Here is a 144,179-nt window from a genome sequence, read left to right as displayed (position 1 = left end):
GGGATGTGCCCGCAACCAATGTACATACCCTTGACTGGAATCGAACCTGGGACCCCTCAGTCCACAGACCGCCACTCTCTCCACTGAGCCAAACCGGTTTCAGCAAGACTGGTATTCTTAATTGGTCCTGGATTATCCTGCATTTGTTCTTGGGTGTGATTAGATTTAAAGATGGTAATAACCTTATTCCATTGGTAAAAAGAACACCTGCTTTTCATGGAATGCAGTGGCAAAAACAGTTATTTAAATGATCATCTGTAGACACTGATAATTGAATCTCTATGCAAGACACATGTTTTCCATAGGGCAGTGACCGACCAAAGGTTTCCGGTTCTAACCCAGACTTTGAGTGGGGAACTAAAACTCTGAGCTTATAATTTTCTTCCTCCAAGTTCTCCAGGTTACTTAGAAGCAACCATATTCCCCCACTATACTCCTTGCACTAGGGTGAACAAGGATCCTGTTATGTCCAGGACCGAGGGGTCTCCTGGAATCCCAAACTGGGAAAGTCCCCAGCAAACCCGGACAGCATTTACTTGGAGGTTGAAAGGCCCCAAGATCTACAGCTGGTAATCTGGAGACTCAAGCTAATTGATGGTGCAATTTGAGTCCAAATACAAAGACCTGAGACTCAGGAGAGCCACCTGAATGTAAGTTCTGGTGGAAGGGCAGAAGAAGATGGATGTCACAGCTCAATCAGTTCCTAGGCAAAGTTCACTCTTAATATTTTTATTCTAATCAGATTTTCAAAGGGCCAATTACATTAAAGAGGGCAATCTGCGTTACTCTGTTTACTGACTCAAGTGTCAATCTCATCCAGAAACACCCTCACATACACCCAGAATAACATTTGACCAAATGTTTAGACATCCTAAGGCCCAGTTATTTGACACATAAAATTATGTATCACACACGTTTGTTCCTTTGGGTGACTGAACTATTATTTCTTTGTCTATGAAATTTATCAACTTAACTAGGTTATATTAATATTCGATGTCCATTTTCACGCAAACAGTTTCACCCATAGTCCTCAGAAGCTGTTACTACTTTCCCCATCTCCACCCCATTATAGTTGTCAAAAAGAAAATATAAATGACAAATTATTTTTCTGTGTGACCTGGAAGACATATTAATATTAGTTAGAATGAGATATATACAAGAATTTTATAATTCTGTCATTTCTTTAACAGATTGTGTCTCCTCTATATTTGATAGACTCATTTCTAAATGAACTCAGCAGATAAAGTCCCTGCTTTCAAGTAGCATCTAAATTGATTGTACAATCCATAGTTAATTGCTCACTTCCCCCCCTCCCCCATCATGGTTATTAGTGATGTGAAGTAATCATTTGTCTTATACATGGATGCCATTATCTTTTCACATACTTGAAAAATTTCCCTGTTATAAACCACCCCCTAATGGAGGAGTCAGAATACAAATTAGTGGACATCTTTGCAGCTACCAGAAGCGGTAACATAGACTTCAATGATTGTCTAGAATTGAACATTATTTAGGAAGATTCCATCTTATATAATAAAAGCCCAACAATCAAAATGATAAAATGACCAGAATAACCAGAGACCAGAACAACCATAGCCCCTTGCCCCAGCCGGCTTCATCCCCAGCTGGGACCCCCACCCTGATCTGAGGCCCCATCAGGCCAGGCTGGCCAGTCCCCACCCATGCACTAGGCCTCTATCTTATCTAATAAAAGAGTAATATGCAAATTGACCGTACCCCCACCACACCAGCAAAGCTCCACCCACAAGCCATGCCCACAAGCCAGTCAGGAGTGGATATGCAAATAAACCCAACCAAAATGGCTGAGGCCCTGGAGAGCAGGAGGGAGGCTTGGGTTTCCCCAGCAATGGAGGAAGCCCAGCTTTCCACCTGCCCTTGCTGACTTAGGCCTCCACTTAAGGCTACAAAGTTTCAATTATAAAAGATACATAAATCCCAACAGAAATGGCTGCAGCCATGGAGCGAGTAGAAGGCTCTGCTCCAGGTTGCAAAGTTTCAATTGTACAATATAAATAAATCCCAGATACCAGGGCCTCCGCTTGGGTCACTGGGGGGCATGGTCGGCCTGCAAACCACCACAGGCCCCTCACCTAGGCTTCCCCATGACCCAAGGGAACTCCCACCCTGATCCGGGACACCCTTCAGGGCAAACAAGCTGGCCCTCACCCTGTGCACCAGGCCTCTGTCCTATCTAATAAAAGAGTAATATGCAGATTGATCATCACTCCAACACACAAGATGGCTGCCCCATGTGGACACAATATGGCCACCACAAGATGACCAGCAGGGGATGGCAGTTGGGAGGGCCCAGGCCTGCAGGGGAGAGCAGTTGCAGGGGGGGGGGGGGGGGGAACCAGGCCTCCAGGGGAGGGCAGTTAGGAGCACATAGTCTGACAGGGGAGCAGTTAGGCATCAATCAGGCTGACAGGGGAGTGGTTAGGAGGTGATCATGCTGGCAGCCAGAAGTGGTTAGGGGCAATCAGGAAGGCAGGCAAGAGAGCAGTTGAGAGCCAGCAGTCCTGGATTGTGAGAGGGATGTCTGACTGCCTGTTTAGGCTTGATCCTGGTGGGCCTAAACAGGCAGTCAGACATCCCTAAAGGGGTCCCAGATTGGAGAGGGTGCATGCTGGCCTGAGGGACACCCCCCCCCCCCCCCGCATGAATTTCGTGCACCAGACCTCTAGTTTATAATAATAATAAAAGCATAATATGCTAATTAGACTGGACATCAATCCGGACATCCTTCCAGATGATCTTCCTGATGAAGCCAGGGCTGCGAGGAAAGCCTGGGTCCTGGGTGCCAGAGGAAAGCTGGTGCTGGCAGCCGGGGCAAGGAAGGCCTACTCTTGCACAAATTTTGTGCATTGGGCCTTTAGTAGAAATACAAAACCCTACCCGGCCACCACACCAACCCCAACCTGCCAAAGGCTCCTGAAACTACAAAATTAGGTCACTGATTCAGGCTAGCAGTTCAAAGTCTAAAGCCTCATTGACACGTGAGGATTTCACACCTTTTCTCCTTCCCCTTGGACTCTGCATCTCAGAGGAGGCATACATGGTATGGCCATGCAAATGAAAGCTCAGAAAAGTCACCCTTTTGGGGTCCTATGGCTCATCCAGTCAGAGACAAACTGATCACCAAAAGCCAAGCACCAGACTCTGTCCCTTCCTCATCCTGCGGCCTCAGTCAGCTCCAGGCAGGCACTCCCAGGCAGGATACAAGGAGAGTCCGGTCTCTAATCTTCACAGAGATGGGAATGCTCTGGAGGCCAAGATAATAGAAACGTAAGGGCCCAAATGCTGGGGCCCATGCCACCAGGGCCCGCTCAGCAGAAGGCTAAGGGAGCTCGGGCCAAGTTCTGGTCCAATTCCTAACCTGGTTGCGACCTGCCATCCTGGGGCCGCAGCTAGCGCTGGAGTGTGTAATCATGGGGGGGAGGGGGGGGGGGGGAGTCATTACGGAGGTGGAGGGCTCACCCCAACCTCTGGGTCCCGGGGATTCTCCATCTGCATGCCCTTCCCCCAGATGTTCAGCCCCAGCTATGCCAGCAAAGCCCCTTTGCTGGGGTGGGATTGTAGAGGGAAGGTGGGGGGGGGGGGGGGGGGAGAGAAGAGGCTGACCCAAGGCTTCTGCTTCAGCTGTTTGCACATGTAATTAGCTCTAATTATCCTAGCTTTCAGTTCCCTGACTCTGGGCTTGGAACTGTGCCTGGGATGAACGCGCCCACGGAGACTCTTCACTGCCGAATGAGCCCTCTCACCGGGCTGGGAAGCTCTGTCCCCGTGTGCCATGTGTCTGTCTCACCCAGTGCATCTCACTCCCTGTTCCTTGCCCTCTCCTGTTTACTCACTCCCCATGTCTCACTGGGCCTTTTGTCTCTGTCTCTCATCGGATCTCTGCCCGTGAAGAACACTCTTGCCACCCCTGTAAAGGAACACACACAAGCAGAATGTCAACAAAAAAGGACAAGTGGGAAACAGAGTGAATTAAAAAGCATTAACTCAAAAACAATCCCTGTGTCTGCAAATGCGTTCCAAACGGCAGCACTCTGGCGGGGGTAGCAGGGGTGGGGTAGGTTGGCCACATGTTCTGGAGCCTCAGACACAAAGTGTCGGGGGCTGAGCACCTCACTATGGATCCCTATCACTAGCCACCTGGGATGGCAGGGTCTGGGGAAGGGACTTAGTCTATACTCACCCTTGCAGACCCCCACCTGATTCTGTAGACCCTCTCCTGTTCTGGCATCTGCTGGTCCTTCTTACTACCCTAGCACCTCCAAATCTTCCTATGCTGACCCCAACTCTTCTTTTGTATCAGCTCCACCTCTCCCAACACACAGATTTCACCCTCTCCTTCTTCCACCCCCAGTCTGCTACCCCATACTTCTTCTTGCTCAGCCCCAACTCCATCTGTCCTTCTACCCCAGACCACCCAGCAGCCGTGGCTCCCAGAGAAATGGTTAGAACAAAGCTTTCCTTGGCTGGAAGAGACTCTCCAGAGAGCTGCATACAGAAAGGCATTCCCAGTCCTGTACCTGCAACTGCTCTGTCCTGCCAGATGCCAATCAGAAATTGTGTCTCTGGAGACAGAGGGTAGCAGAAGTAGGCTGCTATATTTTGAAGCTCCTCATCAGGAAGACTCCTGCCCCTCCCCCCCCCCCCCAAGGGGAAAAAAAAAGTTTACCCTGCTGTCTCCCATCACTTTCAGCAATCCTGATTTTCCCCTTTACCTGGAAGTGGAAGAATAGGAGCACATCCTATTTAATAAAAGAGTAATATGCAAATTGACTATATTTCTGCCCACAAGCCATGCCCACAAACCAATTGGGAGCAAATATGTAAATAAACCCAACCAAGATGGCTGCGGCGACAGAGAACAAGAGGGAGGCTTGGGTTTCCCTGGCAATGGAGGAAGCCAAGCTTTTGGCCTGCCCTTGCCAGCCTAGGCCTCCACTCAAGGCTACAAAGTTTCAATGATAGAAGATAAATAAATCCAAACAGAAATGGCAGCGGCCATGGAGCTGAAAAGAGCAGGAGGCTAGGGTTGCCCCTGGTGATGGAGGAAGCCAAGTTTCTGAAGCCTTGGCTTGCCTTGGCCCCCATTCCAGGCTACAAAGTTTCAATTATAGAAGATACATAAATCCCAACAGAAATGGCTGCCACCATGGAACAAGCAGAAGGCCTGGCTCCACTCCAGGCTGCAAAGTTTCAATTGTAGAAGATAAATAAATCCCAGATACCAGGACTTCTACTTGGGTTGATGGGGGGCATGGCTGGCCTGCAAACCACCACAGGCCCCTCGCCTAGGCTGCCCCACACCCCATAGGAACCCCCACCCTGATCCCGGACACCCTTCAGGGCAAACCAGCTGGTCCCCACCCATGCACCAGGCCTCTATCCTGTCTAATAAAAGAGTAATATGCAGATTGATCATTACTCCAATACACAAGATGACTGTCTTGTGATGTAGTTCTCTTCTCTATTCTCAAAAAAAAAAAACAAAAAACAAAAAACAAAAACCCCTAATCAACAGGCATATTCTGTCTTGCCCACAATTGCTCAGTGAGAAAAACATGGTTGATTGATTTCCAGGTTTCAGTGGGAATTTGACAGGACATTTGTTAAATGCTCTCATTCAAATTCTCACCTTTGGCTTGAAAGATAAACACCTTAGTTTGTTAAATGCATGAAAAACTTAGCTTGTGGTTAAAACAGTAAAATGTATACTGTTCTTTAGGGCAAATATTTTTCTTCTATTTGTTTATTTTTAATTTAAAAAATTTTTTTATTAGGGTGACAGCCAACATGAACATATAGGTTTCATGTGTGGATTACTAATTTACAAAATCTGTATATAGGATCATGTGCCCACCACCCAAGTCAAACCTTCTCCTGTCATCTCATGTTAGGACCCCTTTCTCCCCCCAGTCCCCTCCCTCTGGCAACTACTACACTGCTGTTTGTGTTTATAAGTTTCAGTTTTATATTCCACATATGAGATAAATCATATAGTTCTTAGCTTTTTCTGTTTGACTAATTTCACTTAGCATAATGTTCTCAAGGTCCATCCATGTTGCAAATGACACTATTTCATCCTTTCTTATGGCCATGTAGTACTCCATTGTGTATACATATCACATCTTCTTTATCCAGGGCACTTTGGCTGTTTCCAACTCTTGGCCACTGTGAATAATGCTGCAATAAACATAGGGGTGCATATATCTTTACATATAAGTTATTTTGGGTTTTTTGGATATATACTCAGGAGTGGGGTTGTTGGGTCATATGGTAGCTCTATTTTTAAATTTTTGAGGAATTGGCAGATTGCATTCCCACAAGCAATGAATGAGAGTTTCCTTTTTCCCAACCTCTCCACCACTTGTTGCTTGTCCTGCTGATAATGGACACTCTAATTGGTGTAAGGTAGTATCTCATTGTAGTTGTAATTTGCATGTCCCCGATTGCCAGTGAGGTTGAACATCTTTTCATAAATCTATTGGCTGTTTGTATGTTTTCTTAGGAGAGGTGTATTTTCAGGTCTTCTGCCCAATTTTTGATTGGATTGTGTATTTATTTGGTGTTGAGTTGTATGAGTTCCTTACATATTTTGGGAATTAAAGCTTTACTGTTTGCAAATATCTATATGCTTGTGTAACTAGGGAAATTTTATATTTAATCAATAGCCTGTTGTTAAAGTAAGTATACCACAGAATGAGTATACTATACATATTTCAAAAATAATTTGAACTGGTAAAATTGGGTGGAATTTCAGATATTAAAGATCTTATTTTGTGTCAGGTATTTTGCTAAATGCTTTACATATATTATGTAAGCATTACTTCAAGCATCACAGCAACCCTTAAGAAATAGATTATCATTAGTGAGATTTTACAGATAAGAAACTTGATGCTTAAAGAAATAAAATGATATTAAATTTCATAGAACTATTGTCAGGTTCTGACTTTTAAGTCATATCTGCCTGATTCCAAAGTCTGTCTTGAAACTATCTTGCTATGTGGTTAAAAGTTTTATTTATCCAATTTGAGGTTCTCTTTTTTCAGCCCCCAATTTTTTTGCTTTTATTTAACATATAGTCTGAAGACTTATGTAGATCAAAAGCTGAGACCTAATACTTTGTCTGCAAAACATTTATTTATTTGCTTATTTTTAAACTTTGATAAAAAGATTTTTAAATTGATTTTTAAAGAGAGAAGAAGGCAGGGGCGGGGAGAAACATCGGGGTGAAAATGAAACTTTGATTTTCTGCAACTGGACATTGAATTTGAAACCACAGTTGGCACAGAGAGCAGGGTCAAGGAGTAAGTGCTACAATACCATGTCTTAAAAGTGAGAAAATAAAAGTAGACCCAAAGGTCAATGTACATCAAGAAAAATGGAAGAAAGTGCATTTCACTCTAGATGTGAAGAATATTAAGCAATCTTCAATATGCAATCAAAATATGTCTTATATCAATATTTTCACTAATTTATGTTACCTCTCTGTGATAGAGTATAATTTTGCCTTTAAAGAAAGACTAAATTATTCACAGACACTGAAGAATTAACAAAAAGAACAAGGACTAGGGTTACCAAATTCTCTTTGATCCAGTCTAACCCTTTAGGGTTACCCATATTTCTTTGAAGTTTTAACATATTGAATTTCACTGGATCATTGAGCAACTTAATTTGTGAAGAATTACATATAAAAGCAGGCCTTTCCATTATTAATTTACATATTAAAGTTTACATATTTTTTCTTTCAAATTCAATAAAATAAAATGCACCTATATCAAAACCATTCAATTATAGATCAGTTATTTACTATTCAATATACCTCCCTCTATTTTCCTTTACTAACATTCTTTTGCGACAATTGAACCATGAAAAATACCCAATTTCTAGACTCCCTTGCAGCTTGGAGTAACTATATGTCTTAGACAATGAGATGTATGTGTAATTCTACTGGAGGAAGCTTATGAAAAAAATCTATCATTTATTGCACATGTGTCAAACACAAGGCCCGCGGGCCAAATCCGTCCCGCCAGGCCTTGCAATGTGGCCCGCACCGCGCTGTCATCACTGCACTCCGCTGCGTTTCCATCACAAGGACAGTTTATGACTGTTCAGTAAACCATTCGGCCCACGATTTAGGCTGGATTTTAGATTTTGGCCCCTTCTCTGATTGAGTTTGACACCCCTAATTTATTGGTTAATATTAAACCCAGACTCAATTGGTATACTCTCTTTTTTGTACTTTACCCTAAATTTTCTACCTGCCTGGAGTGAATATCATATATAGTTCCTGAAGATGGAGCAGTCTTTTCATGACTATAAGGAAAAAAGCCAACTGCTCAAGTTGAGTAGACGAAAGTTAGATGGAACCAGAATCCTTTATGCATTTATAGAGTTACCATGCCAGACTTAGGCTACTTCCATACTTCTAGCTATTAAAAAATATTTCTCTAGGTAATATTCTGTAACCAGGTTTCTGATGTAAGCATTCAAATGCAATCCATAATTAAAAAGCATCTAAAACCTGAAAGTGGGTTGCCTAACATGTAGTGGGGATGGAACTTTGGAAAACAAAATCCTCAGAGAAAAAAACTCCACAAATACCTAAGTCTAGATCTGACCTGTAGCAAACTCATTCCTGTTTGCCTGGGAATATTTCAGACTTAAAATGAAAAATTTTACATCCTGGGCAAACCAGAAAGTTGTCTACTTGATCCTGAACAAAGGTAGAGGGATGTATATCTTTAATAAGGGAGACACTCTTTGCCTCAACCACAGCCAATGAAAATAAAGTTGTACCCTTAGCAAGAGATCATATGAAGAGCCAAGGTCTCTGCTAAATTTAGGTCTCTTCTAAGATATCCTAAGAGAATGGCTACACAAGATCACTCTTTGGGATTGTTCTACAAAGAATTGAACAAACAAACACCTTTTTTGTGTGTGTGTGTGTGTGAGGGAATTCTATGGCCAAAGATACACAAACTTATCAGCAACAGTCTGTGATTACTCAGCCCTTATGGTTATCAGTGGACCCTCCAAGCATACACAAAGTACAGGTGGGCTATGGAAACTGCACAGCTCCAGGTGTGGCATTCTCTGTATCTACCTCACTTATTATCCTGGAGGGTAAGAAACCACGAAAATCCCAGTTATGGGCCATGGATAGGGAGAAGATCTAAAGCTGCTGCACTGTCTAAACTGACTATAGTCATTAACTACATGTGGGTATTGAACACTTGAAATGTGGCTATTCCATATTGAGCTGTGGTGTAAATGTAAAATGCACATTAGATTTCAAAGACTTAGTATTTAAAAAAAGAAGATAAGCTATCTAATACTTTCCCAATATTGAGTATAAGTTGAAATAAGACTTTGGGTAAATTGGGTTAAATATAAATTTAATAAATAAAATGTATTATTATTATTATTTTTAAAATATATATTTAATTTTTTTTTTTACAGAGAGGAAGGGAGAGGGATAGAGTTAGAAATACTGATGAGAACGAAACATCGATCAGCTGCTGCCTGCACTCCCCCTACTGGGGATGTGCCCGCAACCAAGGTACATGCCCTTGATCAGAATCAAACCCGGGACCCTTCAGTCCGCAGGTCGATGCTCTAACCACTGAGCCAAACCGGTTTCAGCAATAAAATGTATTATTGAAATTAATTTTAGCTAGGTTTTCTGAGTGATGTTAGAAAGATGGCAGAACAGGCAGTCCCATCCTACATTTGTGAGAAGTCTGCAATCCTTTAAAGAATTTGTGGTACCCCAAACACAGACCTGGAAGCAGCTGCATTGAAATGGGTAATAGGAGCAGTAATTCCACTTTGTATCATCCCCTCCTGAAAAGAGGCAGAGCTCAGTGCTAAGAGAGATCAACTTAGCCTGTGACTTCTACAGGTGTGTGTGTGTTTGTGTGTGTGTGTGTGTGTGTGTTGAGGGGCACAGTGGAACATGGCCTGGTCGTCCTGCCTTTCACTGTGGGCTCCAAGGAGCTGGCTTGTCTGGCCTCACGCAGACTGCTGAAGAAGTGGCATTGTCTGGATGCCTTGAACAAGTAGACACAAAGGAAAAGGGGAGGAAAGCTAACACAGGTTTACAAGATTGGGAAAGGACTTGAGACTCAGAACTGAGGAGTAAAGGTGTCTCCAATGTCCCTGGTCTTTCAGTACATTTCCCAAAGGGCTGTTTCTGTCTTTCTGTCTTGCCCACTTAGAGAGCTGGATGAGCCTGCATACGTAACTCTTGAGGCAGCTAAGAACAAAGCAAAAGGGGCACGTAGCTTCCTGCCCCTGGCCTGCCTCTGGGAAAAGGCAAAGAAATGAGGCATTTTCCCAGGAGAGAGGGAAAGGAGTGGACATCAGAGGCAGCAAGAGTTTTCAGGCTCCTGAGGGGTGGGGAGGAGGGGAGAAGGCTGGGAGGAGAAGGAAGATTGGACTTCTGAGGCAGCCAGGTACAAAGGTCCAGAATTTAGCCATCTTTTTTTTTTATTATTTATTTTTATTTTTTCATAAATCTTTATTGTTCAGATTATTACAAATGTTCCTCTTATTTTCCCCTTCATTGCTCCCCTCCACTAGGTTCCCACCCCACCCTCTGTCCTTTCCCCACCCCCCATTGTCCTCATCCATAGGTGCACAGTTTATGTTCAGTCTCTTCCCGCACCCCCCCACCCCCCCGCCACTCCCCTTTTCCCCGAGAATTGTCAGTTCACTCTCCTTCCATACCTCTGATTCTATTATAGTCAACAGTTAATATTGTTCATCAGATTTTTTAATTCCCTTGGTTTTTAGTTTCACTTGTTGATAGTTATGTATTTGTTGTTCATAATTTTTATCTTTATCTTCTTCCTCTTCCTAAATAACCCCCTTCAGCAATTCATATAATTCTGGTTTGGTGGTGATGAACACCTTTAGTTTTTTTTATTTTATTTTATTAGTGAAGCTCTTTATCTGGCCTTCGATTCTGAGTGATAGCTTTGCTGGGTAGATTATTTTTGGCTGTAGGATCTTGCTATTCATTACCTTGAATATTTCTTGCCATCCCCTCCTGGCCTGCATGGTTTTTGTTGAGAAATCAGCTGACAATCGATGGGAGCTCCTTTAAAGGTAACTACCTGCTTTGCTCTTGCTGCTTTTAATATTCTCTCTTTGTCTTTTGCTCTTGGAATTTTAATTATGATGTATCTTGGTGTGGTCCTCTTTGAATTCCTTTGGTTTGAGGTTCTGTGCACTTCTTGGACTTGTAGGTCTAATTCTTTCACCAGGTGGGGGAAGTTTTCTGTCACCATTTCTTCCAATAGGCTTTCAGTATCTTGCTCTCTCTCTTTTTCTGGGACCCCTATAATTCTGATGTTGGTTCGCTTGAAGTTGTCCCAGAGGTTTCTTACATTATCTTCAGCTTTCTGATTCTCTTGTCTTCTTGCTTCTGTGGAGGAGTGTCTTCTGGCTCTTTGTGTTCAAATCTTTGACTTGATTTTTGTGATCTCCTAGTCTGTTTTTAGGACTCTGAATAATATTTTTTATGTATTCTTTATTTCTAGGTGATCCTTTTTCTTTATTGGCCTTTTTAAATGAAATTATTGAAAAACCTTATAACTCTAGTTTTGAACTCAATACCCATTCTTTTACTTTCCTCCATCTCCTTCCTTTGTGTCCTGCCTCTTTGCATTTTAGCTGCTTCCCTGATTTGATGGAATAGTTTTGTGTGCTAGTTATTCTGGTAGAGCCCAGTAGCACAGCCTTCCCAGTTACCTGAGGTGGATAGTCTTGGTGCAGCCCTTTGTGTGCTGTGTGTGTAGTCTTGTTGTTAAGCCTTGCTTGTTGTTGGTATCACTGGGAAGCGTTGATCTCCAAGCCAATTGGCTGTGAGGATCAGCAGTGTCTCAGCTAGGAGGGCTTCTGTACTCCCCTTGGACAGGGCGGAGTCTTGGGGTGGTGCAGACAAGCTTTGGTTCCCCAACAGCCCCGCCTTAGGAAAGTCCTATTCTTGGTGAGTCCTGCAAGATTGATTGCAGGCGCACACACCTCTTGGGTAAAAAGGCTGTTCTCGAGTTTTGTCTGCTCCCTGACAGCCAGTTTTTTCCCAGCTCAGAGTTGTCTCTCAGTGCAGTTGGGAGTTTTTTTCCTGAATGAGAAAGCCAGCCTCCGGGAGGACTTCTGTGTTCTGCTTGGATGGGGAGGAGCCTTGGGGTGGTGAAGACAAGCTTTGGTTTCCTGTCAGCCCCTCCCTATGAGGGTCCAGTTCCTGAGTCCCACAGTAATGGCTGCTGGCTTCACATACCTCTGAGAGGTCTCTGCCCACTGCCCTCTCCTTTACCAGGGCCATCTATCAGAGCAATAGGGTGGTTCTGTTTTCCTCCTGAACAAGAAAGCTAGCTACCCGCCGTTTCCGAGCACGGCGAGCAAGCCAGCAGTCTTCGTGTGCACAGTTCTCTGCACCTTCACAGTTCCTGAGGCTCAGTGTCCCTTCTCTCCCTTTCCCAGATGGCAGAGCCTCCTCTCAGCCAGCCACCTGGCGCTTCAGGACGATGTTTCCCCTGCTTTCCAGTTGTAAATTCAAAATTGTTGTGGTAGGCTGCATTCAGGTGTCTACCCTATACCACCATCTTGGTTTCTCCCAGAATTTAGCCATCTTGACTTAACGCCAGAGAGAGGTAGTGGTTTCTTCAAATGCACATACATCAACGTAAAGCTATAGGAACATGAAGAATCAGGAAAAGATGACACAAACAAAAGAATAAAACAAATCTCTAGTAACTGATCCTAACCAAATTGCCTGACAAAGAATTCAAAATAATTATTTTAAAGAAGCTTAGTCGCTTGGAGATGCTGTAAAAAAATAAAAATAAAAAAAAATACCCCAGAATGGGTAATGTACTGCAGGTGTATTGACTTAATCTTCATGTGTAGGTTTTTTGTTGTAGTTTTTTTTTTTTTATATAGAAATCCAATTGGAATCAAATTTTGAAGCAAGAAAATTAAATCTCTGGCTTTTAAAAACCTTTATTTCCCTGCTCTGTAAAATGTTACCAAGATGTCACAATGCTAAGCACAAGAAATATGCAATTGGGAAAGAATTGGAGAGATTAGATTAAAAGGGAGGGTTGTGCATTTAATCAAGGAGAAAGATATCTTGAAAGCTAATAAAAAAGAAAGATATTACAGGCTATATTTATGTACTCTATGTCAGGGATGGATGAGTCTAAATGATTTTGTACTATCAAGATATCTTATACAAGTTCCTGGAAAGTATTATGCTCAAGACCATGCTTTATTGCCAATCACCTTGCCTTAACTTTTAAAGTCATGTCTGATTTGAGGGAAATATTATCCATCTGATTCTGGTTCATTTCCTATTAACTTACTTTTTTATCTGCAACATAATCTCTGAAATAGAGGGCTTTAGAAACAGCTAAATTTAGTTTTTTTTTTTTTTTTTTTTTTACCTCTCATAATAAAGAGAAATTAGAAATCAGAGTCCATAAGCCCTAAATAAAAAGTCATAATTTGTATCTGTGACTATGTTTTCAAGTTAGCTACCATATAAAGTTGATACCCACAGTCAACAATTTAAACTGAGGTTATTCTTTTGGTGAATTATTATTTAAAAAAAATCCTCACCTGAGGCTATTTTACCATTAATTTTTAGAGAGAGTTGTAGAGAGGGAAAGACAGAGAGAAATATTGATATGAGAGAACGACATTGATTGATTGCCTCCTGCATGAGCCCTGGCCAGGGCCCAGGCTGGGGAGAAGCCTGCAACCAAGGTACGTGCCCATGATGGAAATTGAACCCGGGATCTTTTGGTTCACAGGCTGATGCTCTATCCACTGAGCCAAGGATTTTTGGTAAATTCTTTGTGGAAGGGTGCAGGGTAGTTTTTTGGCAGAGTCAAGGAATTTAATTTTTTAAAAAAATATATTTTATTGATTTTTTACAGAGAGGAAGAGAGAGAGATAGAGAGCTAGAAACGCTGATGAGAGAGAAACATCGACCGGCTGCCTCTTGCACACCCCCTACTGGGGATATGCCCGCAACCAAGGTACATGCCCCTGACCGGAATCGAAACCGGGACCCTTCAGTCCGCAGACCGACGCTCTACCACTGAGCCAAACCGGTTTCGGCAAGGAATTTAATTTTTATAATATGGAAACGTTTTTAGAGTTGCTTCAATTCAGCAAGTGGCTTATTGAGTACTAGGACCAACAAAAGGCTGGGTTCTTTTAGGAATGAGTATATGTATTAGTCACATTCCCAACCCTCATATAACATTAAAATTTATTGGATAGGTTAGATATAAGTGACAGATTGGAAGATCAAAAAGGTGTTATTGGCCTGGCAATGAGAACTAGAGTGGTATTTTGATTTTATCAGAAGGAAGAAATCAAATGGGGCTTGAGAGAGGCCCTGTTTGTGCATGTGTATGTGTATAATTTGGGTAGGCTTTAAGAAATATTAATATTAATATATGCATAAAAGATCATAGTTGGGGGTTACAAGTATAGGGAGCTTTTAATAGAGTTAAACATCAGTATGATGCAAGAAGATCATAGATATTTGGGCAAGAGGTTCATGTACAAGGCAGGTCTGTGGAAGATTTGTGTTGGGAAAACACAATTTTATTCTCTTTCTTCTTCTTCTTTTTTTTTTTTGTCTCTCAAACATAACCTTTACCCAGGATTGGTAACTGCTTTGTATCAAGTGCCCTGGTTAAGTCATATAACTTTTCTCATTTTGCTCTTGTCACCTTTAGTTCTTTTATGGACTGCTAAATAAGTAATCTCTTGAAAATGTATTGACTTGGTAGATACTTTTAAAAATAATTTAACCTTTGGAAGTGCTGCTTGACTGTTTTAGAGACTGATTAAATTTCCTGGAAGAAAAGGCTTTACAGAAGTTTGCAAAGTTATCTAGTTTTCCAATTTTATTTAACATTTCTGTTTTCAAATTATATTGAGATAAAAATGGACCCTTAAGGTACAATTTTGAAAGATTGCAAAAAGATTCCGAAAACACATGTGATCTTAAAGTTCTCGAGGCTCTGAGTAATACAATATAGGTATTAATTTTACATGTGAAATTGAGACTCTTGGAAATGAAATTTCTTTTATCTTCTTACTTATATAGAGGAAAGGCATATCTGGTTGAAATGGCCAATTCTCTGGCCTGCAAAGAAGCAATAGTCAGAGGAGGGTAGGCTGAGGTAGAAAATAGCTTCTATTATTTATATGACTCCCAGTTTTTAAGCTAGAAATAGTGTTTAAAAATCCCTTTGCTGTAGAAATAAAGCCAGGTGGACTGCATCATGGTTTTGATCTCTCCGCAGTTCTGAGAACCCATAAATAATGAGAGCAGGAGACTCAGGCCAAGAATGTAAAAGAAGACATGGTTTTCCTTTTTTGTTTTTAAATGATGAATCACAGTACATGTATTTTTAAATGTAATTGTTTTAGGAACACAGTCTAGCTAGTATAGATTTCAAACCACAAACTATGTACAAAAACAAACATCTTACCTAATAACAGACAAACATGTAAATTGACTGTGCCTCTGCTACACCCACAGCCAATCAGAGTGAGTATGCAAATTAGAAGGCCAAAGATGGCAGCTGCCCAGCTGCTCCAGGTGCGGAGTGGCCAGGAGGGGCAGGATGCCTGCTATGAGAAGGCAGGTGAAGGGTGAAAGGATCTATAGGAGTGTAGGGCAGTAGTGAAGACATGACTGTAGATGGCAGACTTTGGCCAAAGTCTGCAGCAAAGATGAAGAAGGCAGACTGGCCAGAGCGAAGGCCTGGTTCCTGGATGCTGGAGGAAAATTGGTGCTGGAAGCCAAGGGTCTTTGTGCAATGGGCCTCTAGTAAAAAATAAGGATATATTTTATAACAGTTTTTATTTTGAACCCCTCTTCTGCCTGCTGGTGAAGACAAACTCTGAGTTATTTTAATCATTTCAGGGGTCCCTACCCTCCTACACATTTTCCCATATTGTATCTAAGTTCCAGAGCTTATGGGGGCTCTAGGACAATGTCATCTCATCCTTGGTTATTGTCATCTATCCATTATGACATTAGCTGATATCTACATTGTTTTTCCCACTTTCAGTAATTAATTGCTTCAGGTGTGTCCTTTCCCAATCACTTGGCCTATGCCCCCCACTTGGTATAGAAAAACCCTCCAGCTCTGCCATGGACCCCAATGATAGAGAGGGAATCTCTCCATCTAGATGAGCCTCACTTACATCCTGTCTATGACTCTCCTACGTTGCCACAGAAGGAGGATACAACTGTCACATTCCTCTGTGCTTTATGTGAACATAGAGAACACACATCTGCTCTCCTTTCAGATTCCTGGGTTCCTCTGCTTCTCAAACTTCGGCCTCTAAGAGCTCTTAGAGAACCAAGAGCATACAGACTTATTGCTTTCACTGACTCTTCTTCCTCCCACTGCCCCATGTTTCCACTGTCAAAGGGAGTCTTAATCTAGTCTGAAGGTGATGTGAATAAATTTTTCTTCTTTCTTTCCAATCTATTATTAAAACTGCTCATTTTTGTGTTTTTAGATCTTGAAACCTCAGAAATTCAATCCCTTGAAAATCAAATGTCTTGGGTTTTGAACCTCAAAAGCCATGTCTCTGTCTTTCTGGATGATTCATCCCTCTCCCTGAGACTGTGCATCAGTCTATTCATTTGTCTTATTAAGGAAGAGCCACAGGGAAGTCAAGTTAATATATAAAAATATTTACACCCACACTTGTGTTATTAGGAATGTTTATGAAAATGTACAAAGAATATTTATTTTTATTGTTAAACATCTGTTTTCAAGAACTGTGAAGAGCCTTACTCAGAACTAACGAGTCAGCCTGCTGCAATCTCATGAGTGATGGTAGAAGACATGAGACTCGTGAGTCAGAGACAAAGTTTCACTTGTTACTCACAGAACTAGTAGTAAACAGGCTAATAATCAACATTTGGTGTCATTTCTGAAACCCGAATTCCCATCAGTGATGCCAAGATTGACAGATGACTCCTGTATATACAGTGGGTTATGTTACAGGAGAGGGACCTTCAGCTTAGGAAATTTGAATTATTCCAAAACTTAGTAGCTTAAAACAACAACATTTATTATTTCCCAGTGTCTTTGGGTTGTAATCTGGACACAGATTAGCTTAGGGACAAGATTGCAATAGAGGTGTCAGCTGAGTTTGCAGTCTTTTCTGATGCTTAACTGGTAAGATTAAGTTTATCAGAGGCTTTTGGACTGAAGCTTGTCCCCACATGGCAGCAAGGTTCATCAGAGTGAGCCAACAGAGAGAACAAAACAGCACCAGCAAGAGAGTGCAGAAAGAATCTTGGAAGTGACATCTCATCAATTTTACTGTGTTCTTTTCGTTAGGAACAAGTCCTTAAATTCTAGCCCACATACTTGGAAAGAGAATTACACAGGGAGTGAACCCCAGAAGGCAGGAAATCACTGGGACCATTTTAAGAGCAGCCTACTGCAGAAACATTATGGATTTACTTATAAAGATACTAGAGGCCTGGTGCATGAATTCGTGCACCAGTGGGGTCCCTTAGGCTGGCATGGCCCCCTGGGGGAGGGAGAGGACTGGATTGAGACAAACCTTTGTGTCGTGGGCTGACTTTCAATAGATTGTAGCCAGGGAGCTGCTCTGCTATATTCGAAATCCTGACCCAGAAGCATGTCTCTAAGAATGGTTTAGCACCAGGAACAGATGGGGCTGGCCACCTGGGGGGAGGGGCCATGAGAGGTTGGCTGTAGGAGTGCACAGATCACCAGGGGGCAGCTCCTGCATTGAGCGTTCTGTCCCCTGGTGGTCAGTGTGCATCAAAGCCACTGGTTGACCAATTGTTCTGGTGGTTCCAGTTGTTTGGTAGAAATGGTCACTTAGATATATATATATATATATATATATATATATATATATGGTGACTGCTGGTTTAGATTGCTCTGTGAGATCTTTGGGGAAACACTAAAAAGACTACAAGCTTCACACTTAGCAAGACCTTTAAACTGAAACTAGATTCATTATGACTTTCAAGGGTAATTTAGTGAGGTCCTAATCTTTTCTGACTCGTCTCCTGGCATAACATAATCAATAGCATTTCACTTATTTATTTATTTATTTATTTATTTATTGTCTAAAGTTTTACATATGTCTCCTTTTCCCTCCATTGACCCTCCCCTCTGTCCAGTCATTCCCATCTTGGGCAAGCCCCCATCACCCCAGTGTTTGTGTTGATTAGTTATTCTAATATGCATGCATATAAGTCCTTTGGTTGCTCTCTAATATCCCCACCTCCCCTGCCATTTGTCTCTGATCAATTATTATTATTATTATTATTTTTTAATTATTATTTTTAAATATATTTTATTGATTTTTTACAGAGGAAAGGAGAGAAATAGAGAGTTAGAAACATTGATCAGCTGCCTCCTGTACATCTCCCACCGGGGATGTGCCCACAACCAATGTACAGGCCCTTGACCGGAATAGAACCTGGGACCTTTCAGTCCACAGACCGACGCTCTATCCACTGAGCCAAACTGGTTTCGGCTATTTTTTATTATTGTCTAAGGTTTTACATATGTCTAATTTTTCCCCAATTGACGCCCCCCATGGATCTATTTTTCTTCATCAGTTTATGTTGATCATTATATACCACATATGAGTGAGATCATGTGATGTTTATCTTTCTCCAACTGGCTTATTTTGCTTAGCATAATGCTCTCCATCCATGCTGTTGCGAATGGTAAAAGTTCCTTCTTTTTTATAGCAATATAGTATTCTATGTGTAGATGTACCACAATTTTTATTTTTTAATATATTTTATTGATTTAAAAAATATATTTTATTGATATTTTACAGAGAGGAAGGGAGAGAGATAAAGAGCTAGAAATGTCGATGAAAGAGAAACATTGACCAGCTGCCTCTTGCACACCCCCTACCAGGGATGTGCCTGCAACCAAGGTACATGCCCTTGACTGGAATCGAACCTGGAACCTTTCAGTCCGCAGACTGACACTCTACCACTGAGCCAAACCGGTTTCAACTATTTTATTGATTTTTTTACAGAGAGGAAGGAAGAGAGAGAGAGAGAGAGAGAGAGAGAGAGAGAGAGAGAAAGAGAGAGAGAGAGAGAGAGTTAGAATCATCGATGAGAGAATCATCAATCAGCTGCTTCTTGCACACTTCCCACTGGGGATGTGCCCGCAACCAAGGTACATGCCCTTGACCGGAATCGAACCAGGGACCAATGCTCTATCCACTGAGCCAAACCGGTTTTGGCTGTACCATAGTTTTTTAATCCACTCATCTGCTGATGGGCAGTTAGGTTGTTTCCAAATCTTAGCTATTGAAAATTGTGCTGCTATGAACATATATCATTGTTTCTGGTTTCTTGGGATATATTCCTAGAAGTAGGATTACTGGGCCAATCAATAATATTTTAATAAGGAGGTTTTATTGAACATTCTCAGGTATAGAGCTTGGAGGTCTATTTATGGCTGTATCATTTTCTAAAGTGAAACAGTTTTTTCCACTGGAGAAAAGAGAAGAGTATCAAGTGAAAGAAGTTAAGCTGAAAGCATTAAATATCTCAATAATTTTCTCAGAAAATTACCAAAAGGAAAATCATTGGTAAGATATTCTATTTTCACATGGCCTGGAGCCTGTAACAGTTAAGCTCATTTTTCCATTATAGGTGATACAATATTCAATGAAAGAAATGCAACAAATTCAGGTCATTAGATGCTTTTTAAAATAATAAAGTTAATAAATAATAATTATAAAACACATTAAAATATAGAGAATAACTATCAATTACTATTACATATTCCAAAAATAATCATTAATAGAATTTTTAATATGTTTAGAATTGTTAATAATATTTTTAGATACTATGGTTATAAAAATGAATAAAACATGGTCCCTGTTTTCAAGACATTTGTAGTCTACTGGAGAAAAAATACTATATATGATTAAAAATCACTATGGTAAACTTATTGAAGAAAAGATATAGCAAATGTTGCAGAAGCATGAAGGAGGGATACCTAGTTCAGTCTAGTTGTGATGGATTTAGCTGTCAGGGGATAGTTTTTGGAGGTGATGCAGGAATCAACTTTATTTAAAAATTTAAAAAATTAAAAATTACAATTGAAATTCAATATTATTTTATATTAATTTCAGGTATACAGCATAGTGGTTAAATAACTACATAACTTATGAAGCAATTCCCTCGATAATTCCAGTACTCATCTGGCACTCTACATAGTCATGAAAATATTACTGACTATATTTCCTTTGCTGTACTTTACATCCCTGTGACTATTTTGTAAGTATCAATTTATACTTAATCACCTCACCTTTTTCACCTGGCCCCCCAACTTCCCTCCCATCTGGCAATCAGTTTGTTCTCTGAATCTGTGTCTGTTTTGTTTGTTGGTTTATTTTGTTCTTTAGATTCAACATAAAAGTAAAATCATTTGGTATTTGTCTTCCTTCATCTGATTTTTTTCACTTAGCATAATACCTGCTAGCTCTATCCGTGTTTTTACAAATGATAAGATTTTATTCTTTATTTATGGCTGAGTAATATTCCATTGCATATATGTATAACCTCTTCTTTACCACTTGTCATATTGATGGGCACTTGGGTTGCTTCCATTTCTTGGCTAGTGCCATAATGCTGCAATGAACATAGGAGTGCATATATTTTGTCAAATTAGTGATATGGGTTCTTCCAATATATATCCAGCAGTGGAATTGCTGTGTCCTAAGGTAGTTTTATTTCTAATTTTTTGATCACCCTCTATACTGTTTTCTACAGTGGCTGCACCAATCTGCATTCCCACCAACAGTGCACAAGGGTTCCCTTTTCTCCATATCCTCTCCAAACAACTCTTGTTGTTTGTGGATTTATTGATGAGAGTCATTTTGAGAGGTATAAGGTGATATGTCATTGTGGTTTTAATTTACATTTTAATTCACATGACTAGTGGCATCTATTGGTTGCAAGTTTATACCCTTAGCAACATTTCCCCAATTGCCTCAGTCCTCATCCCCGGTAGCCACCATTCTACTCTCTGTTTTTATAAGATCGGCTTTTTTATATTCCTTACATACATGATATCATGCAGTGTTTGCCTCTCTAAGTCTGATTTATCTCACTTAGCACAATGCCCTCAAGATCCATCCATGTTATTGCAAATGGCAAAATTTCACTCTCATTGATGAATAATATTCTATTGTATATATGTACAAAATCTTCTTTGTATATTTGTTTGTTAATGACATTTACATTGTTTCCATATCTTGGCTGTCATAAATAATGCTACAATAAACATGGGAGTACACATATATCTTCAATATCCTGTTTTCATTTCTTTTGGATATATATGTAGAAGTGGGATTTCTGGATAATGTGGTACTTTTCTTTTGGATTTTTTTTGAGGTACCTCCATACTGTTTTCCATGGTGGCTGTACTAATTTAAATTTCCACCACAGTACACAAGCATTTCAACCTCTTCACACCCTCTCCAACACTTGTCTCTCATCTTCTTGAAGATAGCCATTCTAATAGGTGTGAGGTGATATCTCATTGTGATTTTCACTTGCACTTCCCTGATGATTAGTAACGTTGAGAATTATTGCATGTACCTGTGGATCATTAGCTGTACCTTGGAAAAATGTCTACTTAGTTTCCCTGCTAATTTTTAAAATAGATTGTTTGCTTTTTTGTTAGTGACGTGTATGATTTCTTTATATATTTTGGATACTAGCCCTTATTTGATAGACGGTCTGCAGATATTTTCTCCCATTCTGTTGATTGTTTCTCTTGCTGTTTGGAAGATTAGTTTGATGTAGTCCCACTTGTTAATTTTTGCTTTTGTTGCTTGTGCTTTGGTGTCATATCTAAAATTCTCATTGGCAAGACCAAGGTCACAGAGCCACTTCCCTATTTTTACTTTTAAGAGTTTTATGGTGCCAGCTCTTATGTTTGTCTTTAATCCACTTTGACTAATCAACATTTATTGAACACATTATTTGTGAAGAACCATGCTGAGTTGTATGAGTACAGAGATGAGTAAAACAGAATTCTTTCATCAAGGGCCTTGTTATACTCTTGGACAAGACAAATGCAATCCACAGAAGATGCTAGAGAGGATCAGGGAAGTTCAGTGTTCAGTGAAGACTTCTAAGGGAGGTGTGCCCGAGAGGAGTCTTGAGGGATGAATGAGGGCGAGCCAACTGAGGAGAGATGGCAAGGAAAACTTCCTCAAGGCATCAAGGTGTGAAACAGGTGGTATTCAACCTCCACCGCTATACTTCTTCCCCTAGCCTTGCTTATTTCTTTCCTTCCCATGACTTGTTACTTCAAGAAAGAGGATACCATAATAGAAATGATGACCTGCTTTATTTTCTTAAGATCTCAGGAGCAGTGAGTATATAAGCAATGTCTGCAATTAGTGATTTTCTAGGATGATACTTCAATACAAGAAATCTGCTAAAGCTAAGAAGTCCAGTGACTGCCCTCTTGCTTCTCAAATCTGTTTGCTTTCTTTTACAAAACCTCAATCCTGGGCAGTGTCAGGATAACTGTGGAGCTTTGGGACTTCAGATCATCTCAGTGGTATTGAAAACAAAAGCTCTTTTCCATGGAATCTGGGATGCTGAAACCTTGAATAATGATATATTTTTAATAACAAAAACAACAGTTTTTTTTCTTAAATTCCAAGGAAATGTCCTCTTTTAATGAAAATAATTGTTGATGTATGTGTCTTTTTTTTAAAGGCGACAGTCATATTTCTATGAACACTAGTTTTCCTTTAGAACAGTCATTCTGGGAACAATATCAAAAGCTGATTGTGTGGCAATCCAGAAAATTAGTCTCTTTTGTTGTGTGTTTTTAACTTGCTAAGCATTAAAGATACACACATTCTTTCCAAGCTTTGTTTCTGGAAGGCAAGATGCCTGTACACTTGCAAAAAGTCCCAGTTTTAGTGCCTTTGGACTACTATAACAGAATACCACAGTCTGGATGGCTAATAAACAATAGAAAAATTTATTTCTCACAGTTCTGGAGAGGCTGAGAAGTCCAAGATCAAAGTGCTGGCAGATTTGGTGTCTGGTGAGAGTCTGCCTCTTGTTCATAGTCAGCAATCTGTCTTTTCACTGTGTCCTCATATGGTGGGAAGGGTGAGGGACTTCTCTAGGGCCTCTTTTATGAGGGCAACAACCCCTGAGAGCCCTTATGACCCAATCTCTGTCAAAGGTCCCACAACCAAATACCATCACATTGGGGTTTAGGTGCCAATATATGAATTTTGGTGTTGCGGGGGAGGGACACAAGCATTTAGTCTATAGAAATCCCTTTTTCAAGTTCTTGGTTAGGATAGGCAGTGGGCTAAAGAGGATTCATAAAGTATCACTTATAGTTCTTTGCACATAGAAGATTCTCAATGAGAAAAGAAATGAATGAATGAAACTCTTATGAGTAGATTGGAGTGTGTGTGTGTGTGTGTGTGTGTGTGTGTGTGTGTGTGTATTTTAAATAATTTATTCCCCCCCCCAATAGATTCTTAACTGATATTTCTATTTCTGTCTTTGTCCCTCTACAAATAATTGTTTTTCTAAAAATATTTTTTAATATGTTTTTATTGATTTCAGAGAAAGGAAGGGAGAGGAAGAGAGAGATAGAAATATCATTGGTGAGATTCATTGATTGGCTGTCTCCTGCATGTCCTCTAATGGGGACTGAGCCCACAACCTAGGCATGTGCTCTGATCAGGAATTGAAATGTGACCTTCTGGTTCAAGGGTTGATGCTCCACCACTGAGCAATACTGACTGGGCTATAACTAATTTTTTTTACATAATATTTACAAACTTTATTGATAAGACATAACCATTTTGCCAAAATTCAGCCATCAATATACAACCTCATTTCCCATCCACAATTAAAGAGAATATGCTTCACTTAAAATGGGACATAGAGACAAAGTGCCAAAAATTAAAGTAAAACCTTAAATTCACCATTCAAATGTCAAATGAAGCAATTCTCCAAATCATTAAAGCATGATAAAGTAAGAACACAGAAAAAAGGACATTGAAATCATTTCACTTTTTCTTGTATATAGTGAAAACAGATGCATCTATAACTTCAGCCTTCAGAAAGCATGCTTCACAAACTCATTATTTATTTAAAATAGACAAATACTTACCAAGAACATTTAACTTAAATTTCATAGTTGCTTATAAAATGATACTCAAAAGGTTGACCTATATAAGGAGATAAGAGTCCTGTCAAGAGAGATGGCAAACTATAAGTATAAAATATACCACAATGTTAAAAACCTCACAGTGCTCTATAGAAAAGTCAATAAAAATAACTTAATTTTTCTGGGGGAAAGTGTATTTAGCATTACAAACTTAAATGTAAATTGCATATATGAATTCAATGAAGAATACATTTAAACTGTGCCTTGGCACATAATTATCTATTTTGTGTAAAACAATAAAAATGATGTACTTTTTGAACATAGGTACATCAAAACCAAAGGTTATTTTTTATTTTTTACTTTACTGCAACTTTCAATGCATTGTTAGGTTTTGGTTCCCAGAGGGCCTTTTTTTACAAATCCTGAAGCTGCCCCTCTGTTCAGCTCTACTGCCTTCTTCTTGTCTGTTATTTCCTTGACGCGACTCTGCTCATATATATTCTGATTCTTTCCAGTTCCTGCTCTACTGGATGCATCTTAACATTAACTCCAGAGTTGCCAAATAAACCCAAAACATTGAATTTAATGTGTAAGCAGAAACAAAATCCACTTTTGCTTGTTCAGGTGGGTGCAATTCATTCCTAGAGACAGACATCAAGGTCTTCAGCGTGTCATCTACAGCAGCGATGGTATTCTCAAATGCTGACAAATGCTCAGGAATTCCTGCTGGATGGCATTCAGTAAGTTCTTCCCCTGTCATTGTGACCCGAGTGGTACCAGTTTGATGGGGGAGGGCCCTTTTCTGATGTCAGACTGCTGGCTTTTTCTTCTTTAAAAAAAAATTTTTTTTAATTGATTTTTTTACAGAGAGGAAGGGATAGGGATAGAGAGTTAAAAACATCAATGAGAGAGAAACATCAATCAGCTGCCTCCTGCACACCTCCTACTGGGGATGTGTCTGCAACCAAGGCACATGCCCTTGACCGGAATCGAATCTGGGACCTTTCAGTCCACAGGCTGACGCTCCATCCACTGAGCCAAACCAGTTAGGGCAACTGCTGGCTTCTTGTGTTCTCACTTGGGAAAGGCCACCAATTCTAAATGAACAGCCAAAGTGGTCCCGTTACAAGGAAGTTAAATCATGCCTCTCTTTGGTTTAAAACCTTTGTGGCTGCCCATCTCACTCAGAGTAAAAGCCAAACTCCTAAAGCTGCACTGTCTGGCCTTTGTTTACTCTCTGACTTCATCTCATTGGACCCTCCCCCAAGTCATTCTCCTCTAGCCACACTGGTTTCCTTGCTGTTTCTCATAGAAACTTCACATGCTCCTCTCTCAGGGCATTTCCACTTGCTCTTCTATGTGCTTGAAATGCTCTTCCCACCCAGTATATAAAGACCCCCGCCCTCTCCTTTCTGTCTTGGTTGAAATGTCAACTTTTCAACAAGGCTTTGCTGACCATTCTATTTAAAGAAACAGCCTGTCCCACTCCTTATCTCCCTACACTTTGCTATCCCTACTATCACTATCTAATGTGCTATACATTGAGTGGCCAGATTATTATGATCTCTGAATTTATAATAATCTGGCCATTCAGTGTATATCCTATATAATAAAAGGCTAATATGCAAATTGTCCCCTTGACCAGGAGTTCGACCAACAGGCAGGCTGGCTAACCGCCCATGTCTCCTCCCCCTGGCCAGGCTGGCTGGACCCCACCCATGCACAAATTCAGGCACCAGCCCTCTAATATATACTGAGTGGCCAGATTATTATGTTCAGAGATCATAATAATCTGGCCACTCAGTGTATATTGACTTTTATTTATTGTCTGCCTCCTCCTTAACATCTCCTTCACCTAATAGAATAAAACTCTATGAGAGCAAGAATTTTAATATATTCTATTAACTAATTTATTCTCCTTTGCTCAGAACATTCATGGCATATAAGTAGGATCTCGGGAAATATTGGTTTAATGAATGAAAAATATGAAGGTCTTTATGTGGTCTATGTGATCTTTAATAAGATTGCGAGATATATTGTCAAGATTTTTAAATGTTCATGAGCAAAATCTCTCTTGGAGACTTATTTTCTGTGTCTTCTGCAAAGCCTAGGGCAGAGCAGTGTACTTAAAGATTCTAAGAATTTTTTTTATAAAGTCTTTTTGTACTTTTTTCTTTTTCCCACTCACCAGTTTTTATTGATCTTGATCTGTTGCACTGAATGTGGTTGCTCATATATTAATGATTATGTGTTTTATGAAGTAAAAAAGTTAGAAAATATTGCTAATTTTTTAACTTCTTTTTTTTATATCATGCACTTTAGCTCATGGTACTTTGAGAGTTTTTAAAAAAATTCTTCTCAACATATTTCTTGTATATAAATATAATACAGTCCTAAGAAACAGAAAAGCTACATATGCTTTATACTAGTATATGTATTTTATTCAACAAACATTTACTATGACTATATTCATGCAAGAAATCATTATTCAGTATTTATTATACTATGTACTGGGCACAATTTTAAGGGCTCAAATTCAGCAATGAACAAAGCAAAGCTCCCATGTTACATGCTTCATAATAAATGACATAAAATTTGGAGTTTTATACCTGTAAGGGGATATAGAAGATATAGTAAAAACCACCAAGTTTACAACCAAATAAACTTATACCAGAGAGCTTGAATGGTTTTCCACAAGGTCACACAATTAATGTCAGAAGATGAATAGAAGCTATTTTGATGATTTCTACTGCATTGTCAGATCACCAGTTCTTGCTGTGACTATAAGAGGAGAATGCTAAACATCTTTGTATAAGTATCCTGGGATCTTCTGCTTTTCCTAGGGCATAACAAAAAGGCTAACTTTCATATATTCATGTTTAGGGCAGCTGTGCGATTTGTTGTTATTTTTGTTACGGTTTTTACCCATCTGTCCTACAATCTGTTCACACAGCCCAGGCCAATTATGATGATAAAAACTTTGCCATGCATTCTGAGTCATATTGGTTGTCTCCTATCTGATCAACATTGAGCCTAGTTTATTCCAGGGTGAAATAGGCTGTCCCTTGTAAAAATGGTTATTTCTTTAGAGTCAGTAAGTTACATCACTATTAAAATGTCTGGAATATGAGATAGTCTTGCAGCCTTGCGAATGGGGAAACCCAAGGTGAAGGTGGTCAAGAATTAGCCTTTAAGTCAGGTGTCCTAAACAATCCTCCTGAAATGTAAAGAAACCAAAACTCTGGGGGCTTAATTTTTAATAATCTAACACATTAGTAATCATCTTGGGTGCAACCTTTCAGTCTTGCCAAAAACTCTGAGAAATAGATTTGGGCAGAAGGAGGAAGCAGACTGAGTGATGTAATGCTTTAGCATTACATTGTAGGAAGCAAGGGAAACCTATGAGACCTAATACTTCAGCATTTCATATAATTTCAAGGACAAATATGAGGTGCCAGAAAATTGATGGTTATCTCCCTTGAAGGCAGTGGATGATTTAATTCATAGCCTGCTTGAGTTCACCTTTAAGCATATTTTACTAGGAAAAAGTTGAGACATGCATTAACCTTTATTAATACATAATGAAACAAATAGTACTTCCTTTCTAAAACCCCATTACAGCAACATTAGTAAATGTTCCAGAAAAAGACCTGTGTATGCGGTTACATTGTCACCCAGAATGAAATAAAGGCATCGTGTTGCCCTTTATCTCCCTTCTGTGTCCCTGAAAACAGTGTCTGAGTGAAACTACAACTCAGGGGAAGACTGGACCTAACTTCTGGATGCTGTCCTTCAGTGAGACTTAAGCATGCCTTTGACCATGGTCCTCCCTGAACTCTATTAGCTTTCTCTCTGGGAACTGACACATAAGTCTCTTTCTGTGACATTCTTATTCACAGAAGCTAAAGGAGTTTATAAATTAGAAGGTAGTTACTTAGTCTGATTAGACTGATGTGATATCAAATTTTTAAGGTCTATTTTTCTTTTCATTCATAACCTTGTTTGGAAAAGTAATAGAAATTTAGTTCTTCTCCAATTGCCCTCTCCATTAAAGTTTATTTACATTCGGCTAATGTTACTCTTTATTCCCAGATTTAGTGCCTAGTAATTAAAACCTTTTAAATTAAAAAGCAGTTTATAGTGGGTAGTCACATCCTGGGCTAGTATCTTCCCTGACAAAGGTCAACTTCTATCTTAACTGAGCCTAATGTCTTTTTGCATCTATGATAACACATCTTTGGAATGCTAGGCAACTTGTAACTTCCCTTTTCGAGAACCTGAAGGACACAACCAATGCCCCCCGGCAAAAGCACAAATTGTTATCAAGTTAATTGTTGACTGTTAACGATCCATTACCCCTTGTGTAAAAGAAGCATATATCTATCATTTTACTTTTTATCCAATCCCAGAGATTCTCCCGCACCCCCTTTGCTTTCTCCAACCTCCCCACTTCCCTAATCTATCACCAATGGATTTCATGTAACCTATTTACGTCTCCTCTTTTGATGGGAATTTATAAAACTAGGTGGAAAACAGCCATTTTCCAGAGCATTATCTCAATATGTTGAGATTCTGCCTCCCAGCAAGGCAAATATCGACAGTTTGGCTCAAATAAACTTACAAGAATTCTCTATAGGTTTGAATGTTTCTTACATTAACATTAGAAACAACAAACCTGTATTTCTGACCCCAAAATTTCATGAACATAATTATGGGTTATCTTACACAGCTAAGTACTGAAGTGGTTTGCTATGCTGCAGTGGGAATTAGAGAGTATATTTTAATATTTATTAAGGCTAGACCTTAATCATTATTCTTTTTTCAGAAATTTTCTGATTAGTCTTGCTATCTTGGCACATACATTTAAAAAACCTTGTAGTACACCTGAAGTCTCTTTACTATCATCATGACCAGTAAATATGTGTATATAAATATTACATATATAATTTTCTTAAGTTGGCTTAAAAATTATAATAATCTTAAAAGCTTTTCTATTAAAAAACAAGATATATGTATATTTATAAAAATTTTAAAATGTCCCCTAGTAAAATTTAAAAATTTCAATTATCAAAATCTTGCTAATTATCTGTATATTATATATTTAAAACCATTAATTTTATACTCTAGCCAGTTTGGCTCAGTGGATAGAGTGTTGGCCTGCAGACTGAAGGGTCCCAGGTTCAATTCCAGTAAGGGGCACATCCCCAATAAGAGGCATGCAGAAAGCAGCCAATCGATGATTGTCTCTCATCATTGATGTTTCTATCTTTCCCTCTCCCTTCCTTTCTGAAATAAATAAGAAATATATTTTTCCATTGTCACCCCAATAAAATAAAAACAACCACAGCACCCATTAATTTTTATAATAATGTGGTAGGATTCCCCTTAATGAATTTTGTCATTGCTTCTAATGGATTCTTAATTAATTTTTAATTGATTCTCAAACCTATCTACCTAAAATAATGTTAAGAAAGTATTTCATTTTATCAAGATTTATTTACTTATTTATTGCTTAGAATCAGGAATATGTGTTGAGTTTTATCAATGCCTTTTTGACATTTATAGAGAAGATCACATAAATTTTCTCCTTGGATCTATGAACATGGTGAATTATATTGGAAGATTTTCATTATTCATGCATTTATTCATCAACTTATAGTGCATATTTACTCAAAGTGCAAAGCACTGCTCTAAGTATTGGGGATACTGCAGTATTTAGGAAATCTAGATGTTAAATTTATTGTGGCACAAATCTCACTTGGTGGTGGAAAATTCTTCTTCTTTTCCCCCCTACTCTGTGAGGACCTAGGGACTCCAGTAATCCCTCCTGGTCTCGTGTGCACCACTCTGAGGTGACCTTACTGAGCCACGAAGGCCACTAGTGGAGAATTGGGGCCACATTTTTCCTCTTGTGGTATGAGAAATCCTGATGAGCAGTCACAGGGTGGAAAATGACAGGAGACTCCACCTGTTTGCTTTATTCGGGGTTGACTTGAGAAATTGTTTTAGCCGTTAAGGAGGTCTAATTGTGTATGTGACACTTGAGCCTCTATCAGGGGTCCTCAAACTTTTTAAAGTGGGGGCCAGATCACGGTCCCTCAGAGAGCTGGAGGGCCGGACTACATGAACTACTAATTCCTACTGTAACACCTCGGCTGCGCTCACTGCCCAAAAAACCTGGCGGGCCGGATCAGACTCCTCTGCGGGCTGCATGTGGCCCGCGGGCCGTAGTTTGAAGACGCCTGCAAGGAAGCTACAATACAACGTCCCTCAATTTAGATTCTGGTTCCATGGGTGTAGGGCTGTTAGTCTTAGCTGGCTCTGTACTTGAATCTGGTCTGTAGGGTTGAACAAGAGTCATTTGGCCTCTGTCTTCAGGCCCAAAAATTTATCAGAAGAGATAGAGAGTTACAAAAGTCAACATAATACTAATAAAGGGTAATGGATGTTTTGATAGATGGTAGGAATACCTAATCCATTCTGGGATCAAAGATAATCTCCAAGAAGATGAGATGCTTAAGCTGAGGACTGAAGAATGATGAGGAGTTAGCTTGGTTCAATTCCAGTCAGGGGCACATCCCCAGTAGGAGGCATGCAGAGGAAGTAAGGAAGCGTTCCCAGCATGCAGCTAATGCATACTGTCAAGAGAGTGAGTAGTGAGAGATGGGACTGAGAGAGGTAGGCAAAGATCAGATCATCGAAAATTGTTCTTTAATATTTTTGCTGAATTTTATTTGCCAATGTTTTATTTAGAATTTTTTAGTAATTCCCAAAATGAATTTAGTCTGTAGTTTTCTATTTTTGTACTATTTCGTGTGGGTTTTGGTATTAATGTTAATCAGGCTTTGGAAAAATAATTTGAAACTCATTCTATCTATTTTCCAAGGGGTCCTACCTGCTTCCCCTATTAATGTCTGCTTCTCTATCTATATTTTTTTCCTCTCCTTTTCTTCCTCTTTTTCCTTCACTTCCTCCCTTTCTTTTATTTTTTTAAAATCTGCTTTTTCTCCTCTCTTATATATTTATTTTCCCTCCAGCTTTTGCTTTTATTCCTATTTCTAGACTTGACAAATGCTAGGAGCAACACCCTAGAAGTTAAGCTAGATAACATGTTTGTATAATAAAACACATATACAAAAAGATAACTAAAGTTAAGCAATTAAGGCAAAACAAAAATCAATTAGAAAATATATACCAGTCACCTTGGCTGTGATTATCACAAGTAGGCAGTAATATTAATTTTAAAAATATTTTAAAAATTGATTTTTAAAAAGAGAGGGTGGGAGAGGGATAAAGAGAAAGAAACATTGATGAGAGAGAAACATTGCTTGGCTGCCTCATGCACACACCCTATTGTAGATTGAGCCCACAACTTTGGCACGTGTTCTGACTGGGAATCTAACCAGTAACCTCCTGGTTAATAGGTTGATGCTCAACCACTGTGCAACACCAGCTGATCACTAACATTAATTTTTAGTTTTTGAACCCAACAACTGACTACTTCTGGGAATCTATCTGAAAGAGTTAATTGCATATGTACTCAAAGAAATACTTGTTTAAGTGAGTTCTCGGAAAACAACCTGCTTCCAATAGAGAAGTACTGTGAGTAGTTACAACTATAAAAATGACATTCTATGTTCTATATTATGTACTAATACATATATTGATATGGGAAAATATATAAGATGCATTATTACATAAAAAAAAATCAGACCACAAAGCATATGTTTTTTCTTACATAAAAAATACTACTGCCTGAATGGATAGATGAATAAAGGTATTATATATGCTTGTATATTAGCATATGTACCAAATTAACATTAATACCAAAAATATTTTAAATTATATATGCTTGATGTACCAAATACATTTTTCTTATCTTGCTAGATTTTAGGAAAATCATTGGGAAATCAATCTCCAAATTGTTTTAGTGTTAGGAAAAAAATAATTATATATTTCATAGAATTTGTGGTTCTGAAATTCCCTTTTTATTCCTAGGGATTAAGGATTATAATGTGTAGCAGTGACATAATTTTCTCTTTCTGGACACACTTGAGCGCTATATTTTTCAGTTTCCAATGCAGTTAGTTTGAAGCTATGGAATATGGGCAGAAACGACTTAAGCCTCTCCTCAGGTGTGACCTTTAAGAAAGACTGTTTACACCAGCCTTCTCTTCATGGCAACCACAGGTTCGCGTGTTCCTAATGGAGTGCGTACCTAGTGAGAGTTCCTGGGTCACTTTTGAAGGAGAGTTAATCAGCCCACACTGATGTGAGGCATAAGTAAACCTTTAGTGTGTTGTAAAAATGAGATTGTAGGGTTATTTGTTGCTGTAGCATAGCCTAGTTTATCCTGAACAATATGTATTGAGAAGGTTTCCTTAGAATTAATAACTTTCTAGCCAAATTCGTTTGACAGGAGAAAGGATTTGATTAATTAGTCAGTATGTTACAGAAGCAGATAAAAGAGATTCAGTGGAAAGGAAATTTGGATAAAATTATTCTGCTTTAGAAACTGTGAGAACTTGATATTGGACTTATGACATCTTCAGGGAGAAATTTTATTTGGAACATATCTGAACTTCCAGAGTTTTCAGGAGAATAGATTTTAAGTGTGAAGTTAACAGATTCCCCAGAGAGCTCTTCTTCATGCCATCTACTAGTAAGACCAGACTTGGAGATGTTTTGAGATGCTAGGATGTGTCTCTGAGGAGTTAACTTGGAGGAAAGAAAACATTTAAGATTTGTTATTTGAAACATGGGCAAGATTTTAAGTTTTCCCTGTATTATGACAATTCCTGAATACGAATTTGAATGAACAATTTAAAGTAAAGATAAAATATTTTAAAATGTCCTACAATTCTAAAAACAATTATATAAGCAAATAAAAAACAACAACAAAAACTGAATAAAGCTCTTAACCTGAACACAAACTGTCTAGAAGTTATAATGAAACCAATGGACTGAGCTTCATAAATCATAAGGTACCAGAAAGGCAAGGAAAAGAGCATGATGACAAGGAGGAGGTAAAAGAGTAGAAAAATGGAAGAAGGCTGAGGGCTGATTATCCAATGATATTGGTATATCTACACTAATAAAAGAGAAACATGCAAATCGAACATCCCTCCGCTACGCCCACTAGCCAATCAGAGTGAGTATATAATCCCCCTCCCCCCAAAGATGGTGATTAATTTGCATACACAGGCACAGAGTGAAGACTGAAGACAGTGTAGAAGGAAGCCAAGCACTGCAGAAGGGAACAAAGCTTTGGAGAAGCAAGTGGGGTGGCGGAGATAGGAGGGAAGCCAAGCGGGGCCGTGGAGAAACCCTATTCTTGTAAGAATCTTCCTACAATGGGCCTCTAGGTATGTATGTATATGTATTATACCCATATTACCTCTTTATTTTATTCTATATAATAAAGAGGTAATATGCAAAATGACCATCACTCGAACACATAAGATGGCTGCCCCCATGTGGCCAAAGATGGCCACCACAAGATGGCTGGCAGAGGAGGGCAGTTGTGGATGATCAGGCCAGCAGGGTAGGGTAGTTAGGGGTGACCAGACTGGCAGAGGAGGGCAGTTAGAGGGGATCAGGCCTGCAGGGGAGGGTAATTGGGAGGGACAAGGCCTGCAGGGGAGGACAGTTAGGGGAGACCAGGTTGGCAGGGGAGGACAGTTAGGGGCAATTGAACCAGCAGGTGAGCAGTTAGGCGTCAATCAAGCTGGCAGGAGAGTGGTTAGGGGATGATCAAGTTGGCAGGCAGAAGCAGTTAGGGGCAATCAGGCAGGCAGGCAGGCAAGTGGTTGGGAGCCAGCAGTTCTGGATTGTGAGAGAGATGTCCCAGATAGGAGAGGGTACAGGCTGGGCTGATGGACAACCCCCTCTCCTGTGTATGAATTTTGTAATTTTAATAATAATGATAACAATAATGATGTGCATCTACATAGTTTGCTAGTTTTCCCCTTTTTCTCCTTCAGAGGGCAATGTCCTCTAACCTATGATAAATACTATGCTAAGTCTTATTTTTCCTTCCCTGTGTCCTCTCTGGAATGTTCTTTGAGCACATGGACTTATCTCACAACTTCTGACTTTGCTGTGGACTTCCCTCTTGCCACCACCAATCACTGACTTGCACTCCAAGTGATATGTTTATATTATTTTTATGACAAGCCAAAGGCAGATGGAGGGATATAATTACTCTTTTAGTATTCCCAAGACTAGTGCATTCAGACTGAGTAGAATCCCAATTTAAGCCAAGGAATTTAGTTTTTCTCTAATTGCCCTTTCCATTCAAGTTTATTTACATTCTGCTAATGTTACTCTTTATTCCCAGATTTAGTGCCTAGTAACACTCACTAGAGGATGACTGATTAGAGAGAATGAGGGTAAATAAGGAATGTGACATCTAGCACTTGGCTAGATTTAGCTGGAGCATGATGCAAATGAGGTCATGAATGTGAGTTTATGCTGGATTAGAGTCAGATGGTTACTCAAAAATATTGTCCCATGACCCTGTAATCTCCCCTTAGACCAGACAGCTGCTTTGCATATGTTGGTGCATCAGAGAAAAATCCTGCCACTAATATATATATATACATACACACACACACACACACACACACACACACACTATATGTATTTTTATTGATTTTAGAAAGGAAGGAAGAGTGAGAGAGAGAGGCAGAAACATCAATGAGAGAGAAACATCAATTGGATGACAGCTGCCTCCTGCATGTCCCCATCAGCGATTGAGCTCGCAACCCGGGCATGTGGCCTGATGGGGAATTGAACCAGCAGACTCTTGGTTCCTTGGTCTATGCTCAACCACTGAGCCACAATAGGCCACAAAAACCCTTCCATTAGTAACAGTTCAGAGAAAGAAGGAGGTGGTTACTAGCACAATTGTGTATCAAAGCCAACTCCATTTATTTTCTCTTCTACAAATTAGGGAACATTACTTCTCACAGGGTAATGAATTAAAGTGTGAGAAAACATCTAAAACAATAGTCAGAAAAACTTTCACTAACTGCTCTTGAAAAGGAGCAAGTTTGCCATGACATTGACATTTGAGCAGAGACATCTTAGAAAAGATTGAAGAATCAGAAGAGCTGTTGAATTAGATGGGCTTTAAGGGACCACCCCATCGTGAGATTCTATTATTTTAGCTTTCTCATTTCAAAGATAAAGTATGGAATAGAATGACAAGCCATAATATTGACATTTGAGCAGAGACATCTTAGAAAAGATTGAAGAATCAGAAGAGCTGTTGAATTAGATGGGCTTTAAGGGACCACCCCATCGTGAGATTCTATTATTTTAGCTTTCTCATTTCAAAGATAAAGTATGGAATAGAATGACAAGTAATTTGCCATGTGGCCATCTCTTACTCATCTTTTGGGATTCAGCTAACACTTCATTTCTTGAAAGAGGACTTCTCAAATATCACTTCTCTATCCACATTCTCTCTCAGATAGCACATGACTGCTCTTATTATAAGTTGCACTTCTTTCTTTATTTTTTGATTATTTATTCCATGCCATTACTGTCAAGTAGGTTACAAATTACATGAAAGTAAAATCAAGACTGTTTTACACATGATATATAACCTATCTTATTCACAATATATACAAATATCAAATAATTGTGTTGTATACCTGAAACTAATATAGTGTTATATGTCAACTAACATAAAAACAAAACTAAAAATAGTCAACAGTTTCCTATTTATATGTGACACCTCCTAGTGAGAAAAGGCACGATTTGTCACTCAGCTGGTGTGGCTCAATGGTTGAGCGTTGATCCGTGTACGAATTTGATTCCCAGTCAGGGCACATGCCTGGGTTTTGGGTTTGATCCCAAGCAGGGAGTGTGCAGGAGGCAACCAATAGATGTTGGTGTTTCTCATTGATGTTTCTATCTCTCCCTCTCCCTGACTCTTTTGGTTTCTAAGGAAAAAAAAAAAAAAAAAACATGATTTGTCAACAAACACAATTTAAAATTGTCAAATATTTGAAAAAAAACACACCCTAAAACATTAAAATGTACATTAAATCTTACCTATGGGTTATAGAACCAAAAATAGAAAAAAATCTGATTTATTTTATTTTAAATCTTATACTTTCATTTATAAAAAATGAAATTATCCATTCATTTATTATAATTTTATTTTCATTGGAAAGATTAATAAATATTAAGTTTTTATATCTGGTTAAATGTTTTTATTTCTACCACTACTTCTATCATTATTCTTGTCAATTTCAATACCAACAAAAATGATTAATTCAACACACTGGATTCTGAGTTCCATGATTTTCTTAATTATATAATTTGTTTTCTCAGCTACCCCTGTTGGAACTATCCTGGACCAATGTTTTTCAAACTTCAGACTGTGATGTATTAGCAGTCCTTGAAATTAATGTTGTAACTAGAAGTTTAAAATGAGAATGGAATAAAATTTGAAATATCAGAGTATATTTAAGGATAAACATTGTTTTGTAAACATTGTTTTATTTATGTTACATAAATATCTATGTAACATTTCTTTTGTTTGTGAGGGTTGTGGTCTAAAAAGTTTATAAAATAATACTATCAACATTATCAACATCAGTAACAGTAGTACCACTGAAACCTCAATTATGAGCAGCATACCCTTTTTCTATACTGCTTTCTTTCTTTTTTTTTCTCCTTTATGGCAATCGGTTCACTTGAATGTATTATCCTCAAATTCATTGACTCCAACACTTTTTTCCTGTCCAGTGTTTCCTGCCTCTCACTATTCTCCTTGTTCAGGTCAGACACTTTGTTCAAGGGCCTCAACTCCCTTGTTACCCCTTTTCCTTCTGTCTCACTTAACTGGCAAAACCAATGACCTGCCTGCTCCCCACTGTACCCCATCAGCCTGGAATACAGTAGAAGTTCTGGAGACATACCTTTGCAAACAAGTCTCAAATAAGGTCTTGCCTCTACTAACCTTCATTGTCTCTTTAACTATCCAGCCATCTTACTAGAGTTCCCTAATCAATCTGCTTTCCGACTCTGAGGTGCTTTCACACCTTCTCTCTCCATTAGACACCAGTATCAACTACTTCCTCTCTAATTCCCTGTAGTGAATTTACTCATATCCCAAGGAAATAAGAACCCATCATAATGCAGCTAAGTTATCTCTCCACCAAATTTTCATTTCACTGTACTTTCATTTTTACCCATATGTTCTTTATTTTCCTCCCATGATTATACACTGCTCCCACTAAAGCCAAACCTCCCACGTGTCCCTTGACATATATACAGGAACTTTCCCATACCTGCCCTTCATTTCTCTGCCTCACAGTCACAAACAGATCATAATATTCTAGCTGGAACAAACACTGTGTCTCTTCCCCGCCCCCCCCCCCCCCCCCCCCCCCATTTTTTATGCTTTGTAACTTGCTGGGTAAAATAGGAAAAGGACTGAGTAAGCTGGAGAAGCATGAGTGGTGCTCAGTAGGGCATAATAATACGCTATCATGGGCAGCCAGGTGTAACTCAATGTCATTCTGTGCCTATCAAGGCTCCATAAAGGGAGACATAGTAAAGGATGGAAGGGGATACATTAGAATACACTTCTACTTCTTTTTTTTTTTTTTTTTTTTTTTTTTAAATATATTTTATTGATTTTGTACAGAGAGGAGGGGAGAGAGATAGAGAGTTAGAAACATCGATGAGAGAGAGTCATCGATCAGTTGCCTCTTGCACACCCCCTACTGGGGATATGCCCGCAACCAAGGTACATGCCCTTGACCGGAATCGAACCCGGGTCCCTTCAGTCCCCAAGCCGACGCTCTATCCATTGAGCTAAACCGGTCTCGGCACACTTCTACTTCTTAAATGTTCTCACACTGATTCTGTATATATATATTAGAGAAATATGCAAATTATCTGGGACATAATCACATCAAGACCATTCACCGGGTGGGCGGGGCTGTGGGTCTAGCTCGATGTCTTCCTGCCCAGGCAGCCTCCCCCAAGGCCACAGCTGAATCCTGATGCCAACCTGGGGTTTACTAAAGTTTGCTGAGCTGCCCCCTACATCCCCGCCCCCTGCCCCAGGAATGCACTGCCTGCAGCAGGGTGCCCGGCAGCCTCCTGACAGGCAGGCGGCTGGGGAGAGCCCGGTGGGGCGGGAGCTGCAGGGGGAGTCACAGAGGGGCAGGGTGGCTGGAGCCAAGTTCCCAGGGGTCTGAGGAGAGCGCCTGACAGGAGGAAGAAAGAGGAAGCGGCCATGGGGAGCTCTTCCAATCCTCCTGCACGGACACCCTACCCTAGCGCTCCCCCCCCCCCCCGGGGGGGTAATGGGGAGAAGACCCAGCCTCTGGGGTAGCTGCAGGCCGCACCTCTGACTCCCAATTTCTTCCCCAGCCACCCACTCCAGGAGCACCCACAACAATAGCTCACTGAGATGACCCATCAGTGCCCCGGGGCCCACAGCCCACTACTGCGGCTACTGCCGGGCCCCTCTGCTGGGGCCAGGCACACCTCTCCTCCCTACAACTCCAGATCTGGGTGGAGGCGGGCCTGAGAGGACCCCCAGGGTCAGACCCATCCTCCCCCATCTCTCCCCCAACCACAGTGGCACCTTCTCTGCAGCAGAAGCGCAGTGAACCTCGCTGGGGGAGCTAAACTCCCACCTCCTAGCCTGCCTGGCCCTGCCCTGGTCCCCGCCCTGCTCCAGGAGATTGGAGCCCTGCCCTGAGCAGGTACAGCTGCGAAACAGCCACATACAATTTAAAGAATGGCACCAAGCAGGAAGGATTGACGGTTACTCCCCCTTCGGCCTCAACACCCCCTTAGGCCCCCCCCCTTCTGCCTCCACCCCCAGCACTTCCAGGGACCACCACCACTACAGGGCTGCTGGCCAGAGCCCGACCCACCGAGGCCTGCAGAACCCTTTGCAAAGCTTCTACAGCTACAGTCCCAGGAAACAATCATGCCCTCCTCCCCCAATCAGCACCTGCTTCCTGTGAGGGTACCCGGGGGCTTAAAAATAACAACCCCTTCCCGTTTAGACATCACTTACTTGATGAAACATTTCTAGGTTTATTAGCTCAGAACCTCCTCATGACAACCCAGTGAGGTAGGCGGAGAAGAGATTACAATTCCCATGGTATATGCATATGTATTCAGAAATGAAGCTCAGAGAGGAAAAACGTCAAGCCCAGTGGTTCCCAAGGTGCTGCACATGCCCCACCGGGGTGGAGGGGGCAATTTGATTTTAAGTGGGGGCAATTCGAGAATGAGTTAACAGTGATTTTTTGCATTTCTATGGTTCTAGGGGACCTCATCTATAGCGTATCCTATATAATAAAAGGCTAATATGCAAATGATTGAATGGTGGGATGACTGATCACTATGATGTGCACTGACCACCAGGGCGCAGACACTCAATGCAGGAGCTTCCCCCTAGTGGTCAGTGTGCTCTATAGGGGTAGCACTACTCAACTAGAAGCTGGGCTCATGGCTGGTGAGCACAGTGGTAGTGGTGGGAACCTCTCCTGCCTCCATGGCAATGCTAAGGATGTCCGACTGACAGCTTAGACCCACGAAGCCGTCAGTCAGACATCCCCCCAGGGCTCCTGGACTGTGAGAGGGCATAGGCCAGGCTGAGGGATTTCTCCAAAGTTCATGAATTTTGTGCACCGGGTCTCTAGTGATTATATAACATGCTTTCCTAGTAAAATTGGCATTTGGCCGAAACCGGTTCGGCTCAGTGGATAGAGCATCTGCCTGTGGACTGAAAGGTCCCGGGTTCGATTCTGGTCAGGGGCATGTACATTGGTTGCAGGCACATCCCTGGTGGGGAGTGTGCAGGAGGCAGCTGGTTGATGTTTCTCTCTCATCGACGTTTCTAGCTCTCTATCCCGCTCCCTTCCTCTCTGTAAAAAGTCAATAAAATATTTTTTAAAATTGGCATTTGTGGAAAGCATAACAAGATTTTTCTCTTTGCTCTACAACTCCCATAGTGTCTTCAAAATATATTCTGTCCTCCCACTTCTTCCCACAGTTATTATCCTGACATAGAATGCGAAGAGAGTTTAAAGGTCTTTTCTCACTGGGACCTTGTACTCATTTGTAGACTTTACGGGAAAGTAGATCCTTCATTCTTGTCTGTTGCAGCTATTTCCGTTTCCTGACCTTTTCAAAAATGACACTGTAGTAGCAGTAATTATTGAGAATGGGAAATAATATGCAACAAACTTTGTACCATAATTTGTCAAAAAATTGACCTCTCATTCATCCCTCAAGAGACTCTTCTTAATAACAGGTTCATCTACCTAGAAAATTTCATGGCCTCCAGAATTCCTTGCAAAGCATTGCTGAGAAAAATCTGCATTATCTCCCATCTTCTCTAGTATGTGTTATTGATATTTTAGGTTTATATTTTAAAAATCTTTGAAAGTGTTATCTCTCATTGCCTTTCATTTTGGAAATGACTTATGAGTTAGATAACAGGGCAACTTATTGAATGAAATTAATGGGTTGAATTTGGTCATGTTTCTATTGTAATTAAATAGGATCTGGTGGTAGAACACAAATCTGAGTATTCTTTTTATATGGTTACATTACTATATTATGTAGGGGTCCATCAATGTTCATCTTTTTGAAGTACCCTGATGACCCCAAGGAGAACAATCTTATGTCAAAAGTAATTATGGGCCAAAACCAGTTTGGCTCAGTGGATAGAGCATCGGCCTGCAAACTGAGGGGTCCCGGGTTCAATTCCGGTCAAGGGCATGTACATTGGCAGCTGGTCGATGTCTCTTTCTCTCATTGATGTTTCTAGCTCTCTATCTCTCTCCCTTCCTCTCTTTAAAAAAAAAAGAAAGTAATTATGGTTATAAGAATCAACCAATAAATGCACAAATAAATGGAATAACAAGCTGATTTCTCTCTCAAATCAATGAAAAAAGGACATTAAAAAAGTTATTATGCTTAAGTAACATTGACTTAAGGGAGGAGGGAGATGTCTGGAGTGTTTTCTAATGAAAAGACATAGTAAATGAAGACTGGGAAGCAAAGGGAGTTTACAGGTGATCAAAGAGTTAAAGTAGGTTAACTAAGGCTGGAGTGAAGCTCGGGGATCTAAGAGTGGCAGATCAGGCCCCAAACAATAAAGGGGATAGAGAATCTTATAAAGGCATGGTAAGATGAGTCTCTGATGTACTTTTAGAAAGAAAATGTTAAATGATCTAATCAAATTTCTCACTTTAACTTTAAGAATGATTTAATTCAATGACCTCACTTTAACTTTGAGAAAACTAAAGTCCAAGAGGTTAGGCAATTTACTAAATGCCACAAATCTATTTAAAACAGAACTGGGACTAAAATTTAGATCAGATTTATGACCGAGTGCTGATTTTTCTTATGCTATTTGGTTGATTTATTTTAGTGGTCCTCAATATTTTCTATTATTGCCGGGTTATTAGAATAATCTGGGTGTTAAAAAATAATAGAAGGGTAAACTCAATCCCAGAGATTGAATTAAATTGGTTTGGTATGGGGCCTGGACATTAGCATATTTTATTTATTTATTTATTTATTTATTTATTTATTAAATCAATCTTTATTGTTCATATTATTACAAAGGTTCCTCATTTCTTCCCCCCTTCACCAGGTTCCCGCCCCCTCCCCATCCCCCATTGTCCTCATCCATGGGTGCACAGTTTAAGTTCAGTCTCTTCCTCCGTCCCTTTCCTTGAGAACAGTCAGTCCACTCCCTTCCCATATCGCCGACTCTACTACAATGAACAGCTATTATTGTTCATCAGGTTTTTCAATCTCCTTTTTTTTTTAATTAATAAATTTTTACACTTCTAAGAATAAATTTTAAAATCTAATAATTTTAAACCTTGTTTTTTTTTTTTTCTGCCCTGGGAATTGAGAGAAAACTTGTTTACATGTAAACTTGCCCTTAGGCTATCAAAAGGTGTAGCCATTCAAGTGTAAATGGACACATTGTTTAAACAAAGCTGCTGGTTGGAATTGGATTACCTGTTCTAGGTGGGAAGGGCTTGTTATTCCCTTTCTCCATTAAAATTAAGGTGATAGCTTTAAAACCTCTTTTTGGCAAGAGACCTTAAACTTTCAGAACTTTAAATTTTTCAGATAGTAAATCAGTTACTTAGCATTTTCTCAAATCAATAATACCTCCACATGCCCAAGGATACACTTCACACAAAAGACATTTCCAAATAGATTAACCAGCCTCATCCAGGCCCCACCCAAGGCACTCACAGATCAACACCCCAGCGCTATGCTAACTCAACATATCCAGATCTAAGCCTTCATCACTTGATTCAGCAGACCCTCAAGTTCCCCCAAAAGTTTCCAGCCATGTCTGAGAGGCAGCCGTGGGGCAGGGGCAGGCGAGGAGCTAGCTGTTCGGGGCCTGGCTGCTCGGGGCCTGGCCTCTGTTGCTCTGGTCCGTTCCACAACCAGCTGCTCCAGGTCTGGCCACTGCCTCTCCCGACCTGGCTGCTCCAGGCTTGGCTGCTGCTGCTCCGGGCCTGGCCGCACCGGACCCGGCTGCTTTAGGCACGGTTGGATATTAGCATATTTTAAAAGCTCACTAGGAGATTCTTTTTAAATTTAATTTAATTTTTCAATTACATATGCCATTCATTATTATTTTGTGTTAGTCTCAGGTATATGGCATAGTGGTTAGAAAATCAGATTCTTTACAAATATTCCCCCAATATTTATAGTATCTATTGACTCTATTCCCTATGCTGTACTTCATATCTTGTGACTATTTTGTGACTATCAATTTGTATTTCTTAATCCCTCCAACTTTTTTAAAAATCTAGTTTCCTAACCCCTTTTGGACTGGCGATCAGTTTGTTCTCTGTATGTATTTGTCTGTTTCTAATTTATCTGTTGATTTATTTGTTCTTTAGATTCTTTGCATAAGTGAAATCATATGTTATTTATTTGTCTTTCTCTGGATGACTTATTTCACTTAACATAACACCTGTTGCAAATGGTAAGATTTCTTTTTTTTTTTTATGGCTGAGTAATATTTCTTTTTTTTTTTTTTTTTTTACCCATTTATTGATGGTCACTTGGGTTGGTTCCATAGCTTGCTATTGTAAGTAATGCTGCAATGAACATAGGGTGTATATATTCTTTCAAATTAATGTTTGGGTTTCTTTGGATACATACCCAAAAGTAGAATAGTTGGATCATAAACTAGTCTCAGTTTTAATTTTTTTTGCAGAACCTCCATACTGCTTTCCCAAGTGGGTGCACCAGTCTGCATTCCCACCAATAGTGCATGAGGGTGTCCTTTTCTCCACATCTTCACCAACACTTACTGTTAGTTGATTTACTTATTTATTATTATTTTTTAAATGAATTTTTTAAATGAAATTATTATCTGTGTACATATTTTACCATTGCCCCCCCCCCCCGCCCCTGTTTGTCGATTTATTGATGGTAGCCATCCTGACAAGTGTGAAGTGATATCTCATTATGGTTTAAATTTGCATCTCTCTGATGATTAGTAACATTGAGCATTTTTTTTTTATATGCCTATTGGCAATCTGTATGTCCTTTTTGGAGAAATGTCTATTCAGGTCCTCTGCCTATTCTTTTTTATTGGCTTGTTTTTTTTTTAATATTAAGTTGCATGAGTTCTTTATAAATTTTGAATATTAACATTATTGGGTGTATCATTGGTGCATATCTTCTTCCATTTGGTAAGTTGTCTTTGTTTTGTTAATGGTTGTCTTTGCTGTGCAAAAACTTTAGTTTGAGGTAGTCCCATATTTTCTTCTTCTTTTGTTTCCCTTATGTGAGGAGATAGATCAGGAAAAATATTGCCAAGAGAGATATTCAAGATATTGCTATCCACATTTTCTTCTAGGAGTTTTATGCTTTTGAGTCTCCTATTTAAGTTTTTAATCCATTTTGAGTTTTTATATACATATATAACATTATATATTTATATACTATAGTGTGTATATGTATAAATGTATATATGGTCACACACAAAATCAATTGAAAGAAAATGTGAATATAATCAGTAAATATGATTTTGTTACTTAAAATGATTACTTTCTGTTAAACGTTTGGTGGGTTGTTTTGGTTTGAAAAAGAGTGCCTCATAAAAATTAATTTTAAACCTTTAAATATCTTTTCTTATAACTGTAAGTAGAAGAAAGCAAGGGACATTGGCAGGTGAGTTTTTATTAGGGGAAGGAGAGGGGCTCTGTTGTGGGAATCCCTAGGCCACCAGAGGGCAGCAACAGATTCTTAGAAAAGTGCAAAAGCCAACTGTTCAGAAAGGAAAAGCGAGTATCCACAAATGGATCTCTCTAAGATTGATCTTATTAGTTCCACACTACGTATTGCTCAAGCTATCTTCTGGACCTTCAGTGAGAAATAGTTGGTATTTAAAGATCCAACAAACCATTGCCTTATTCCATTCATTAATTATGTTTATGTATACATTATAATGTGAAAATACATTCTTTTTTAAAAATATATATTTTATTGATTTTTTACAGATTGGAGAGAGGGATAGAGAGCTAGAAACATCGATGAGAGAGAATCATCGATTGGCTGCCTCTTGCACACCTCCCACTGGAGATGTGCCTGCAACCAAGATATGTGCCCTTGACCGGAATCAAACCCAGGACCTTTCAGTCCCCAGGCCAACGCTCTATCCACTGAGCCAAATCGGTTTTGGCTGAAAATACATTCTTGAATCAAACCTTATCCTTTTTATTTGTCAAATCTCTTCCTTAAAATAACCACATTACCAGGTGTAAAGGCAGTAAATATCTTTAATGACCTAGTCTTGAGGTAGTGCACATGAGTTTCTGGAGACATTCAAATGACCACTTTCCTGCCAAAGTTAAAATCCTATATAATAAAAGCCTAATATGCTAAGTGTCTAGTCATCTGGTTGTCTGTTCAACCAAAGCATAATATGCTAATGATATGTGAAGGCTGCTCAACTGCTCTCTATGATGTACACTGACTATCAGTGTACAGCAGACACTCTGACTGAAAGTTTAGCTTGCTGCTGGGGGCTGGCCAATTGGAACTGAGTTAGACAGGCTGGACATACCCTGGAGCCCTCCCATGGTCTCTCTCAGCTGGCCAACCTCCCAAGTCCCTCCCTGGCCCAGATAGTGCACTGATGGGGTCCCTTGGCCTGGCCAGCACCCTCTTGCAATCCGGGACTCCTTGGGGGATATCAAAGAGCCAGTTTCGGCCTGATCCTGCAGGCCAGGCTGAGGAATCCCACTGGTGCATGAATTCATGCACCGGGCCTCTAGCAAATAAACAAAAGCTGGAAACACTCTTCAGACTCAGGGAAAACCAAGCTTTCTATGCAGCCCTTACGTTGCCCAAAGTTTTCAGAGCTACCATGATAACTGACCTTCAAAAAATCTTCTCTTGCTGTTGATGGGAGATGGTTATTTGTGCTCCTTACAAGTGGCAAATGGTTCTTGGAGGATTGCTTTTCTAGCTGGCCCAGCTCCAAGCCAGTGGAGGGTACCAATGCACTAACTATTCCTCGGTTCAGGTCCCTAACTAACCAACATTAATTTGTTGCTGTGCAACTGATGGTCTGATGGTTCCCCATAATTTACCTAAAGTGTGATAGCAGATTCCCAGGTAATCACATGCCTGATAACTTCTAAGGGTTTGTTGTTGTTATTATAGCCAGATACCAGATAATATTTTCAACCTCCCCAAGCAGCCATGTGTTAAATAGCCTTATTTAGGATTATTATAGGTGGATGGAGGCAAATATTGCATGGATTTTTTTTTTTTGTCTTAAGAAAACATGATAATGGTGCTAATTAAGAAGTATCTTGGAAGCACTTCTTGGAAATTATATAGAGGATATGCATTAAAGTTGTTACCAATGCAATGGATTTCTTCTTGGCTGATGATAAGACATAATAGGACTGCGACCTTTGGATAATGGATCTCCAAGTTCACAGCAAATCAGTGTTTACAAGTTGCTATCATTAGAGAAGTCTATTTTTCTGTCCTTGGTTCTGTAGGAAAGGTAAAATTACAGTTAATCCAGGAGAAGGCAATAATGACAGAGTCTGTCAACATTAGGACAGAAACAGCACGGTTTCTAGCTTCCTGAGACAAGCTACTGAACAAACATCTGACACTGCAGTGTAATGTCTAATATCAGTACTGTTTCCATCTAAGCTATTTAACCTATAACATTCATATTTTGAATCCTAACAAGGAAAAGAGTTTGATAAAAATTTACTACTCTGCATCTACCATTAAAATGTCCCCCATTTTAATGGCCACAGTTAAAAGTCAGGGCATGGCAGGTTTAACACTGCAGTGACTTAAGGCTTTAGGGGCCTGGTAGTTTTAGACACTGGGGTAGTTTATTGTGCTGGATAAAAACAACCTTCTAGTAAAACAACTTTATACTCCAGTAAAACAACTTTTTACCAAAACAACTTTTGCCAAGTCTTCCCTTTTAATAAACATGCTGTATCACTATCAAAGCAGAAGTTGATAGAGGCTTAGGGAAGAAGGAAATATTTTATTGAATTCTTCAAGGATTCAGGTAATAGTTGAATAGAAGATAAAGTAAAAATCAGGGTTCAAGTTTAAATCAGCAGCAATTTTAAGTCATACTGAAGTGTAAAACTCCAATTTCTATCCCTGGTTTTACTACAGTCAGGAAACCTCTTTAATTCTCCCCAATGAGTGTACTTCTTCCTATTTTAAGGTTGCTGTTGCTAGTATATTTTAAAAGATTTAAACAGAGATGTTAATAAAGAATATAATATATGTGCATGGAAATTTCAATCATACTTCCCCACTCTCTCCAAGGTGGAGTAAGTAAGTGGACTTTGAGACATTGAGTTTAGAGACAAAATATTTGTCACACTAAAAGTTTAGCTTTGTATTTGTCATTAAAGAAGAACTGGCAAAACCAGGCATTTTATTGCATTATTTTTTGTACCAATTCTCATCATCATAATTCTTCCACTAGGTTTTTACATAAGTAAGTTATCAAAACCTGATAGGACCCAGTTTCTTTATCTGTAAAATGAGGGTGTCTAACAACCTATGTCTCTTTCAGTTCTAACTTTTATGGCCCCCCGAAGATATTTTTCTCCACTTATATGGAGATTAAGGTATTTCTTCATTTTTTAGAGGAAATTAAATCTATAATAATAAAAGCATAATATGCCAATTAGACTGGACAACTGAACGACCTTCTGGATGTTCTTCTGGATGACCTCGCAAACAAAGCCTGGGCTTCGAGGGCCGAGACAGCCACCATGGCTGTGAGAGCTGAGCTCCTTGCATGAATTTTGTACATCGGGCCTCTAGTTTATACATAAAATAATAAAATATTAATTTATACATAAACACTAAAACATAATTACTAAATAAATAAGTAAATACTTTGAAAGTATTTCTTGGCAAATTTAGAAAATTTAAGTATGGGGGATTTAACTTAATGTATTTAGATATGAGTAACTGATACCTTTTTAATGAATAAATAAGTCTACCAATTTATAAGACATGTTGCATTTCCTGTTCTGACATATGGAAAACAACCATAGATTCTAAGCAGACAAAAAGGGAGAATTAGATACAAGCTAAGGGCATTTCATTCCCCAGGAAAAGTATATAAAAGTTCTTGAAAACATTGTAAGATATTTTGAGTATCTGAATTATTGGCTAAAAACACCAAATCACAGACAGAAATTAAATTTGGAAAATAAGCTTGGGAAACAGATTCTGTAATTACATGAGGGAAAATTTAAGAATGTCTGGACAATTCAAGAATTCTTATAGAAACACATGAGTTATAAAAAGGTTTTAGACTAGGGAAAACAGATGCATAAAATGATGCTTCTGGTACAGCTCTGGGGGAGATAAATTGTTTCTGCTTACGATTTTTAGGAAGAAGGCAACCCTAGAGGGAAGATACACTGCTCCTCTAGGAAGCCACACCTTACCAGTGTGATAAATCAAAGGCTCTTTCACCTGTGGTTTCTGAATGCTCTAACTGATATATCAATAGGTAAGGAAAATCCACATGAATCCCCTGAAATTATATGCAAATGTATGTATGCATTTTTTTATAAAGAAAAAAAATCAATGGTTTCAATAGGTTGATAAAGATATTTGTGATCCTTCAAAGTTCAAAAAACTGCTCTAAATGGATATTTGGAAAGTTCTGATTCTTAGGATTTTTAAAAATTTGAATATCCCCAAAATGTTAGTAAGTGATAGAAATGTCAGAACATTTTAAATCACAAACATAAGGAAATTTAACTTGCCCCAAGGATGTAAAAGATAGCAAGGGGAGTCCAGACTGACAATCCGCACCTAAAGACACCATTCAAGAATGGTGCAGAGGGGCAAACCCAAAACAATAAAATCCTTTTCTGGGCCAGTGAGCAGAGTTCTGGAGCTCAAGATTGACTTTATGAGGGTCCTTCAGCTACTTATCTTAGCCATATCTGCTTCCTTATCTGTGAAATGGGGACACTGTTATATGGTTAGTCAGACTTCACCAGAATGAGAAATTCCACATGAGTAGATTTTTCAGATAACTGCAGCATACTTCTTTCAGCACAAGATGATGTATATTTTAGCTGGTTGGGATGAAATGCTTTCTAAATATTTTATCTCCTGAAGTCAAGTAAACTAAATAGTAATGAGAACAATAGCTAATATTTATTGGATGCTTACTGTGTCTCAGGTTCTTTTCTAAGCATTGTATGTAGTTTATATCACTTAACTCTAACAATAACCCCATAAGGTAGATCCCCACATAGAGAGAAATTGAGGCATAGTGATAAAATAACTTACCAAAGGCTGTATAATCAGAGAAGTATTGGATCTAGGATTAAAATTCAGGACCTAGCTCCAGAGCTGAGCTCTCAGTCACAATGCCAAGATGAATGCCAGCTCATTTATCTGCGATCTCTTGAGGCTTTCATGATCTCAGTAGCACTGAGGCATATGGCATTATTTATGACAACATTAAATAGCTCAGGTTGAGTGTAGTTTGAGTTATTCTTTTTCTTTTTAGTATTTCAGCATCTTCCTTAATGTCTGACTTCATCTGTAATATCTCATTACTGGCACTTTGCCTGACTATAGCTGTGTCACCCGTACTTACTGTCGCTCTTCTCATTAGCATCTTTAGGAAGCTGGCAAATTGGATAGCCATGACTATTAGATTTGTCACTAAACTTGAAGTAAAAAGCCTCTAAGTGAGCTCCTGAGGTCATCTCTATGAAAAAGGTGCTTCATAGACAATTTTAAACAGACAAAGACCTCCTCAGAGTCTTCTAAGGGGCTGCCTCACAGACCCTTCCCATTAAATAACAGGATTTCTAAAATTGTAAGGATGTTATTTTAAATAGCTTCACAGAGAACCTGAGGAAAAGAAGAATTAACAAAGATTTGGGAGTATAATTTTTGTATAATGCAGTAGGTTATAAATTTATATCTTAAAATTCTATACTATTAAAAATATATCAGTGAAAAAATGCTCTAAGTCACTAATCATCAGAGAGATGCAAATTAAAATGACAATGAGGCATAATCTCAACCTATCAAAATGGCTACCAACAATAATCAACAAATGACAAGTGCTGGCGAGGATGTGGAGAAAAGGGAACTCTAGTACACTGCTGGTGGGAATGCAGATTGGTGCAGCCATTATGGAAAACAGTATGGAGTTTCCTCAGAAAATTAAATATGGATCTGCCATTTTACCTAGTGATCCCACTTCTAGGAATATATCCCAAGAAACCTGAAACACCAATTAGAAAGAATGCATTCACCCCTATGTTCATAGCAGCACAATTTACAATAGCTAAGATTTGGAAATAGCCCATGTGCCCATCAGGAGATGAGTGAATAAAAAAAGCTGTGGTACATTTATACTATGGAATACTACACAGCAGTAAAAAAGAAGAATCTCTTGCCCTTCAAGATAGCATGGAGGGATCTGGAGAATATCAAGCTTAGTGAAATAAATCAGTTACAGAAAGATGAGCATCACATTATTTCACTCATATGTGGAATCTAAGTAACAAAATAAACTGATGAACTGAGTGGTTCCAGAGATAGGGAAGCCTGGAACAGAGTGCAGAATCTTGGAGGGAAGGTGGGGGAGGGTAGGTGGATGGGAGATAATCAACCAAAGACCTTGTATGCATATATGCATAACCCCTGGGTACAGACAAAAGGATAGTGAAGTCCTGGGATAGGGGGTGGCAGAGGTGAGCTGCAGGAGATCAATGGGGGAGAAAAGAGGACATATGTAAAATTTCAACAATAAAGATGTATAAAGCCGAAACCAGTTTGGCTCAGCGGTAGAGCGTCGGTCTGTGGACTGAAAGGTTCCAGGTTCGATTCTGGTCAAGGGCATGTACATTGGTTGTGGGCACATCCCCAGTAGGGGGTGTGCAAGAGGCAGCTGGTTGATGTTTCTCTCTCATCGACGTTTCTAGCTCTCTATCTCTCTCCCTTCATCTCTGTAAAAAATCAATAAAATATATTAAAAAAAAGATGTATAAAAATAAATAAATAAATAAACAAATGCATACAAATATATACAATAAAAATGTTAGAGTATAAAAAGTTAAAGAAAGCAATTGCAAAGACAATATAATGTTTGATTCCATTTATATGAAACTAGAGCCCTAGTACATGAAAATTCATGCACTGGAGAGGTGTCACTCAGTCCCTATTACAGTCTGGGAGCCCTCAGGGGTGGGAGGCAAGCCGGTGATCAGACACCCCCATCACACCTGTGCTGCTGCCACTGTCAGCAGTGCAAGCCTCAGCTGGCCCTGGTTACCTGAGACTTGGGTGGCCATAGAAAGCAGGAGGGAGGCTTGGGTTTCTCTGGTAATGGAAGAAGCCAAGCTTTTCACACACCTTGGCTGGCTCAGGCCTCCATTCAAGTATACAAAGTTTCAATTATAGAAGGTAAATAAATCTAAACAGAAATGGCAGCAGTCACGGAGCAAGCAGAAGGCTTGGTTCCACTCCAGGTTACAAAGTTTCAATTGTAGAAGGTAAATAAATTCCAGATACCAGGGCCTCCACTTGGGTCACTGAGGGGGCGTGGCTGGCCTGCAAACCACCACAGGCCCCTCTCCCAGGCCGCCCCATGCCCCAAGGGAACCCCCACCCTGATCCAGGACACCCTTCAGGACAAACCAGCTGGCCCCCACCCCATGCACCAGTCCTCTATTCTACCTAATAAAAGAGTAATATGCAGATTGACCATCACTCCAACACACAAGATGGCTGCCCCCATGTGGTCAAAGATCCTACCCCCATGTGGACACAAAATGGCTATCACAAGATGGCCAGCAGGGGAGGGCAGTTGGGAAGGACCAGGCCTGCAAGGGAGGGTAGTTGGGGGTGATTAACATTGCAGGGGAGAACAGTTAGGGGTGACCAGGTCAGCAGAGGAGGGAAGTTGGGGGCAAACAGTCTGGCAGGAGACCAGTTAGACATCAATCAGTCTGGCATGGGAGTGGTTAGAGGGTGATCAAGCTGGCAGGCAGAAGCAGTTAGGGGTTGCCACCACCCCCTCCCCCGTACACAAATTTTGTGCACCGGGTCTCTAGTCCTATATAATAAAAGCCTAATATGCTAAGTGTCCAGATATCCATTCAACCAATCAAAGTGTAATATGCTAATGATATGCTAAGGCCACTCAACTGCTTGGTACAACATTCACTGACCACCAGGAGGCAGACAGTTGACTAGTAGGTCAGCTTGCTGCTGGGGTCTGGTCAATCGGGACTGAAACAGACAGGCTGGACATGCCCTGGAGCCCTCCTGCACTCCCTACTCAGCCCTGATCATGCACTGGTGGGGTCCCTTGGCTTGGCCTGTACCCTCTTGAAATCCAGGACCCCTCGGGAGATGTTGGAGAGCTGGTTTCAGCCTGATCCCACTCAGTGCAGGAGCTGTCTCCGTGCACACTGCACCTCCCTCCCTTCCCCCTCCTTCCCTCCACCCCCCAGTGGTCAGTGCACTCCCACAGGGGGAGTGCCATTCACCCAGAAGCTTAGGCCCCCTCCCCAGCCATCCATCAAACATCCCCTGAGGGATCCTGGACTGCAAGAGGGTACAGGCCAGGCTAAGAGACCCCCCCACCTGCCGAGTGCAGAAATTTTATGCTCTGGGCCTCTATTATAAAATAAAGAATGGGAAGTAAAGTTGGTAATCAAATTACTAGTTTGCATAGGTATGGTGTACTAGTTGATTGGTTGGATATCAGTTCTGATTACTCAGTTTCCTTGCCATTCCAGCCATCAAATATTTCAGTATAATTCTCATGTACAAGTATGCGTGAGGCTGTATTGTTTATAGTGGTGATCCCTTCCCCCAAGCTATGGGAAAAGGTTAAATCAAAGCACATACTCACAAAGGAAACATTGAAAAATGGAAATGGAAAAAAACACACTCTGATGTGTGGCGAGAAGAGAGTGTTCGATCTTTCAGGAATCAGCAAGAAAAACAGAACATGAATTCTGTTCTAGGGCAGAATTCAGAGCCCAAACCAGGCTGCCTGCCCTGGGAAATGGCACAAGATTAGAGGGAGGTACTGGGGTGTTGTTGCAGGCAGCAGCTTGCCCTTTGGTAACCTCTGTGCTCTGTGGGCTTGGCTGCAATGTTTTGCGTAAAGGCTGGCACAGTGTTCTGAACACTGGGGACATCTAAACCCATCCCCACAATAAGCAAATGCAGTTAAGTAGCCAGAGACGAAATGCTACCAAATTGTTTGGAAAAACTACAATAAAATTATATGTGAATTAACATTTAACTACATCTGACTTTGATTAGTTGTACAAATGGAATCAGATGGTTTTACTTGGGAATGACTCATTAGTCCTTCATCCTTCTTTGTTAATGTTCTCCAAATTTAATAGTGATGTTGTGCAATCTATCATATGACTCTTATCAGACAAACTTAGAAGAGGACATTTAATGATGTGTTCTGGATACACAGACAACTACATTTTGCTATTTGGGCGCTAAAGGAGTTTTCTAATTATCTTAGATGGTATTGCGACTCATAGCTCTGTATAAGGACAGGAAAAAGCCTCAGTTCCAAGAACCTATCTAAGTTGCCTCCACACTCCAAGGTGTCCAGTTACAGAAGAAAGCTAGGACTTCAAACGAAATGTCCTATTTTTCCTTTAAGGCTCAGCCAATTTCACCCTTACTCCCTCCACCTGTCTCATGCCCCCCCGCGCGCGCGCGCGCGCACACACACACACACACACACACACACACACACACACACATACACACAAGTTTTTCTTCCAGCTCCCAACTCCGAACTCCATTAGTGCTTGTTAGCTATTGCACTCATTTAGTATCCTTCCCCTTCTGTCCTGGATTGTTGTGTTATCTCCCTAGATACAAGATAACCTTTGCTAGTGAAGCTGTAAACTCCTGGTGGTCAGGAATGATTATTATTATTTCAGTTTTAGAATTAAAAAGATTATTGGAAATTGAGGTGGATTATTCAGATTTCAAGTTTTTCAGGGATGTTTAAATGTGAAAAGCTTTTGTGTCTTTTTACATGTCTCCCATAATTAACAGTAGCATTGAAAGTAGATTTCAATGTTGGACTTACTATTTTTTTTTTTTTAAATCAACTAGTATGAGTGTTTTAAAGCTTTTCAATCAATTCTGTTTATGAGAGTATCTTTGTAACCCTAGTACTAGTCAAATTTCAAGTAAATGCTCAGAGCTTTATGTGCATTGTCTTGGATATGACTTTACTTAGGTCTGTGTTGCTGAAATGGGTACAGTATTTCCTGGGAGAAGATGAATTTAAAAACTACAAAATAAATATGGGATAAACCATTGTAAAAAAAATAAAAGCCAACTAACTGAAAAGAAATACATCTTAGATTCACATAAAAACTTGTATAAAAATGTTTGTAACAGATTTAAAAAATATATATTTTATTGATTTTTTACAGAGAGGAGAAGAGAGAGATAGAGTTAGAAATGTCGATGAGAGAAACATCGACCAGCTGCCTCTTGCACACCCCCTACCGGGGATGTGCCCGCAACCAATGTACATGCCCTTGACCGGAATCGAACCTGGGACCTTTCAGTCCTCAGACTGATGCTCTACCACTGAGCCAAACCGGTTTCGGCTGAAACAGATTTTTATTCATAATCACCAAAACTTTTAACAATGCAACTTCTCAGGAATAAGCAAACTGTGGTATATCCACACAATAGAATAAAAGGAACAAGCTGCCAAGACCGGTTTGGCTCAATGGATAGAGCGTTGGCTTGGGGACTGAAAGGTCCCGGGTTCGATTCCGGTCAAGGGCATGTACCTTGGTTGCAGGCATATCCCCAGTAAGGGGGTGTGCAAGAGGCAGCTGATCGATGACTCTCTCTCATCGATGTTTCTAACTCTCTATCTCTCTCCCTTCCTCTCTGTACAAAATCAATAAAATATATAAAAATAAAAAATAAAAAAAGGAACAAGCTATTGATTCATGCAATAATATGGAAAAAATTCAAACCCCTTGTATTAAATTAAATAATCTACATTCAAAAGACTTCCTGGTGTACACGCCCAAGTACAAGACATTTAAAAAAGGCAAATTATAAGAACAAACAACAGACCAGTGGTTTCTGGGAGTTGGAGAATGGAAATTATTGATCACAAAGGGGCACTTTTGAGGGTGATAGACATGTCTTGTATGTTATTGTGGTGTGGCCATGTGATCATATGCATTTAGCAACACGTATAGGACATATACCAAGAAGAGTGAATTTTACTGTATAGTAAGTAAAAATTTTTTTTTTAAATGCCAAGAAGCCAATGCTAGCAGAATGTTATAAAATTTACACATTTGGTATAGTAATTTGTTATATTTTTCTAAAGTAATTTAGCTATATATTTCCAAAGCCATAGGGAATAATTTATTCTAAGAAATCATGAAAAAGATGGAAAAACTATATACATATAGATGTTTGTTTCCTTTTTAATAGGTGAAAATGCCTAATTGCTTTTATTTACATTTTTATGTTTGCTAACAAATTTTTATATATTTCACTTTTTTTAATAACCAGTTTTGTGGGAAAGAATATGATTAATATTCTTCAGTGGTTGAAGAGTAGCAGGCCTTCTGTTCTTCTCTTTTAGTAAACACACAAAGCCACACATTTCTGTGAAATGATTAGAAATAGCTTGGGATTTTAGTAAAATTTTTACTGTTGCTGCTACAGATAAACACATTGAAATAAAAAAAAATATGGTTGTTAGGCAGGCTATTTAGTGGGATTTTGGCTTAAGAGTCTTTCAGAACATTGCATAGTTGGAAGTTTGTTCTAAACTTTTGTCCCTTTAATCCAGTCTGGACCCTTGAATATGAGAATATGAGAAACTAAAATCCCAAGTTTTGTGCATTCTTTTTCCTTGAGAACTTAAAATTTTGAACACTACTCAAATTTTCCATTCTTTTTAAAAAATTCATTTAATTTTGGCAATGTGTGCCTTTTAGTTCATGAAGCTTCTAAACTCTCCATTAGGTACTGCAAAACAGTGTTTCAGAGAATTAAAAATAGATGAATTAAACCACAAAATGTTTCCTTAAAAATGGCCACATATTTTAAAAAAATCAATTGAGAAGTGCTGTTAAAAATGAGCTGGGATGAGGTGAGAAGGTAAATATTCATGGGTGAGAAGATCATCTGGAACAACAGAAAAGCTAGATACAGCAGCTTCTGTCTTTAAAACTTTGCCTTCCCATTTACATTCTTAGTAGGTGACCTTGTTTCTGTTTTCATTGAGAAAAAAGAAGCAATCTGAAGAAAGCTTTCTTATTTTACCACCAAATCCACAAATCTCTATGCTTCTGAGCTCATCTGTACTGAGTTTCTTTCTATTGTTCTTCAGAAGAAGTCAATGTGCCACTATCACTCATCCTCCTTTGCTCTATTACCTTCCTCTTCCAGACTTCAAATATTGAGAACCCAGGACTCAGTTGTCAGATCTCTTCTTTTTTTCTACCTATATTCACTCCCATGATGACTTTATCTCAAGACTTCAATAGTATTTATGTGTTAATTATATCCAAATAATGTCTCTAGCCAAAAATTTTCCCTGAACTACTTCTAATGTCTAAGAGGATGTCTACCAGGTATATCAAATTTAAAATGGCTAAAAAAATGAATTTGTAATTCCTCAACCTTCTTCAATTCCACTATTCCTGTGGTGGTCCCATCGTAGTACATGGCATTTCATTCACTGAGTTACTAAAAGTTCTTTGAATCATCTCTCACTCCTCTTCTTTTCTGATGCCCCAAACTCACTTAGAAAATGATGTCCCAAAGCTGAGCATTGCTCACCTGTTAAAGTCTAAGCTACCACCATCTCTTGATTGAACACTTACTGATATCCCTACTTCTAACACCAGATTGTGTCACCCTCTGGCTCTAATTATCCAATGTCTCCCCATAATATCTAAAGTAACAGCTAAAGACTTTACCATAATCTACAACTACCTGCATGATCTGCCTCCTGAGGTTGGATAGGTAGTCAGAAGACAGATGGATTTTTCAGTGTTTCCCAAACTTTTGACATATGTGTATCCCTTCTATAATTTTTGTAATGCTGAGTACCCCCTCGTACTCATGAGAATGTAGAACGTAGAACAGCTAAGCACAGTGCAGTGCATATCCCCACCAAACTCCGGTGCAACACGTACCCCCACCAAACTCTTCCCGTACCCCTGGGGGTATGCATACCACACTTTGGGAAACTAGGTGATGGCTACTAACATTTCCCAAATATTAGATATTTTGCCAGGATAAATAGGAATGTCTGATATCTTCACAACCTGGAATCCACAAATAGCATGTTTTATTTGAAAGGCTACTCTTAATAAGAAATGTTAAAAAAAAAAAGGTCATAATAATTATAGCAGGAGCATGATCCAATTGTCATAGAACAAACTTGGAATTTTGGAGTCAGGTAGATCTAGTCCAAATTCTAATTATTTTTATTTATTTACTAATTGGATAAATGACCTCTCTGGACTTCATTTTCTTCATTGGTAAAATGGCAAGTATAATATCTAGTTTATTTGATCAGATAAAGCAAGGTAGATTAAACAACTATTACTCAGTAGAGATCAGGAATGCTAGTACTTTAAGTAGTAAAAATGGTAGGGACTGGAAAAGGAGATTTTACTGATAGAAACCTTTTGGATAGAATAAAGAGATCACTGACATGAACTCTTCATTTTTGGTAGGTTGAGTTGCCCACTGCTGTGGTGATGTGAAAAGTGATGTGGCTCTTCCACAGGAGACCTACACACCACCACTGCCACGTCCCTAGTGATTCCTGAGACATTCCAGCACATTTTGTGAGTACTCAATATCAACATCGATGAGCATTCCGGCCAGTGTTGCTCAGTGGTTGAACATTGACCTATGAACCAAAAGGTTACCATGAGATTTCTGGTCAGGGCTCATGCCCAGAGTCCGTGCTCTAGTCCCAGTCAGGGGTGTTCAGGAAGCAGCCAATCAATGATTCTCTCTCATCATTGATGTTTCTATCTCTCTTTTCCTCTATTCCCCTCTCTGAAGTCAATAAAAATATATTTTATAAAAGAATATTGACAGGCAGCAGAAAGAAGCCTTTGCCATTGCTGCAATTAAGGCTGTGAAGATATGCTCACATGGTGTTAAGGAAAGCAGACATCGACCTCACCAAGAGGGCAGGAGAGCGCATAGAGGCCAGGTGAAATATGTGATCACCATTATGCAGAATCCACACTGGTACAGGATTCCAGACAGGATGTGAAGGTTGGAAAATACAGCCAGGTCCTGGCCAATAGTGTATCCAAAAAGAAATAAATCTATAGGCCTTGTCTGCTAATAAATAGTTTATACACACACACACACACACACACACACACACACACACACAGACACACACACACACACAAGTGATGTGGCCTGACCACTGTGGTTCAGTGGTTGATCATTGACCATGAACTAGGAAGTCATGGTTCAATTCCCATTTAGGGCACATATGGGCTCCATTCCCAGTAGGGGGGTGCAGGAGGCAGCCAATCAATTATTCACTTTCATCATTGATTCTATGTCTCTTTCCCTCTCCATTCCTCTCTGAAATCAATAAAAATATATTAAAAAAGAAAAGTGATGTGAAGGAGGAAAGTTGAGCCAAATACACTTTTTGAGTTGGAACAAAGAAAACCCTGAAGGGTCATTACTCAGGGTAAAGGTAGCCTGATAGCTTTTGGCTTTGTTTTATACTTCTTTATCCCATAAATAAACAAAATTAATAGACATAGGGAAAAAGAAGTTTTACCTTCAAGCAATGTGTGAACTATAGCAGAAAGAGTTACAAAACATACATTTTTTGGATAACTATGAAATATATCTTTTGGATGTGGTATCCTTATATAACATACAACATGAACAATTATTCATGAAACTTTTTTCTTCCTATGTAGTTGTTAATAGATTTGGGCACAGAATAACTTTCCTTTGTGGAAGAAACAAGGCAAGTGAGATTAACTAGGGGATATTAATAACATTATTCCAATCCCCACCCCTACCCACAGACTATTTTTACATCATCTCCTTCTCGTGTCAGAAATACCCAAAACGTACTGTTATATCACAAATAAATTGCTTCAACCTCAAATATTTAGGAATTATTTTAATAAAACCTGTTTAATGTCTAAGGATCATTGTCACTTTTCTGGCTTCACACCTTCTCATTCAATGAAAACTAACAGCTCTTACCATTTTTCAAACCAGAACTGGATTTCTAAAGATCCCACTTGTGACTCATAATTTGATCTTGTTTGCTACCTCTCATTAGCCAACTTTTTCATTTCCTGCACGAGGTCTCTGTGATGTCTTCTGCTTTCAATTATAGGAAAAGAGACAGCTCTAACATGGTGTGCTAAAAACGAACCCTGTTTTTGGTTACTGCCAAGTCTATTTTTATAGCACTCATCTTCTTTCTTCAGTGGTCATTCCTATCCTTGCTCACCTCTGCACAAGTTGCTGGGGCCTGTGGCTTGCAATCTTGCACCAGTGCACATCTTTGAATATTTCACTCTTTTTCAATAATAGTTTTTGTAACAGGGTGCAGGTGAGTCCTGGTTGATTTAATCTAAGAAGATCCGTGGGCCCGACATGGTGGCATCTAAGTCATCCCTTTCCTCCCACCTTACCCACTTTTCTCTGAATCTAACTAATGTGCTTGACTCTCTTTCCTTAGAACAAATTCTTTCCCCGGAGACTTCTTGGCATCTTCTGTCAGTAGGTCTCTGGCATCCTGTTGGAGTCTATGTCTATCCTTAGGGACAGGAGCCGCTTGGTCTCAGGCTCTCTCTGCTACACCTGAGTATGTGTGAGAGGCTTTGGGGGCTGAGAGGCTTTGGGTCCCTATACCATGGACCCAATAGCCCAGGCTTGAATGCACAAGAGTTCATGGGAACCCAATTCTCAGTTTGGGTTGATCCTCAAATCTCATCTGTAGGTGCAGGCTGCCAGATGGCTGCTCTCCACAGCTCAGCCCTGTTAGCACCTTGAGGCCATTGCTCTCTAATTTGATAGGGCAAAGGGGCATGGAGGAATTTTCCCCCAAGTAGGCAGAGGACATTTGCTGAAGGGGTTAGAGCTTGGCTTCTGTGGTGGCCACGTGCCAACTCCAGAACCTTTAGAAAATTTCCACATGAACATGATTTTTGAAAGCAGCTTATGTAATTAAAGGCTTAATGACAGAAAAATATTTTTGTTTCCCAAATACCAAATGTGCTATTTCGTACCCATGGCCTTTGCACTCGGTCCTTTATTTCCTTCGGGTCCCTGTTCAAATATTGCCTTCTCAGGGGAATCTCCCCTGACCACATTCTCTAAAGTAGCACCCCCTACTCCCCAAGCTCTCTTACTTGGCAGACTGGATATGTGTCCTTCATGATCTCCTCCAAATGTTTTGCACATTCTCTCCTTATTTTAATAGTTTAATATTGTGAATACAAGCCCAAACTGGTTTGGTTCAGTGGATAGAGCATTGGCCTGCGGACCGAAAGGTCCCAGGTTCGATTCCAGTCAAGGGCATGTACCTTGGTTGCAGGCACAGCCCTGGTGGAGAGTGTATAGGAGGCAGCTGATCAGTATTTCTTTCTCATCGATGTTTCTATCCCTCTCTCTTCCTCTCTGTAAAAAAATCAATTATATATATATATAATATAGTGAATGCCATATGAGTCCAATTTTTCTAATGTAGAATTAAAATAAATCTAGAAACTCCAGCCTCTCTTGACAATGAAGAGCAGTTGGGTGGAAGGCTGTGACTCAGAAGGCGGCTGTGTGGCACACAGGCTCAACATGGGCACTCATTGTATTAACATAAGTGTCAGCTGAAACCAGGAGCTCCTGGAGTGGCAGGAGCAAACACAGCCTTCCTGAATCAGCGTAGTGCAAAGGTCAGTATCAGTATAGTGGCAACAGGGGTTTCCTCCGAGATCAGCTTTGTGATATAGGTCTGGGGGCTGTTGTTTTGTGAGCTTTCTATTAGTCCATAAATTCCTTCTTATGAACATAACTGGAGAATTCCATTGCCTGCATGTTAGACTGTGACTAATAGGGTGCATTTCTTTTTTTCTCTTGGCATTCCACATATTATTTACTTGATTGTCTACTAGACTATATCTCCACTGTCTACAATGCCTGGTCCATAGTAGGTGCTCAGAAAATATAGAATGACTAGAAAAATGAGCTAAATTTATAGATCTCTTTTGGTCTTTAGATATTTTAGTCATTGGTATTAGCTATCTCTCAGATAAGAAGTCTAACACTGCCCTGGCTGGTTTTTCTTAGTGGATAGATCATTGGCCTGCAGGTTTGATTCCAGTCAAGGGCATATACCCAGGTTGTGGGCTCGATTTCCAGTAGGAGACTGTGAATCAATGATTCTCTCTCATCATTGATGTTTCTATCTCTCTTTACCTCTCCCTTCCTCTCTGAAATCAATAAAAGTATTAAAAAAATAGAAGTCTAACACTGCCACATCCATCACGTTCTATTCATTGATTCACTAAGTACTGCACACACTTAAGGGGAGGGGCTCCCCTTGTTGATGAGACTAATTTAAAAAAATATATTTTATTCATTTTTACAGAGAGGAAGAGAGAGGGATAGAGAGTTAGAAACATCGATGAGAGAGAATCATTGATCAGTTGCCTCTTGCACACCCCCTACTGGGGATGTGCCCGCAACCAAGGTACATGTCCTTGACCAGAATCGAACCCGGGACCTCTCAGTCCGTAGGCTGATGCTCTATCCACTGAGCTAAACCGGTTTCGGCGAGTGTGAAATAATTTTTGAACACATTTGAAAATCACCACACAGTAAAGCATAGAGTTAAAAAGCTGTAGGCCTATTTCTCATCTCTTTCTGGCACTGCCATCATCTCCTTTTCCTTAGTTCTTAGGCCCTAACATTATTTTGAAAAGCAATCTGCCTATCTAAAATGTCATATTTTTGCCTCCTTGAGGTTTGATTTGGTCATGCGATGGTATTCTGGGAGGCTGCTGACTCAAGTGTCTACTCTTTTCACACTTCTGCCCTTTCCTCCTTCCTGCTCTTTGGAATGTGAAGGTGATGGTAGGCTCTCTATTAGATATTCTGGACCATGAGCAATGTTTTGTTTTTTTTTAACACTGAATTTATTGGGGTGACTGGTTAATGAGATTATATAGGTTTCAGGAGTACAATTCTATAATACACCATCTGTATGTTGTATTGTGCGTCCATCATCCTAAGTCAAGTCTCCTTCTAGCACCATTTATTCTCTCTTTATCCTCTTCTACCTCCCCACACCCCTATTTCCCTCTGTTAACCACCATACTATTGTCTGTGTCTATTAGTTTTTTGTTTTTTTCTTAATCTCTTTACCCTTTTCACCCAGCCCACCTACCCCCACCCTTGTGACAGCTATGAGTTGTTCCCCATGAATAATCTTAAGAATGGAATATATAGAGTATAAAAATAGAAGGGTGATGACTGTGGAATCAGCAAACAGCCCTGTGTTGACATTTTTCTTCTGTCTTGCTTAACCAATATTACTTTCAGTTTCCTATTCTTTATAGTCAAACTAATTCTGATACCTGTACCCTTGTGCAAGTAATTAAACTTGTCTTTTGTTTACTCTTTCTTAGGAACTTGTCTGTCCTACCCACAGTAATTCACTGGCAGAGCTTAAACTAAAAGGCTTCATCCTGGCAAGTGGCTCTATGGTTAGAGCGTCAGCCTGCACACGGGAGTGCCCCAGTTTCAATTCTCAGTCAAGGATATGTACCTGGGTGACAGGTTTGCTCTTCAGCTGTAGTTGGAGCATGTGCAAGAGGTAACCAATAGATGTGTGTCTCTCACATCAATGTTTCTCTCTCTCCCCCCTTATTGCATTCTTCTTTTCTACCTTGTATAAAAAAAACAATAAAAAAAAATCCTCAGGTAAGCACTAATAAAACTAATAAAGAAAAAAGGCTTCCATTCCAGCCTAGGTCTGTTGCCCCTCTGTCTCCCCCCCCCGCCCCCCACCCTATCCGTCTATGCAGAAGCTTTTTTCTAGTCATCTTGGGAAAGCCAGAAATTACTAAAATTTTCTTTCAGTTCTTTAGATATCAGGGCTTTGTATCATAACAAACTTGAGAAAGTGTCACTAATGCTTTGCTAATTTTATTTTTAAGTTAGGTGACTGAGCAGGAGAGAGATTGCTCATTTCATTTCCATATGCTCTCTGTCCGCTGAGCTCAACCTTTCATTCTTCATTCTATAGCTCATTGAGACTTTCTGAAATCCCTTACATTTAAACTTATCTCTTAGCATCCTTTCTAAACTCTAGAAAATTCCCTATAATGACAATGGTATATTGTTAAAACATTTTATTTTTGTTATGTGCCAGATTTCTTCAGTTATTATTTCTAATGCTTGTGGCTATCTGGAACAGTAGCACTGTTATTATCTCCATTTAAGAAGAGGAAATCAAAGCCTGGAAACTTACCCAGGGCCAAAAGTTTAGAAGCGGCTGAGCTTGGATCCAAACCAGGCTCAGAATGACCCCAAAGCTAGAATTCTTTCCACTCTGCCTGGTTTTTAACTTCGCTGAAATCTTGCAGAACACATTTAGTTATAGTAGAAAAAGTATAAATATGGAATAAAAATTACAGTTTAATTGCCACGTTGGCTGACTTCAGCAAGCACAGTTTTGGGAATCCATCTGTCTACAACATTTTTTTCTTAATAAAATTTGTTGAAACCAGATCAGCAAATTCATGCTAGTGTGGGCCATCAGCCAGGATATGGGAATCACTCTATGGAATGGAATCTTTTGATAAAATCGTTTTTATTAAAATAGTATTCTTCCGGAGGATTGTATTTCAATGAAAAAAACTTAGTGACAAGCATTTAGACTTGTTCACCTCCTCTCTGCTCACATTCTCCTCAGCTTATTTCAGATGGACAGCAGTGTCACTGCCATCCACCGGGTATAAGGGCACTGAAGACAGAGGCAGGAAAGAGGAGGATGGAAGAGAAAGAGCTGGTAGGAACACTCACACTTATTTCCACCTAGCACATTATGTTTTTCACCCCATTAAATTAATATTTCATTTAACCTTCATATACCCTAATTGGCTAGGTTTTTTTACTCGCATTTTATAAATGGAGGAACTGATGGGCAGAAAGGTTGAAGTCAACAAAGTCAGAGATACAGAACATGATCAAGTTAAAATTTGAATTCGCAGTTGTTTGATTTCAAATCTGATGGCCTTTGTAGTACATCACCTTATCTGGTACCTCTTCATCAGCACTAATATTTAATAGTATCATGTTTTAAATCTTTCTTTATATTGCATGTGCTCTCTTATTTACTCTCATAATAATCTCATAATATAGTTGTCCTGGGGAGTTTTATGTCAACTTGGCTAGAACACAATGCCAAGATAGCTGGTCAAATATTATTCTAGATGTTTCTATGAAGGTATTTTACAAATGGCATTAGCATTTAAATCAGTAAACTTTGAGTAAAGCAGATTAGTCTTTATAATGTTGGTGGGCTTCATCCAATCAGTTGAAGATCTAAATAGAAAAAGACTGATCTCCCAGAAAAAGGGGGGTTATTCCTCCAGACTGTCTTTGGACTTGAACTGTAACTCTTCCCTGGGACACCAGCCTGTCTGCCTCCCTGCAGATTTTAGACTTGCCAAGCTGCCACAATCATGTGAGCCATCTCCTTAAAATCCCTCTCTCTCCCCAGACCCCCTTCTCCTGTTGGTTCTGTTTCTCTGAAGAACTCTGACTAATATAATAATATTTTTTTATCCCTTCTGTGGATGAGTAAACAGGTTCAAAAAGGCTTAATAATTTGTGTTCTAAACTGGTGAACTATCCACTATCATATAGCTAATATTAGAGGACCTAGGACTCAAAATTATTTTATTTGTCTTCAAGTTTATTTTTCTATCTTAGAAATTATTCTTTTAAAAAAATGGAATATATAGCCGAAACCAGTTTGGCTCAGTGGATAGAGTGTTGGTCTGCGGATTGAAGGTTCCCAGGTTCGAGTCCGGTAAAGGGCATATACATTGATTGCAGGCACATCCCCAGTGGGGGATGTGCAGGAGGCATCTGGTCGATGTTTCTCTCTCATCGATGTTTCTTGCTCTCTATCATTCTCCTTTTCCTATCTGTAAAAAATCAATAAAATATATCTTAATAAAAGAAGATATCACTTAAAAAACATATATATTAAAAATAGAATATATAGTAGAACTCAGTGTATTCATTTCTATGGATGTTTTTACAAATGACCATAAGTTTGGTTTGCAACTGATAGTGCTGCTCTTCATTCCCCAGACAATCCTAGAACTACTAACGCTGGGTTAGAGGATTTAAAAAAAATGTTTGAGATGATGCTGTGATTGCCTCCCTGACAGCCATTCTCCTGTTCTTCCTGGCTAATAGAACTGCAGTCTTGCCCTGTCATCAGGCAGCCTTGCGCAGCCTGCCGAGGCTGGTGCCTGACTAGTCGAGGCCAATTGAGGTCATTATGTCCTCTTGGCAGGACAGTGATTAGTTCAGGAGTGGCTACATGGATTCATTTCTGGTGAGTGAGACATATGAGAACTTATGGGAAGTTTTCTGACAAAGTTCTGGGGAAAATTTCTCTCGCTTATTGTATTAATAACCTCCAATTCACTTCTTTGGAGAAGGAGGGAGACATTTATTCCCACACATTTTGGGCATTGCTGAAAACATGACACTTGACACAGGTGAGATTGAATGCAGTTTATAGTCACACATACTAACAGCCCAGGTGAGGACACGGGACCATGCAGGGCCACATGGAGTTTTCACTCCAAACAGAATAAACAACAAGCTTTGAGGGATGGGCTTTGAATATCAAGGGGATGAGTAGCCCCCTAGCTTCTGTGGACAAATGTGATTGGATGATTCAGTGGGCTTTCAGGGAGTTGAAGTTGGCTACTCAATGATCAGCAGGAACTGCACTGTGGTTAGGGATAATCAGGCAGCCAGGCAGGAGAGTGGTTAGGAGTTAGCAGTCCTGGATTGTGAGAGGGATGTCTAACTGCTGGTTTAGGTCTGATCCTAAACCAGCAGTTGGACATACCTTAAGGGTCTCAGCTTGGAGAGAATGTAGGTTGGGCTGAGGGATACGCCCTGGCCCACTGCACAAATTTTGTGCATCAGGCCTCTAATTTAAATTATAAGAATGGATGAGATCACCATGTTCATGAGTGTAAGTAGAAAAGATATGTAAGGACTGTCTACTAGAACATTGGGTAGATAAGAAATAACTAACAAAAGAGAGTGGGAATAATCATCCAGTAAGGCAGAAGGAAAATGTGGAGTACTCTATTCAAGAAATTAAGTGAAGAAGGTGTTTCAAAGAGGAAAGAGGAAGCATATAATACTAACTATTCTGAGTCTTATAAGAAACCTTTAATCTTTATTTCTCTGACATTCATCTGCTGCTAAAAATTTATTGATAAAAGCAGTATGAGGGAGATGTTACAAATTCTCTAATGAAAATTCTCTAAGCTTTAGTATATAGTATATCAGAACATATCTTAAGGCAGGTTCAGAAAATATTTTTTATGTCATGCTAGTTTCCCCCTTAGTAAAAAAGGGAAAAACTTTCATTTTCAACTAAGTTTCAGAAAAACAGATTTCTTTATTTCAGAACTCTGCACCTTCCAATGGTAATGTATTTTATGAATCTCTAAGATAATGAAGTATAGATAATGTCATATGCAATGTTTCTCAATCTTATTTAGAAAAATTCTTTTTATCATGAAACAGATTGAGAGGCTAATTATCCAAAATACAAAGCTTTGTTTCCTTAAAACAACATCTTTGTATAGCTTTCCTCTGGCTCCTTAGAGGACATTCTTCATAAAGCTTTGCTTCATGTTCTTAGATTTTACCAAATGGTAACATAAGAAGTACTCATATGAAGAATAGCTTTGCTATCATAAAGATACAACTGCATCTAAAGACATTGATTAGTCATTCAGTGTACTATTTTAAAAATCATTCATTTAAAAAGTTCTCTGAGAGCTAGAATCATAAAAATGCTCCTCTTAGACTTCTATTTTTGGAACTGTGGTGGTCTAAGTATTTGGATCTCACTGAAAATAACAAACTCATGGGAAAGGGTATAAAACAACTAAAGAGCATAGGAGTGCTGGGAAGGAAGGAAGTGAATTCTCAAACTGGTGACCATGTAAAGGCAAACACAGAGAAATAGACTGAGCTCAAAGCTGGCTTTCACCTGAAGAACATTTGCAACATTGGGTGAACTTGGACTTTGTTTTACTGTATGTGCCCTCCAAGGATACAGGGAACAAGAGAAAACCGAGGGCTTCTCAAGATGGGGAGTCTAACTGGAAATCATATTGTATAAAACCCAGACCCCAAAGGTCTTCACTCTCAATAACATGATGAAATGGGAATATCTACCTCCCAGAAAACTGTAAGGCTAATCAGTTATCTCAAACACTGACTTTGAACAGAGTGGAGAAAACATGCTTTTGAGAATTTGGAACCATGAGTTGGCCTTATGTGCATTGGTAGCACAAAATTACATGATCTATGTGGCTTCTAGAAAACTTCATGCCAAAAGTTAAATTAATGTGATTATAAACTTGTCATGCTTCAGCAGCTTGGCAGAAGCAAATAAAAGTTTTCTCAGAAGGAACCCACTCTTATCCCAGCCCTCAATAATCCCTACAAGCAGTTCAAAGTAAAGAAGAAATAAGCATACAAGGTCAAATGCAACAAAACCGAGCAAAAACAACAGTCCCTATAAACAGATAAGGAAGGATTACAGATAAGAAATTGTTAGATATAGGCTTGAAATTATTATGTTTCAAAGAAGAAAATCAAGCATAAAAATATGTGAGGCAAGTAAGAAATTAAAAAAAAAATACCAATCAAATTAGACAAAGAAACCAAATAGCATATCAAGAAAACTTCTGATGACACTTGAGTCTGATGAAAACTGTTACCGGACTAAATGAATCCTTTTGCCTGCACACATCAAAGCCCTATAATACACAAATAACCAAGAAAGTAAGGATTTATTATGGAGATGGCCCCATGCCAAAGTCACAGGTAACTCCTGCTCAAAGACCTGGCTCCTGCTCAAAGACCTGGCTCCGAATGGCTTCCAGGAGATGTATTATATAGAGAGATATTTTAGAGTTTGTTCCCCGTAATATTATCTTTTTTCTTGAGTTTATTGGGGTGATACTGGTTAATAAAATTATATAGGTTTTAAGTGTACAGTTATATAGTACATCATCTGTATATTGCATTATGTGTTCACTACCCAAGTAAGTCTCCTTCTATCACCATTTATTCTTTTACCCCATTCTAGCTCCCTGCAGCCCCCCTTTCCTCAGTAATCACCATATTTTTGTGTGTGTGTCTATGAGTTTTTATTCTCTGCTTAATCCCTTTAAATTTTTCTCCCAGTCCTTTCTGATGGTTGTTAGTCTGTGCACTGTATCTATGAGTCTGTTTCCATTTTGTTTGTTAGTTTATTTTGTTCATTAGATTCCACATATAAGTGAAATCATATGGTACTTGTCTTACTCTGACTGGCTTATTTCACTTAGCATAATACTCTCCAGGTCCATTCATGCTGTCACAAAAGGTAAAATCCAGATTCCTGACTCTTGTTTGATATATCCAGAGGAGGAATATCAGGCATATATAATTCTTTAAATCTCCACAGGTGAATCTGAAACACACACTTTCTGTTCTCTTCTTCTGATCTCTGGCTAGTACCTCCCATCAATCAAACCAAATCAGAAGCCAGATGACAAGGAAACTTAAGTGATGAGTTCAGAGAAGACACTGTGCCTGGCCCAGAGCAGAACATAGAAAAATAGAGAAAGGACGTGTGGAAGGGAGACAGCAAGTGCAGTTAACTAGGATAAGCAATTTCAATAGTTTGGTTTTCTCTCCTATTGTATCAATGTAATGAAGATAAGCTTTCAAAAAATTGTTACTGTATCCTTAGAAAAATTCAACAAAATTAGAAAAAAGTTATTCAGGTGTTTGGATGTTCATCCTAGGTTAAGAATCTTAGATCTGAGAGTAACAAGTGATCCTAGTCCACTCTAAAGTCATTACCCATGGTATGTTAATAATATCGTAAACCACTGGAATTCTCCCTACACTAATCCATTTAGGAAAACAGAAACCACCTTATATCTTTCAAACCAAAGCAAATGAAGGAAAAATTTGTACAGGTCATAAATGAACAAGAAAGCAAATAGATAATGAGGCAACCCAGAGATCTGCAAAGCAGAAAGCCACTAGCACATCTGGGTTTGGAATATGAATGGAAAAACCCAAGGCCAGTTGGTTGGAACTTGAGCAATGGTGAAGGCTGCCTCTTAGGGTCTGGGCTATCAAAGGAAAGGCTGTGTGAGTTATGGAGGAGACATGGCTGCTGTCAGAGGCCCACTCTGAGGAGAGAAAGATAGGTAGCAATACCTTGGCTTTTCTTCTACAGGTGCCCTCCAATTCTGTTAATTCTTTCCAATGGATAGATTTACCAGGAAGCCAGAAAAAAAAGGAAGCCCATCAAGCAAAAAATGGCAAGAGTAAAGATAAGGAATGTATTTGAAGGCAAATAGGCATTGGGTCAGCATACTTGTTATCAAAATTTAAGAATACTGACAAGAGCTGTCTGAGCTTGAAGAGTCTCTCTGAGGCTATTCTGTCCTACTGTGGTCTTGATTTTGAGGGATTAAGACACTGCAACGATTTTGGATATCTAGATATAAAAGAAGAGAAGATTATTAGCCAGTTAGCATTTGAGCTGGACCATAAAAACTCCAGGCATAACAATCCTGATTTATATTGTAGAAGTAAAAATTATAGGGGAATTCAATAAGGACAAATGGCTTGTAACTAAGGCTATGCTTAGAGCAAGCATTTTCTAAATCTGAATATTTGAGGAACCAGATACATACATACAATGAGAGCAGGCCTAGTGGTTTAGACTATGGATCTCCTGTGGTAGGGTAAGTGAGTAGCATGTTCTTCTATTTGCTTTCATACCAGATCAATAATTAATATATATACAATTATCTTAGATTGGAGAATTAAGATAACTTCAGACCCTTCCCTTGTACAATTATTAATGATTCTGATGAAACACACACACACACACACACACACACACACACACACACACACACACCAAAAACCAGGAATGGGATTATTCTTGAATGTGGAAGTTGGTTGCTTTGGAACAATATTTAATAAGTAATAGCCAAAGAATTTGACTGCTGTAATTATTGGGTAGAGGTTATTCTAGGTTTCAGGAGAAGTAGAAGTGAGAAAGTAGGAGGTATTCTGGGAACAGAAAGTAACTACAGTATAGAGAATACAAAAGGTTCAGATGAACAGGAACAGAGGGAAAAATTTAATGAGGAAAGTTTGGATGCTACATTGAGAAAGTTATCCATAATTCATCTTTGTAGAGATACATGTCAAGCTCTATTATTAAGTATCTGATAATAAATCAAATAAACACAATTGTTGACAACATGGAGTTTACATTCTAAATTTTTTTTCTTTCTACTTTCTTCTTCTTCTTTCTCTTTTTTTTCCCTCAACAGGATATTATTTATTGTTAGGCATTACAGAAATAGAGAAATGTGCATTAATGCTGCAGCCATTAAAATTAATTAATTAATTAAAATATTTATTGTTGAAAGTATTACATAGGTCCTTCTCTACCCCCCCAATAAATTTTTATTTCTATATCTATGCTACAGGGAATTGAAAGAGTTGTAATAATTTTATGTAATCATCATCTTCAGAATGAAGCTGTTCCTGGCCACCCAACTTATGCAATCACTACCCCTGTTTTGCCCATTTAATTTTTCTCTTTACCATTGCATGCATCACACCATGCATGCTATTTGTAAATCTTGTTTGTCTCCATTAATAGACTGAAGGCTCAGAAAAGATTTTTATTTCTTTTCTTTACTCTGTTTTCCTCCCCCTCTCCCCCCAATATTTATTTAAAACATGAAGAAATGGCTTGGCCTGGCATGGCTAAGTGGTTGAGCTTCAATCTATGAACCAGGAAATCACAGTTGGATTCCCTGTCAGGGTGCATGCCTGGGTTGCAGGCTTGATCCCCAATGTGGGGTGTGCAGGAAGCAGCTGATCAATGATTGTCTCTCATTGTTGATGTTTCTACTTCTCTCTCCCTCTTCCTTCCTCTCTGAAATAAAAAAAATATATATTAAAAAAAGTAAAGCGTGAATAAATGAAAGACTGAATGAATTATTATACAGGGTGGGGGAAAAGTGGGTTTACAGTTGTGAGTACATGAAACACAGAGCTTATTCTTAAATTATTTATTAACTAGAAGCCCAGTGTGTGAAATTGCATAGCCCCACCCACCCTCATGCTCACAGCCCTGCCCACCTGTGCTGGTCTTTGTTCATTACAGTGTTAAGGCCACAGGCCTTTTATAATATAAATTATTATATTATTTTCCATAAGAACAACTATAAATCTACTTTTGCCCCTCCCAGTACTTACTTTTCATTAACCACTTATTGAGTGCTAGGTACTGTTAGCTATTTTAAAACAGATTGGTTTATTTACTCTTCTGAATAATTCCTTGAGGGATTCATCATGGGTGTCAACATTTCATAGATTGGAAAACTGAGCATAAAGAGAGTAAGATCCTTGTTTACATACCCAGAGGTGCAGAGACAAACTGGGACTCAGGTCTGTTTGACTCTGGAGTTCATGTTCTTCACCAATGAACTACATATAACCAGTAAATAAAGGACTGGTCTAAAGGCATAATGATGAGTCTGTACCGGCCCATGCCTCAATATAATATGCATTTGTTTAAAAGCAGTATAGATTTAAAGTAGATTTTTGATTGAGGAAGCAATCTAAATGGCTTACTATGCTACTGCATTCTTGGCTCCAAATCATTCCCCTCTCCTGCCAGGATTCTTGGCAAGGAGTCCTGAAATGCATCAGGATGTATGCTGAAAAAAAAATAAGGAGATAGAGGTAAGGAGGCACTAGAAATACAACAACATCATTCATGAGTTACTGACTTATTCTTCTCAGTATACAAGCATACCCAAATCTCTGCTACCTAACTCATCCTTTATTCTTAACAGAATCATAGAATCTTAGACTTGAAAAAATGTAAAGTTATCTACCGGCCCATTCTCTCCCCTCCTGCCCACCCCCCACTTTTTTTCTTCCATTTAGGACATCTTAGTCCTATTTAGATGTAAAATCATCAGGGAGGGGGGTGGGAGGGGGAGAGGCTCTTCCTATCCTATCTCTTTGTTTTTAAAACCTACTGTTTTTGTTTTTTACTATCAACCTATAATAAATTGGATTTAAATGCACTGGATTGTATTTCTTGTTAAGTATTGTTCTAGGGAGACCCTGCTGTAGAGCCCAAGACCATTGGAAAACACAGATATTTATATTACAATTCATAACAGTAGCAAAATTACAGTTATGAAGTAGCAATGAAAATAATTTAATTTTATGGTTGGGGGTCACCACAACATGAGGAACTGTATTAAAGTGTCGTGGCGTTAGAAAGGTTGAGAACCACTGGTCTAGGGATTTTTTTAATAAATAAGAATATTTATTGCTTTGGGTACTATATGAAGGAAACAGATAAACCTGCAAGTTGTGCTGCTGAGCTGGAGTCAGGGCTCTCAGGAGCTGTGGATGCGGACACAGATTCTGAAGGACCTCTTATCATCATCCAGATGGACAGGACACACAGTTCATGATAAGCTAATCAAATCCTTAGTGCTTTTATCCAAAGATAATTGTGAAACACCCAGAAAAGAAAACAACTTAGACTATACTACAAGCTTTAAAATAAACTGTAAAGTAGAAAAGAGATTAAAGATAGGAGTACTTGGTAGCATAAATAAAACATAAAATATTGAAATGATTTTGTACATGACAACATTACATCAAAATTACGCTGTGGCAATGATAACTGTGTCTGAAATGATTTTCTGATGACAGAACAGAACAGAATAGAAGAGTGCAAATCACAAACATGTCAAGGAGAGGTAATTGAATGCTCTTGACTAATGTACTTGAAAACCAACTAATTCCAGAAACAGGCTTCCAGTCTGGTTTTATTTATAGCATTATCCATTTTTTCCTCTAAATTTCAAAGCCCACTGTTCTGCCAGGAATAGAACTATATATATAATAACTGTCTTCTAAGAATTTTCCAGTTCCCTTCAGATTCGTGGAACTTCTATAGACTTTTTTTTTTTTTTTATAGTGAATGTCGCAGAAATGATAGAGTTTGGTTGAAAGAAGTTAAAAAATAAAAAAGATGCACTTTGCTTTATCCTTCATGCTTTAGGCTAAGAATAGAAGATGAAATGCAAGCATGTAAAACTCAAAGGATAACATGGGCCAAATAAACATGGTTTACGTTTATGTGGGCAGCAAAAAAACAAAAGCTTCAATTTTCATGAAAAGGCAGGGTTATTTCAATAGAGGCATGCTGAATACAAAGGGCTGAAATAAATGAGTAATGGTTAACATAAAATAATAGAACATTTTAATAAAAATTAATATTTGTTCATTTTTATAAAATATATTTTATTGATTTTTTACAGAGGAAGAGAGAGGGAGAAACATTGATGAGAGAGAACCATCAATCAGCTGCCTCTTGCACACCCCCTACTAGGTATGTGTCTGCAACCAAGGTACATGTCCTTGACCAGAATTGAACCTGGGACCCTTCAGTTCGCAGACCGATGCTCCACTGAGCCAAACTGGTTAGAGCTAATATTTGTTCTTGAACATTAACTTACCAGGCACTGAATAATAGCACAAATTAATAAGTATAACCCAAATAAACCTATTTCTTGTTCTCTGAAAGCAAAATATTTCCTGTTTTGCACACCAAACAAAACAGTCCAAGTCTAATGAGATGGCAATTGGCTGCTCACATATTTGCTGCTAGTATCATGGAGAAAAATGGTGCGTCTTTGTGTAAGGCATGTAACGAAAATGAATACAATACAATTATAGTAATCAGTCATTAGTGAACACTGTAGTTCATTATTAATAATTATGTATAAATGATATTGTAAAAATTAAGTTATGAAATGTTTATGAAAACATTTCTTACATACCTGGCTGGGCCGCAAAAATATTCATTGTGGGCCACATGCAGCCTGTGGGCTGAGAGTTTGACACGCTTGATGAAAGGACAGATCATGTAAAACAAACCCAATCCTTTGCTTTCTATTTTCAGTTTGGATCAAAGAAGACAGACTTTCCAGGTCTGGGTTGGATAAAAAAAAAATCAACATCTGGGAGAGGTAATTTGAATACGAGGAAAATGATGTTTAGGGACTGTGGAAGTCAGCAATCCTCACAGGAAACTAAACTATTATGTGTATTAGTAGAAATAAGGGGGAGTGAAGTTGTTTTGAGACCTAAGAGCCAGAGCTAGAGTAATCAGACTGCAAAAGCAGCTCAATTATTTTTCTCTTCATTTCATTTATCTTTATCTCTCTACTTTTCTTTCTTTCTTTTTTAAATTTCCACAAAATTTTATCAGAAAATTATTAGATAAACTTGTTTATATAAGAAAATAATATTTCTCAATATGTAGTATTTATGTCAGTAGAAAAATGAAATACTGGTTATTGATTCAGATAGTATTAAATTAAAAATCTCCTTTTTGTTTTACTTTGTGGGATAATAAAGAAGAAAGATTTTTTGCTGTTGTTAATACTCACCCAAGGATATTTTTCTATTGATTTTTAGAGATAGTGGACAAGAGGGGGAGAAAAAAAAGAGAGAGAAACATTGATATAGAGAGACACATCAATCGGTTGTCTCCTGCACGTGCCCCGACCAGGGTCAGGGATGAGCCTGCAACCGACCATGCCCTTGACCAAAATCAAATCTGGGACCCTTCAGTCCACAGCCTAATGCTCTATCCATTGAGCCAAACCAGCTAGAACAAGAAGATTTTCAATTTTTGTCAGAAATGGATAGCCAGTAGTACACAATTATGTAATCAGATTTGAAGTGTACGCTCATTAATCCATTCAACAGATATTTCTTAAATACCAAATATGTAATAAGCAATTATGTGTTTCCCCAAAACTCAGGCTCTTCACAAAAGCAATTTGATATTCCCATGTACTAATCGCACATAGTAGCTACTGCTCTCTTTTTGAGAACATAAATGTATGTAATATTTAGCCCATGATAAAAAATTGCTTGAGCTATTAAGCTCTTCTATATAAACTGACATGATATGTTGGTTATATTTTGGAGGATTTTTTGTCATAGCATATTCTTTTCAGATTAAATTTTGCTAATAGATTCCTATTTGCTCGCAGTAACTGGGCATGCATCTTGCTGACATCTGCAGGAGATTACATTTAAGGAAACTTTTCAGGAAATTATTGAATGACCTATTATCCTAGTATCTTGAACATTTTCTTAATGCTCTTGTCTCCCCACCCCCACCATAAATTTCTATATATGCCATTTGAATGATCAAGACCATTTCCTCTACCATAAATAAAATAGCCTTCCAAAATTACAACAAACCCTGGCTGAGTAGTTCAGCTGGTTAGATTGTTGTCTCACTATGACAAGGTTGCGGGTTGATCCTTGATTAGGGCACATACCAGAATCAACAAATGGATGTATATAGGTGGAACAACAAATCAATGTTTCTCTCTCTCTCCCTCCCTCCTTCTTTTCCTCTCCTCCCCTCCCTCCCTCTAAAATCAATCAACAAATAAATTTTAAAAAATTAAAATTACAACTAACCTACAGAACAACCATCATTAAACACTGCCTGAAATCTGGCTGAAGAGAAGACCAATGTCCTTAGGTATAGGGTATAAAGAAGGAGTCACATAAGACTGGTAGGAGGGGCAGAGATGCCAAACTGCTGAACCCACACTCATGTGTGGTGGTTAAAAATTGGGAGAAATATCTTGGCTGCAGAGGTCCCACCCTGAGGATTGAGGAATCAAAGTCGCACACCAGGCCCCCCAGCCCAGAGTTTCAGTAACAGGAAGAGAATTCCCCATAACTTCTGGCTGAAAAACCCAGCAGAGATTGTGGCTGAGTGAGATGGAGAGCTGCGGGAGTCCCAAGCAGTTTCTCTTAAAGGGCCCACACATGGACTTTCTTGATTCACTCTCTTTGAGCTTCAGCACTGAGGCAGCACTTTGAAAGGTGCTAGGAACACATGGTGAGGTCCTGAATTGTCTGGCCTCAGGGCAAGGGCTGGAGGGACAGTTTTCTCCCCGACAGAACTGTTGGCAAAGTCCATTGTTCTTTTACTGAGCCCTCTTCCCACAGAGCCAGCTGGCAGGTACCATATCTGAATCTCCACCAACCTGGCTAACAATGTTAGTCCCACACTAATAATTCCCTGAAACCCTTCCTCACCCAACATTTGGGCTCACCCAAACCCTTTTTAGTAGTTTTTCCATACAAACAGCCTGTCTTATTTCATGCTGCTGATGTTCCTAGAATTTCTCAAACAGGCAGCATCTATTTTCAGCATGCCCTGTAACTCTCACTAAGTGGCACTTCCAAGTCCAGCACAAGTAGCAGCCCTCTGCAGATTATTATGTAGCTCATGCCAGGTGGCTCCAGGTAGGGCATAGGCAGTGACTAACCTTAGGATGCACTCCTGGGAGGCCCCAGAACCAGCACACCTGGTGGACAGTTTCAGACTGCACCGAAACACCACCCAACCATCTCCACAACTGACATACTAAAGGGGCAGACTCAGAGGGCACTAGAGTCCTGCTGAAGCGAGTTCTCCTTTGTGGTCCTCTGCTATGGTCACTGCGCATCTTTATAGTCAATCGGCTTGGGGGTAAATCTCTTCCATTGATAGTAATCAAGGCTCAACGACAACAGGAGGGTGTACCTGGGTCACCCAGATTGGTGACTGGGGAGGCTATGCCACTGGGGCCTACAGGACACTTATTACATATGGCCACTCTACCAAGACCCAGAGATGTAGCAGCTCTACCAAATACATAGAAACAAACACAGGGAAGCAGCCAAAATGAGACAAAGAAACATGTCTCTAGCAAAAAACAAAAACAAAAACAAAAAAACAAACAAACCAAACCAAAACATAACAAAACAAAAAAAATAACCAACCAAACAAACAAAACAAAAAAAAAAACAGACCAAAACTCCAGAAAAAAGAACAAAATAAAACGGAGACAAGCAATCTACAAAATGCAGAGTTCAAAACCTGGTTATTTAAAAAAGAAGTCAAGAAAACAAGTAAACACTGGTTATAAGGATGCTCAATAATCTCAGTGAGAACTGGAATGAAGAAACAAGAAACAAAAAAATAAAAATGGAGATAGAAAACATAAATGAAGAACCAGTCAGAAATGAAGAAAACTAACTGAAATAAAGAATACATTACAGGGAATCAAGAGTAAAGTAGATGAAGCAGAGGATCAAGCCAACAGTTTGGAAGATAAGGAAGCAGAAAACAACCAATCAGAATAGCAAAAACAAAAAAGAATCCAAAAACATGAAGATAGTTTAAAGAGCCTCTGAGAAAACTTCAAGTGTACCAATATTCCCATTATGGGAGTGCCAGAACAAGAACACGTGAGAGCAAGAAATTGAAAACCTATTTGAAAAATAATGACTTGAAACTTCCCTAAACTGCTGAAGAATAAGTTCAGAAAGCAGAGATGTATCTTTAAGAAGAAGAAAAAAAATACATTAAAAAAATCTTACCTAATAATAGACAAACATAGAAATTTATCATACCGCTGCTATGCCATCAGCTAATCAGGAATGATATGCAAATTAATCCAACAAAAATGGAGGTTAATTTGGATATTCAGCTGCTGAGTGATGGGGGCAGGATGCTTGTGTCATTGCCATAGGGAGGATGCAGGCATTCTGGCTCACCCCCAGTCTCTTAGGACCTCTGGCTGAGTGGGAAGGAGAGGCCAGAGCAGAAAGAGGCAGCCCTGGGGGCCTGAGTGGAAAGCAGTGCTGGCAGCCAGGGAAAGGAAAGCCCATTCTAGCATGAATCTTTGTGCATCCAGCTTCTAGTATAAATAATAAAATTGTAATGAATTTATCTATTATACACATGCTCACTGAAGTATTATTTTCAACAGCCATGGTATGGAAGTAATCTTAAGTGTCCATTAATAGATGAATGGATAAAAAAGTGGTGCATTTATACAATGGAATATGACTCAACCATAAAAAGAATGAAATCTTTCCATCTGTAACAACATGGATGAACCTAGAGGGTATTGTGTTGAGTGAAATAAGTTAGACTGAAAAAGACAAGGGCCACATGATTTCACTTAAATGTGGAGTCTAAAAAACAAGATAGGACAGATATTGATATCAGCATTTTATAAAAGATGAATAAGAGGAGATTGTTAATGAGACTGAGATCATTCCAGGTTCATTTGTGCAATATTTGTTTAACAAATATTTATTGAGAGTCCACTAGGAGCCACACTCTGACACCCAAGATATAAATGAAAAAAGAAAACACACACACACACACACACACACACACACACACACACACACAAAACAAAACAAGAACTGCCCCTCTGCACAGTTGTTATTTTTGCCACCTAGCATTCAGGCCCTCTTTCCCCTTTTGGCAATTTAGAATTTCTTCCTGGGTAATTATTTGTGTTTCTTTTTAATGGTAGCTGGAATCATTCTAGTTGATAAATAATTGCTATTTCAAAGCACTTCCTCAGCTTCAAAAGCCATAGTTACTGATTCCTTAAAGGTTATTTTGCTGAACAAAACTGAAAGCTTGAGTTATTATTCAACAAAATAATTCAGGCTTCCAAATCTTTTAGTGATAGCAGTTTCAGTGGAGAAAAAAAAGAAAGGATTCTAATTTTGCTTTTCTTTGGACTGTGTAGATAATGTTATAAAAAAGAAATGCAGAAGTGAGAAAAAGTATGCTTTTTTTTCCTTCAAAGTTGTTACTATTATAACACCATCACAGTGCGAGGAAAGAAATCCTCATAGCCATTAAATACACATGAACTGTTTTAAGTAGTGATGATGGGGACCAGTTAGCCTTTCTTCTAAAAGTTCACAATTTCATAATATAAACAGTTTAACTTCATTGCATTCTAATCTTTTGAGCAGCATTTTCTAAATTTATGAGATGTAATCTGGAACACATAACTTAAACTGTAAAGTTTATATTTTGGTTTAAAAAAGATCTTTGTTTTGGATGTCATTGTAAAATCATTGGAACCTAAAAATATGATCTTTTTCATGAAAGAAATTAACTAGACCTTCATAAATTAACAGGGCTTTTATGGAAAATGTATCTGACCTAAATAACCAAGGCTGTTCTGGAGTTTAGCCAGAGTTTTAATATTACATTAATCAAAGGTAACATTTTCTGAAAGAAATGATGTTTGACTTCATAATTGGATGTATTCTTCCATAACTTAAACTAGAAGGCTCAAATGACATGAGCCACTTTCCCAATATTGTACATTAGTATTGAAAAGATAACGTGTGCTGATGTGATAATTCTGAAATCTGCAAGAACCTTCTGGATCAGAAAAGTCCAAGAGGCTGAGTGAAATGGTTGAGTATGGTCTTTGAGGTCATAGAATTTTGGATTCAAATGCCTACTATGTCATTTACTGTAACACCTTAAACAATTTATATACCATTCCATACACTTTAATTTTTACATCTGTAAAATGAAAGCAAGGAAGGAGTGTATAATAACAAATACCTTGTAGGGTTTGAAGAACAAACTAAATGATTTATACAAGGTACTCGGCATGGTGGCTGGCCAATTGGAAGTGCCAAACAAATGCAAGTTATTGTAGACAAAAAAAATAAAATAATCAACTCCCTGTTGTTTATGTAACACATTAAATTTTTAAAAATGATTTGTGTCATAGCACCCCAATTAATTTTTGAGATAAATGAGAGGAAAATAGAACAGATACTGATATCACCATTTTACAAAAGAGGAAAAAGAGGGGATTGTCAATGAGACTGAGATCAATCACTCCAGGTTCATTTGTTCAATATTTGTTTAACAAATATTTATTGAGTGTCCACTATGGGCCACACTCTGACACCATAGATATATATTAATAAAACAAAACAAAACAAGAACTGTCTTTCTGTACATTTGTTATTTTTGCCACCTAGCATCCATACCCTCCTTTCCCTTTTGGCAATTTACAATTTCTTTCTGGGTAATTTATCTGTCCTCCATTGTTTGCAAACTGTTGGTGAAGAAGGACATGGCATAACTCTAGGAAATCAATCTCACTTGCCTGGGTTTCAGAAACTTGTGGGGAAGGACACAAGATAAAAATAATTGCAGCTTGTTTAGTTGAAGTAGCTCAGTGATTGAGCATCAACCCATGACTTAGGTCATGGTTCCATTCCCTGTCAGGGCACATACCTAGATTGTGAGCTCAACCCCAGCTAGAGAGCATGAAGAAGGCACCCAATCAATGATTCTCTCTCATCATTGATATTTCTATCTCTCCCTCCCTCTCCTCTCCTCTCTGAAATCAATAAAAGTATATTTAAAAAATAATTGCAGCTTATTTAAACCCCGATGATACTAGATGATACTATCTATTAGGTCATGCAAAAATACTCAGAGCTACTCTAACTTCAATCTTGATTATCTGATGCTACACTACAAGGAAGATAACATTCCAAAATAAAATTTATTTTTGCTGGAGAACTCGGTTGAGGATCCAAGATGGCTGCACAGGTAAATACCTAACTGCAACTGCACCAATAAAATACAATTTCAATAAAATTGAAATTTCAATAAAATACAACTAAAATATAAAATTTCAATAAAATACAACTAAAATATAAAATGGACATTGCCCGGAGCTATAGGAAAGTCAACTGACCGGAAATTCTACAACAAGAAGGAAAGAAAAAACCAGAAGGAAAATCAGAGGAACTGTAAAAGCCTAAGGTACGGAGACATGCTGCAGAGAGGAAAGAGCTGGAGAGGAGAGGGAGGCTGAGTGCCTGGCTGGCGATCCCTAGTGGGAAAAAGATAAAAGCTCCGGATTGGGCTGAACCCCAGATCCGACAGCACTGAACCCCAGTTCTAGGCCAGACCCTGGGGACCCAGGCGCATACAGAGGAAGCCTGAACTGTGAGGTGAAATAGCAGGGGAGCGGCGAAAGGCAGAGCTCCTGGAGGCACACCCATTGCGAGCAGAGAAGGGACGGTTGGGATTGCCCTGGCAGGAAGGAGACAAAAGCTCCAGACTGCTCTGAACCCCACTTCCAACCCCACTTCCAATCCCACTTCCAACTGAACTGAACCCCAGTTCTGGGCTCATTGGGGGAGAGACTAGATTTTTTGGTAGCAGGCGAAACTCAAGGGTACCTCACTCTCAGAGGTGCTTGCAGCGAGTACCGAAGGACCCTGAGAAACACTGAGACTCAGGAGTCGCATAGGGCGTGGCTGACGTGGCAGATGTGGCTGATGGAAGCCAAGGCTGAAGGCTCCACCCTGAAACTTCGCCCCATCCAAGCAGAACACAGAGAGTTTTAAGGCGACCAACTCAGGGAAGCTGCGAAAATGCCGAGACAAGGAAATAGATCACAAAAGAAAGAAATGGAGGACAAAAAGTTGGTGCGGTTGCAAAGAAGACCACACCAAGACAAATCATAATTAAAATTCCAAGAGCAAAAGACAAAGAGAGAATATTAAAAGCAGCAAGAGCAAAGCAGGTAGTTACCTATAAAGGGGCACCTATACGATTGTCAGCTGATTTCTCAACAGAAATCATGCAGGCCAGACGGGAATGGCAAGAAATATTCAAGGTGATGAATAGTAAGAACCTACAGCCAAAGATAATCTACCCACCAAAGCTATCACTCAGAATCGAAGGCCAGATAAAGAGCTTCACCAATAAAAAAAAGCTAAAGGAGTTCATCACCACCAAACCAGAATTATATGAATTGCTGAAGGGGGTTATTTAGGAAGAGGAAGAAGATAAAGATAAAAATTATGATCAACAAATACGTAGCTATCAACAAGTGAATCTAAAAACCAAGGGAATTAAAAAATCTGATGAACAATATTAACTGGTGAATGTAATAGAATCAGAGGTATGGAAGGGGAGTGAACTGATGATTCTCGGGGAAAAGGGGAGGGGGGGATGTGGGAAGAGACTGAACATAAAATGTGAACCTATGGATGAGGACAATGAGGGGTGGGGAAAGGGCAGAGGGTGGGGTGGGAACCTGGTGGAGGGGAGCAATGGAGGAGCGGGGGGAAAGAGGAACATTTGAAATAATATGAACAATAAAGATTTATTTAAAAAAATTCTTTTTGCTTAGGTTAATCAATTCAGATTATATTGTTTTCATCCAAAGAAACATAACTGCTAGAACCTTTGAAAGTACGACATAATTAATTCCCAGAAGTCTTGAAATCTGATTCTAAGAAAATGTTGTTGTAATATTGGTAGTGTGGCAGACAAGAGGTTGCTTTTGTTAGTCTTTTTGTTTTTTTAAAATATATTTTATTGATTTTTACAGAGAGGAAGGAAGAGGGATAAGAGCTAGAAAGGTCGGTGAGAAACATCGACCAGCTGAATCTTGCACACCCCCTACTGGGGATGTGCCTGCAGCCAAGGTACATGCCCTTGACCGAAATCGAACCAGGAACCTTTCAGTCCGCAGGCCGATGCTCTATCCACTGAGCCAAACCGGTTTCGGCGCTTTTGTTAGTCTTATTTTATACCTAGGAGAAAAGTGTTTGGGCTTTGCCAGTAATATGGGCTGCAAAGGAATTCACAACTAAAAGAAAAGATGCAGAGAGGAAGTTTATTTTACTTTCCAAGAGAGGAAAGGGTTGGTGCATTGCTAATCAATACAGGGCAAGAAACTAAAAGGGGCTCTGCTTTTAAAGAGTAATGGCTGCTGTTGCTAGGTGACATGGATAAAAGGGGTTTGGGTTGAAGTTGAGTAGATGTCAGGGGGTTGTCTTGAAAAGTTATAGTTTATTTGTTTTCTAGTAAACTATATGGCAAATGTCCAAGGGAGGTGAATATCAATATTTTTTCCAAGCCTGTAAAACATGCTTAGAGTAAAAGCAATGAAGAGTTCAGAAGAGGTTTGTTTGAAGGAGTAGGGGGAATGAAACATTCTACTCACTTGAGACTCCTTGGTGTGAATTATCCCTGAGTTCTGAAAACAACAGGGAGAAGGAGATGCAAGAATGCAGCCTTGAGAGTAGCTAATCTTCTCTAGAAGTTTGAATAGAGGAGCTGTTTGAATCAGAGGAGCTAACAATCTTGGGGTTAAATTACCAGGTGCTTCTCATAAATTGTGGAAGACCTTTTTCTTTCTTTTTTTTTTTTGTGCTTACAGAAAGTACACATTAATGTCCCTGTACATTTTTTTTGGTAATATTTTTCTTAGGTTAATATATTCCTCTGGTTCTTTATTCCTCTTTCCTGCTCTATTTTCCCCCCCATTTTATAACCATCCAGACTCTGCCTCATGTCTTTCCCTGATATTTATATCAGCTTTTGCTACATAACAAACTTCAAAGTTTCAGTGACTTAACACAAACAAATATTAATTTTTCTTCTTTGTTTTACCCATGGGTCTATTGACAAGCTGGGCTTAGCTTCATTCTCTATGTTGGGTCCAGATCTGCTCTATGTATCTCTTTGTTCTTCTTGGATGGAGCAGGTTACTCTCCTGGCAGATGACAGAGATTCAAATTCCAAATTTCAAAGCCAAATCCTAAGAGCAACTGCTAAAAAATATTGAGAAATCTGGAAAGAATACTCTCACAATGTTTAGTTAAACAGGAGCTGGCTTAATAAGGAGGCAGAAATTTACAGTGATCCTCAATTTACATTTATGCTGCTTCTTTTTATTTTCAGTACAAGCTATTTTTTTCTGGATTATTTCCCACTCCTTTTTGTTGGTACTTTATAAGTTTTGAAAAATTGATGTAGTCACTGAAATGAAAGTTTTTTTTTTTTTCCACAAGGGGAAAAAAATCTCTAGTTTATACAGAAGATGCTTGCTCTGGACGCAGAAGCGATGTTTTCACTCAGGCTTGATTAATGAGTGGACACTGCTTTAGATTTCAGCACTCTTTTTGCCTTTCCCAAAACAAGTTGGACCTTTGCAGATGAATTTTCCTGGCTGAGTAAAGAACTCAGGGCCACTGGATGATGGTTATGTCTGCAGCAGGGAGAGCTGGATTCTCCTGTGTCTGCTAGTGCTGCATTGATTTGATGTGAGATGATATCTACTTAGTTACTATGGATCTGTGGCCTTGGTTAACCAAAAAGACAGCAAGCACATTTCCAAAGGTTGAAAACATCACTGGAAAAGTGAGTTCCAATTACAGTTACTGCAGTTTGTCTTTAATCCCTTTCTTCCTTAAGGAACCCCTGTTACTTCATAACCCAATCTAGTCTCTCTACACCAATACATTTTGCACTTTCTAAATAAACATTCACTCCGATGTTCTGAATATATATTTTCTCCCTTCATCTAGAAGGTGCTCATTTACAAACCCAACACTGGAAGCTAACTGATGACTGCAATCAGATAAATTACTTTTTATTTATTTATTTATTTATTTATCTATTTAAAATATATTTTATTGATTTTTTACAGAGAGAAAGGGAGACAGATAGAGAGCTAGAAACATCAATGAGAGAGAAACGTCGACCAGCTGCCTCTTGCACACCCCTCAATGGGGATGTGCCCACAACCAATGTACATGCCCTTGACCGGAATTGAACCTGGGACCTTTCAGTCCGCAGACCGATGCTCTACCACTGAGCCAAACTGGTTTCGGCCAGATAAATTACTTTAAAAAAAATATTTTATTGATTTTGTACAGAGAGGAAGTGAGAGAGATAGAGAGTTAGAAACATCGATGAGAGACAGTCATCGATCAGCTGCCTCTTGCACACCCCCTACTGGGGATATGCCTGCAACCAAGGTACATGCCCTTGACCAGAATTGAACCCAGGACCTTTCAGTCCCTAAGCCGACGCTCTATCCATTGAGCCAGACCAGTTTTGGCAGATAAATTACTTTTAACCTATTAAAAAGAACACACCAACTATAATTTATTGATCATTTTTAAGTGCTTTAAAGGCTTCATGTCAATTAATGCTCACAATATCCTTATAAAGCAAGTACTATTATTATCCCCATTTTACAGATTATGAGGCTAAGTTTTAGAGATAGAAGTCAATTGCTTAAGTTCTTGGAGCCATTAAATGGAAGAGTCAAGCTTCCCATCCAGGTCCTCTTGACTCCAAAATCCATATTTTTTACAGTGCTGCCTCACATGTCTTTGACTAATAAGGGGTTTCATGGGATATCTGCAGTTTGATAAGGGACAGTGCCCATAGGAATGCTGACCTACTGACTGGTTGATAATAAACCATCTTCATATTTATCAATAAAAAATTATAGGTATGCTACTGAAGATAAATCACACTCAGTGATTGATGCTGAAATATATAAAGGCTATCTTTTCCTCTATTAAATTAAATTTTTATTTTTATTGATTTCAGAGAGGAAGGGAGAGGAAAAGCGAGATAAAAACATCAATGATGAGAGAGAATCATTGATCGGCTGCCTCCTGCATGCTCCCCATTGGTAATCAAGCCCACAACCTAGGCATGTGCCCTGACCAGAAATTAAACCATGACCTCCTGGTTCATATATTGACACTCAACCACTGAGCCACATCAGCTGGGCTCCTCTATTAAATTTTCTACATTACTTAACAAAAGAAGAAGAAGAAGAAGAAGAAGAAGAAGAAGAAGAAGAAGAAGAAGCCGAAGAAGCAATTCCAACTGTTCTTTACTATTAATTCACCTACGTACTTTCTTTAGAAAAAAATAGATTTTTATTAATTTCAGAGAGTAAAGGAAAAGGAGAAAGCGATAGATATATATCTCATGTAGCCTGACAGCTAGGTTCACCTACTTACTTTCAAGTTCTCCTAGTCACTATGGATTCAGGAGATTCAAGAAATGAAGTCTTAAGAAAACTGCCCTATTTATTTTCAGGCCCAACTTTTCTTCATGGGAAGAAAGAAAAATTGGTGGTTCTCACATTTCATGGATAAATTATCTGAATACATGCTTGACTTCAATGTTTAGATACATTTAAAAAGTAAGAGAATAAAAAGTAGAGCTCAGTGATGCTGACCTTCACACACTTCTACCCTGTAAACTTAGTTAAAGCTTATTGAGTTATTGGTTTGTTTGCTGAGTTACTGAGTCTAGCCATAGACTCAGCGAGTTACTTCATGAAGGAACTGCCTCACATTCTCTGTGGCACAGCCAAGTCTCACACTTCTACCTGGAGGTCATTTTCTGTACCCAGTACTGCAGAAACAGTAATTTGGTAATTGTGCAGCTAAATAACTGCTCTGTAGTAATAAGTGTCTATTAATGACCCAAAATGCAATTCTCAGGGACACAATTTGATCATGTGAATGAATGGAAGAAAGGCTTTTTCTTTTTCAGCAGATCACAGAAAATCAGTGCCTGCAAGGCAGGCTGGCTGGTATAATCATTATGCCAGCCCTGAAGGTTACAGAAATTGCTTATGGAACTCTCAGTGAATTTTCAAAAAGATCCTGGGAGTAACAACAGATAAAAAAAATATATATGTTTAAATATATTTTCATTGATTTCAGAGAGGAAGGGAGAGAGAGAGAGAGAGAGAGAGAGAGAGAGAGAGAGAGAGAGAGAGAGAGAGAGAGAAAGAAACATCAATGATGAGAGAGAATCATTGATCAGCTGCCTACTGCTTGACTCCTACTGGGGATCTAGCCTGCATCCTGGACATGTGCCTGGAGTGGGAATCGAATTGTAACCTCCTTGTTCATAGGTCAACACTCAACCATGGAGCCAGCTGGGTAACAGGTAAAAATATTTTAAATACATGTCTTTTATTGATTTTTCACAGAGAGGAAGAGAGAGAGATAGAGAGCTAGAAACGTCAATGAGAGAGAAACATCGACCAGCTGCCTCTTGCACACCCCCTACCGGGATGTGCCCGCAACCAATGTACATGCCCTTGGCCGGAATCAAACCTGAGACCTTTCAGTCCACAGAGCTACGCTCTACCGCTGAGCCAAACCGGTTTCTGCCAGATAAAATATTTTAACTAAAGAATCCAAGATCAAGGATTCACAATTTTTTTTTAGTAAAAACAAATCATTATTGGTAACTCCAACAAATGCAAATCACTCTTGGCAACAGGTGATCAATAACATGTCACTGCCAGAAAAATTATCTACAGTTCATACTCATGGTAACTATGATAGTTTGGCCATAAAAAAGAAGAGCAGAAATGTAATAATAATAACAATAATAATAAAAACTTTTTGTTATTTTCTGTTTTTCTACAAAACTAGCAGCCATGAAATAATTTTGTTTGGAAAATGCCCTTTTCTTCTTTGAGCAGGTTTTGTGAACAGATATTAGAAGCAGGAAGCTGATGTGGGGAGTGCACAAAAGCTTGCTCTAATCATGATTTTGTCAGATATGTTAGTTGTAGAACATGTTCTCCCTGACATCCATCTGCTCGTCTTTCTCACAGTACCTTTCTCTCTATTTAGAAAAATAATAATAATAGTAACGGAGAAGAAAGAAAGTAAATGGAAGAAAAAAAGAATTTTAAAGACATCATATAGAGCAGGAAGAAAGAAAAAGAGAGGAAGAACACGATGATGAAATGGGAAACACAGAATGTATCTTCTTCAGCTCCATCACTTCCTGGCTATATGACCAGAGACATATTTATTGAAGTAACATTGGTTAATAACATTATATACATTTCAGATGTACTACATTATAATTTTCCTTTGTTTGTTTGTTAAATCCTCACTGGAGGATATTTTTCCATTGATTTTTAGAGAGAATGGAGTGGAGGGTGGGAGGGAGTGGAGAGAGAGAGAAACACATTGAGTGTGCACCCCAACCAGGCAGGGATCAAACCTTGACTGAGACTTGAACCCCTGATCCTTCAGTGGGAGGAGTTGATGCTCTAATCACTGAGCCACGCTGGTCAGGGCTACTGCATTATAATCTGATATATATTTACTCTATTGCATATTTACTACCAAAAGTGTACTTTCCTTCCATTACCATATATTTGATCCTCTTGGCCCAATCCACCTTTCTTCCACCTCCTTTCCCTCCAGTAACCATCATTCCGTTGTCTGTATCTATGAGCTTGTTGTTGTTTTGTTTTGTTAGTTCACTTGTTACTAAGTGTCCATAAATGGATGAATGAATAAAAGAAGATGATGAAATAACAGTCATAAAAAGATGAAATATTGTCATTTACGACAACATGATAGATTTTGAGAATATTTTGCCAAGTGAAATAAGTCAAACAGAAAAGAACAAAAACCTTATGATTTCACTTATATGGAGAATATACAAAAAGTAACAAATGAGGAAAACAATGAAAACATACTCATAACTAATTTTACTATATGATTCTATGCATTATTTTCTTTTATCTTACAATATCTCTGTATATGATCTGACTGCAACCTTTTCTCCTGTTCATGTTTAAGTGAGATGAGGTTTTAGAAAATCTCAGAAGAGGAGTGTTGACTGGTAGTTTTCCTAGCTTTGCAGTTGTAGAAATTCCTCTTATTAATATGAAATATTCAAAGGATATGATCTTGTACTTTCTGCAGCCCACCTTCTCTGTTCTCCTCCCTTACTGTTATCTGGATCTTTTCTTTCATTTGATCCTACTGTCTCTATCCTCCCAGAAGATTCTCCTGAAGCCTGATCTTTTTGTGTCCTCCGAGGGACTTTAGCTGTTTTATTTCATATTTTCATAGGGCACACAGTGACCTACAACATCTACACTTTTGTTTTCCCTTAGCACTCACCCTCTATTTGGAGCTCATGAAACCAGTACCTATTTTGGTGCTGTTCCAAAACGACCCACCGAGCTTTCCAGAATGGACTCCTCAAGTTTGGGTCCTTGAGCCATTCAATTTCTGAGTCTTCCAGTTCTCCCAGAAATCCCTTTGCCTACCCTCTGCTTCCTTCCACACAGTTGGCAGTAGTATGTGAGCTGTGCTCAAGTTAGTTTCAGCTCAACTCAACCAACTTTTAGGTTTATAGAGATACTTTTTGTTTAATTTTGTTGTAGAATTTGTCTGAATGTATTTCTATTTATTTATTTTTTTAAAAGGGGAATTTGGAAAGTCTAAAACTATGTTGTATACCTACAATTTTCTTTGAACCTCCTCCTCCCCCAAATTATTGTAATAGTTTTAAAGATTTGCCTTTCTGTATATAGTTATTTACTCTACCTGACATTTATTTTCATGTAAGATAGCAGATAAGAATTTAAGTTTTTTTTATTTGTTTATTTCCCCCACACAGATATATGAATATTTTCTTCCTCTGAGTTGTAATACCATATCTCTGACAAGTTTTCATAAAACTTGGTTCTGTTTGAGATCTGTATTCTATACTTCTATTTTTACATCAAGGTTACTCTGTTTTAATTGACACAGTAGTTACATTTCTTTATAGTATACTAGAAGCCTGGTGCATATATTCATGCACATTGAAAGGAAATTAATTAGAAGAAATATTTTAATATTTTAATATTGCTATTAGCCCTTTCTCTATAATAGAAGTGTCAACCAAATTCACTATCAACAATGACAGATGGAAACATACAATGAGAGCTATATATATAAGCTTGCTTAATTAGACTTGCTTTCTTAATTAGCTAAACTTGTTCCAGCCCAGTGAAGCATCCCAACTTCTCTTTCAGGTAATTGTTAACAACACAGCAGTAAATATTAACACCAAGCAGATTATTATTGTAGATCATACAGGGAGAACAAAGGGTAAAATATTTAACTGTAGCAGTGTTTGACTGTATTCTGCACAGTGAGAAAACCTGAAGTCATTTTTAAGGTCCACCATTTCTTCTCTTCAGTAGGGTCAAGTTTCTAAACTTTCTAAATGTCCATTTTCTGGCTAATGAAAAAAGGATTTCACCAAGTATCTAGGACTTCTGTGAGGATCAGTGAGATGACGCTTCACAGACATTTGGTTAAAGTGCAAAATGTTTCTACCTGGCTATAAAACAAGTTGTATTCCTGGGCTGAAGAAACTTGAAGGAGGCTAGTTGCTAGGTAGAGGAAGCTGGGAGTTGCTGTGTGATGTCATTATCTGGTGCCCATAGAGATAATTTCTGGGCTGGGCTGGGCTGTGGGCTGCATTTTGTGCCTTGGTGTCTTTGCAGCGTTGGCTGTGGTTTGGTGGGCTGTCACTCTGGGGTGGTGGCAGGGCCTGTGTCCCACTTGGGAGAAGCCAAGTGTTGCTTTGTGGACACCAGGTCTCTGAAAATGGCCAGTGCATGTAACTGCAGCTCCTGTGTTGAGCATCTGCTCCCTGGTGGTTAGTGTGCATCATAGTAACTGATCAGATGGTTAGACACTTAGCATATTAGCCTTTTGTATATATATATATATACTAAAGGCCCGGTGTACAAAATTCATTCATGGAGGCAGGAAGGTGTTGTCCCTCAGCCCAGCCTGCACCCTCTCCCATCTGGGACATCCCTCTCACAATCCAGGACTACTGGCTCCCAACTGCTCACCTGCCTGCCTTCCTGATTTCCCCTAACCCCTTCTGCCTGCTAGCCTGATCACCCCCTAACAACTCCCATGCTAGCCTGATTGATGTATAACTGCTCCCCTGCCAGCCTGTTTGCCCCCAACTTCCCTCCCCTGCAGGCCTGGTCCCTCCCAACTGCCCTCACCTGCTGGCTATCTTGTGTCCACATAAGTGCAGGATCTTTGACCACATGGGGCAGCCATATTGTGTGTTGGAGTGATGGTCAATATGCGTATTACTCTTTTATTAGATAGAATAGAGGTCTGGTGCATGGGTGGGGGCCAGCTGGTTTGCCCTGAAGAGTTTCCCGGATCAAGGTGGGGGTTCCCTTGGGCATGGGGCAGCCTGAGCGAGGGGCCTGTGGTGGTTTGCAGGCCGGCCACACTCCCCAGTGACCCAAGTGGAGGCCCTGGTATCTGGAATATATTTACCTTCTACAATTGAAACTTTGTAGCCTGGAGAGGAGCCAAGCATCCTGTTCACTCCATGGGGGCAGCTGTTTCTGTTTGGATTTGTTTACCTTTTATAATTGAAACTTTGTAGTCTTAAATGGAGGCTTAGGCTGGCAAGGGCAGGTGGAAAGCTTGGCTTCCTCCGTTGCTGGGGAAATGCATCCCTCCTGCTTTCTGTGGCTGTAGCCATCTTGGTTGGATTTATTTGCATACTCGCTCTGATTGGCTAGTGGGCGTGGTTGGTGGAGCGGAGTGATGGTTAATTTGCATATTACTCTTTTCTTAGGTAGAACTAGAGGCCCAGTGCATGAAAATCCCAAGGAGCAGGCCTAGGCTGCCAGTTGGACATCCTTAATGCTGCAGCAGAGTTGGAAGAGGCTCCTGCCACTGCTGCTACGCTTACCAGCTCTGTGCCTGGCTTCTGGCTGAGCAGTGTTCCCACTGTGGGATTGGGCCGAAACCAGCTTTCTGACATCCCCTGAGGGGTCCTGGATTCTGAGAGGATGCAGACCAGGCAATGGAACCCCACCGGTGCAGTCAAAGCTGGGGAGAGACACAGGAGGTTGGCCAGCTGGAGAAGGATCCTGGGAGGGCTCCAGGGGGTGTCTGGACTGTCTTGCTTAGTCCTAATCAGTGGGACCCCAGAAGCAAGCTAACCTACCAGTTGATGCATCTGCCCCCTGGTGGTCAGTGCATATCATAGCAAGCAGTTGAGTAGCCTTAGCATATCATTAGTATATTATGCTTTGATTGGTTGAATGGCCAGCCAGTTAACTGGACACTTAGCATATTAGGCTTTTATTATATAGGATAGATTATGTCTTCCTTACACTCTTCCCCTGCTCTTTGTGTTTTTTTTAATTTGTTCAAATTGTCATTATTTATTCTTTGTTTTTCTGTCATCATATAAATGCTATTATCAAGTTAGAAACTTTGCTAAAAATATTTTTGAGATCTTGAAAGATCTGACTTAAAAAATATGGTAATTCTTCTTACCTAACCATTTATTTATGGATCTTATGTATATAAAACTGGAATACAATCGCTTTCTGAATCTCTTGTCAGTTTTCACAGAGTCTCTGGAGTCTTTGATATTCTCTTTGTAGATAATGCCATCTTCAAAGAATAATTTGTTTTTTTGCTTTCCAAACTTTGTCTCATTATTCTTCTAGAGCTTCTATTTCAAAGTTTAGTAGTGGTAGTGTGAATAGCATTCTTATCTTGGAACTCTTACTTTTATCATAAAATATGATGCTTATTTTGTATTTTTTGGAAGATATTTTTTATCAGGTTAAAAAAAGACTTTTTCTCCCTAATTTCACTTTTTATCAGGGGTAAGAATTAAATTTATTGAAGGCCCTTCTTAATCATTTTAGCATTTTGCATCATGTGTTTTATTTTAATCTGCTAATGTGATAAGTATATTAGGAGTGTACCTCCCCCAGTATTAAAGCATTCTTGCATTACTGGGTTTAATCCACCTTGCTTATGATATATATTATGATTTAAATGTCGCATAACTTGAACTCAGGAATAATGCTTTTGGCAATTGGTTCCTGTCTTTAACAAATGTTGTTCTCAAACAGGGATGGGACAAAATAGTTATATTCTTAGAGGAATAGGTGGTGTAGAAAGGAGGGTGAAATAAAAAAAGAATATTAATAAAGAACTCCCTTTTGGGATTCAGGGAGGTGGAAGGTAGATCCCTGCATCCCATATTCTACAAGCCTTATCATACCAGGTCACTGCTGCTGTCCTAGAAGTCACAACTAACCACTGCGTAATTCCAAACCATATCCAGGCTCAGGGCAGTCCATATCAAGTAGGTGGACTTTTTATAACTCCCTGCTGGCTAACTGTGCAGGCACAAACCAATTGTTCTATTAGTCTTATAATTAACCCCCCCCCCCCCCACTAATTTATGAGACCCCCCCCCATTCCATCTACTGCATATGGTTTTTCTAGGAGGTGCCCTGTACCAGTGCCCTGAAATTTAAATAGACTGAATCTCAATTTGTAGCTTTTCAGAAGTTTAATGTTATTATATCCCCAAGCTAAAGCTGGAAAATTTAAACTACCGCCTCAAAGGAGAGCTAGATCTTTCTCAAAAATTTTAAAACTAAATTTATTGGGGTGACACTGTTTAATAAGATTACATAGGTTTCAAGTGTACATTTCTATTTAAATATTTTCATCTAGACAAAAGAAGTGAGTGTCAGAAGAAAATGGATTAGGTAAGGATTGCCTTTTTTCCTGAGGCTATTGTTTCATATTTACTTAAAAGAGCAGCCTTAAGATAGGAGCAAGTGGATAAAGAGTTTGTATTAGTCAAAATTCTCCAGAGAAACAGAACCATAAAACTGAACCCTCTCCAGGTAAATGGCTAGAATTTCCAGTTTTCTAATTTGGTATAATTGGGCACATTAGCAGGTGTTTGGAAATATATTAGAATAGATAAGAACATGCACTTTAGAATCAGAAATTCTTGGATTGTAATTATAGCTTTGTTTTGAGCAAATTACATTTCCCCCATAAAACTGACTTTGTTCACATTAAAGTAATAGTCTCCATTTCATGAGATGATTAATTACAGTGCCTGGCGGAAGGACAGTGAATTAATAAATGTTGGCAGTCCTTACTCCAGACTAGTGTTCAAAACTTTAGGTTAGCATTTAATGATTATATATTACTTTTCTAGTTTTATCTCTTCCTGAATTTTATCTATTTCCTGTGCATTATTTACTCCAAAAAAAAAAAAAAAAAAAAAAAGCCACACAACCTACTAAAATTGTCTCTGTTCACTGAACAAATCCTTTTCCACCTTTCACATTGGTTTTATCTAACATGAAGTATTCTTGTCTACTTAATTGGGTTGACATTTCTAGATTTAATATCTGTTTACAAAAACTACTTATATTCCTGCTAGATATGGTACAAAGACTGTTACATCTTGGTGCCCCATTAGTATTAGAATTATTTTTGATTCTCCTATCTTTGCCAAATAGGAGACTCACTTTTTTTTTTTACTTTACTAGGTATTTCTCCCCAATTAAATAACTTTAAAAATTGTAATTCTCCCAATTAAAGAAATACATATTGTTGTATAAAATTAGTTTTGTCTGCAAAGTTTATGAAATAAAGATAACGGTTTCTTTGATTTCAATTATAACTAGGAGGTATGTCTGAGAGCAGTGAAATCCCTCAGTGAAGGTGAAAATGGGTCCTCAAGAACATTAAAAGAATCAAATCCCCTGGTAATACTGTGGCAGGCAGTTAGCAGAGCAAGGACCATGGCCCAGGGCAGGGGGGAAAGACATGGGTGCCTAGCAGCAAGCAAACTGGGAAAACAAGGACCTCACCCCCAGCGTGACCTTTCTATATCTCTGGTCCTGGGACTTAGACCCCTTGACCTTACATATCCCTGGTTGTGTGGTTGGGACCCTTCCCTGACTTTCATACCCTAGTATGTTGCTAGTCATGTGGTTTTAGACCCCTTTAGAGGAGGAACAAGGGGCCAGAGAATAGCCTCCTAAGACTCCCATGTAAGCCTTTACTCAACCAATCCCTTAACTGTTAAGCCCTAGAGATAACATCTAGGCCTCAGTTCTCTCTCTCTCTCTCTCTCTCTCTCTCTCTCTCTCTCTCTCTCTCTCTCTCTCTCTCTCTCCTTCTCTCTCTTTCTCTCTCTCTCTCTCTCTCTCTCTCTCTCTCTCTCTCTCTCTCTCTCTCCCTCTCTCTCCCTCTCTCTCTCCATTGTATATACCTTTATTCACAGTCTATGTTCAAGTAATGATATTCCCCTTTACATTTAGTATGTGAACTTATGACAGTATACTCACAATATCTGCCGTCTACCTTTTGTGTTATTGTTGTCATATCTATTTTAATTTTATATGTGTTCTAAGACCGCAATACATTGATCGTTTTTACTTTAGACAGTCAATAACTTCAGAGAGATGAAAAAATGTCTTTTATATTTATCTTTATTTTAACCATTTCCTGGGATCCTTATTTATTGGTGTAGACCCAAGTTTCTGTCTAAATTATTTTTGGTGTCATAATTATTTTTCCTGAAGAATTTCCTTTAATATTTCTGATAGTTTAAATCTGCCATTAATGAAATATCTTAGTTCTTGTTTGTTGGAAAACGTTTATTTTTCATCATTTTTGAATGATAATTTTATTAGATATGTGATTGAAGTTTTTGTTTTTTTTCTTAGCACTTGCATTTTCATTTAGTGAGCAAAGTTTTTATCAAGATGTTTGATGTATTTCTTATGTTTGTTTATTCTATGTAATGTGGCCCTTTAGCTGGATGATTTTGTTGTTGTTAATTCTCACTTGAGGGTATTTTTATTGATTTTTAGAGAGAGTGGAAGGAAGGGGGAGAGACACACAGAGAGAAATACCGACGTGAGAGAGACACATTAATTGGTTGCCTCCCACACGAGCGAGCCCCAGCCAGGCCAGAGATAGAGCCTACAAGGGAGGTGTGTGCCCTTGACCAGAATTGAACCTGAAACCCCTCAGGCTGCAGCCAATACTCTATCCACTGAGCCAAACGAGCTAGCACTTTCGGGATAATTTTAATATTTTCTCTTTATCGTTTGTGCTCTTTATCTTTATCTTTATCTTTATCTTTATCTTTATCTTTATCTTTATCTTTATCTTTATATCATATCCCTGGTGTATGGTTGGGACATGTGTTAGGTATGTTAATTTGGAGTATTATGTGTTAGGTGTGTTAATTTTATTTTATTAATTGTTTAAATCCTCTTTTGGTTTTTATGAGCTTCTAGAACCTGTGGTTTGATATAGCTTTAATCTTTTCGAAGAATTTTCAAATATTTATTTAACTCCTCTCTCTCTCTCTCTCTCTCTCTCTCTCTCTCTTTTCTGTTTTCTGGAATTACCACCATTATATGCATGTTAGACTCTTTGATAGTGTCCCAGAACTTCTTGGATGCTCTATTTTGTTTTCTCTTCCCCTTGCCCCCACCCCCCTCTCTTTTGCTTGTGTATTTTAGTTTGAGTGTTATCTAGTGACTATACTTGGTTAAGTTTATTGATAAGCCAGTTGAAGGCATTCTTAATCTCCGTAACTGTGATAATTGCCCCCCTTCAGCATTTCTATTTGACTTTTCCATCTTACCTAATAATAGACAAACATGTAAATTGACTGTACCTTTGGTATGCCTATAGCCAATCAGAGTGACTATGCAAATTAACCCAAAATGCCGGTTAATTTGTATACATAGGTGCCCAGGGCCTGTATCCCAGGAACATCCTGGCACCCAGGTCACTGTGAGGTAAGGCCTGGGCAGGAGCAGAACCCTTGGATCGATTGCAGGGAGCTGGGGGTCTGCTCCTGCCCAAGAGGCTTTCAGCCTGGGCAGGCCTGGGCAGGGGCAGAGCTGGTGATCAGAGGGAGCTGGAGGGGCCAGAGGCTTTAGGCCTGGGCAAGACCCAGCCCTTGATTAGTGTGAAATACAGAGAAAACACCTTTTCTAACTGCACATTAGCTAAGCTTCCTGTAGGCCATCGGTAATATTCTTAGTAACTTGGGTAATAAGAATCCAAAAAGGTGATCTAGGGTTTTTCCACCACACTTCTGGAGAAAAAAAACAAAGGCCTGCTGCTGGAGGGCTAAGAAATGTCATATCCTGCCCTAGCCAGTTTGACTCAGTGGATAGAGCCTCCACCTGCAAACCGCAGGGTCTGGATTCGATTCTGATCAAGGGCATGTACCTAGGTTGCAGCTCCTCCCTGGCCAGGGCCCAGGTTAGGGCTCATGTAGGAGGAAACCAATCAAAGTGTTCCTCCCCCTTTTATGTTTCTCTCTGTCTTTTCCTTTCTCTTCTACATTCTCTAAAAATCCTCAGGTGAGGATAAAAGAAAAAAGAAAGAAAGAAATTCAGATCCCATGAAAGACACATCTTAAAAATGCCTAAAGAAAGTTGTCATTTTTTTATGGTGAAGGGACTAGAGTCCGTGTTGATAAAAACACCTTGGTGGCTGTGGTGACTGGGAGTGGCTGCAGCAGTGGGGTGATGGGGGATCAGCCAGGTTGTCTCCCACAAAGGGAGGCCAGACTGCAGTTTAGGCCTGCTCCCCATGGGGCGTGGGGCCTAAGCTGTCAGTAGGACATCCCATGAGGGCTCCCAGTATGTGAGAGAAGGCTGAGGGACCCTCCACCCCAGTGCACGAATTTCGTGCACCAGGCCCCTAGTATCTTTTATACTTTTCTGTCTACTCATGCTGCTGTTCTCCATTGGTTAATGAATGTTGTCCACTCCTTTCATTAGATAACATATTAATCATAGTTATTTAAAATTTCCTCTCTAATAGATACATTATATGGTTCTCTGAGCCTCATTCCACTGATTGATTTGTCTTTGACATTGGGGTTGGTTTTTTTTCCTTGCCTTTTGTGTGTTTCACACTTTCCTTTTGAATGCTGAACATAGTGTGTAGAGGAGTAGAGACTGAGGTTAGTAGTATTCATGACTGACAAGGGGTGCACCCTTTTTTTCTGCTGGGCCATTTGTGTGGGATATTGAGTCCATAGTGTCAGGATATCAATTGGGTTTAGGTTTTATTATTGCTATGGTTACCTGAAATGCACCACCAGCTTTAAATTTTAAAAAAAATATATATTTTATTGAATTTTTACAGAGAGAAAGAGAGAGGGATAGAGAGTTAGAAACATTCGATGAGAGAGAATCATCGATCAGCTGCTTCTTGCACACCCCCTACTGGAGATGTGCCCGCAGCCAAGGTACATGCCCTTGACCGGAATCAAACCCAGGACCTCTCGGTCCGCAGGCCGACGGTCTATCCATTGAGCCAAACCGGTTTCGGCAGCTTTAAATTTTTTATATTATTACCTTGTTCTTATCATGGGGGTGGTTTTTTAGAGCCTTTTGTTCTAACATAGTTTTAAGCTTTCCCTAATTTATCTCCATCTTCTTGTCCCTCCCCCAAGACTGGAAGTTTGCATTTAGTTGAAGTGGAAAGCCGGTGCTGAGTATTTTTTGGTGTTAGCCTAGTGATGGAGGACAGGGCAGTTCTCTGTTGTCTTGGTTAAATCTCTATCTTAGGCTGTTCCCGGTTTATGACTGGAAGGTAAAGGTCTTGTTTCCAACGTTCTGCAGCCAAGTGAGGGTACGAGGCCAGAAAATCAGCATCCAGTTTATATCTTCTGCTCATATCCTCTGTTCTGTTATGATATTCTGTTACAATTCAAAGATCCCTCCCCCCCCAACAAAACAAAAATTACTCCAGACTTCTGTGAGAGTGAAGGAGGTATGTCATATAGTTGATCAGAGTAGAGAAAGAAAGAGGTTCTAACTTCTCCAAGTCAATTTCAAATATCCTCTTATTTTAGGAATTTTCTCTTCACTTGGCTCTGCCAACAGTTCCTGAGGTTTGTGGGACATTTTGAATTCTAATCAAGTTCTTTTGTGATTATAGTAGGATTCAGCATTGTCTTTTTTAGTTGCCTTTCAGCATCCATACTTTTGTTATTGTAGGCTTGTCTTCCATTTTCCTGATTCTGTGTGTTTCTATCTTTAAACCAAATCTTGTTACTATTACTTTAGTGGGGTTTTTGGGAGGGAGCCAAAGGAAATGGATGTGTTTAATCCACCATATTCACATAGAAGTCCTGTGTCTGGCAATCTTAAAGTGATTCATCATTTTCACTTCTTATCAAATTCCTCTCTATGTAAATAAACTTTGGGGAGAGCCCAGATAGCTCGGTTGGCATGGCCAGAAATAGATGAAATGGTCTAAGATATGCAGTTTATATTTATCTCTAGGATACATGTGCTGTTCATGCCTTATTTAATCATTAAGATTTTATGTACCTTGATGGGAACGTTTATGCCTCATACATTTTTACAATGCCTCTAATATCTTGTCTGTTTCCATGATTTCCATTATTTTAAGCTCTTATATATAAGCCAGGCAAAAATCCTAGGCATAAAGTCCCATAAATTCTATAGAGAAATTGTGCTACACAGAGATTATTCTTTGTTTTGCATTTAGTTGAAGTTCTTTTTTTCTACAAAAAAAAATGTTACCTGCTTGGGAAAATCAGAAGGATCTATTTTTAGCAGGCTCTTAAGCCTAAACACATATAAAAACTAATAATCTTCTTTTTTATGTTATTTTAGAGTGAGGTAAGGTGCTTTTGCTATTTTCTCACAAGGGTGTACAAGTAATGTTAAAAAAATTGCAGAGCTTCCTAATTAGAAATTTTCAAAGTGGGGATAGACTTATGGAGTCCAGATCACTCTTATTATCTCACTTATATTTATTTATTGAGCAGCTACTAAATTTGAGGTTCTGTGTCACACACTCCAGAGGACTTTAAGCAGCAAAAGTTTCTATCAGGACCCACGTGGTTGTTTAGTGCTGTATACCTTTGTCCACACCACAAGAACACTAAGTGTATAGACTAAGTCCCATATTCATTTTCAGGGACAACCCTGATAATTAGACTGAAAAGTTTTAAGGAGCTTGATACCATTTTTCTGAGGCTCAAAATCAAGATACCCTTGCTGCTAATTAAGTTTGTTTTGCTCTCATTTTATTACTGAGATTTTGACCTGAAGCTCCAACCTAGGACTTGGTAACTTTTCCAGAAACTGTATGATCTGTACCTTACTCCCCCCACCACCCATTACTCCCTTTTGCCCTATGCTATGAAAAATAATATTTATGACTTGGAACTCTGAATCATAACAGTTTCCTTAAACCCTGCTACAAAATTTTCTTGATAGCAACTGCTTTCCTGTAATATGGGGACTCTGAGTTTTGCTTCACATTTTTCTTTTATTTTACTCTGACCCTGTACCAGAGCATTCACCTTCAGTTTATGACCCTACCCGTGCTAACCATTGCATGTTTCCTGCTATCTTATTCTTGAATTCTCTATTCTTCTGAGGTCCTGCAGCTCAATCCTTCCACAAGCTTAATAGTTGTGACTCTGTATCATGGATTTTGTAATCATGTCTAGTCACTTCATGAGATAAAGCAATTGTTACTCTTTAGGGACTTATAATTCGTTTGAGTAGACAGAATATATGTATGAACAACAGGATGAACTGGAATATTGTCATATCTTATCTAGAATTTCCAAAAAACATTTCACACTAAAACAAAATCACCTAATAATGTATTTTTCAGAACTTGCTCCTGTCATTAAGTGACGCATGAGAGTAACAGTCAAAAATATATTGACAACCTTGGTCCAAAACCTAGTTCACTTCTTTGTCAATTCATGTCTTCAAATTTGTGAAGTTTTCAGCCATTATTTTTTTGAATTTTTTTTTCCTGCCATTTTCTCTCTTTTCCTCCTGGAATTCCCATACTGGGAATGTGGGTCTGTTTGATGGTATCTTTTAGGTCCCTTAATCTGTGTTCACTTTTCTTTATTCTTTTCCTTACTGCTCCTAAGACTTGATAATTTCCATTGTCTAACTTTTTAAAAAGTATATATTTTATTCACTTTGTACAGAGAGAAAGGGAGAGAGATAGAGAGCTAGAAACATTGATGAGAGAGAGTCATCGATCAGCTGCCTCCTGCACACCCCCTACTGGGGATATGCCCACAACCAAGGCACATGCCCTTGACCAGAATCGAACCCGGGTCCCTTCAGTCCCCAAGCCGACACTATCCATTGAGCCAAACCGGTTTTGGCCCGTTGTCTAACTTTAAGTTTGATTCTTTCTTCTGCCAGCTCACATCTGTTCTTAAACCTCTGCTAGACTTTTCACTTCAGTTATTGTTCTTTTTAGGTCTAGAATTTTTGTTTGGTTCCTTTTTATAATTTATGCCTCTATGATAATCTCATTTTGCTCATATATTACTTAACTGCTCTCCTTTAGTTATTTCTCCATGTTTTCCATCAGCTCTTAAAGACAATTATTTTAAAGTCTTTGAGTAAGTAATGCTGATATCTGGGCTTTCTGAGAATGATTTATGACAACAAATTTTGTGCCTTTAAATGGGTCATATTTTCTTTTCTTGTATTTGTTGTTGTTAAAAACGGAACATTTAGTGTTGTAATGTGGTTACTCTGGCAGTCAGAGTCTCCCCATTTTTAGAGTTTGCTTTTATTTATTTATTTGATTATTGAAGGCTGGAGTAACCATTTGTTTAGTGACCTTTACAAACTATTTTACAAAGACTGTATTCCTTAGCCTGTTGGTAATTAAAGTCTCTGTTCCTTTAGTTCATGTTCTAATATTTTGACAGAGATTTCCTCTAATGCTAAAAAATAAGAAAAGAAAAAAGCAACTCTTCTGGGTTTTATTGATTGATTCTGTGCTGGGGCACTCCAATACTTAGGCAGGCTCTCAGTGAGCCTACGGATCAGTCCAAACTGAAAGGTTGGAGTCTTTTTTGAGTATGCATCTTAACTTGAAAAAATGGATAACTTTTACAATTTTTCCATATAAATGGTTCTTTTGAATATCCTAATTTCCAATAAATTTCCCCTAGAAATTCCTCATGGGCTTTAGGCTGACTATTGTATATCTACTGTATTCTTTTCTTTCTTTATTGATTAAGGTATTACATATATGTCCTTATCCCCCCAGTGCTCCCCAACCTCCCCACTCATGCCCTCACTCCCCTCTACTGTATTCTTTTATGCTAGACATCTGCATGTTGTTAGTTTGCCCTGAAGCATTCTCAAGGAATGGCTGCTGCCTTTTTTTTTTTTTTTTAAACATAATTCTTTATTATTGAAAGTATTACATATGTCCCCTACTTCCCTTATGACCTCCAGCTCTCCCCTTTGACTCCCCTTTCCCCGCCCCAGGCCCTCACCATCCCATTGTCTATGTCCATGGGCCATGCATATATGCATACGAGGTCCTTGGTTAATTACTTCCCACACACTCACCCACCCTCCCTGACTTCCCTCTGAGATTCCAGTTACTGCTTTTGAGAACTGAGTTCTGAGCTAGGCAGAATAGAAATGAGTGATTTGTGTTAGTCAGTCCTTCAGGCTGCCCTCAGACAGGTTATAAAAAATATATATACAATAATTTGCAAGTAAGGTCTGCTCTACTCCTTCTGAAATCAGGAACCAGGGTCCTATCCTAGGAGCATAAGATGCTACCATGTCAAGACTGCCACCACACTAGGAAAAAGGTGGACTAAAGGCAAATAAAAATGCCACAAAGCTTTCCTACTGTTTTAAAGTTTCCTTTTTTATTAGTTAAGCATCTACTGGTTTGCTATAAAACTTTTACTATTTTCTAGAATGCAGACAAATTTGCTTTTGATGAGTTCTGCTTGACTTTTGATGTTCTTAAGGGGATTAGGGCTTGGAGCTGCCTGTTCCACCATTTTGTTGATATCAACCTTCAGTTCCTTAGAGTATTAATCTAAAATCAGCATTTATAGCCCTGGCCAGTGTCAGTTGATTGAATCATTGTCCAGTGCACCAGAACGTCATGGATTCTATTCCCAGTCAGGGCACATACCTGGGCTGCAGGTTTGATCCCCAGTCAGGGCGCATGTGAGAGGCAACCAATCAATGTACATCTCCCCCCCCCCCCCATCTCTCTCTCTCTTTCTCTCTCTCTCTCTCTCTTCCCCCTCTCTAAAATCAATGAAAAAAAAAATCAGAATATCTAAGGAAAGATACCATACTGAACAGCTCCTCCCAAATCTCAAAAACCTTCCTTATAAAGGAAGAAAATGAGGACAAAGATGTTTCAGTTAAGAGGATTGACCACAGTGTAAATCATGATGAGTCTGATGGTTTTTCTGAGCAGGATGCAAGGGTGATTTCTTTCCCGGGTTCTTGTCCAGAGGGATTCCAAGAATGAAGCCATGGACAAAAGGTGGTAGACGGAAATTTATTGGAAACAAGTACAGACTCCTAGGTAGGGAGGGGGTCCCAAAGCAGGAAGCCCACTAAACTCGTTTTCCTAAGGTTTATGAAGGCTGCATTTCTTTGTTTCTTGGTGCTGCCTTCTAACTGGTAGAATATCAGCTTCAAAGCCCAAACCCCACATTTCCATTTTCTCCCCCTTTAGTGGTAGAATTCTCTGTCTCCTGTGGAAATCTGCTTTCCTCTTCCATTTGTCAGCATTTCTCTATTCCCTATGAAAGTTTGTTTCCTCTTTCTCCCCATATCCTGTGCCTTTTCCATATCTTCTGTGAATGGATGCCTTTCTTTGCCCTTATCCTGTGGCACCATTTGTTCTCTGTGAATGCATGCCTTTCAGCAGCGCCATAGCCCCTGACAAACTATGCCTTCCTCCCCCATGGGCCCCCTAACTCCTAAAACTAACTAACCCTGCCTATTTTACCCCTAGAAACACCTTTCAATGATACATATTCATGAATGGCTGGGTACCAGTGAGAAGAACAATTAGGTTGAACTGAAGGATTTAGTGAGGTATTAGGTAGGGGGATGATGTAGATTGGAAGCCTTTTTACAAGTATGGTTATGGGGAAGAGGCTTACCAAGCTTGTGTTTTAGGAATAAGAATCTGGAAATGTTGTACACAATAGATATCAGGACACGCTGAAAGTAGAGGTGAGTCACACACAATCATGATATTCCACTCTATGTAATGTTCTACATAAGAGTCATGATGGTAAAAAAAAAAAAAAAAAAAAAAAAAGAAAGAAAGAAAAAAAAAAATGTCAAGGTTACAGAAACATTCCCGGAAGAGGTAACAAATGCCCACAGCATGCACATTGGGATTTAGGTATGAATTATTAAAGATGATAAAGGAAGGTAGATGACTCTGCCTTTGAAGTAAATTATTTTTAACCCAAATACACATGAAAATCTAATTCCAGTAATATTGCTGTCGTTGTTCTATTTATATTAAATGACTTGAAGAATAAAGTAAGCCATCTTACACTAGTTTAATTTTCCAACAAATCCAATTGAATCAAAGATTGTCATATATAGTCAAGTCATTATAAATGGAAATGTGAGCTGTATTGTTAAGACAGACTCCTCCATCTCATTTATTAACAGTTTTCCAAAAGGGAAGCTAGAAATAGAAGTATGAAGTATGTTTCTTTTGCTTGTGCAATCTAGTTCTCTCTGTCTGTTTTTGGTTAATGCCGGATTGATTCCAGAGAGGCAGCTTACGGTCAGATTTATCATGTGTTTAGAAATAAAAAAGGCTTCTTTGGATTACGTTGCATTGAAAAAATTATATTTTGTATTGAGCTTTTGATCTCAGATCAGTTAAACCCAGAAAGGATGTGTTGGAACTGCAACACATGGAAACATGTCCAGAAGTCATTTTGATGGGATGCTAAACTTTCCATCTTTGCTCTTGCGAAGATAAAAATGATGCATTTCAAATTTAATAAATATGTAAGGGAACTGACATATCTGTTGGAGAAAGACACAAGCATTTCCATCTATGTTGGCCACTTTAGAATGTTCAGATGGAAATTAACACACTTCAGTTATGGACTCTGCCATGGTTGAGACTTCTCAGTTGTCCCTTAAATAGAGTGATTATTCTGTTTCTATAGGAGGAGGATGGACTGGTTTAATTAGATGGATGCAGAAGACATCAATAATACAATGACAGGAAACTTGGTACTTCCTTTAGTTACTTAGAGATGGTACATATATTTGGAACATGCTCAATGCCAGGCATTTTGATAGGTGCATACGACATACTTTTCTTATTTTAATCTCATAATACCATGTATTATATATCTGCAAGTATTATCATTACTAATTTTACACAGGAAGAAATGTTCTCCATATCACATAATAAGTATCAGGTCAGAACTCTAAATCCATGTCTCTATTTTTCTAATGCTTGGCCGGCATGGCTCAGTGGTTGAGCATTGACCTATGAATCAAGAGGTCATGGTTTGATTCCCGGTTTCGGGCTTGACCCCCAGTGTGGGGCATGCAGGAGGCAGCCAATCATTGATTCTTTCTCATCACTGATGGTTCTATCTCTCTCTCATTCTCCCTTCTCTCTGAAATCCATAAAAATGTATTTAAAAACATTATTAACAAGAAATGATAGAGCATGATGTGTGAGAGCATGGTCTCTACCAACTGCTATCTGTGGGTCCCGAGGAAGAATTCCCTTTGCTTGAGGTAAAAAGAGCTGTGGCACTTAACAGAATATTCAGGCTCAGTGTAAAGATCAAGGTTACTCCTGTGAGCTTCCTAGATCCCACGGGAAATTGGAGTAAGAGGACTTAGGAAATTTTCTCAGCTGACTCTATCTTTCCCTACATGTCAGGAAGCAGTCAGTACCTGACAAAATGTGGGTTAAAAATACACACTAGTGATAGATAGAGTTTCATTAACAAAAGCAGTTGGAGGCTACCCTGACATTTTAAAATTTGTAAACTAAGTCCCAGAATTTTTGGTTTTTTTTGGATGCCTTGGAATGTCAAAGAAATTTTAGCTCAGAAGATACTTATTTATAAGTTATGTTTGATCTTCATTTCCCCTCCTTTCATTCTTTTCTCATTTCCTTCTCATAAGAAGTTCAGCCAGATTCAAAGCCAGAATCAATTAGATAAGACTACCACCCACAGGGATGGTCTTAAAAAAGATACTCCTGGGGCTTTGCTGAAGGGAGAGATCTATTTAAAGCAATTAGGAATTTATTTAAATTAGTTATAGTAGTTTCCTTACAGTAATATCAAGTTACTTGAAAGAGAAGACTTTCCCACAGATTATGAAGAAAATGGAACAGATTTATCAGGGGCTGGTGATCCATACTTGAATGATATGGATGTTACGATGGATCTTGAGATAGAAGAAGGTTATGAAAAGATTTGTTTGTAATCAGCATGTAAGCAAAAACAATAAAGCTAAATTTTAGTGTATCAGTTTTGTAGAGCAGTTTACATTAGATTTAGCAGAACACAGGAAATCAAGAAAATGTGTCATACTTATACCCAATTAAGGATGTTGAGTTATGCTATTAATGTATGCTGCTTTAGTTTTGTTTAGCACTATCTGCCAAAAAAACTTTATTTCTTATAACTTAAAAAATATATATATACACACATACATACATATATATATATATATCTATACATATATGCAAATACATATGTATATTTATTATATACAGTTAATTCCATTGCTTTGTCTGCAATAAACATAATTTTGAAGTACATGAAATACTTAAAGTAAAAAATGTATATGCTAAGATTTATTCAAGATGCAGAAAGAACATTGTCAGAGGAAGAGTAAAAATTTAAATTATGTTCAAGGAGGCAACAAGCTTAAATCCAAGAAAATGGTGTTGATGGTCAATTTTTAAAAGTTAGGTATGAGTGAAAAAAGGAGGATTAGAATGGAGAATCTCCAAATAGCTATGGAGAATCAAAAGTAGGACAGTGATAGAGGAATGAATCAGGATAAATTGAAGTTTTGGGATTGAGAGTGCTGAGTTTTACTTTTTATATAACATTTGGTTTGCTATCGAGGTGATTATTCAAAGGAATTCTACAATGGACACATATGTAATACTTTAATCAATTAAAAAAAAAGGAATCCTACAAGATGAAGCATTTACTTTTTTGTTGTGTCAAATAGACTGAGTATAGTCTTCTCATGGGTGAATTCTACCTATAACTTCTTGGACCTTTTATTGTTGTTTTAACCTTGAAGAATATTTGACCTGAGCATAAATAAAATTTATTGATAACTATTTTTTTTCCTCTGGAGGAAATATGTGTGAATGGACTAAAAAGGTGTACAGTCATAATTTGATATATAATCTTAGAAAACCATAACATCTTATGTCTCTTACCTCTAAAAATGAAGTCAAAGGGAGATACAGGGCCATTTTCTCCTCTGGGGTGGAAGGTGCTATAGAAATGCAGAGCATCAGCCTATTTGTTCCACAGCCCAAACTGTGCTGCCCTCAGGATGCAGGAGGGAAAACTGAAGTTGGAGCTTATTGCAGCTGGCCTTCTCTAATCCAGAAACAACTCCAGAGCAATTTAAATAGCAGCAATAACCTGAGTAAGAAAGAGACATGTGATAGCTCCAAATATCAACCTATCTATCTATATAAAAGCCTAAGTGACTGGACAACCGGAATGACTGGTCGCTATCATGCGCACTGACCACCAGGTGGGCAGATGCTCAACGAAGGAGCTGCTCCCTGGTGGTCAGTGCACTCCCACAGCCGACCTCCTGTGGTCCCTCCTCCCAGCCAGCAGTGCCCAATTGCCCAATCAGGGCTGGGCCCTGGGCTAGGATGGGGAACCAGGCGTGGGTGGTGGTGGATGTGGCCCCTTTCTCAGGGGAGGTGAGGGAGGTGGCTCCCTCATTGGGGCTGGTGGCTAACCTCACATGGCTTGTCCCTCGCTCCCCCTGCCTCCCCCCCCTCCAACAGCAGGCCCTGATCAGCCCACCACCCACCTGCCACCGTGGAAGGTGGAGGCGGGGAGGTGGGGAACTGCGCAGTGGCTGGGGATCAACCATGGCAGAAGCAGCATCTAGTGTCCATTCCTGCAATGCCTGGCCCAGTGACCATTGCCTCCTCTCCAGCCCAGCACTGTCTGGGCTGGCCCTGATGGGCCCTGATCACGGACCGGGTCCAGGGATCCCACCTGTTGCACGATTTAAAGTACCGGGCCCCTAGTGCAATAATAACAAGGGGAATAGAAAACTATCAACTTTTGCATGGACAGATGCAATTTCTCATCTCCTTTCCTGTGGAAAAATAAGGTCAGAATGATGGTTTCCTGAGCTAAAGAAGAGCTTGACTCACGGGTCATGGCCATGATTCATTGTGGAGCTGCAGCTCTTCCTTCAAGCATGACTCAGTCCAGTTCACCGCTAATTCCTGCAGCAGTCACATCTGTAACTGTAGCATAGAAGGAGGGGGAAAGGGCATGGTGTCTCCAGGAAATATCAGATGATTTGAATTGCAAGCAATGCCTGTCATATATTTCAGAGAAAAGCGGTAACCACAAACATTAAATATAAAAATTTATTTACAATTTCAGATTGCTAGTCAGGAAATGGAGAATGTTCCTGGCTAACCACATCTGCGTAATATAGGGAAATATATAGATTACTAATTGTGTAATACCTAGTCTATTACTCTGAATTTACAATAAATGTCTTTTTTAAAAAGCATCAAGCCCTAGCTGGTTTGGCTCATTGGATAGAGTGTCAACCTGCAGAGCAAAGGGTTCCATGTTTGATTCTGAATAAAGAAGCATCAAGGTAGTCCCCCACCTACTCATCTGGTGTATATATGCATATGAAATGTTGCTCCAAATAGAATTGCTTCTTAAATAACAAGACCTGGGAAATAGTCACAATTACTCTGTGTCTCCATTACAATATCAAGGCCCAGATTATTCCAACTCTAGGGCATCTTATCCTCAGCTTGTCCATCTGATGTTACAGCATGAGGAGCTTGCATTATTTCAAGCCCATTCATCTAGAATGCTTCATTAAGGGCCTTTTATGAGGAAATACATTTTTTTCTTTCTTAAGGTCACTTAGCAATTATCACTTAGTGTATAAACAAATATTCCTGTGTATCTGTCACAAATGCTCAACTCTATTCCAGAAGATATTAAAGGAAACTTGTGGCATATGTGTGTGCTGTGTGACTATAAAACATCTCTAAAAGAAGAGTTGTCAGTTTCTGTATCTTGTGGAATTGTCAAATAACTCTCCCCCTCCTCCCCTATCTGAGCTCACTGCTGTTTTCTTGCCCTGCTTTCCAAGAATCTCAAGATTGTGTGTATTTCGCTGAAGCCGGTTTGGCTCAATGGATAGAGCGTCGGCTTGGGGACTGAGGGGTCCTGGGTTCGATTCCGGTCAAGGGCATGTACCTTGGTTGCGGGCATATCCCCAGTGGGGGGTGTGCAAGAGGCAGTTGATCGATGACTCTCTCTCATCGATGTTTCTAGCTCTCTATTTCTCTCCCTTCCTCTCTGTACAAAAACAATAAAATATATTAAAAAAAAAAAAAAGATTGTGTGTATTTCACAAAACTGAGTATTGACCTAAAGACTGGACATGAGAGATGTTGGCAGTTTTCTAGTCGTTGTTGCTAAGAAAACACAATAATATGGCTGTTCATAGAATCACAGTCAAAAGCAATTCCCACTTATAATAGCATGGCCTTTGGAAAACTATTTGACTTTTCTAAATGCCAGTTTTCCTGTCTGTAAAATCCCATATAATAAAAGCCTAATATGCTAAGTGTGCCATTGTCCGGTCATCTGTTCAACCGATCAAAGCATAATATCCTAATGATATGCTAAGGCCATTCAACTGCTTGCTATGAAGTGCACTGACCACCAGGGAACAGATCCTCCAACCAGTAGGTTAGATTGCTGCTGGGGTCTGGCCAATTGGGACTGAGCGAGATGGACCAGACATGCCTTTGAGCCCTCCTGCAGGTCCCTTCTTAGCTGGCCAACCTCTTGCATCCCTCCCTGGCCTCTCTTGCAATCTAGGACCCCTTGGGGGATGTTGAGGAGCTGGTTTCAGCCCAATCCTGCAGGCCAGGCTGAGGGACCCCCCTGGTGCACGAATTCGTGCACTGGGCCTTTAGTATAAAAATAACAGCATATAGACCTTAAAGTTGCTGTGAAGGTTAAATAAAATAATGTACACCAAACACATTGCATATTGTCTCATTTAATTTTAATATTACTATGCTATCTGAAACTATTACTATAATTTATTATTCTATACATGAGGAAACTGAGTCACAGAGAAATAATTAAACTTAAAATTAACTAAAATTCTCAAGGCCATATTGTTACAAGTACAAGACATGATATTCAGACCTACTCTGCCTGAATTCAATGCCTGAACTCTTCATCACTGCATGATACCCCTTTTTAAGTGTTTTTAGTGTGAGAAAGGATTTAAGTCCCTGTCAGAATTCTGTTGCATAATCTTTGTATTTGCAATATATATATATATATATATATATATATATATATATATATATATATATATAAAATGTAATGTAAACACTGGAATGTAAATACTGGAATCAGGCTGCTATACAATTATGTTAGGCCAAATTTTATATATATATATAAATTTGGCCTAACATAATTGTATAGCAGCCTGATTCCAGTGTTTACATTACAGGTTCAGCCATTTCTAAAGAAAACTTCAGTTATTTTAAAATCAGACCAAAAATCTTCACACATGTTGCTACAGTTCCATAGATAGCTAACAGCTATATCCCAAAACACAGTGGCAGTGAAAGCCCTGGAGCTCAGGATAGGCAGAGCCAATCAGAAAATGGGTTTCTCTCCTAGTGTGCTCTAGTGACACCCACATTCACAAATAGTAATCTAGCTGCTACCAAACTGAATTTGCTAATGGAGTTACAACCTTTCCTCAAGTTAACACCAGAAAATCCAAACCAAAAATAAAATTAGTCCAAAGGAACTGGCAGCTGGGTAGCTTAGTCCAGTAGCTTTTAACCATTTTGGCCTCAGGACCCCTTTATGATCTTAAAAAATATTGAAGGCTCATTAGTAGCATAAGGCATTAGCATACATAAATAATGAGTTAGGTTTGTAAGCTATATGAAGGTCAAGACCTTTGTCACTACCAATTTTAGAGCCTCATTTGACTGGTTCCATAAGCCACTGAACAGAGAGTGATTGTGGGATTCAAATACATACCCCTTTCGAGCATCCAGCCTCAACAAATCCATCAGGCATCCAGTGTGTAAACAAGCCTGTGGGAGCCCAGCTGGCTTTCTCTTCTGGAAGCTCCCAGAAAGCCCACATCTCTCTCCGTTTTCCTTCTCACTATTTGAAGTATGTGGGCTGTGACGATTCGGAGACTAGTGTACTCCAAGTTCCTCAAACCTCAGTCTGCTGCAGGCTGTGTACTTTGGCAGGCTGCTTGAAAGCACGTAGCCTGGCTTTGCACCAGTGTGAAAGTCCCACATATTCTGCAGTTCGTTCTTTCCTGCTTCCCATCAGGTTTCTTAAGGTTCCCATGGCTACATTGCTGGAGCTCAAAGGAGGTCAGACTGGCCCTGAACAGTTTCCCATTCACCTCCCCTTGGAGGGCCACCTGCTTTCTTCCACTCATCCTCTGCCCAAGGAGTACCTTAATTGCCTGTCATTTCTCGTGGCCCTGCTATTTTGTGTGGCTCATTCCAGTCTCTGTTAGTAGTATTCAGCTGGCTCTGAATACTTTGGCATATAATAAAACGTGTGAGGAAACAAACCTGATACCAATGTTATCTTTAAAAATCACTTTTGATGTTATGCCCACATTCTTAAATTTTAATATGCTCATCTCATATGTCTTGCAAATTGTTTGGTTCTCTTAGAACATCATGATATAAATTATAATTTGAGATGTCAGTTATGATGTCTTCATAAAAATAATAAAATAACATGTATAATTATTTTTAGTTTACAAAGTGCTCTCGCAGACATTTAATCTCTAAGAAATGCTTTTTTAGGAAGTTGCTATAATGGCTATTTTACTGATAAGGGAGAAAAATTGTAGTTGAGGAAGGTTATGCACTTTGCTCAAGTAATTAGCAAAGTTGTTGCCCCATTATAGGTTTTCAGATTAAAAACATAGAGCCTCTCCTGTCATATTGTGTGCTGTAAATTTTAGTTATTTTCATGTATCTACCATAGCCTTAAACCTGAGATTGCTTGAAATTTTTAACTAATTTTACTCCTTAACTAAGCATATATTGAAAAGGTTTATATTACTATATTTTAAATAAGAAACATTACCATTTGCTTTTCAATAAAAGAAACCATAAAATAAATATAATAAAGATAAAGTTATTAAATTTGAGTTGGAGCCTAATTGCCTACTCAAATATTGAGGTGCATATCATTGTTGTTAAAAAAGGAAAATAGCAAGAGATTGATAAGATTAAAGTCACACGAATATCAAACAAGGACTTGGAATTTGAGGATGGAAAGCAAATTGAATAAGAAAAAAATTAACATGACACTAATGCAAAACGACGTTAGTATCCAAGCTAGGAAGCACCAAGTTGCAGTATAATCTTAAAAAGTAATAAAATAGAACACATTCAGTTACAGACAAGAGTCAAGTTTGTAATGAAAGTAATCGGTGAGAATGTTACTCAAACTCACAGCAAGATGCATTGTCCTTGTCTAGGAGGAAGGAAGAGGAGGTAACATCATGGAAAATGAAATTCAGGCCTCATTCAAAGGATTTTTCCCTAGAGTAAATATATATCAATGATTCTAGTTAGGAAAGAAGGTAGGATGCACCCCTGACACCCAACCTTTTTCATGTGAGAACACAGTAAGACTGAGATAAACACATGAGACTGTTGCACCCAGACAGTGTGGCTTAGTGGTTGAACTTCAACCTATGAACCAGGAGGTCACAGTTCAATTTCTGGTCAGGACACATGCCTGGATTGTGGGCTAGATCCCCAATGTGGCAGCCGAACAATGATTTTATCTCATCATTGATGTTTACATCTCTTTCTCCCTCTCTCTTCCTCTCTGAAATCAATAAAAATATATTAAAAAAATAAAAAGAGGCTGCTGCAATTTCCCAAACCCCAGGTGGTTGCCCAGCAGGACTAGGGGTCAAGATTAGTGGATTCTTTAAACCTTGTGCAACTCAGCGGGGCACAGAGCACACTGGTGGGAAGCTGTGCTATATAAAACTGAGGAGAGGACCACAGAATGAGGAGAATGAAATATGGTCTCTGACAGCAAAGAGCTCACAATTTCTCCCAGAAACATTTAAAGAGCATCTTCTATGAACAAGGCAATGTAGCAGGTACTGTGGGCACATGACTTATTTATATTAGGCAGACTATTCAGTTTTACCAAAAAGAAAAAGATTATGAATATCAATGGCATTGTAACACATGGAAACAGTTTAAACTTATAAATCTTATATGTATTTTAATGCCAAATTAAATTAATTTTCCACACTTAAGTTGTTATTATATATTTTCCATCATTAATTTTACTGCCTACATTTAGTTCTATCTATAGCCCCATTTTAAAAATAAAAATCTAATGTAAACTAATTCCTCAGTTGTCAGAAAAACAGTTTAGTGGGACTCACACTATAAGAGACATCATACTGGTGCGTAAAATATATTATTTTTACCTTGCACCAATGCCACAGAATCAGAACACTAACAGTATTTTAAAAGTGAGGAAATTTTGATTATAGAAAAGTAGTAATAATGTAAAATACCAAGCATTCAAATGGAGGCCTTTCAGACTTCAAAGCTGATCCCCTTTAACTATAGTAGATGAGGTTTTGAAATAAATCTCTATTAATCTTTATCTTGACTTAATGAAACACAAAAAGCAAATTATTTACTCTCTTTTTAAAATAATGTCTTCTTTTTAAAATATATTTTTTTTATTGATATTTTTTTAACAGAGAGGAAAGGAGAGGGATAGAGAGTTAGAAACATCGATGAGAGAGAATCATCCACCAGCTGCCTCTTGCACACCCCCTACTGGGGATGTGCTTACCACCAAGGTACATGCCCTTAACTGGAATCGAAACTGGGACCTTTCAGTCCGCAGGCCGATGCTCTATCCACTGAGCCAAACTAGTTTTGGCTAGATTATTTACTGTTGAGCTCATGTTTGTTCTTTACATACTTCACTGACTGATACACACACACACACACACACACACACACACACACACACACACAGAGATACACATATATGAAGGGTATAAATGTAATAATATTGTGCTTTAAACACATAAAACTACCTATTCATCTCAGTTATTTATCAACAGATATTTTAGGATCACCATAAAATGAAAATCTCCTGCCAGATACACTAAGTCACACATTGGGTCTCTTCTGGGGATCTGCACTCTCAACACTTTTTATGAATTTTGATTGAACATTTGTTTTATGGAAGACTTGGACCTCAGTAAATGCCAGGGGTTAAAAATGATCCAACACAGTGTTTCTCAAACCTTAATGTGCAAGTCTGATTCAATAGATCTGAGAGAAGATCTGAGATTCTCATATCTACCAAGCTTATAGGTATGCTTTGGTTGAGGATCAAGGAACAAGAGTCTAGAGAACATGCCAATCAAAGTATGGTTCATAGACCAGGCATAGGCACTGAGCTATTGGTTACTGGTCTACAATGGGTTAAGTACAGAAATTGAAAGTAAGCATTTAGAGTCTTTTAAAGCAATTCAACAGAGTAATTTTATATTATTTGAATATAACAAAATGGGGCTTGCATTTTGTATGTCTTTGTTTTTTATTTATTTTTTCTAATAACTTATTTTTATTATATCTTACCAAAAATATTGGTCTTTGAAAGAGTAGATATATACAAATGGTCTTTTATCACAAATGTCTTGAGAAGCAGTGGTCTAGAAATATGTCCCTGGCTCTTGAAACTGATAATAAAATTGCAGAAATATGACATCAACCAGAAACACCAGAGAGAATCTTACCGAGACCGTACAAGAAATGAAGAGTCTTGAGGGTTCAGAGAAGTGAAAGGAAATAGAAGGAGTATTTATGCAACACCCAATTATATGTTACACACAGTGCTAAGTACTTAATGTGTAGTCCACAAAAATTCCATCTTTAAAATGAAGAAATAGAAGATTGAGGTGATTAAATAGCTAACTCAAGATCAAGAGGGGGAAGATTAAAACCTAGTATATGTATAGTTTTAACATATACCTGTGAATTCTGGATTCTCACATTTTTTAACACCTTCCTACATTCTGCTGTGATTCCCACACCATGAACCTCACCTCCTCAATGTAAAACCCAGACACTTCATTTTCAGCCTTCATTATTGTGAGTGTGCAGGCATGTGACTTGTTTTCTATTGTATTATGAAGATGGGAGAGGACATGGATACAAGACACTGTTGGTTTCTTTCTGAGGTTGAATTTGTCTTGAATTATGTTCTACTCACCTTCTTCAAATTCATATGTTTAAATTCTAACCTACAGCATCTCAGAATATCTTATTTGGAAACAAGGCCATTGCAAATGTAATTAATTTGAGGTCATACTGGATTAGTGTGGGCCACTAAAGCAACATGACGGAGGTCCTTATAAGAAGGAGAAATTTTGACATGGACACATACACAAGGAGAATGCCCTGGGAAAATGACGGCAAAGATCAAGGTATGCAGCTGAAGCCAAGGAACATCAAGGATAACAAACCACCAGAAGCTAGAAAAGAGGCTTGGGACAGATTTTCCCTTCTTCACTGACCCTAAGGACAGCTTAATCTCACATTTCCAATCTCCAGAGCTGAAAGACAATAAATATCTGTTGTTTAACCAAATGTTGCTAATGTTTTGTAGAAGAAATATTTGAGCCATCAAAATGTAATATTTCACTGGGTGTGAATTAAAAAAAATTCACCCAGGAATGTCATAGTAAAATGGTAGGACATTAAAGATTATGAGAAAGATTGTTGAAATAATCACAAAAAAATAAAAATAAAACAAGAGAGCTTGTGAGTTTAATCCTGGGGTGATTCTCTAGGGCCTGAGAAAATAGCAGAGACAATAGAAATTGTCTACTTTCAGAATGTGGGCAATGCCTCCATCTTCTCTTCACTCTGGTGAGAGTCAGGCAATGCGGTGACAGGGGAAACTCTTGTTTGGCCATATAAACCAAGTGCAGGTGTGTGTGTGTGTGTGTGTGTGTGTGTGTGTGTGTAAGGAAACTCTTCTCCTTTTCTTATTTGTTTCTGCTCTCCCGGGAAAGAATAGAGCTTGGTATATATTCAATTCAGCCTAATCTATAATGAATAGCTTATATAAGTCTGTCACTATTGTAGATCCCTAAATGCAAAGCTAAATAAGACATCTTTTCTTCTACCATTTACAGATAATTTTCACTCTGTCATGCTATTTATTGTAATTGTATAAACAAAATACAATTTTTGCAGGCAATCTCTTTAGGTTAAGTTCCCTATTCATGCATTTCTAGGATTTAATGATATCTGTTGAAACATTTCTTGAATGTGGACATTTATTCTGGAACTTTGCTAAATGTCTTTACTCCATATTAATAAGTTAGTTGGTTTAAAAAAGGACATAAAGTGAATCCACACGATTCTTATTTATATATCAATATTATTGCTGTAAATTTTTTTGTAATACTCTCAGGAGGCAGATAAAGTATGATCTCTAAACTGAATATGCTCGAATTTCACGTAAAACTTAAATATTGAGGCATTACTGAGTTTACTTTGTGTACAAACCATGTGATTCCAAACTAAGTTAAAGCCACTCTAGAGGACGTCAAATGTTTGTTCTCTTCAATAATACATTGTACTAAGAAGAGAAGTGATGATGATAATCTCATAAAGATTTTATTTAAAATATCTACATAGATCCCTGCTCACACTTTTCCTTGCTATAATTTGTTTTTATGCATTGCTAGAGGCCCAGCGCACAAAATTCATGTACGGGTATGGCCCATAGCCCTGGCTGGCAATTGAAGCATGAGGATCTGGCATGGAAGGGCAGGTCCCAGCTGCCCTCTGGGCCCTGGGAAGCACCTGGGCCCCCGGGCTCCTCAGTGCCCTCTGAGTCCCCATGCAGAGATGAGATGAGTGTGGCTGGATGCCGTGGGTTGGGTGCAGTGTGGGCCTCTGGACCGCCCAGTGGCGCTGCACAGAAGCCGGGCAGGCAGCTTGTTCTCTCCCAGCTGGCCTCGCAGACCAGCGCCTGCCGTGCCAGCGGCTGCGGCTGAGCTCACCTAGAAGAGGCCGAGTGGGTGCGGAGTGGGCTCCTCATGAATGTGTGGCACCTGAGAGTGGGGGGGGGGGGGCCTTCCCCGGTGCACGAGCTCTGGTGTCCCAGGGAAGAGTAGCAGGGGGAGTGAGAGTGAGCTAGGCAGACACCCTGCATTTTTAGTGCACCTCTTCCATCCCCATTACCCCTGCCTTCAGGTAGCTGGTGAGAGGTTCCAGTGCATTACCAACACCTGCCATGGTGCGTGGCTCCCCATGGTGGTCAGTGTACATCATAGCGAGCGGTTGAACTCCCAGTCTCCTGGTTGAATAAACGCCCGAAGGGACAATTTGCATTTTAGGATTTTATTATATAGGATTTTATTATATCTATTTCAGTGGGAAGTTTGCCTCGAGTACCAGTAATTGATGAATCAATGCCTTATATATCAAAGAAAGGGTTACTACAGAGGAAAATATTTTTTATTCTTGAATGCCTTTGCTGTTGTTGTTGGTAATAAATTTCTACCTTATTGATTAAGGTATTCTATGGGTATCCTTAGCCCCCCACTCCCTCCCCACATTCATGCCCTCATGCTTCTAGTGTCTCTGACCATTAGTTATGCTTATATGCATGCACACAAATCCTTTGGTTGATCTCTTTTTCTTATCTCCACCTGACCCTGCCTTCTCTCCGAGATTTGATGGTCTGATCCATGCTTCTCTGTTTCTGGTTCTGCTTTTGTTCATCAGTTTATATTGTTCACTCGAGGCCCGATGCACAAAATTTGTGCACAGAGTGTGTGTGTGTGTGTGTGTGTGTGTGTGTGTGTGTGTATCCCTTAGCCCAGCCTGTACCCTCTCCAATATGGGAACCCTCAAGGAATGTCCAACTAAACGGGAAGTTGGGCATCCCACTCACAATCCAAGACTGCTGGCTTCCAACTGCTCACCTGCCTGCCTTCCTGATTGACCCTAACTGCTTCTGCCTGCCAGCCTGATCACCTCCTACCACTCCCCTGCCAGTCTGATTGATGCCTAACTTCTTCCCTGCCAGCCCATTTGCCCCGAACTGCCCTCTCCTGCAGGCCTGGTAACCCTAACTGCCCTCCTCTGCAGGCCCGGGTCCCCCCTTCCCACCCCCAATTGTCCTTCCCTGCAGACCTGGTCAAGCCAAGTTCCCTCCTCTGTAGGCTTGGTCACCCCTAACTGCTCTCCCCTGCAGGATTCATCACTCCCGAATGGCCTCCCTTGCAGTCCTTCCAAACTGCCCTCCCCTGATAGCCTGATTCTGGTGGCCATCTTGTATCTACATGTGGGCAGCCATCTTTGATCACATGGGGGCATCCATCTTGGGTGTTGGAGTGATAGTCAATTAGATAGGATAGAAGCCTGGTGCATGAGTGGGGTCCAGCTGGTTTGCCCTGAAGGGTGTCCCAGATCAGGGTGAGGGTTTCCTTGGGGCATGGGGTAGCCTGGGCAAGGGGCCTGTGGTGGTTTGCAGGCCGGCCACACTATCCAGTGACCTAAGCGAAGGTCCTGGTATCTGGAATTTATTTATCTTCTATAATTGAAACTTTGTAGCCTTGAGCATAGCCAGGTCTCCTGCTTGCTCTGTGGCTGCAGCCATTTTTGTTGGGATTTATTTATCTTCTATAACTGAAACTTTGTAGCCTTAGGTTGAGGCCAAGGCAGTCCAGGGCTTGGGAAGCTTTGCCTCCTGCTCTCTGCAGCTCCTTGGCTGCAGCCATTTTTGTTGGAATTTATTTATCTTCTATAATAACTTTGTAGCCTTGAGTGGAGGCTTGGTCCTGTCAGGGTGTGCGGAAAGCTTAGCTTCCTCCATTGCCAGAGAAACCCAAGCCTCCTGCTCTCTCTGTGGCTGCAGCCATCTTGGTTGGGTTAATTTCATACTTGTTCCCAATGGCTGGTGGGCGTGGTTAGTGAGCATAGCAGAGTGATGGTTAATTTGCATATTACTCTTTTATTAGATAGGATTGATTATATGCCACAAATGAGTGAGATCATGTGATACTTATCTTTCTCCAACTGACTTGTTTTGCATAGCATAACATTTAAGACAGCTAAATGTTGCTTTCTCCATGAAATTTTTATTGAAACACTTCAGCTGGCAACACAGATCACTCATGATTCTGTGCACAGTTGACATCTAGAAGTTTTTTTTTTCTAGATATCTTATTGTTTTCTGTTTGCTTGGTTACACATTTTACTTTCCCATAGACAATGTACTCCTTGAATGTAGGACAGCGCCTCATCTGGCTAGAAATCATGCCTTGAAGAATGAAAGAAGCTTATTAATCAACCAGTAAACATTTGTTGAGTGTTGAATGAAAATTTAGCTTAGCCATTTAGAGAATGAAAAGGGATAATGACATATTTGTCAAAAGAAACAGGCTTTTTTCCATAAGGATATCCTTTGCATCCTCAATTGTATTTTTCTTTTTGTCCTAGGTAACCCTAAGAAATGTTAACTTCTGAAGTAATAGCCAACAGAACAGGATCCTGCTGATGTTTCTTGCCTCTGTCAAAAAAGCAATTTCTCATTTCCCATCTATCTGGTAATTACTGATGACAGTTATGAGCTTGCAGCTGGCCCTGCCTTCCACTGAGATAACAGATGACTTCCTTTTTTCCTTCAGGAAACTTTTATCTCCTTTGGCATCAGTCCAGATATAAATCTTGTCAGTGTTATGATCTGAAATAAAGAATGAGCATTTTGTTTAGCAGAATCAGAGCTGGTAGAAGGACCAAATTTTATAGTGCTATGAAATTCATGACACAGTGATGGATAATATAAATGAAGACTGACATAGTTATGTGTGTTTCAATATTATATACCCCTTATGCACAACATATGCTTTATGAGTAGCTCTCATTAATCCAAAACTGGGCTATTAAAGGAAGATTTATATATAGTAATATAATTTTTTTTTTATTTCCTCTAAACTGAATTCTTGAAGTTCCAAAACACTATCAGAGTTCATGGCTAACAGGTTTTGACAAAGGCTAAATTAATATTCACTCAGTGAAGCATTTCCCAGAGAACAATATGTTGAGAATCAGAGAAGTTATTGAGAAGAAAAATAAGTAAAATCATGATAATACTTATGACAAACAGTAAGTTTAGATTGACATTCTACATTAGCAAAGTCAACTTTTTGAAAAGAGTGCAAATGTACATATATGTATCATATCTCAGGTTCTGATTGTTTTGAATCATTCAGAGGTATAAATATTACCTAATAATAGACTAATATGTAAATTGACCATACCTCTGCTATGCCACCAGGCAATCATAAGAGATATGCAAATTAATCTAACCAAGATGGTGGGTAAATTTGCATACCCAGGTGGAGCAGGTCCATCAGGAGCCCCAACTGTGAGGTCAGGTCCATTCAGGGCCTGGGGAGGTGGGGCAGACAGTTCCAGGTCCTGCCCACAAAGTTCTGTTTCACTGGGGGGGGCCCTGGGGAATTGGGGTGGGCAGTGCCAGGCCTCATTTGTGGGGTCCAGGTCCATTGGGAAGCCCTGCGAGGTGGAGCAGGCAGCCCGAGGCCCCACCCCCAAAGTCCTGTTCCATAGGGGGCCTGGAGAGTTGGGGCGGATATCATCAGGTTCCAACCATGGGGTCCAGTTCCATCGGGGGTCTGGAGAGGTGGGGCGGAAGGTGCCAGGCCCAAACCAGGGTGTCTAAATCCATCGGGGGCCCGGGGAGGCAGGGCGGGCAGGAAAAGTCCTGTTCCTAGTAAATCTCAGCTGTTTTCATACTTGCCTTTGGCTGCCATATAAAAATAAAAGAAATTTCTTATAAACTGGTTGGCCTGAGTACTTTATGTAACACTTGTTTCATATCATAATGACAATAAGCATTGTAACATATTTGTGTCAAACATAATCATTCTGATTTTTGTGTGTCTTCTATTGGTCATATTTTTCAGGAATGTGGGTATATATTATAATAGTTTATTATAAGTGTGATACAATGCTTGCCTTTCACATGAATGACCTGTCTGATCCTTAAACAATACTCTGAGGTAGTAATGTACCCATTTTATAGAGGAGATAGAGGATTAACAAGGAGAAGTGACTTTTTGAGGTCAGCATATTTGGTGAACGGAGGAGCTAGTGCCAGAACTCAGAACTCTTTTCCTGCAGAACAGTCCCTTTTGTTCTGCAATACACAGATCCCAGTTAATATATTTTAAAATAATTACGGAAGAGATGTTACAGACCCTTCACATAGAACCTGGTCAATGTTCATTTCGAGGAAAGTGAACTAATATAGCATTAGTTTTAATTGCATTCTCCATTTGAGGACTGTAATCATGAAAAGAAATTAAAAGATTGAGTTCAGATTGATTTTCTTGTCTTCGTAACAACCACTGCAGCTTCAAGGAGCCTGCGGGAAGGCTTTTTATCAGAGATTGTTTCAATTCCCCCATGCTGGAGCATCAAAGACAACTCCCTCACTCAGTACAATATTAATCCTATTGAACTCAGCCCTTTCTCTTTGGGTGTTCCTACACAGTATGAAACAGAGTGGCAGGGCAAATAATCAATGCTCACATGTGGCATAAAGCAAATTATTGATGACAGAGATTGATAGTTTCTAAGCACTAATATGTTCTAGGCCTTATGATGAATGCTTAGTTGATGTAAACTGTTTCAATGAATGTTTATAACAACCCTACATCTATACTATGGGTGTGGAAACAGTCTTGGTGGAGTCAAGAAATTTGTCCTAATTCATATAAGTTTTAGGTGAGTGAGTTAGGATTTGAGCCCAGGCCTTTCTGATTTTAAATCTCCTTATACTCCAAGGCACTACTTTTCTCTTGGAGCCCAGAAATAGAGAGGGACAGATGGGGGACTTCTGATTGGAGGGATAGTAAATGAGTGGAAAGAATAGAATTTGGTAGGAAAGGAGAGAGGCTTGGGAGTTAAATGAGAACAAAAATCAAGAGTATATGGCTTCTGGTCCAGGTTCTGGCATAAATGAGCAGGACTTTGGTGATGTCACATAACTATGCTATCATTATTTTTTTGTCTGTATTGATTCCATGAGTTCCGGAGGTTCAGAGAGATGTGGTTTCTATGGAGGCACCACCATCACCACTACCACAACAAAAAACTGAGTCACCTGTGCATTACAAAAGAATACATTACTCTACAAAAGATATTTTTGTACTAGTTTGACAAATTTTTACTGGGCACTTGCTATGTGCCATGAATTTACTAGGTACACAGTAAATTGGGTACACAACTGTGGGAGAAAACACAATCTACATCCCTCAAAGAGATCGCTCTTTCAAGGCACAAACAGACTGTAAAACAATGATCACATTAAAATACATAACTACAGCTGAAACCGGTTTGGCTCAATGGATAGAGCATCGGCTTGGGGACTGAGGGGTTCCGGGTTCGATTCCGGTCAAGGGCATGTACCTTGGTTGCGGGCACATCCCCAGTGGGGGGTGTGCAAGAGGCAGCTGATCAATGACTCTCATTGATGTTTCTAACTCTCATTGATGTTTCTAACTCTGTATCTCTCTCCCTTCCTCTCTGTACAAAATCAATAAAATATACTTAAAAAAATACATAACTACAAACTGCTATAAGTACTAGCATTAAAAGTTTAGGATGCCCTTGACGGTTTTGCTCAGTGGATAGAGCTCATGGATCTAAGGGTCTTGAGGGCATGTAGCTTGGTTGCAGGCTTGATCCCTAGCCCTTGTCAGCACATGCTGGAGGCAACAAATTGATGAATCTTTCTCACATCGATGTTTCTCTCTCTCTCTGTCTCTCCCTCTCTCTTTCTCTCTCTCTAAAACTCAATGAAAAAATATTCTCAGGTGATGATTAACAACAACAACAAAGTAAAAGTTCAGGATACTCTGAAAACCATAATCCATGATCTAATTGCAAGTAATATGGATGTGAAAAATATATATTTTTAGTAAGTAACACTTAACCTAGGACCTGAAAGATGACCAGGAAGTAGGCAAGAGAAGATAGAAAATATTGTAGGCAGGCAAATGTATACAAATCCACAAGGTGAAAAATAACTTTGCCTGTCAGAGAAACAAGTACCAGAGAAACTAGACCTATTTGACCTACCTGACAGCTTCACTTGGACCTATCTCTTTTCCTCCCTACCTAGTCTTGGTGACTGCCACGTTGGAGACCCAGAGCATGTCCTGACACGACTGCTGGCTTGTCCTCCCCAGCGTCAGGCCAAGCTTTGGCAAAGCCTCCTTCATGCTTAACATAGCAGGTTGTATGAGGAAGTGTTTAAAATGTCAGGGAGAGGGAAAAAGGAACCAAGATGGAACATAGGTAAATGCCTGTATCTACTGCCTCTCACAACCACATCAAAATTACAACTGAAATACAAAACAATTATCTCCAGAACTGCAGGAAAGCCGGCTGAGTGGAAGTACTACAGCTAGAGAGGTAAAGAAGAAAGCACATTTAGGCTGGAGGCGGTGTGGAACAGACTGGCCTGGCACACGGATGTGCCACTTTTTTAGTCAGGAGTGAGATCGCCTCTGTGGAGGCCACCTGGAGGAGCAAGGAGTCCCAGCCCCACACCAGCCCCCCCAGCCCAGGGTCCCAGAGCTGGAGAAAGAAGTCCCTATGGGCCATAAGAACTACAGACTATAAAAACCAGTGTGGATTGGGGCTGAGTGACACACAGGCTGCTGGAAACACAGCTGCTTCTCTTAAAAGGCCAGCACCACAAACTGAATTTACAAGCTCCTGCTTCCTCTGAGCTCCAGTGCCAGGCAAGGAGATTTCTCAGCCTAAAACCTGTCAAACAAGCTGTAGCTGGGTCAGGGAGCCCCAAAGCTATCAATAAAAGGCCCAAAGCAGGCACCAGCCTGCCTTGCTTCATAACTGGGCCTCATCTGGGTAGTTCCAAACCAGATACAAAAAGGAGGAATCTGCAGACCTCTCTGTAGTTACTGCTGGGTGGCCTCTGAAGACCCAAGAACCAGGGTACCCATTTGTCAGTGTGAGACCATACCAGATTACAACTCTTCACATCCTCAAGGGGCAGACTTAGTGAGCACCAAAGCCCTATGAAGCAAGTCCTGCCCCATAAAGGTGTCTCCTGCGCAGCAGCTCTCCCGTTGTAGTTGCAGCTGGTCCCCATAGCCAATTGACCTTGAGGTCAATTCCTCCCAGTGACACCAAGTGCAATCAAGGCTCAACTACAACAAGACTGTGCTCACAGCCCACAAAGGGGTTCACCAAGAGTGTCTACCTCAGTGATTCAGGAGGCTGAGCCACTGGGCCCCATAGGACACCTACTGCACAAGGCCACTCTATAACTCATGGAGATTTAGCAGCTAGCCAATACATAGAAACAAACACAGAGAAGCAACCAAAATTTGAAGATAAAGAAACATGTCAAAATGAAAGAAATGGAAGAAAACAAACTATTTGGCACAGAGTTCAAAACCATAGTTATAAGGTTACTCAAGAATCTTCTAGAAACCTCTGAGAAAATTAGTGAGACCTTCAAGATTCTTAGTAAGAATGCCAAAAAAGTGGAAAAAGACCAGTCAGAAAATAAGCATACACTGACTGAAATAAAGAATAATATATAGGGCTGAAACCGGTTTGGATCAGTGGATAGAGCATCAGCTTGCGGACTGAAAGGTCCCGGGTTCAATTCCGGTCAAGGGCATATACCTTGGTTGCGGGCACATCACCAGTGGGGGCTGTGCAAGAGGCAGCTGATCTATGATTCTCTCTCATCGACGTTTCTAACTCTCTATCCTTCTCTCTTCCTCTCTGTAAAAAGTCAATAAAATATATTATAAAAAAAAGAATACTATATAGGGATTCAACATATTAGAGGATCATAATATAATAGAGGATCCTGAAAACCAAGTCAATGATTTGAAATACAAGGAAGCAATAAACACCCACCCAGAAGAGATAAAAGAAAAAAGAATCCAAAAATATGAAGATAATGTAAGGAGTCTCTGGGTAAACTTCAAATGAACAACATCTGAATTGTGGGGGTGCCAGAAGAAGAGAGAGAGCAAGATATTGAAAACCTATTTGAAGAAATAATGACAGAAAACTTCCCTATCTGGTGAAAGAAATAGACTTACAAGTCCAGGAAGCACAGAGAATGCCAAACAATAGGAATCTAAAGAGAACCACACCAAGATACATCATAATTAAAATGCCAAGGGCAAAAGATAGAGCATCTTAAAGCAGCAAGAGAAAAAGTTAGCTACAGTGAGTGTCCATACAACTGTCAGCTGATTTCCTCTCAATAGAAACTATGCAGGCTAGAAGGGAGTGGCAAGAAATAGTCAAAGTGATGAACAGCAAGAACCTACAGCCAAGACTACTCTACCCAGCAAAGCTATCATTTAGAATTGAAGGTCAGATAAAGAGCTTCATAAACAAGAAAAAGCTAAAAGAATTCATCACTACCAAACCAGTATTATATGAAATGTTGAAAGGTATTCTTTGAGAAGAGGAGGAAGAAGAAAAAGGTAAAGATAAAAATTATGAACAACAAAGTAACAACAAATACATATCTATCAACAAGTGAATCTAAAAATCAAATGAATAAAAAATCTGATGAACAGAATAAACTGGTGAGTGTAATAGAATCAGGGGCATGGAAATGGGACAGACTGATGATTCTCAGAGGGAAGGTGATGTGGGAAGGGTATGGAAAGAGATTAGACAAAGATCTTATAAGCATGTATGCAGTACCGATGGCCACAGACAATAGGGTGGCGAGGGCCTGGGGTGGGGTGATAACTGGGTGGAGGTGGAGGGGAACTATGGGGGGGGTGTGGGACATCTGTAATAATCTCGACAAGAAAGATTTTAAAAAATTAAAAAAAAAATGTCAAGAAGAACCTGACTTCAATTCCACAGCAACTTCTCCAAAGCATACAACAATAGGACTGACTCAAATAATCTTAAAAAATTCAAAGCTGTGATATTTAAACTAAATAAAAACAAACAAACAAAAACAATAACAACAACAACAAAAAGACACATGACCAACATTACTTATGAGTAGAAATACAAAACTATAAAATAAAAGGCTAGCAAATAGGTTCTTGACATAAAAGAATAATTACATGAAGAGCAAATAGAACTTCCTTTTCATAGACAAAAAATTAGTATTATAAATTTTACTTATATAATGTACTTAGCAGTCAATCAAAGGAAAAAGTCACAAAATAATTTCAGTTCAGAGAGGAGAAGCTGTGGCTGCAGCTGCACCTGCTGACAGCAGGATAAAAAGGGAGAGAGAGAGAGAGACCGAGACCTTTTCCCCAGGCAATAAAACTGTCTTTCTTGGAAACCAAGGAGGACTCCAGGAAAAAAAAAATTTTTTGAGAAGACTAGCTGGAGGGTCAAGGAAGTTAACTTAGTTGACCACTGAAATCCCAAGAGGTTGCGAAGGGCTTGCTAATGAATGTCTGTCAAGAGCTTGTACTAGAGGGCAGAGGGAAAACCTCCAGGGACCGATCTCCAGGAAACCAATGCAAGTGTAGACCTAGGCATCATCTACATCTAGGGTCTCTAATGCTGGACTACAATTGTTTGGGCAATTTTGACTATGCTTTTTCCTCTCATTGCCTCTTTCTTTTGGAAAATTTCTGGAAGGGGTGAGAAACAGCTCCCAGCAAATGGGAAGAGATGCAAAAGGGAGAGGGAGAAAATACTGTAGGCTCTCTCGGTTACATATAGGCCCCATCTGTTTAGGTACAGATTCTTCCTTTAAATGATGATGAAAACAATTTTTACACAATATTAGAGTAGAATTATCTAATTCCAAGGCCGACCTGCAGTCATCAATGTTTGAAAGTTACAAGAGAGAAATTTTATTAGTTAAAAGTGAGCCCAAAATGATGAGACCTGATATTTTATATAGGAGTAAGGAAGAAGAGGACTACAAAGCAAGTTTGTCAGAGCATGCTGAGAAAGAATAAAAATATTTTTATTATTACACCCAACCAGGTCCAGCTTGTTCATAAAACTTTAGAGATAATTTTCAGCATTATTTTAATTAGAAATGCCTTTCATTTCACTCCCTAAATTTCATAGCTAATCCTCCCTGTTTGTAAGAGGTACCATTTATTTTATAACATTAAAAAATGTGCAAATTAATGGTTAGCTTAAGAAAATATACCCTTATTCTGTTGAAGTCACTTTGTCTGAAGCATTGTAAAAATTTCGATATTAAAGTTTCAGAAGTTGCTTTTAGGCTAATACTAAATTCATTATTTTCATCCCAAACCACTTGTTTTCTCCCCTTGAGTTCAAGACAAATTAAGAAATAAAGCAAGGAAATGGCAGGTAGAAGCCAAATATCACTGCTCTTCATACTCAGAAATTGAAGCTGACAGGAACTTCGGTATCATGTAACTCAGCCTTTGGATCCTTCTCAGTTGTGCAGTAGAGGAGAGCATGGACAGTCATGTGTATTTAATGCTTCCACCTAGAAGTGAAAAAGAATCACGTGTGCTTGTATTTTATTGTTTAAAGTAAGTCACATGGCCATGTCTAATTCTAGGAGGTCATATGACCAGAAGGACAAATAAATGGGATATCTTGGTGATTGCTTAGAATGTCTTTGACAAGCAGGAACTTAATCTCATTCTTTTACTCGGTTTGATCCAATGGGCTTTCGTATCCTGTCCCCCACCACACACACACACCCCTGTAATCTTGCTCCCCAGTCTCACTCTGGGCTGAGGACTAGGAGATAATGGGGGCTGGGTCTAGAGCGGGCCCAGGCAGCATCTAAACCTGGATTCACCTTCTCTCAATCTTCCTATTTTTCCTCCTTCAGCCCTGGGAAGCCCTGAGACTTTCCCGATGCCGTAGACTATACTATTGCCTATGTACAGACCTCTCTATTCTATGATTTATGTCCTAGTCAGTCCTCCAAGTTTTTCTATGATACTTAATGGAAAATTTTTAGGATTCAGAAAACATCTTTTTCAATAAAACATCGCTGTTTTAAATGTACTTAGACAGAAGTCCAATTTGAAAACCAAACTTGAGTAATGAATGATCCCTTTGAGCTAGGCAAGAAATGAATTCTCTGTAAAGAAAAGAAATGTTATTCTTCTGATGTTTGAGAAGTTATAGGACAACAATATTTAGAGGGAATTGAGAAAACATAAGATAATATGTTTCTTAAAATGTTATTTTTTACTGCACCTATCTTCCTTACTGAGCTACAAGATTTATGAAGGCAGGAACCAAACTGTTTGGTTTGATGTTGTTGTGCCAAAATATTACTTGAATAAATGGAGGAATGAATAAAAGAATCATATCACTAAGACAGTATGTTAGTATTTTGGATGAAACAGGGAACACATTTACATTTACAATATGACCTAATGTTCTAAACTTAGAATCTAAAGTTAGTCTTAAAAAATGAAAGATTGCAAGGTACTTAGGAAATAGTCTGTAGGGCAAGCTTTGGGTATAACGTAGCCCCATTATTTAAAGAAGAGAGGAAGAAAGATTTGAAAGGCAGCCAATGACAGACCATGCCAGGTAGGTAGAGTTTCACAGGGAGATAAAACAAGGAGACATTTGCTGCAATAAATAGGATGAGAGAAATATTTCCTAAGCACCTTACAAAAACACCAAATAAAAATACCATTTAAAAAGAGGTGTATTTTTTTCTTTTAGAATGTAAGCTTCTCAAGAGCAGGGACAATGTTTTCCTACATGTTCTATTGTGCCTAGTACCCTGTAAATGGTCATATTATTGATGATGGGGTGGGGGAGAAAGATTGGCAAAGCATCCTGAATGAGCAGGAAGCTCACTCTGTCAAAGAAAATAATTGGGATGCCCAGAAGCCTGGTTGAGATACTGGAGGCAAGCTCAGAGGAGAGAGAATCTTTTGAGTGAGACACGACTATTGATATGTCTTCTGACCCAGCACGGGGACTTTCTCCTTGGTTCCTTGAAGAGGAAGATTGTGAAAACAAAACAAAACAAAAAAACCAGAGCAGCTTGCCTAGAGGGATCCACATAAGGAGATGGACTCTCTGTACCATAAACCATGAGTGGATAGAGGTGGGTAATGGGGTCCCAGCCACAAGACTGGAAGAAGAGCACAATAGAAAAGGAAGGGGAAGTAGTAAGGACTCAGACAGCAGCTCTGTTTACCTCATGGTACTTCTGAGGTCAAGAATTGGGTCTTGGCCATTTTGGATCAAAATCCACCAGGGACTGTACAGGAAATGCATAAGGATTTGGATTCCTCCTGTGACAAGTGCAGGGGCCAGAGATCATTAAGATTACTACCCACACTGAAGCCTGAGGAACCTCAGAAACCAACTTCACACATTGAAGTTCATTGCTACATCCTGGCAAGTCTTCTCTCACACACTGAACAATTCAGATGAATAAGGCAGTCTCTTTGTGAGAAGGAGATTCCATAAAACTCTGCAGGGATGAAACCTCACTCTAACTGTTCATTGGGATTTGGAATGAATTCATTTCCCGGAATTCTACTGTTATCAGCCTCCAGAGGCAATCCAAAAGCTTTGAAGTAATTAAAAACATTTTTTTAAAATTGATTTCAGAGACAAAGGATGAGGGAAAGATAGAAACATCCATGATGAGAATCGTTGATTGACTGCCCCTGAATGCCCCTCACTGGGGATCTAGCCTGAAACTCAGGCATGTACCCTGACCCAAAATTGAACCAGACACCTACTGGTTCATAGGTCAACACTCAACCACTAATCCAAACTAGCTGTGCAAGCATTAAAATCTTGATGGCATGAATTTGGAAATGCCCCAAATTGGCATAGGTGAAATTTGAATTTTCAATCTATGATTATATGATATTGATCTAATTTCAAGTCCAAAATATCTATTTTTATGTTGTAACATCATTGGCATAAACTGTTCAGATTTTGAAGTTGGAAGTTTCTTTGTGTCTAACGGGTCACAGGCTTTAATGTACAAAGTCTTCCAGCTGGGGCCAATCATAAGAGTAAAATTTCCCAGAAGCCTACAGTGGCCTATTTATTTCACAATTGTTTATGGAGAGTTAAGTCCTATTTTTAGTCATGTTAAGGTCCTCTTCAAGAAATTATCATTAATATAAAGAGCAATTACATAAAATAAAATGATAAGTGATTGCATTCAACAAATTTCTAATCAATACTTTTTGTTATTCCTTTAAAAGAAACAAATGCTGAGAAATGTCTGAAGGGTATCAGAATATGATTTTTTGAAGGGTGATCAAATAATTGTATGACAAATATCAATAATTGTTGAGGTCAGTAGGGTTTCCAGTTTTAGCAAATGTATATCTGACTTGAAGCCTGGTCCTTGGGGGCGACCCTGATGATTTTTCTAAAACCATCTTCAGAGGCCAGAATCAGCCTGGAGCACACTTATACTAAATACATATACATATTCATTGTTTATCATAAATTCAAATTTAACTGGGCATCCTGTACTTCATCTGTCAACATTACTTTGGCGGAACTGGCTGCTTGCCATGACACTAAAAGTACTATTGTGATTTTTCATTCTGCATTATACTTATGTCATTAGGCTTACTCACAAGAGAAAAGCAAATTAAATTGGACAGCAAAATAGCATTGAATGCTATTACTCTGGATTTTTTGCTCTGTTTGCATTTCCCTTGCATAGTGCTGAAATCTGTATTGGTTGAAGAAGAAAATTTGCTGTGAAGCATTTTGGGGTGGTGTAGCTCCAGATTTTGTTAATGGAACTGTTTTGGAAGACATACCCAGCACCTTGCAAAGCTCCACTCTTACCAGCACACTAGTGTTTTACTCTAGTGTTTGAATGTGCCCAGTGAAAGAGATGTCTTAGGTTTACTTCCACTTATGTCCTGGAGTTTAGAGCTTTGCATCTTTACAGCACCCAGGCCTATGGTTGGGGACAGGAATAAGTTGTCTCATTTCATCAATAAGTGTGGAAACCCACTTCTTATCCAGCGTGATTCAGGGTTCCAGTTCAGGGTTTGGGTTCTGGAGAAGGCGGCACACAAATGAAAAGAGGCCTTAGAAAAGATTTAATTTGAGAAATGGGGGCCAGGTGGTAGTCCAACTCTAATGGGAGGACTCCTAGCTCTGGCTTTTCCATCCCTTTTGTTAAGATTAAAATTATAGGATACACCCATATTCCCTAGGCAGGAAACTACAATAAAAGCCAATCAGTGAATTTAGGATTAGCAGGTAGGGGCTGCTTCAACTACCAATATCTAGTAATTATCTCTGACCCTTTAGACTAGAGCAATTAAGGTTGACCAGCCCTCTGAATTCCCTGTCCACAGCTCTCTTTTATTAAAACAATGAGGCTCAGAGAGTTTAGATCAATTTAGAGTTCCTTCACATATTTGTGGTGGAAGTAAGTATAAATTGCAAAGACTCTTGAATTCTTAAAGAGTAGGGAGAACTACTTAGAGAATGAGTTGCCTTTGTTAGGTTTTATTATTTGTAATAATAAAAGCCACAATGTGCTCAGCACTTAATATGTTGTGGGCACAGGATAAATGATCTAGAGTCATTATTTCCCTTATCCTCACAACTTTGCCATCAGATAGGCAATGTTAGCTCCATCTTATAAATTAGTTTTCATCTTTCATCCCTCCTGGCTCATGAAACTGTCAAACGCAGAGCTTAATTTTAAACCAAGGTCTAATGTTAAAGCTTACATTTTAACCACCACACTGTATTTTTCACAACTTTGTGTGCTGATTTTGCTTTAAAACTCTCACAATAAATCCTCTTACCTTCACTCCAATTTACAGTTCCTTCCCCCAAATGCCAGGTATATTGAAGGTTTTCTCCCTTGGAACTCAGACAAGCAGATCAGACACATTTCTCTTGGAAAATGAAACTGAGTGAATATTTCTTCTGCGTGAAATGAATCACATTTCATGTTGATGGATGGGTCCAGAGGTGTAACTCTTCTATTATAGTTTCTGTAATTTGACATTTTCCACCTCAAGGCCTCCATATTCCTTAGCAAGAGCTGATGTAGGCTCAGCTCAACTCACACCTTGCCGTAGATGATTTGATCTGAATCTCACTCCATGAGGAATATTATCATAACATCTAAAAACCACAAGTCCGAGATCAGAAGTTGAGTGAGAGGGGGGAGTAATGAGAGTACAACTGGTGGATATTGGGAAGTGTTTGAAATATTTCCAGGTTTCAACCATGACTGAGATTAGCCTGTGGAATTGTTCCTCTTTCTCAAGTAAACTGAGGCAGACTATAAATAATCTTCCTTCAGTGTCATCAGAATAGTTCATGTTGGAAAAGTAACACACAAGGGAATTCATGTGTTGGATAGCATAATGATTGTCTGGTATAAAGTACTCTTTTTTAATTTTTGTTTTGGAGGGTAAGAGAATACTGTTGTTCTTTAATAATCAGGACAGTAAAATTGAGGGAAGTCACAAAATGGAAGTACAGTTGGTGCTAGTTTACTCCTGTGTTGCCATTGACACTTTGCTCACGTGGGTATTGTTACACCAAGAAGAAGGCTGTGACATTATCCTTTGGCAGGGGACCTTTCATGCACAATTTTTAGTGACCCTAGAGGCCGAAAGATTTGTACTTCTGCTGCTTGTCTATGAGCTTCAGCCACAGTCCCTGTAATTGGACTACTTTGTGAAATATGTGAAGTAGTTTATTGAAACCATTACTTTATAGTCCTTTGAGGAAGCCTATTAAGTAAGCCAGTGTAGTTATTTTTCTCATTTTATAAATCCAGAGACAGAGGCAAGGTTATTTCTATTAATAAGCTCTCAAAATAGAATCCTGTATTTGCTAAAGATAATGAGCTCTATGTTGAAAAAATGCAGAATTGAGAGTCAGGAGATTTATTTGGAGTCTAAACTCTATTATTACCTGTCTGCATGATCTTGGGACTTACTCTTATTGAGTTTCTATTTCATCATCTGCAAACAGAGGCACTGGGTTGTAAACCTCAGCTGTTCCATCTAGTCATAGCATTTAATGATGCTTGTGCAAGGGATAGACACTTAGTTAGTTCTGTTCAACCCACGCTGAGTGCTTGCTGAATGCCAGGCACCAGTGCTTCGTGGCAGCAGCAGCAGCAGGTGCTACCAGACTTCTGACTCAGGAAATGACTGAGGCCTCTAATCTGCTGTTTGCACTGTTGTTTTGACATCTTCCTCTGCCATTTTAAAAGTGCAAATTTTTATAAGTGAATTGTTAAAAATATTTCTATTGATTTCAGAGAGGAAGGGAGAGGGAGAGAGAGATAGAAACATCAATGATGAGAGAGAATCATTGATCAGCTGCCTCCTGCATGCCCCTTACTGGCAATGGAGCTCAAAACCAGGGCATGTGCCCTGACCGTTAATTGAGCTATGACCTCCTGGTTCATAGGGAGATGCTCAACTACTGAGCCACATCGTCAGGGTACTAGTGAATTTATAATAGCTCTGTATAAAAAGATTTTGAAAACTTTGGATTAGTCTTTGCACTTAATGGAAAACATTAACATATCTGAACACTTGGCCTGTACCTTGAACATGCACATGGTAGAAGTTAATTAATATTGAATGACTGAATTAAAATATTGGTTACCACTGGATTAAGAGTTTTACCTATGATTAAGTTTTCAGTGATGAAAGCATCTTCTTAATGTTTGACAATATTATCCATAGGAATTTGAGATATAATAATATTTGTATATTACAGTTATATGATATTTTGTAGTTTGTATCTCCCTTTTATTTACACTGTTTTATTTGAACTTCACTTAAACTGGGTAAGTTGGCAAGGCAATTATTATTATATCATTTAATCTTTTCAGGAGAAAACTGAAGTTCCAAGAATCTAATTACCTGCCCAAGTTGCTTCAGTAATAGGTGGCAGGAGCGTATAAAAGTACAATTCTTCATTCTTTCCTACCACACAATTATTCTTCTCTCGAAGCACGCCCATCTGTTACTAAGATAATGTATGAAAAGTTCATGGCACAGCAGGGGATGTGCCATAAAATTTATTTCTCCATCTTTCTTTCTGTGCTCATCATGTGGGAAGGCAGGAAAAACACCTCTTTGAGTGGGGTAATTTATTTTTCAATAAAACATTGAATGGCTTACTGAAGTCCACACACTGTATCAGGCTTGGAGGAAAAAAACGTGAGCAGGACACAGTCCTTGCCTTTAACCTGCTTACTTTCTACTACGAAGGATAGACTAGCAAACCGGGAATACTTTCAGCCATGCAGTAGCTATTAGGAGAGATGCCTCTTGAAAGTTAAAGAGAGTTACCAATCCCATCTTGAGACAGTCATGAACTAACCAAGAAAATAACTAACCAGGTTGAAATTTGGCGTTAGCATGGCTGTGGTGGTTTAAAATGTGTCCACAAACTCTTCGACATTCTCTTTAAGAGATGAAGCTTATTTTGCCTTCCTAGACTGAAGTTAGTGACTCATTTTAAATGAAAGAATATTGCCAAAGTGATGGTGTTTCACTCTAGGACTAGGTCATAAAAGACACATGGCTTCTGCCTTGCTCTCTCTTGGGTCACTTGTTTTCCAGAAGTCAGTCGGTATGTTGCTGGGCCCACATGGCCAGTTGGTAGCGAGGAGCAGAGACCTGCTGCCATCTGAGAGCCATTGTGGAAGCGGCTTCTCCATTCCAAGGCAAGTCATCAGAGGACAGCAGCCATGGCCAGCAGCTTTACTGTAACCTCACGAGAACCCCAAGCCAGAACCTCCCAGGTGAGCTGTTTCCAAGTGCCTGCCCCACAGAAACTGTGAGATAAATATTTGTTGATTTAATTTGCTAAATTTGGTTAATTTGTTGTACAGCAATAAATAACAATATGCAGCAAACAGGAGAGGTGTTTGTGGAAGAGTTCTAACTTGAGGCGTGAGCATGTGAAAAGGCCAGGAAGAGAAAACATGATGTGTTTGAGGACATGACAACAGGTAAGTACAAAAGGAGACTGACTTTGGGGCAGAAGGGACTATAGAGGGGGCAGTGAGGTCAGCAGATCATGAAAGTTTTTATAAAAAACTACAGGCCCAGTGCATGAATTTGTGCACAGGTGGGATCCCTGTGGAAATTTGGGTCCCAGCTCATGCCCCCAAGCTTGCAGCACCACAGCCTTTCCTGACACCCCACTGTGGCCTGAAATCGCCCCCTCACCTGCTCCACCATCCCACCTGCAGGGCGATTGATCGGGGCCACCCCTACCACCCCTCTTTCAAACCCCCCCCCCCCCCCCGCCCTGCCCAGCTACCTCAGTGTCTGGGAGCTGGGCAGCAGCCCCACCTCTGCTGCTGCTGCTAATCAATGTCTGTGGGGTGATCAGGCCCCGCTTGCTCCTGCCTTGACCTGGTGCTGCCCGATCACCTGCTCCACAATCCCACCATGGTCCTGCTCTCATTGGGACCCATCAGGGCTGGCAGGGCCTCCACTGCCACCCACTGCCAGTGCTGTGTCATGGACACCTGCCACGTTCTGCACCATCCCCTGGTGGTCAGCACACATCATAGCTAGCAGTCAAATAATTTGCATATTAGGCTTTTATTATATAGGATAAAAAGGAGTTAAGAATTCTTCCTGTGGCCTATAACATTTACTAAAGAGGAAACCCTCAATGTTATGGTATAACTGGGGTAAACACCCTTTTTTATTTTACTCTTCCACTGCTATAACAACATTTCTTTTTGGCTAACATTCTTAATAAAATACCTAGTCACTGTATAAGTACTCAGAAAAGTCGAAGTCACAAATGACATGGGTTCTGGAAAAGAGGAGTTAATGATTGGCAGGGTATATTGCTCTTCTGTCAGGGTTAGGAAGGGAGTGACCAGTGGCTTCCTTTGGGGACCTCCTTCGTAATGCTACATGTTCCATATCTCACGGAAACACTGGGCCAGAGGAAAGAGGAGGCGAGTGTGGGCTTACTCTGCTCTAATTACCTTGGAGTTACCCATGAACTACAGTTTAAATGATAGTTCCTTCTGGTAAGTTACTGCTTGCCATTCCAGGGAGGGAGCGGTCATTAGATTGCTCTACATTTGAGTCATTGTACCATCATAGCTATCGTGTGGTGTGCTTGTCACAAGATCAAAATAATGTTTGAAGTGGTCCTATGAATGGGCATTACCCCTGCCCACATATAAAGCTTGTCTTTGCATTTGTCTGGTCCTCACTTTTGTGCCATTAAGTTGGGACATCTGATGGGAATTTGGTTGTTAGTTTAAATACGTGTTGCTCATTTAAAAAATAGTGTACATTAGAAGTTCCCAGTTGAAGTGGCACAGAACCCTGGCATTTAGTGTGTGTTAGTGAGAGCAGGTCCAGCAGTTAGGTCAAGGATAACTGCTAGTCAATTTCTGCCAACTGTCATCCTGAAAAGCAGGGCTTATGATCCAGAGCTCCCAGTGTTTCAATAGAAGCCAACAATCCAAATATTTATGTGAAATTTTCCGCCTTTTAATCGCTTAAACTGCAAATTGAGCTTGTTAAATACTGTACCTGTTAGCACTGAGCCAGCAAAGAACAAATCAAAATAAAAAAATATTCAAGGGGTGTGGAGTGGATGCAGCTCAAAGGCTTCAGGTTTGCTCTCTCTGAATAAACAATATCATAGCTCTGCCTCCTCAAAATTCATCTTCCAAAAGCGGCCAGCATGTTCTAACTAAAACAATGTTGCCTGTAGTTCTCCTTGGCTTCCCCTTCCTTTCTGCAGGGCATGAGCAGCTCCTAGGATCTGACCTCAGCTTCTTCCTCTAGTGTTCTCTCTTACCACTCAGAAAACCTCACATTTATTAATGTCGTCATCGGACGGTGTAGTATTTGCCCAGGATTTTTCATGCATTCAAATAAGCTGGAGTGGCCGAAACCGGTTTGGCTCAGTGGATAGAGCGTTGGCCTGCAGACTGAAAGGTCCTGGGTTCGATTCTGGTCAAGGGCATGTACCTTGGTTGTGGGCACATCCCCGGTGGGGGGTGTGCAGGAGGCGGCTGATCGATGTCTCTCTCTCATCGATGTTTCTAACTATCCCTCTACCTTCCTCTCTGTAAAAAATCAATAAATATATATATTTTTAAAAAATCTCAGACATTCCAAATAAGCTGGGGTGGGTTTACTCAACTTTGTACTTGCAGCTTTTGTCCTGTCTTATCTAGTAACGAGCTGCTTGTACATTAAACAGAGTTCTTATTATAATATGTGGCTTAATCTGAGAGATGATCAATGATAAACTTCTTTCTTTGCCCAGGCTTTCCTAAGCATAATAGAACTGTGGTCTTCCTTCTAAAGATACAAGGCAGAATATTTGTTAATAAACAAAAAAATGATGGCAAAGATAGTTCACACTTTTGTGTATCAGAGGGGAAAGAGAGATGTATTTAATATTGCCAACCACTTGTTCTGTCTTGGAAACTGGTTAAATTCAAACATTTATAATGTTGACATAAACATTATAAGAATAATTATTCTCATATAGTTTGTAACATTTAGATAAGCAATGACCAGTGTTTTGTTCTTTAATATACATAGATATATCTTATCTTAAATTTAAAAATACTTTTGTTTTTAAAATACAGTAGTTATTGAATAGATCTGTGTTGTAAGTCCACCAATTAATACCAATAACAACAACAATTTATGTTAATATAGAAATATTTTTAAATTATACAATTTTAATTATTTTTGCATTCTTTTTCACTTTCAAAAGTGTCCAACTTTGAGCAATAAATTATATTGTTACAGAAGACAGAGGAGAACCAAGCAACACTTAGAGAGATGGAGTTACAGTTTATTATTATTCAGGAACCGAGAGAAACTATTTCAAATTCCTGCTCCAACATGGAGGAACTTTCCTTGTTTATATGTTTTAATCTTCTTTGTCTCTCAATAGGGGGTGTTTCCGGTCCCCTTTGCAAGTTTTTAAAGAACCCTTATGTGCTGGGGCTTTGTAACCTCAATCAAAGGCTTGGCCTGATGCCAGCACTGATAACTTCGTCTGGGGAAGGTTTAATGGCCTCTCTTAAGCGAGAGTAGTCTTATTTTCCTTATTATATAAGCAAAGCAAGTATTTACAGAAGCCAAAATAGCAGGGTTAAAATTTCAAACAGCAGTTTTTATATAAGATGGATGCTTCAATATGGTTACCTTACTTAATTTCTCTTGCATTCTAGCCATTCGAACAGCTGGTGATTGGCACAGTACACCAAACTGTTTCTCTGTCTTTATTCATGTAAGTTCTCACATATGGCATGGCACCATATCCACTTCCAGGCCATCTTTACCTTCTCTCAAAGTTTAATTTACACTCATCATTTCATAATTAGTGTGGATGAGTGTGTATTTGCTCATGTGGCAAATAACTTTACCAAAGTGTAAAAGTACTATTACCTAGTCAATTACATTCGTTTAGTATTCAACTAAAGCAAATTTAATTCAGGGGTTATGATCTCCAGAAAGCTTTCTATTACAATAATTTGTATAGGTGACTATATTCCAACTTGATTTCAGTTTATTGATGCCTGTATCTTACATCAATTAAATTTGTGTTCCTAAGTGTTGATAGACTTCTGCCTAATAACCAAAAACAAAACCAAAAAAAAAAAAAAAAGAATACATAAATATGGATAAAAAGAAGAATGTGATCCAACTTCCTCTTGGTTCCTCATCAACCTCTTGGCTATTTTCACCAAAATAGAAACAGAGGGCAATGGCTTTTATCCTGATTTCACATAAGGAGGATGTTTCACCACCCACACTTTCCTATTTGTAGGCTAATATGTACTCTCTGAGGGGAATGGAGCCATTGACCTCTGCATCTCATAATAGTGGTGCTTAGAATAATATAGCACCATGTTTATCCTTTCTGTCCCCTCAGAAACAGTTTAACTGCTTGGCTATTATTCACCAAAGTTGTGTTTTCCTTTCACTTGGTACTAGAAAGTAGAATGGAATTTTTAGTTTGCATTTTTCATTATGAACTCAGCAATATGGAACAAAAACGCTTCTCTCTGACATCACTTTTTAAGATTAGAAAACTCAAAGCTTGGGCTGCAGCTAGGAAATGGAAAGGAGAAGACTCTAACATTGTTTTGCCCTTAGTCTGCAACATATGGCAGGAATTGACTCTGGTTTAATTCAGGAGAAATTAAGAACATCCATCAGGGACAATGCAATTGCAGCAGAATGTTATGGCTCAGTTAGAGACATCACCATAACGTGAGTTGCCAGTAGTGTGCAGTCACTTGCTCATGGGTGGAGCTCAGAAAGCGTGAGTGCTAGCTCTTTATATGAGAAATTAATGATGGTGGTGGGGGAAGGTTTCAATCTATATCCATTCATCAGTTCTATAAGAGGTACCATTAGGAATGGTGATCCACAAGGAATGAGAGAGAACTGCTGACTTCTCTGGAGGCTTTCCTATTAAGAAAGCCTCACCATACACACAGTAGAGATGAGGCTCAAGTGAGAAAGTAATTAAAAACTATTTTTGACATAATTTGATTCCTTATAATTATTAGAACTTATTTATTTATGGATCATTTATTGAGGTACCAGACACTTCTTGGGATTTTAGATACATAGTTCCATAGATGTGAGAAAGATAAAGTTCCTGTATTTAAAGAAATTATTGTTGAGTCCCAATATAAACAGGTGGAGGAATGCAAAATGTATATTTCTCTATACAGATTTTGTTTTATTCAATTTAAAATAAATCTTGGAAAATTAAATCTTGGAGTAAAAATAACTGACCTTTTTAAAATTAAAAGTTCTATGAGAACCATTGATTAGAGTAGAATTTGAATGCTAATTTATTCATTCCTTATGATGGCAAAGAAGCCCAAATTTAGGTAATAAAGCAGTTCTCAACTTCTTTTTTATTGGAAGTGTTTCTTTTGAGGTTTTCACATAGTTCACAGATTAAAGAGCTTCTGCACATTTATTTTTTGTATTTTAGATATATCATTGTTCTCATATATTTTTATTATGATTTTATTCGTTTTGGATGAGATCTAAACATTGGAATTAAAAAAAAAAAAAAAAGCCTTGCTCTACAGTTTGGCTCAGTGGATAGAGCGTCGGACTGCAGACTGAAGGGTCCTAGGCTCTATTCCTGTCGAGGGCATGTATCTTGGTTGTAGGCACATCCCCAGCAGGAGGTGTGCAGGAGGCAGTTGATTGATGTTTCTCTCTCATCGATGTTCCTAACTCTCTATCCCTTTCCCTTCCTCTCTGTAAAAAAATCAATAAAATATATTAAAGAAAAAAGCCTTCCCAGGTGATTCTGATGTGCCAATATTAAGAACCACTGGCATAAACCATTGTTTCTCAAAGAGTCATAATTCAGATCAAGTTAGACTGTGCTGGAGCACCTTAAATTTTAATGATATGGTTTTTAAATGTTTATCAGAAAAATATATAAGTAGCTCATAGCTATTATTGTTTAGTATAAGTGAAAGATTATAAAAAGTGGGTTAGTTCAACACAGATTATCTACTTATGTATCTATCTTTTTATCTACCTATCATTTATCATCTATCTGTCATCCATTAGTGTATAGTTGGCAAAGGTTGTGAAGGTAGGATATAAATGATTAACTTTTAGAAAACTCTAGGATGAATTATAACATAAAGAGGAAATATGGAAGACAAAAGGGATTTTTTTCTGTCCTGATAAGATTGATGCTGAGATGGAAAACAAATAGTTTAAGGACAAAAGTCATATTTTCAAGCATTCTTTGTCAATTGTGCTTTGATCAGATATCTAAAAATGAAAGAAACGTGTGGTAGGATTGAGATACTCTTGCCTGGGTAGATGGCCAACCCCCTTTTCTATAGAAATGGACTGGATCCGGTTGACCATGAGACAGACACATTTTCAGGCACCATTGCTACCTGTGAGCATAGAGACTATCTATAATGTTATAGCAAAGGTGACAAAAGTAATTCCCAAGAGGTAAATGCTGCTTAAAATCAATGTGGGTGAGCAGCTATTTTCATTAGGTCCATAAATGTCACCCTGTCTGCTCTAAGAGCAGTGGCTTTGCATATTGTAAGTAGTTCTGTAAATATTGACATAGTGAGGTCAGTAATGGGAGAGATTATTGTTTGAAATCTCAAAAGGTAATTGTCTCTGGTTGAGCAGAAAAATCAGAGTGACACAATAGTTTCACCTTCCATGGCAAGTTTAACTGGACAGTAGTGACTGCTGGAGGAATGCATCTGAGGATGAGTCTGTCTCCTGGAAGAGAATGTCTTAATGATTTAGCGAGGCCAGTCAAGGAGGCTGCATGGAGGAGGGGCATATCATGATCATATCTTCCATTATGGAAAATGGTTAGTCTATTTTCAAGGGCATAACCCCCAGCATAATGATACTGAACAGAGTAAAACTTGGCAATTTAAAACTAATAAACTATGCTGAGAGAAGGGTAATTTTGTCACTGCACTGGATAAGAGAAGACGTACGTAGATTAGTGCTTTCTATTTCTGCTTTTATAGTGTGTGAACTCCTAACTTTCAGTCTTGCACTTTGTCCTTGAAGTCAGTGTCTCCTTATTACTTAATCTATCTGGCTACTAAATGATCCAAGTTTGGAAATTAAATTGTTTTAACGAGGAGTCTCAACAGCTTGTTGCTCATGAACATTAATCCACGACTGAGTATAACAATAAAGAGGTTAAGTGATTGACCCAAATCTCTCACTAGTGGTATACTTATCTCAGCTGTCTTTTTCTCCAAGAGAACTTGGGTATCTTGTTCTGGGAGGGAAGCCAGGTACCACAGCCAAATGACTCTTAATCCTGTTGTTAAATTACATGAGTTACCTTGGTGCTGACTATGCATTTTGTGGGTATTAACCTTAGCCATCATAAAGTGCTGATGCTCAGGGAGACATGCTGATGTGAATATATATGTACTTTTTTTTTGCATTAAGACATATTTCCTAAGGAGATAGTTCCAGACTGGAACTTAGTGTATCATATATACTAGTGTTCAAAAAGACTTTATTTGCCCTCTCTGTCTGAATCTCTCTTTTCCTTTTATTCATTTATTTGTTCAAAGAGAGTATGAACCTATTATGAGCCAGCCAATTTGTAAGACTCCAGAAATATAACATTGAGCAAACAGACATAATTTTACCACAAGGGTATTATATTCTGATTTCAAACCAACACATTTAATCACACTAGATATGTGAAATTATAGGGAAGTAAAGGGAACAATGGAATACCTAGGAGAGGTAGAAGGTGGACATCAAAGATGACTTCCTGGAAGAAGTGACATCTTAGATGAGTCATAAAACCTAAAAAGGAATAATGCAGGTGAAGAGAGAAACTGACATTTGAACAGTGGAGAAAGAGAAGGGACAAAAGTCCAAGGCTAAGAAAGAACATGTCTCAAAGAGCTGAATATGGGAGTGGAGTGGGAAGAATGTGATTGGAGATTGCACTTGACATTACATAATAAAGCAATTTGAGACCATTTTAAAGAATCTTGAGAAGGAGATTAGATTAGAAGAGCTTTAAACATGCTCTGATATCCTCAAATGTACATTATATTTAAAATACTATATTTTTATTTATTTTACAGAGGAAAGGAGTGGGGAAGAGAGATAAAACATCAATGATGAGAGAGAATCATTGATCGGCTGCCTCCTGCACCCCCCTCCCCCCCACCCCGGGGATTGAGTCTGCAACCGGGGCATGTGCCCTTGACTGAAATTGAATCTGGGACTCTTCAGTCCTCAGGTTGATACTCTATCCACTGAACCAAAACAGCGAGGACAGACTTATATTTTAGAAAGATTTTGCTCTCTTTTCTCCTTATTTCTTTTTAAAAACATATATTTTTATTGATTCCAGAGACGAAGGTAGATGGAGAAAAATATAAACATCAATGATGAGAGAGAATCATTGCGTGGCTGCCCCTTCTGCATTGCCCCCAACTGGGGATCATACCGGCAACTCAGGCATGTACCCTTAATAGGATTTGAACTGTGACCTCCTGGTTCATAGGTTGATGCTCAACCACTGAGCCACACCAGCTGTGTTCTTTTTCTTTTTTTAACATGTGTATTTGTACTATGCAATGCATTAAGATAGATTGAACTTTTTCAAGTGTTTATATTTTGGAAAAGTCTGGAAACCACTAAGGTTATATAAATCACTAAGATATATAAATCATAAATCTGGTACTTGGCACTCATGCACAGATCTTGTAGAAAAGATGTGATATCATGGACATCCCTCACTTGTCTACAAGATCTCTTGGTAAATGGAGCAAGGAACGAAGTCAGTCTCTCTCACCCTGTTGAATTGTGTTTCTTAGCTGTAGTAATAGAAATCAAACTCAGCCTAGCTTAGACAGGAATGGGAATTTATCAGTTCATCTGTTGGAGAAATTAGAATGACAGGCAATAGATTTGATTTACCTTCCTGCTTGTTAACTTTATCTCTCAAGCACTGTGATCCACAAGGAGTGAGAGAGAACTGCTGACTTCTCTGGTGTCTTAGATTAGATTCTCCAAAAGCAGACCCTGACAGTGATTTAATAGAAAGTATTCCTGGGAAAATCTGACAAGGGAATAGAGACTGAGGCCAGGAGAGGGAAGAAAACTAAGCAGGGTCCCCATTTCAGGGGTTCTCTGGAGATAGTAGATTTCTCCTCAGCATTGTTCCAGTAATCAGGTACCTACTAGTCATTAGTTAAGGCCTGTTCCCAGGGAAATGTAAATTCCCAGGCTCTTCCCCCCACACCTCTCTCAACATTTTTCTAAAAGACTCAGACTCAAGTCTGATTGATAAGACTGGGGTCACATGTCCACCCTTTCTTTCCATCACTGAATATGAGGTGATGGTGAATTATTATGCTTGGCCCAGTTTAGGAGATATGTCTGTCTCTCTGACAGAATGAGAGTATACATAAGTAGGAACAGAGGAAAAGGAATACTGGGAAGACGGATCCCATGAATGTTTACTGAGCTCCCCATGCATAGTCTCATTTGAATCTCATATTTTATCTTAAAGCATTGTGGAACTTAGCTCCTAGAGGGTAAAGGTTGGGGGAAATAAAAGCATAGCACTGTTGTATCAGTCTGGGTTCTTGGTTGCTAAAATCTATAACTAGATCTGGGTAATTTAGGCTAAAAGAATTCGTAACTCACAGAAACATAAAAAGCCTGAAGAACTAGGATTACTAAGAATTAAGAAAGTACACAAAGGTTAATGACACAAGAATGGTCTGGTAATCATAAATAGATGTTGTTTCTTACCAAATGTTTT

General features: G+C 39.2%; 1 pseudogene; it reads right to left on the bottom strand.

The window, feature by feature from the left end:
* Nucleotides 1–24,601: 24,601 nt before the first annotated feature.
* LOC118723096 lies at nucleotides 24,602–25,032 on the bottom strand (annotated as a pseudogene).
* Nucleotides 25,033–144,179: the final 119,147 nt, after the last annotated feature.

Source organism: Pipistrellus kuhlii, unplaced genomic scaffold (assembly GCF_014108245.1).
Source record: "Pipistrellus kuhlii isolate mPipKuh1 unplaced genomic scaffold, mPipKuh1.p scaffold_m20_p_2, whole genome shotgun sequence".
In the NCBI taxonomy this organism is placed as follows: Eukaryota; Metazoa; Chordata; class Mammalia; order Chiroptera; family Vespertilionidae; genus Pipistrellus; species Pipistrellus kuhlii.
Note: the sequence above shows the minus strand (reverse complement) of the source record. Positions and strands in the feature narration are given on the sequence as shown.